Here is a 144,179-nt window from a genome sequence, read left to right as displayed (position 1 = left end):
TTATATCCTGACAAGTCTATCATAAGTTGAAGATAACAAAAATTGGAATACATTTAATGCCCCTAATTTACTGAACATCATAGCTTACCTGGTTTACCTTAAACATGCTCCTAACTCTTAGCCTACAGCTGGGCAAACACAAACCTATTGTATAATAAAGTGTTGACTATCCCATGTAATGTTTTTGAACTATGGTGTTGGAGAAGACTCTTGAGAGTCCCTTGGACTGCAAGGAGATCTGACCAGTCCATCCTAAAGGAGATCAGTCCTGAATATTCATTGGAAGGACTGATTCTGAAGCTGAAACTCCAATACTTTGGCCACTTGATGCAAAGAACTGACTCTGGAAAAGACCCTGATGCTCGGAAAGATTGAAGGTGGGAGGAGAAGGGGACGACAGAGGATGAGATGGTTGGATGGCATCACTGACTCAGTGGACATGAGTTTGAGTAAACTCTGGGAGTTGGTGATGGACAGGGAGGCCTAGCGTGCTGCAGTCCCTGGGGTTGCAGAGTCAGACATAACTGAGCAACTGAATTGAACTGAACTAATCGCATGTAGTTGATTGACTACTGTACTGAACATGGAAAAACAGAATGGTTGTATGTATGGCTGACTGGGAGCTAGGGCTGGATATCACACAAGTGCATTGAAGGAAAAAAGCATAGTTCAAAATTAAAATACAATTTCTACTGTAGGCATATTGCTTTCACACCATCCTAAAGTCAGAAAATTATAAATCAAACCATCATAAGTTGGGTACCACCTGTGGTCAACTGAGTCAACAAGGATATTGATCTCAGAAACAATGAATAAATGAAACAAGATGTAGCATTATACAATTTACATAAATTTAAATAGCATCAAGACCTTCCTCAATATTACTATACATTGATACGGATACATATACACACTATAACATTATTTCAAAAAAGATCTTTAAAAATGAGAAAGAGAGCACCTTTATGATTGTCCCTGGGGACCATGATGGAATCAGTTAGTCTGGTTTATTGAGACAGGGCTACAGTCTAGTGCCCCTGCGTGCAAAAGTCATCTTCTGAATAAACTTCTAAAAACTTTGCAAAAGTACATACTTTAAACATTAAGGATGCAATGTTAAATGGGTTTCATAACTCTCACTGCCTGACTTTGATGGAAGGAAGTCTCAAGTCAACTTTTTATCATTTCTAGTGGTGAGTAGCACTGAATAATGTATATTTCTCAGTATTAATCTCTCCTTGTAGCTTTGATTTACACACCTGTATTTTTCCCTTTGCCATTACCTTTTCAACTCTTTATCTTCTGTGTGTTTTTTGAAAGCCATCTCAAGTCCTCTGTGAAATAAAGTGGAACATAAATAAGCAAAAAAGAAAATAAGCAAAAGCCATCTGCACTCCAGCCAAGAAAAGGTTTGTTTGTTTTTTTTTTTGCTGTTACTGCTGATCCACCCTGAGTTTTTGTTTTTGTTTTTTTCCTGCAGGAAAAGCACATACTTTATGAAAAACCTTTCTATATGCCCATTTCCCTCAAACTTCCACCTATTTTGTTTTGATGCATGGTGAAAAAATGGATCCAATAATTCAAGACAGTAAATTGTGTATAATGCCAGAGAGAAGTAGGCGAGGTGAGACTGGAAGAGATGACTGCACCAGTAATGATCTCCTCTCATTTCCAGAGGTAGATCTTCATACTCACACCTTTGTTTGTGGACATTCAGATGTGTTGTGTTGTCGATGGTCTATGTCAATTATTCTTCAACGTAGATGTTTTCTCCACGTACTGTAGAACTGTTCTTCTCTTGCACCACTTTGCCATCCCTCAAGGTCATGCTTGCCAACAAAGACTTTGAGAAAAATAGTTTGACTGAATTCCCCCCAAGAGACACCATTCATAGCCTCTAGTTTTGAAATCTAGTTGGAGGTTTAACCATCTGCCTCTTGTCTTCCCACCCTATGACCTGTCTCAAAAATACAAATTACAACTTTGTAATATTTTCTCATATTGTCTGTGTAAGTGCTGCTTTTGGAGCTATTGATCCCAAATTTCAAGATCTTTTATTAAGACCTCATAGCATCCTTTTTTTTGGTATGAGACTCACTCCTGACTTTACCCTATAATTTCTTTCCTAGTTATTCCTTCATTCTCATTTCTATACTTGAAAAAAAAAATCTTGTGGAATAAAGTGGCACTTGACTAATAAAAAGACATTGTGTTAGAAAAATATATACTTTAAAATTTCAACGTGGACAAAAATAACTTTTCTGGTAGTTTTTTTGGTAATAAAACATAAAGTTTTGTTACTTTAGAAAAAACAGTTTATTCCTTGTATATCTTCACAACTACATTGTCCATGTATATTCTCCATTCATGGGACAACTTTCTTTTTGCTGGACATTTTTTTGACTAAGACTGTAATAACAGGTCTTCCCTAGGGTGGCTCAGTGGTAAAGAACCCACCTGCCAATGCAGGAGACACAGGTTCCATCCCTAGGTCAGGAAGATCCCCTGGAGAAGGAAATGGCAACCCGCAAAGAGCTGGACACAACTTAGCGAATTAGCAATGACAATGATATTTAGAAAAGCAGGAATCAAGAGCTAAGATCAATGTTGCATAATGATCTCATCTGTATGATTAAGGTCTAAGTAAAATAAAGATGAACAAATGGGAAAGGAGTAAAGGAGCTCCTTACATTTAGCAAATCATACAGACCGTCGGCTTTCTGGAGTGTAAGACATGGATGCCTCCGTGTGCGTAAGTATGTGCTTGGTTGTTGGACTATATCCCAGTGATGCTAATTTATGAGGGGCAGTTGGCTGGCATCCAGAACATCGATTTTGAAAGGCTGGCCTGAGCAATTGGTGAAGATTATGGTTGGTCTTGGGTTTTCACCTGCCCCCATTTCATGCCTGAGGTTAGTGGGGGTGTCGAGAGGGAGGCTTATGTTTTCATCTGTGTCCAGTGACTCACATCTTCCCTTTCTTTTCCAAAACCTGCACCCAGGAACCATTTGATAGCAGAACTCAGTTACTAAAAGCTGTGTGGATCCATGAAAGGTGACAGGTCCAGGTATGTTTTCAGGTCACATTTTACTTTAAGCTGGGAACAGTTTGCTTTTGAAGGAACATCAGCTACAGTTACTCTCTGGGGCTGGAGCACTTTTGTGATGGTCTGCACACAAGTTCTGACCTAGAGAAAAAAGCTGGCTGCAGAGACAGCACAAAAGACTATTCATTTGCTGGAATGACAATTATGCAAAATAAGGGTGAATGGCACACTTAGTCATCCAATCTTTCAGCATGCAGCACAGGAGAGTAAAATGCACCAGACCAGGAAAGGCTGAAGTTTCATAATTGGCTGTAAAACATCAGAAAATAGCTTCATAAATAATTGACACAGTTGATAGCTACTATTCTCTGTTTTCAAAAGAACGTAAGGCATTTTACTGAATATGTGTGAATACTTGTTTCTGTGTGCATTGAAAACCAGACTTCGGGACTTCCCTGGTGGTCCAGTGGTTAAGACTTCCCTTTCCAATCCAGAGGGTAAGGGTCCGATCCCTGGTGGGGAGAGCTAAGATCCTACATGCCTTGTGGCTAAAAAAAAAAACCAAAAAAACCCCATAAAACAGAAGTAATATTGTAACAAATTCAATAAAGACTTTAAAAATGTCTTTATTTTTAAAATAAAAAAAAATTTTAAAAACATTAACAAAGAGCATAGAAGAGCCTTTGTTTTCTTCTCTTGCATTAGCCCCTTGCATCCTACCTATTTCTAGGTGAACTTACTGCAGTGGGATTGGCATGGCACAAACGCAGGTGTGTGGACAGTATCTTAGATAAAATGTCACATACGTTACTTAGATAAAGGCAAGTCATGAGTAAATATGATATCCTCCCCTCACCCCGTAGTTTTTGAGTTTACCTGCCAGTTCTGAGGGCAGAGAATGAAAAAAGTTCAGAAAGACAAACCTGGGCATTGGGAACATGGAGTCTTAGCCACTGATCTGTCAGGGAAGTTCCTCTCTGGCTTCTTTAATTCATTTCCCACTTTGAAATGTGTTAAGAGATTACAGTAAAGAGTCACTTTTTTTTCTTTTTCAATATGAATTGTCATATTTTTCTGGATAACTGTAATTCTGTAGTGAAATGGACCACAAGGCAATCCAGCTTTTCAGAGGGTCTGTTTATCCACCCCTCTAATTCAGCGTATGTTAATTTTATGTTGCAGTAGTAGATTGTCCAATCTAGAATGGGACAAAATGAAAAAATTAAAGTGCCTCCAGGTTCTAGAGTCGGAAAGGGCTGGCCTGTCTACATCTCCACCTGCTTGCTCTCAGGTCTCTTGTCTTCACTTGGCCTCTTTCTTCCTCGAAAGGGGAGTCAAAAGAAACTCGTGGTTGCCTAGAGTTGGCCCAGAACCCTGGTGGGCCTTCATAAACTGGGCTGAGGTGGTTAGACTTTACCCTCTGGGCATCGGTGAACCAGATAAGACTTTGAAGCAGGGGAGTGGTGTGATTAGAGCTGCTCTCAAGTCCCCTGTGATGAGGAAATAAAAAAATTACAAAGTGTTTGACCAAGCAGCTTATGGAGGGTAGAGGGAAGGAGGGGAGGGGAGAGGGGATAATTACCTGGAAAATTTGCAAATAACTTAGAAAATGTGAAACTCCCAGGATAGAATTAAGTGGCTCTTGTGAAATGGACTCTCTCCTATTCATGTTTAAACACGAAACATTAATCTCAGCCTCCTGGGAGGGGCAGACACCTCAACAGAAAATTAAGATTCAACAGGTACTTATTACTGAGCATTTAGCATGGGATTTCTGAGCACTTTCCACATATTAGCTCATATAATCCACACGAGGATTTGATGAAGCAGATTCTGTTTTAGGTCCATCTTTCAGAAAAGAAAAGAAAAAGAAAAAATGAGATACAGAGGCGCATTTGTTGATTTATCCAGGGAGTCATTTAACTGGTAGTGGTTGGCCGAGCTTGTGGTTGCATTTAGGTCGCTTGGCCCCTGACGCTGAAGCTGAAACTCCAATATGCGAAGAATTGACTCATTGGAAAAGACCCTGATGCTGGGAAAGATTAAAGGCTGGAGAAGGGGACAACAGAGGATTAGACAGTTGGATAGCATCACCGACTCAGTGGACATGAGTTTGAGTCAGCTCCGGGAGTTGGCGATGGGCAGGGAGGCCTGGCGTGCTGCAGTCCATGGGGTCGCAAAGAGTCGGCCACGACTGAGACTGAACTGAACTGGCCCCTAAGAGGCTCTCAAACGCAGCCCTGTGCTGCCACCTGATGGTTACAGTCGGGCAGTGCAACAGTAGAGGTGTGTCCCGGGGGGGTCCACGTGGGGACGTCAGAGCAGGCTCCCTGGAGGACGTGACCTTGAAGCAGAAATGAGGGTGGTTGGGCTGGAAAGCATTCCAGGCAGAGAGAACAGCGCGCTGCAAGGCACAAAGGCTACAGTCACCGCGCCGTTCGTGGGGGGAATATGACCAATCTGCCCGTCTTGCCGTTTTCTTTTGGGAGAAAATCCTCGTGTATTTTTAGAACGGGAAAATGAAACAGGCCCTCACACCGGGCCTCAGAACTTCCTGACAAGGTTGGGGTATTGCGGTCACACGTGCACAGAAGGCTGTTTTGGAAAACGTGCAGGTGATCGTGGAGAGAAAGAGCCCTGTCTTCTTGCTGCAGAGTTTCATCAGGTGGAAAACCACGGATGCAAAGGGATGGGACTCAACCTTCCTCCCCAGACTTCCCATCCCACCCCCAACCCCCACCCTCACCCCGTCTTTTGTCTCAGACGCTCCTCAGCCCCGGTGACACACGCTCCATTTCTCCTGATCCCTCGGAGGAGTGTAGAGTGCGGTGGGCTACCGCGGGGCTGCCAGAGATGACCTCGCCTTGAGTCCATGTGCTGTCAATCATGAAAACTCCAAGAGGTTATTTCAGGCCAACACGTTTGCACACATGGATGGGTAGCCTTGTAAGAGTTCTTGGGGGAGGCAGGAAAAGTGGGTGCTCTGGGTGGATTTAGATGAAGGAGGTCTTTTTTAGAGCCAAAGGGTCAGTTCCAGGTGACTTGTGAGAATGACCAGTTCATCCTTTACTGTATCATCCCCAGCATTTTTGGCTCTTGCATCTGGACAAAAGGAGGACTGTCATAAATTTCTTCTTTTTTATGCTTAAAAATTTTTTTTATTTGAAGAACAATTGCTTTACAGTGTTGTCAGTTTCTGCTGTACAATGTGAATCAGCTATAAGTGTACATATATCCCGTCCCTCTTAAGCCTCCTTCCTCCCCATGCCACCCTCCCTTTTAGGTCATCACAGAGCACTGAACTGAGCTCCCTGTGTTGTACAGCAGCTTCCTGCTAGCTATAACCACAGATTTCTTACGAAAAACACTGTTATGGGCTGAATTGTGTCTCCCCTACAAAATTCATATATTCATGTCCTAACCCCAATACCTGAGAACATGGCTATGCTTGGAGATAGAACCTCTAAAAAGATAATTACGGTTAAATGAAGCCATTGAGGTGGACCCTACTCTAGTATGACTCCTGTCCTAAGAAGAGGTTAGAACACAGACACACCAAGAGGAAAGACCATGTAAAGACATTGTAGGGAACTTCCCTGGTGGTCCAGTGGTTAAGAATCCACCTGCCAATGCAGGGGACATGGGTTCGATCCCTGGTCTGGTAGGACCCCACATGCCATGGAGCAGCTAAGCTCATGTGCCACAACTACTGAAGCCTCGCTGCTTTGCGATAAGAGAAGCCACCTCAGTGAAAACCCCAAGCACTGCAACGAAAGAGTGGTTTCCATCTGCTGCAACTAGAGAAAGCCATTGAGCAGCAATGAAGACCCAGGACAGCAAAAAATTAATTAATTAAAAATAAAAAGACTGCAGGGAGGGGGCGTCTACAACCTCCAGGGAGAAGTCTCTGAAGACATCAATCATGCTGGCACCTTGAGCTTGGACATCCAGCCTCCAGAAATATGAGACAGTAGATTTTTGTTCTTGAAGTCACCTGGTGTGTGATACTCTGTTATGGGAGCGCAAAATCAATATAGGCATCTTTGTGAAATGATAACCCCCAGTGATGGTGAGTGAATAATGTGAGTGGTTTCTCTGTTAGACTCCAGGTCATCTAATGCTTAAGATAATATCCTGTTGACAGGGTAGCTTAGGGAAGTTTGCTGCCATTAACCTGTTTTGTGTTCATATCAGGGCCTCATCTGGAGTTTGCAAGAGTAGGTGATTCAGAGCAAGGGTTGGAGACTCATGGCTGAGGCCCAAATCTGACCTGCCACCTGCTTTTATTAAGCCCATGAGCTAAGACCAGTTTTTACATGTCTAATTGGTTGGGGAAAAAAATCAAGGGAAAGTAGCATTTTATAATGTGAGAGTTTTACAAAATTTACATTTAAGTGCCATCAGGTTTCACTGGAATCCAGTCCTGCCCATTCATGTGCTTGTCCGTGGACTCTCGTGTTATAAGGACAGAGTCAAGCAGTTGTGACATACACTCGATGGCCTGCAAAGTCTAAAATTTACTATCTGGGGCTTCACAGTTAAGGTTTGCCCTGATTTGAGCACAGTATCAGTCAGTGACTGGAAGATGGCTTTTTCTGGGATGGTTCTCGTCTTTCACAGACCACATGGCTTCAGGACAGGGGTGGAAGTGGGGCTTGAGTGAGACAGGCTGGAGGAGTTGGCAGGAGCTGGACCACAAAGGGCTTGGAGCCACGTGAAGACTTTTGTCTTCATCCAAATAGTGGTGGGAAGCCACGACTGTACATTTATATGACTCCACCATGCCAACGAGACCAGGTGCTTATAAATCACTTATTAAACTGACCTAAGAGGAGCAAAATCCTTTTTTTAATCATCTGACTTTTGGATAGACTCTTTTTTGTCCATGCCATGCAGCTTGTGGGATCTTAGTTCCCTGATCAGGGATTGAACCCAGGCCCTTGGCAGCGTAAGCACCGAGTCCTAACCACTGGACTGCCAAGATTGGAATTCCCAAGACATTGGAATTCCCAACCATTGGAATTCCCAAGACAAATTCTTGACAAGAGATGAATTCTTCTCCACTGCTGGTGCTGTGAACTGCCGGAAAACAGACTGCAGTTCTAAGAATAATGCTGCCAACCCACCGTGGTGAGTGGGTGCATGGAGGGGGAAGGATCACTTCCTCAGGATTCCTGTGAGCCCCTCACTCTGTCCAGCATCTTTTGTCCTCAACCTCAGCCCAGGTAGAGATATACCCCCCCGCAGACCCCTAAAATTCCATGGTGTTATCTGGGTGACAGTAGCCTGTTCTCCTTTGTTGATAACCCCAGACTGACTATTGAGAACAATTAAAAAAATATATTTTTATTTTGTATTGGAGCATAACTGAAACTAGCAATGTGATAGTTTCAGGTGAACAGTAAAGGGACTCAGCCATCCATACACATGTTTCCATTCTCCCCCAAACTCCCCTCCCATCCAGGCTGCCACATAACATTGAGCAGAGTTCCCTGTGCTACACAGTAGGACCTTCTTGGTTATCCGTTTTAAATTGAGCAGTGTGTACATGTCCCTCTAAAACTCCCTAACTATCCCTTCTCCTCATCATTCCCCCCCGGCAACCATAAGTTCTGAGAATTATCTTGTTAAGAATCATTAAATATGTGTATGTATATACACATAAATATGTGTATCTATGGGCTTCCTCGGTAGCTCAGCTGGTAAAGAATCCGCCTGTAATGCAGGAGACCCCGGTTCAATTCTTGGGTCAGGAAGTTCCTCTGGAGAAGGGAGAGGCTACCCACTCCAATATTCTTGCCTGGAGAATCCCAATGGACAGAGGAGCCTGGCCAGCTACAGTCCATGGGGTCACAAAGAGTTAAACACGACTGAGGAACTAAGCACAGCACAGCAGCACATGTGTATCTATATACAGGTATATATGTTATGTATATACACATATTTCATAGTTCTTAAGAAAAAATACACACACGCAGAGGACACACACACACACACACAGAAGGAGCTGAAGGACAGAGAGAACACTGCCTTATATTCATAGACTTCTTGCATTGAAAGCTTGCCTGAGATCTAATACATTACTTTCTTTCCTTGGGGCAAAGCCAATGTTGAAAAAGAGTCTCCAAATTTGGGTACCAGTTTTAGGTAGAAAAACTGCAGGTTAAAGCCTAAAAGAAAATGTGAGTCGCTCAGTCATGTCCGACTCTTTGCAACCGCACCAGGCTCCTCTGTCCGTGGAATTCTCCAGGCAAGAATACTGGAGAAGGCTGACGCAATTAGACATGAAGGTCCTTTCAAGAGAAAGCCACTCTGTGTGCCTGATGCAATGAAAGGCTGAGCAGGACAGCACGGTAAAGCACAGCGAGCTCTCTCTTATTAGAAATAAGCTTTGTGGTTTCAGAATGCTGCTTGGCCCAGTTTCTCCACTGGTTTTGAAAAATGACAATGTTTGCTTATCCTGGGGGTGGCGTGTGAACTGTTGTTTAAATGTTATAATAATAAGATAAAAGGTAAGTGTGTGGAACAAAATGCAGATTGCTGAGTCAGTGATGATACACATTGTCATCATATATCGAAAATTTTCATCCTCTCACACTCCTCCCCACCAGTTACAAGACATTAATCTTTATTGTCTTCAGATACAACAGGGGAAGCCTCAAAAGAGCTTTCATACGAAATGGGGAAATGGAAAGAGTGATGAAGTCTCCCTGATTGATTCGTAGTGAAGGTGGTTTAGTTGCCAGCGGAGCACAGCTCAGGCACGCCGTCAGCTTCCACCAGGTCTGTAGCATCTGGCAGCTCCGTGGGCACCAGCTCCTTGGCTGTACTGTGTGGCGGGCACGGGCTGCACATCTCCTGGGTCAAGGGCACCTTTGGGCTCCAGGGTCTCAGGTCCAGGCTGGAGGCAGTGAAGGGTATGCCCACCCATTTTCTGCAAGAGAGGGAAGGGAGAATCATGGGTGGAAGCAGGGACAAGGGTGCTCAGTTGCTCAGTCGTGTCCGACTCTTGCGACCCCATGGACTCTAGCCCGCCAGACTCTTCTGTCCATGGGATTTCTCAGGCAAGAATACTGGAGTGGGTTGCCATTTACTTTTCCAGAGGATTTTCCTGACCCAGGGATCGAATCTGTGTCTTTTGCACTGCAGGCGGATGCTTTACCAACTGAGCCACCAGGGAAGCCCTCACTGGTGGATTATTCTGTAACAAATTTCTTGAACAATTGTCGACTTTCTTCATAGTTACTTCTCAGCTTTTTCTATTTAATAAATAGTAGGATAAAGAGGTCAGACGAACTCTCCTGCCACTGACCAACACTCAGCTGGCTACACTTTCGCTTTCTTCGTAACGGGAGTGTTTTGTTTTCCATGGCTAAGGGGATGGCTGGGGTTTGAAGCCAGGGTGCCCAGGGAGATCAGAGAGTGGGCTGGAAGTGACAGCCTGGTTAAATATGTGTTTAGTTTCTTAGTTGTGTCCAGCTCTTTGCAACCCCATGGACTGTAGCTTGTCAGGCTCTTCTGTCCATGGGATTTTCCAGGCCAGAATAGTGCAGTGTGGGTTGCCATTACCTTCTTTAGGGAATCTTCCCAATCCAGGGATTGAACCTGGGTCTTTTGCATTGCAGGGAGAGTCTTTACCATCCGAGCCACCAGCAAAGCCCATTGGTTAAATATAGACTCTCCCTTGCCTTAAAGCATCAAGACCAGACTGGCTCACTCACAGGGGAGACTGTCTGATAATTGTCTTTCAAAAAAAAGTTGTGGAATCATAAAACGGGGAGTAGTGCAATTTTGTGACACTCTTTTTCTGCTAAATTCATAGGAAGATTCACTCTTGGTGAATACTATTGATATTTTTAATTTGCTCATTAGCACCTAAAGGGAATGGCTTGGGAATTGTTCCTATTTGGTTTATTGTTTATCAATAATAATATACTCTGGGCTCATTTACTAATTTGGAAATTCTTTAGGCCCTGAAACTTTCTTAGGGCACATAGAAAAAAAAGTGTGAGCAGTATGTCCTGGAGGTTGTGCAAACATGTGGAATTCCCTCTGTGTCTTGTTCCTCCTCTGTTAGTTCCTGCATGATGAAAGTGTGTTTCTATTTCTGTATCTTCAGGTGAAAGCAATCTAAATGTCCATCAAGTGATGAATGGACAAAGAAAACGTGAAATATACGCATATATGTGCATTTTATATATCATAATGGAATACTGCTGCTGCTGCTAAGTCGCTTCAGTCGTGTCCGACTCTGTGCGACCCCAGAGACGGCAGCCCACCAGGCACCCCCGTCCCTGGGATTCTCCAGGCAAGAACACTGGAGTGGGTTGCCATTTCCTTTTCCAATGCATGAAAGGGAAAAGTGAAAGTGAAGTCGCTCAGTCATGTCCGACTCTTCGAGACCCCATGGTCTGCAGCCTACCAGGCTCCTCCATCCGTGGGATTTTCCAGGCAAGAGCACTGGAGTGGGGTGCCATTGCCTTCTCCGAATGGAATACTACTCAGCCATAAAAAAGAATGAAATTTTGTCATTTTTGGCAACATGAATGGACCCAAGGAGTATTAGGCTTAGTGAAATGAATCATACAGGAAAGGACAAGTACTTTTTGTTTTCACTTATATGTGCAATCTAAAAAATAAAAAAACTAATGTAGCAAAACAGAAATAGGCACAGAAATACAGAGAACAAACTGCTAAGTCACTTCAGTCGTGTCCGACTCTGTGCAACCCCATTGACGGTGGCCCACCAGGCTCCCCCGTCCCTGGGATTCTCCAGGCAAGAACACTGGAGTGGGTTGCCATTTCCTTTTCCAATGCATGAAAGGGAAAAGTGAAAGTGAAGTCGCTCAGTCATGTCCGACTCTTCGAGACCCCATGGTCTGCAGCCTACCAGGCTCCTCTGTCCATGGGATTTTCCAGGCAAGAATACTGGAGTGGGGTGCCATTGCCTTCTCCAGAGAACAAACTAGTGTTACCGATAGGGAGTGGTGTGGAGTGAAGGGTAAGATGAGAGAAGGGGATTAAGAAATGCAGACTCCTGTGATTAGAATAAACAGGGTACAAGGACATATTGGGTTGGCTGAAAAGTTCATTCGGGTTTTTCCATAAGTGGTAACAGAAAAACCCGAATGAACTTTTTGGCCAACCAATATTTTGCACAGGGAACATAGCCAATATGTTATAGTAACTTTACATGGAGTATGAGCCATCAAAATATTGACTCGCCATGTTGTACATCTGAGACTAATATAATATTGCAACTCAACTCTATTTCAGTTGAAAAAGAAAACATACCTTGGCTCACCGTTTGGAGGTTAATTGCTTTTAGCACGCATGTTTGCACAAGTTTTGCTATTGTAGCAAATAACCACTTGGCTTCAAACAGCACACATGGATTCTCTTACAGTTCTGGAAGCCAGAGGTCTGAAATCAGCTTCCCTGGATGCCCATGAAGGTGTGAGCAGGAGAGGGTTTTCCAGAAGTCTCTGGGGGGAGGACCCACTTCCCTGTCTTTGCTATTGATGGTTTCTGGAGGTCTCGTGGATTCCTTAACTTGTAACCCCTCTTTGAATCACTGCAGCCTCTTGCTTCCACTGTCACATCGCTTTCTTCTCCCTCTGCAGTCAAATCTCCCTCTGCCTCCCTTTTTCTTTTTTAAGATTTTGTATGTGTGTGTTTGTGTGGACCATTTTTTAAAGTCTTTATTGAATTTGTCTCAGTAATGCTTCTGTTTTATGTTTTTAGGTTTTTCTGGCCGTGAGGCATGTGGGATCTTAGCTCTCTGACCAGGGATCGAAACTGTGCCCCCTGCATTGGAAGGCAAAGTCCTAACCACTGGATTACCAGGGAAGTCCCATCCTCCCTTTTATAAGGACCCCTATGCAAGGAGATACAACCAGTCCATTCTAAAGGAGATCAGTCTTGGGTGTTCTTTGGAAGGAATGATGCTAAAGCTGAAACTCCAGTACTTTGGCCACCTCGTGTGAAGAGTTGACTCATTGGAAAAGACTCTGATGCTGGAGGGATTGGGGGCAGGAGGAGGAGGGGACGACAGAGGATGAGATGGCTGGATGAGTGAACTCCGGGAGTTGGTGACGGACAGGGAGGCCTGGTGTGCTGCAATTCATCGGGTCTCAAAGAGTCAGACACGACTGAGCGACTGAACTGAACTGACTGATGCTTACATGCAGGGCCTGGCCTGATTTCTGGGATAAATTTCCCATCTCAAAACCTTTAATCAAATCTGCAAAGTCCATTTTGCCATGAAAAGTTACAGGTTCTAGGCACTAGGACCTGAACATCGTTGGGGCCAGTATTCAGCCAACCACATCACCTTTTCAAACTGGATGACTCTGAGGATCTTGTTTATTACAGGGGGAAACCTTGAAAGATCTGAAAGTATTTGCAAAATATAAAGCTGACAAGGCTACCTCAAAAGCAAATGTGGTAGCTTTAAGAAGTGTTATTTGGTCAAAGAAAATTCTTTAGGAATTCAACCTGCTAGCAAACAAAATGTTTGTTTGCTGAGAAATACATTTTACTTGAGTAGCGGCTCTTTATTACAATTCGCACTTTGTGAATAATTACTGTTGACACTGTCGTGATGACTTCTGATAATTTCACCCAGCCTTGTCAGATAGGTGTTTTCCTTAGAGTTTCCTCATTTCTGGAACTTCTTTTTCAAACTGATCATGAGTCTATGGAACTTTGGGCTGTGTCAAAGAACACAGGACCTTGTTTTGCTCACAAGAACTTGTGCAGGGAGCACACATCAAATGAAGAGAAAGGCTGCTGGATTTTGGAGGAGTTTTAATTTCCTCTGCATCAGAAACAGTCCTAGAGAATGTGCTGGAATGCTTGAGGAAGGTAGACACATCCTGCCTGACACAGCTAACGCTCCTGCCCGCCCCAATGAAGACAGAAGGTCCAACGTGCCACAGTGAAAGCCCAGCACAGCCAAATAAATACGTAAATATTTAAAAAATAAATTTAAGAAATAGGTGAAGGTAGTTATTCCAGGACTGATATGAATGGCAGTAGGTAGGGGTGTACTCCAACCAGATGACTAGTTCAGGGCCGGTCACTTGCCTTCTTTAACCCTGGGCTCCTCACTATTTGTTGTTGTTCAGTCACTCAGTCGTGTCCAACTCTTTGCGACCCCATGGACTGCAGCATGCCAGGCTTCCCTGTCCTTCACTATCTCCCTGAGTTTGCTCAAACTCTGGGGCTTCCCTGGTGGTGATAGTGGTAAAGAACCAGCCTGTCAGTGCAGGAGGTGTAAGAGACACAGGTTTGATGCCTGGGTCGGGAAGCTCTCCTGGAGAAGGAAATGGCAACCCCCTGCAGTTTTCTTGCCTGGAGAATACTATGGACAGAGGAGCCTGGTGGGCCACAATCCATGGGGTCACAGAGTCAGACACGACTGAAGGGACTTAGCACCCATGCATACCCATTGAGTCAATGATGCCATCCAACTGTCTCACCCTCTGTCGCCCCTTCTCCTCTTACCCTAAATCTTTCCCAGCATCAGAGTCTTTTCCAATAAGCTGGCTCTTCACATCAGGTGGCCAAAGTAGTAGAGCCTTAGCTTCAGCATCAGTACTCTGAAGAGTCTTCTCTAGCACCACAATTCAAAAGCATTAATTCTTTGGCGCTCAGACTTTTTTATGGTCCAACTCTCACATTCATACATGACCACTTGAAAAACCACTAAAAGCAAAGTGGTTTGCTAGGCTCTCTGTAGGTCTCCTTCTTCCTTTCCCATGCTGGAATTCTTTTAAGTCTATTCTTAAATGTTTCTCCTCTGTGTGAGGTCTTCCGGGTCATTATGGAGGTTCTCCCCTTGGGACTCAGCTCCGTGAGATCCTCAAAGCAATGAGGATGACACTTGAACACAAACCAAAGAAAAGAAAGAGAGGGTTTGAAAGCTGTAGGAAGTCATATTTATTCGCTCTGTAGCCTATGGGATGAAAAGGGATGATTATGACATACTATATGAATGAAATTCGTGCCCATCAGTGGCCGGTCCAGCCTTGTAAACCATACAGCTTACACTATTGGCAGAACACTCAACTCTTGTTCACTAACCACACGCCATAAGGCAGGCATACATGGTGTAAGCCAGTGATTGCTTTGTTCTTTGGGTTCTAACTCAAACATTCTGGCATTCTCTAAGGTCTGCTATCTCCCCCAGGGTTTCTGACAGTCTCAGGGATCTGTGTCCAGCCAAAGTGCCACCTTTCTATCCTTCCCCTACTTTATCATTATAAATCATCACCAGGGTTCTGTTGATTTATTTACATTGAAACTTTTTTTTTTTAAGTTTTAGATTCATAGCAAAATTGAGAGGAAGGAGCAGAAATTTCACATGTACTGCCTCTCCAGCCCCACTCAGGTTTCCCCACCATCAACATTCTGCAGCAGATGGCACATTTGTGACAAGTGACAAACCTACATCGACATACGAAAATTACATAATCACTCAAGTTCAGAGTTTACACTATTTGTTCTGTGGGTTTGGACAAGTGTATAATGAAATTAATCCATTATTATGGCATCATATTTTCACTGCCCTAAAAACTCTCTAGGCTCTGTCTTTTCATCCCTCTCCCTTCCCCACCCCCAGCTCCTGACAACTACTAATCTCTTTACTGCCTTCATAGTATTGCTTTTTCCAAATGTCATATCATTAGAATCATACTTTTATGACCTTTTCCTATTGGCATCTTTCACTTAGGAATATACATTTTAATTTCCTCCATGTTTTTTCCATGGCTTGACAACTCATTTCTTTTTCACACTGAATGATATTCATCACACGGATGTTTCAAAGTTTATTTGTCCATTTACCTGTTGAATGACTTTTGACTAGCTTCCAAGTTTTGCAGTTATGAATAAAGTGGCTATAAATGTCCACGTGCAGGTGTTTGTGTGAACATGAGTTTTCATGTCCTTTGGATAAATACCAAGGAGTACAACTCCTGGATTGTATGGCAGGAATATGTTTAGTTTTGTAAGAAACTGCCAAACTGTCTTGCAAAGTGGCTGTAAGTTTTCCTATTCCCCCCAGCTAGTATCTCATTGTTATTTTAATTTGCACTTCTCTAATGACCTACTATGTGGAGCATCTTTTCATATGCTTATTTGCCTTCTGTATATCTTCTTTGGTGGGGTATCTGTCAATGTCTTTTGTCCATTAAATTTTTTTTTCTAAACGTATTTAAAAATTTTTTGTATATTTTGGGTAACAATTCTTTATCACAAATCTTCTTGCAAATATTTTCTCCCAGTCTAGGGCCTCCTTTCTCATTCTCTTGCCCTTGTCTTTTGTGGAGAAGTTTTAAGTTTTAAAGTCCAATTTATAAAAATTTGATGGATTGTAAAAAAAGTTGCCATGCACAAGATTTTCTCCAGTGTTACCTTCTAAGAGTTTTATGGTATTATGTTCATTTCTATTGATTTTTAATGCAAAGCACTTTCTCTTTTGTGTCTTTGTTTTTGCTTGTGATGAATTTACCCATTGGTCATGACATTTTGCTCACAAAAAGAGTTCTCTTTCTGAGAGTGTTTCTAGCAACAGAGATGACAATTATGGCATATTTATTCTCTGCATGATTAATAGTATTCATGAGTGAGAGGGTAAAGTGTTGCCCAAGGTGAGAGAATTTTGAGCTCAAACTGGAATGTAATCTTGCTTGGAAAGCATCACTTGTTTTCTGAGCAACTAATACAAAAATAAATAGAAATTTATTATATAGTGATTAAACAGTTCCTTTTCAATAACAGATAATTATCATCTCTCGGCTTCCCTGGTGGCTCAGATGGTGAAGAATCTTCCTGCAATGTGGGAGATCCAGGTTCAGTCCCTGGGTGGGAAGATCTCCTGGAGAAGGGAACGGCAGCCCACTTCAGTATTCTTGCCTGGAGAATTCCATGGACAGAGGAGCCTGGCGGCTATAGTCCGTGGGGTTGCATAGAGTTGGACACGACTGAGCAACTAACACTTATTTACTTACTTATCATCTCTGAACTTCCGAGGTGGCACTAGTGGTAAAGAATCCACCTGCCAAGGCAGGAGATGCAAGAAGCATGGGTTGGATCCCTGGATCAGGAAGATCCCCTGGAGTAGGAAATGGCAACCCACTCCAGTATTCTTGCCTGGGAAATCCCACGGACAGAGGAGCCTGCCAGGCTATTGTCTATGCTAAGCTCACAACTGAGCATGCACACGGTTAGTTCAATTGCTCAGTTGTGTGTGACTCTTTGGGACCCCATGGACTACAGCACATCACGCTTCCCTGTCCATCACCATCTCCCAGAGCTTGCTCAAACTCGTGTCCATCAAGCTGGTGATGCCATCCAGCCCTCTCATCCTCTGTCATCACCTTTTCCTCCTGCCTTCAGTCTTTCCCAGCATCAGGGTCTTTTCCAATGAGTCAGTTCTTTGCATCAGGTGGCCAAAGTATTAGAGCTTCAGCTTCAGCATCAGATTGAGCATCATTCAGATTCAGCCTGAGCAAGCACATACATCATCTCTAATTTCTCCTTTGGCCTTCTTCTTGTGGTTATGAATCCCTTTCCTTTTAATGTAATCATGAGTAAATTGACCCTTTATCCATATTTGAACACTTAATTTTTTTTTCCCCCCAAAGTTAGATGAAGAGAGAGTGAGGGGTAGGTGAAAGAACAACAGCTTTAGAGTTAGAAGACCTGGGCTGCAGTCTTGGTTTGTCACTTATTAGATAACTCACCCTGGAAAATTACTCAGTTGATCTGGACCCTCCATTTCTTTATCTGAAACATGAGTGGCTCTACGAGGTGACTCTCAAGTTTCTACAAAAATATCACTGAACTCTAAGTAGGTCATTCTTTATAGCAGATTTTTCCACATTTCTGTTGCCCCTAGAAAGTCTAAATCTAGGTAAACCAGTTTAAAAGAAAGACCAAGAATAGAGGAAATGAGTCTATTGTTTTCCATTTCCTAATTATTAAGATCAAAATTCTGGTAAAATCTTTCAGAATTTCCATTAATCATGAAAAGGGCACTGGGCCTCTCTGCTGTCTCTGTCATTAATTGAAAATCTTTCATTTCTCTTCCACCTGGAATTATAGGAGTTTTCTGTGTTCTTAACCTTCTTGCTGGTTTGGTTATCACAGGGTCACCCATCAACCCTGATTTCCAAGAAATACTGTCTTCACATTTTACTCCTGGCGTGCTGGTGTTTCACCTGCTCGGATAGAAACTGGAGAAAAATTCTCTCCCACACCTTGAAAACTCTTGTGAAAAATGATACTAACCACAAAGGCCTTCCTTGAAATGAAAAGAAAACTGTTGACATTTTTATGTTTTGGTTCAAACTTTTTCTTCCTGCATTGGTGCTGACAGGTACAATCCCGAGATACATGATTCATTTTCTCGTTGCTGTTCTTTGCTTTACCTCACTTCAAACAAGACATTTGTTCAAGAAGGAAAAAAAAAAATACCTCTATCAGTTCATGGTTTCGACCTAGAAGATGAGAATTTTTTTTTCTGGAAGAAGGTCTAGGAAATTGCCTTATCAAGGGTAAGAATTCCAGGGGTACATTTTGAAGGGAGCCTGCTTCTCCCCACTTCAGAGTTTTAGTGACTTAACCAAAAAGGAAGTGCTGATTTCTTCAAGCCCTGAGCAAGTACGAAGGCAAGAAAGGGTTCTCTTTGCTCTCAGATGAGCCGAGCATTTGGAACTCCTCTTTTTTTTAAAGTGTTATTAAGATTTAATTCACATACCATTTAAAGGTACAATGTAAAATTCAATGTTTTAAAAATATATTTGGATGTGAGAGTTGGACCATAAAGAAGGGTGAGCACTGAAGAATTGATGCTTTTGAACTGTGGTGTCGGAGAAGACTTTTGAGAGTCCCTTGGACTGCAAAGAGATCAAACCAGTCAATCCTAAAGGAAATCAACCCTAAATATTTATTGGAAAGACTGATGCTGAAGTTGAAGCTCTAATACTTTGGCCACCTGATGAGAAGAGCTGACTTATTGGAAAAGACCCTGATGCTGGAAAAGATTGAAGGCAAAAGGAGAAGGGGATGGCAGAGGATGAGATGGTTAGATAGCATCACCAACTGAATGGACATGAGTTTGAGCAAACTCCAGGAGAAAGTGAAGGACAGGGAAGCCTAGCAAGCACGCTACAGTCCATGGGGTTGAAAGAGCTGGACGTGACTTAGTGACTGAGTGACAACAATAGCAAAGATATATTCACAGCACTGTGCGACCATCATTAAAATCTCATTTTAGAATATTTTAATCTTTTCCCCCCAAAAGAAACCCACAGCCTTTGGCAGTCACTCTTCCTCTTCCTCCGTCTCTATCTCCTGGCAACCATCCATTTGCTTTCTATCCCAAAGGATTTGCCACTTTTGGATATTGCCTACAAATGGACTCATCCATGGTAAGGTCTTCTGTGTCTGGCTTCTTTCACTCACTGTAAAGTTTTTGAGGTTCATCCCTGTTGTAGGATATCTCAGTACTTCACTGTATCATTTTTTTTTGCTGTTAAATATACCATTGTATGGATATATCCCATTTTATTTTTGGTGATTGACTCCATAAAAAGGGGAGGAGAAAGCTGGCAAAGATTTCACACCGAGGACAGCGTGGCCTGGTAGACAGGAAAAAAGGTATAGCTACCTCTTTGAAAGAACTGGGGTTTCCATACAGTATGCATTTCCTAAAGCAGAAATGATGCTTCTTCTGTGTATCATGTTCTGCGCCCATCTGGCTCTCCTCTGCACTCCAGGCTGAGACTCCTGGACCCCCGCATACTGGCACAGCATTGCTCCACTTTAAGGACCTATTTTCAATCTTGGGGCTGGAGAATTAATTTAAGAAACATTGCCTCATTATTTCCCAAGAAACGTTTTGATGTTCCAAAAGCTAACAAGAGATGACCTGTTAAAAAACAAAAAAGGCATTCTGAGATCAAATATACTGGAAATGCCTTCCCTTCCCTTTCTGAAGATTTGAAATGAAGCTGAGTATATGACTGTCTCTGCAGTAACGGCAGTAAAGTATTTGCTTAACTTTGCTTAGCCCAGGGCGACAGGCAAGATTACCAATCACCATCTCCAAGGACAGTGCGGTCCACAGAAAAGTGTGGAAGATGTGTCCTTCAGGGACCACTGGGACCACTGTCCCAGCCTGACCGTGAGCCACAGCTGTGATCATGGAGCTTCTGCCCTGATTGCTGGGACTCTGCTTCCCTGATGGCTCAGCAGGTAAAGAATTCACCTGCAATGCAGGAGACATGGGAGATGCAGGTTTGATCCCTGGGTCAAGAGGATCCCTGGAGGAGGAAAATGGCAACCCAGTCCAGTATTCTTGCCTGAAAAATCCCATGGACAGAGGAGCTTGGCATGCTAAAGTCCGTGGGGTCACAGAGAGTTGGAAATGACTGAGTGACTGACGCATGCAAGCCATATCTCAGGACTCAGGCCTCCGCCCCTGTCTTATTCTACGTTTTTCTGCTCTTATCAGTTCACTCAGGGACCCCAACCCTGCCCTGAAAACTCAGCCCAGGGACTGTGGTTCTGTTAGCTCCTGATCAGTTTCCCTGTTGTCCTTTGCATCCTTACTGGGTAAGTCCATTCGTGGATTGCTTGGGATACTGCAGTTTCTTTCATTTTTTGCATCCCAACAACACATTCTTCTGCCTGGATGATCTATAATTTGCGCAGACCCCAATTTCTGTCCCTCCCTGGGTCCTGGCCCCAGCCACCCAGGCCCCCTCACACAGGAGTTTAGATTTCCCAAGGCACCATGTTTGCCATATGGCAGTGCCCTTTGGAGTATCTCCCACAAGGTAGACACATGAGGTCTTTTTCTGAAATTGCAGCAGGATAGCATCATTGTGCTCATCCTGTCTTGGGGTTTGATTCTGTACCACGTCTTTGCTGAAGGGCCATGAGCTTTAGAGTCTGACAGACTCAGGTTTTGTTCTTGGCTCTGGCACTTAATGGTCCTGGGACCTTGTGCGGGATACGAATTTCTCTGCATTCCAGTTTTCTCATCTGTAAAAGAGAGGTTCACATGCCGACCTCATATGGTTGTTGTAAGGACTGGTTTTGAATTGATCTAGAAATCATTATTGTTAACAAGAACCCCATGATTCTGGCATGAGAATATCATTTCGAGGGAGACCAGAAGAAATAATAGATATGAAATCTCCTAGCAGAGAATTTATGTATGTTGTGAGTTAATATTTGGAAATCACTAAGAATAAGACCCAGTAAACAAGGTGTCTAAGTGCTATGTAAGTGATAAAAGAAGAGATTTCTCTTTCTTCTTTCTTGTATATAGTAAGGACCTTGAGTCATTGGCTTAGGGAAGAAATTGGAAAATCACCTATATGGCGAGGCTCATCATACCAGGATTTGGGGTGATGGCTCACTTTAATCAGATTCCATCGTGGTAACACTGGACCACAGAGGACAACCAGAACCCCAAATAGCGTGGGGGGCTGGAACTGTGCTGGCCGAGAGGTGAAATTCAAATATACTTTAAAAAGGTTTTTCTTTAGCTGGAGTATAGCTGCTTTACAATGTTGTGTTAGTCTCTACTGTACAGCAAAATGAATCAGTTATATGTATACATATATTCCACCTTTTTTGGATTTCTTTCTCATTTAGGTCACCACAGAGCATTAAGTGGAGTTCCTTGGGGTATACAGTTGCTGTTGTTCAGTTGCTAAGTTAAGTCCAACTCTTTGTGACCCTAAGGACCGCAGCACATCAGGCTTCCTTGTCCTTCACTATATCCTGGCGCTTGCTCAAACTCATGTCCATTAAGTGGGTGATGCCATCTAGCCATCTCATCCTCTGTCGTCCCCTTCTCCTCCTACACCCAATCCCTCCCAGCATCAGAGTCTTTTCCAATGAGTCAACTCTTCGCATGAGGTGGCCAAATTTTACTGGAGTTTCAGCTTTAGCATCAGTCCTTCCAGTGAACTCCCAGGACTGATCTCCTTTAGAATGGACTGGTTGGATCTCCTTGCAGTCCAAGGGACTCTCAAGAGTCTTCTCCAATACCACAGTTCAAAAGCATCAATTCTTCGGCGCTCAGCTTTCTTCACAGTCCAACTCTCACATCCATACATGACACTGGAAAAACCATAGCCTTGACTAGACGAACCTTTGTTGGCAAAGTAATGTCTCTGCTTTTGAATATGTTATCTAGGTTGGTCACAACTTTCCTTCCAAGGGGTAAGTGTCTTTTAATTTCATGGCTGCAATCACCATCTGCAGTGATTTTGGAGCCCCCCAAAATAAAGTCAGACACTGTTTCCCCATCTATTTCCCATGAAGTGATGGGACCGGATGCCATGATCTTCGTTTTCTGAATGTTGAGCTTTAAGCCAACTTTTTCACTCTCCTTTTTCACCTTCATCAAGAGGGTTTTTAGTTCCTCTTCACTTTCTGCCATAAGGGTGGTGTCATCTGCATATCAAGTTATTGATATTTCTCCCGGCAATCTTGATTCCAGCTCGTGCTTCTTCCAGCCCAGCGTTTCTCATGATGTACTCTGCATATAAGTTAAATAAGCAGGGTGGAAATATACAACATATTACCGATTCCCAAACCAAGTAGCAATTTCCTACATACTGCCCCTCATCTCAGGTGCCATCTCAAAGGCCCCTGACTTTCTTACCAGGATACCCCTCTTGCCCTCCTTTGTCCACTCAACTTCAAGCCCAGTATCACAGCCCCTCCCCCTTCACCTGCCTCCTGTCCCCAGCTTCACTTTCCCAGATCCCCAGGACACCAGGGAGAGAGAATCCCCAGCACTTAAGGACAAGTGTGTTCTGACTGTGTCTGCACTTTCCCGAACTTGGAATTCATGGTGGCTTCTAAAGAATAAAATGAGAAACTAGCCATCAATTTCTCCTTTTTGTCTCTCCTAGGGGAGTTGCAACTGGGAGGCAGAGAGGTGTGGCCCAGTTGATTGGACCGTTTCAGTGGATCATTTCCTACTGGAAAGAAAATGAGGGTATCAAGGTGCTGAACGGAGAGTCTCTGTCTTGCCTGTGGAGGCCCCTGAACTACACAACCCGCAGAAACTGCTGTCAGCTTTCTGCAACAAAGCTGTCTTTGCAGATGTCATATTTCAGTGAGGGGTTGGGAGACTGCTGATGAGTCCAGAAATAGTTTCTACATCCTGATCCATGGAGCCAGTAGGCAAATCTTCAGTTGTGTTCCATTTAAGGTGTCCACAACTTTGGTCTTTATTTACCTTTTTTTTTTTTTTCCTTTCTGTAGAAGCACAATTCTTTTCAGAGCAGGTGGTAGTTGCCTTATCTAAACTGTTTGTGTATTATTTGTCTTAGGCATCTAGCCAGGAAAACTACTTCCATATAATATACCCACTGGAGAAGGAAATGAAAACTCCTTCCAGTATTCTGGCCTGGGAAATCCCATGGACAGTCGGAGCCTAGTGGGCTGCTGTCCATGGGGTCACAAGGGTCAGACACAACTTAGTGGCTGCACCAATGTACCCACACGTTCCTGGTGTTCTGGCTAAGAAAGCGTTGGTACATAAAGTTAGAAAAATAGCGATTTGAGTAAGAAACGAGCATGTGTGTATCTTGAAGTTGGTGGTGCACTTTGGCTTAAGAAAAAACTTCTCCTGACCCTAAAGCTAATTCATTTTTAAGATTTTGTCAAACTCTTTGCTGTGTGGTTGGCTTATTTGTTGAGTTGAGTGAATAAATTCTGTAGTATTATCATTATAAAAACAGAACTAAACTTCCTAGACCTGTAATTTTAATTTGCAGCAGATAATTGAAAATAGAAAACTGATTTTTTCCTATTTAAAGGAGAACTGTCACATAAGAGAAGACTAATTGCCTAACTATAGGGTAAAATAAGAACCAACAGGTAGAAAGAGATTTTACTCAATGTAAGAAGCAGCCACTCAGCAATGAAATGGGCTGTAAGTGAAGTGGTGAACTACTCATGGCTACAGATGTTCTCGGAGAGGGTTTGGGAAAGGTTAGGTCCTCCTTCCCACTCTGTGATAGTATGTTTCTAATATTGTTACTATCATGCCAAGTAATCTTAGTGACCAGGGAAATTATTGTGCTCCTTCTGTATTCCTCTCTTACAAAGAATTACTAATGCACAATTACTTACGATAATTATTTATATATAAGACCAATTCTTCTTGATATTACATTATTTTTGACATTAGAAAAGTGAAAATGCTTGGTAGAATTTTCCAGGGGCGGTGGGGGAGGGAGCGGGCATGAAGTCACAACACTGAAATTTTACTGTGGATTTGAACATTCTATCATTTTCCTTCCAAATCAGTTTTGCATTTCTAATTTGAAGCTCTGAATTGATAAAGATAGATGACAGGAATGAAGTAGGTCCATATTCTTTATGTTTCCCAATAGGTATGAGTTTTTCTTTTAGGGAATTAAAAAAAAAAGGAAACAAAAACATAAAAAAACACCACCACCAGGATAAACTGGGCTCTGGTCCCAGCCCCAGGAAACTACCTGCTTAGCCAGGAAGAATGGGGAAATCTAGAGATAAAGGCCCCGGGAACAGCATATCAGGTTTTCTAAGGAGGGGGAATTGCATTTAGCAGGATTATCTGAATGAAGATAAGGGAAAGGAGGGTGGCTCCCAGGCTAGGAAATTACCAACTCGAATCATATGAGTCTGTAATTCTGCCCAAGGAAACCACTAAGAGCCCATTTTGTGCTGCAGAAAATCCTTTGGGGAAGTTGACAGTCCTTTGCATGGCGGGCTCAGGGAAACGAATTTAAACAAATAAACACAGATATTTTTTTCCCCCAGAGAAAATTTTTTAAAATTGCAGAAATGCTCCAAGGCAGCGATTCTTCAACTCTTTGGAGTTGAAAGGGAAAGTGCTAGTTGCTCAGTCATGTCTGACTCTTTGCGACCCCATGGACTGTAGCCTTTGTTCATGGACTTCTCTAGGCTAAGAATACTGGAGTGGTTTGCCATCCCTGAGAGAACCCTTAAAGTCTCTGATGAAAGCTGTGACCTGTCTCCTCAGAAACATGCACTTATGTCCATAAACCCAACATTTTTTTTTTTAGACAATTTTTTTGAGCAGTTATAGGTTCACAGCCAAATTGAGAGAAAGGTAGAGAGATTTTCCATATATTCCCTGCCCTTACAAATACAACAAAATGGTGATTTGCTATAACTGAAGAACCCATATGGACATGTCATTATCACTCCAAGTTCATAGTTCATGCTAGGATCTACTCTTGGTGTTATACACTCTATGTGCTTTGATAAATGTATAATGACATGTATCCATCATGACAGCATCGCACAGAGGATTTCCACTGCCCCTAAAATCCTCTGTGCTTCACCTGTTCATCTCTCCCAACACCTAAAACCCTTGTCAACTACTGTCTTTTTTTTTTTTTTTTATAGTTTACCTTTTCCAGAGCATCATATACTTGGAATTATATAGTAAATACTATATAATTTTCCATATTGGCTTCATTCACTTAGCAATACATTTGTTCCTCTAGGTCTTTTCTGTGGCTTGATAGTTCATTTCTTTTTAGCACTATCACAGTTGACCCTACATATCCTTGGGTTCAGCATCTGTGAACTCAACTAGCTGGTAGATGGAAAATATTCAGGAAAAAGTTCCAGAAATTTCCAAAAGTAAAATTTGAATTTGCTGCAAATCAGCAACTATTTACAGAGCCACTTATATTGCATTAGGCATTATAAATAATCTAGAGATGATTTAAAGTGTATGAGAGGATGTATGTAGATTATAAACGAATAGTGCAGTAATTTAAATGTGGGACTTGAGCATCTAGGAACTTTGATATTCATGATGGGCCCTGGAATTAATCCTCCATGGACACTGAGATAAGAATGTATTCCATTGTCTGGATATTGCTATTGTCATTGTTCATTGTGTCCGATTCTTTGTGACCCCATGGACAGCAGCACACTAGACTTCCCTGTCCTTCACCATCTCCCAGAGTTTACTCATACTCATGGAGTCACTGATGCCATCAGACCATCTTGTCCTCTGTCATCCCCTTCTTCTCCTGTCTTCAATCTTTCCCAGCATCAGGATCTTTTCTAATGAGTCAGCTCTTTGCATCAGGTGGCCAAAGTATTGGATCTTCAGTTTAAGCATTAGTCTTTTCAATGAATATTCAGTGTTGGTTTCCTTTAGGATTGGCTAGTTTGATCTCCTTGCAGTCCAAGGGACTCTCAAGAGTCTTCTCCGACACTACCATGAAAGATTGGGAAATGGTATAAGGAAACAGAGAGAAGCAAGGTTGTTAAGGTGGAAAATAAAGCAGAATGTTGAAGAAGCTTGGATTTCAGAATAAGGTAGATCAGTACTGAAATTCTCATTCTACTGCAGAATTCTAGCCATGCAAACTTGGGCAAGGGTGACTTAGTGCACTTGATAGTAAGGTGTGCTGTGATAATCCTCATCTTTCTCCTTTTATGGTCAGTATAGAAGAGGCAGGTGATGGAGAAGCAGCATGAACTGTATGTCTGGACTGATCTGGGTTCAAATCCCAGCTTTGATGTCATTAGTTGGGTAACAAGGAACAAGTTACTCAATTCCCTAAATCTCGTGTCTCTAAGAGAGGTATAGAAATACTGTACCCCTAAAATGATGCTTATGTAAATAAACTGTTTTCTAGAGAACATTCAACAATTAATAGTCATTGTTATGATGAAGGAGACTAATTTAAATATTAATGGAAGTACATCTTGAGAGGAAATGGAAGATTTACAAAGAACCTAATGCCAAATTGTAAAAATTGAAGAGATATTAATTTTAATTTTTCCTTACCCTAAAATTTCAAACTCGGGGCTGCTTCTCCCAAATCTCTTTACTTCACTCTATTTCTGTAACCCTTCTATACTCATTCATTTTTTTCCCCTCATTTATGACTTCTCTTAAGATCTAGCTCCTACAAGAGATCTTCCCTAGTTTTTCAAAAAATGGCCCCATAGGGAAGATAAACTGGTCCACGTCTTCTTTTCCTCTCCTTGGGAATCAACCGAACAGAACAACAGACAAGTTTCTCCATATCATTATCATAATATTCTTAACAATTTTATTGGAATATAATTGCTTTGCAATGTTATGCTAGTTTCTGCTGTACAATGAAGTGAATCAGCTATACGTATACATTTATTCCCTGCTTCTTGAGCTTCCCTCCCACCCTCCAGCTCCCCATCCCACCCACCTACATCATCACAGAACATCAAGTGAAGCTCCCTGTGCTATACAGCAGCTTCCCACTACCTCTCTATTTCACACATGGTAGTGCATAATGGCACCCCACTCCAGTACTCTTGCTTGGGAAATCCCATGGACGGAGGAGCCTGGTGGGCTGTGGTCCATGGGGTTGCAAAGAGTTGGACATGACTGAGCAACTTCACTTTCACTTTTCACTTGCATGCATTGGAGAAGGAAATGGCAACCCACTCCAGTGTTCTTGCCTGCAGAATCCCAGGGATGGGGGAGCCTGGTGGGCTGCCGTCTCTGGGGTCGCACAGAGTCGGACACGACTGAAGCGACTTAGCAGCAGCAACAGCAGTGCATATATGTTCAATACTACTCTTTCAGTTTGTCCCACCCTCTCTTCCCCCAACCTCCACTCCATGCCTGTGATGGGCTGACAAGGCATAAGAAAAGTACCATATTAATGCCGACATGTGAGTTCTTAGAACTGAGGACAGGGCAGCTGTGATGGCAGATAGAGAAATGAGTTGGAAGCAAAGTGTGTAAGAGAATTAGTGGCTAATAGAAATGGGGAATGAGAAGTGGGAGTAACCAATGGTGACTTGGATTGGTTGAGTCACCTGGCACATGTTCTTGAACACTTGGCCTCCATCAGGTGCTGTACAGAAAAAGACTAGTACAGGTTCTTATGTGATATGAAAAGCCAAATCTTATGGGGATTCAGAGTGAAGAACCTTTTCATCCAATTGTGGAAACTGCCCTGGAAAAGTAGCCTTTGACTGAGGTCTTGAATGATAAATAGGACATGGACATCTAACAACAGTGATGGACCGGGTCGGGGTAGAGATCATATAAGGAGTTATTCCAGAAATGAGGCTGATACACAGTAGAAAGGCCCTTAAGTCAATATGTCCTTACTGAAGAGGTGACTCATTGGAAAAGACCCTGATGCTGGGAAAGACTGAGGGCAGGAGATGAGGGGGGCAACAGAGGATGAGATGATTGGATGGCATCGCCAACTCAATGGACATGAGTTTGAGCAAGCTCTGGGAGATGGTGAAGGACAGGGAAGCCTGGTGTGCGTCAGTCCATGGGGTCCCAAAGAGCTAGACACAACTTAGGGTCTGAACAACAGCAATGTTGCTGAGTGATAGACAAGACCAGAAGGACTCTTAGGTTTTTAAGAACTTCTTATGATGATAGTGTTGTATGCTGGGAAGTGTGGGCAGAGCTCCAGCAAGCAAGGACCTCCCACCTTCTGAGGGTCTCCCTCAAGCCTGCAGATATGTATGTTGAGTGTTGCCCACTCTGGTTGCTGTCCCCTTCATAGTGGGTTGGGGCCCTGAAGGCCTGGCTCCAAGAAGGGTGTGACAACTCCCAGGGACAAACACAGTCAATCCCTTTGCCCTCCAGTTTTTACTCTGTCTTTTGTCTTTTCCTATGTCCTCTTGATCACAGCCTTGGTGTTGGTTCTAAGAAGTGCATCTTGAATCCCTTATTAGAGTTTGTGAGCCTCGTTCTTATGGTCCTGGAGAAGGTGATCAGGTAGTTCAAGTGTGATCTTGCTAAGCTGCTCTTAGTCACTCCTGGGAGCTGGATTTGGTTCAAATTCTAAAGCTCTGACTGTGACTTGACACTGATAGATTACTTTCTACTCCCACAGTCAAGTCTCTTCTTGGCATACAGGAAATGGTAAATATGTCACAAGTCAGGCAAAACTAAAAAGATCAGCAATCTTTAAATTTCAGGTATTGAAGGCCAGGAGGAAGCCATGGAGTCCTTGCCAGACCTCCTGGCGGAATGGCCCACGTGTTGGGGGAAATTGTCAGGTGGTGTCATGTGGTGGGTGGACTGAAAACTCTTTTGGAATGATAGGATGGGAGTGTGGCGTGGCTTGCTTTTTCCTTTTTTTAATTTGAGAAGATGCACACAAGGAATTTTCACAGGTGCCCAGAGGTGATCTTTCCACATTTAGGAAATTTCAAGGTTTTTTTTGCACCAATATAGAGTATGTTTTATTTTTAAATGAAGAACTTCCATTTCCTCCTTTTGGGTAAAGTGTCACATATTAGATTCCCATATCCCACCTTAGTTTTAATAGCATCACCCTCAGTTCTCTAAGGACAGAGTAGTTATTAAATATCATTATTTCCTTGAGAATGCTCATTGAAGTAGGTTTTCAAAAGGTTGTTTGTTATCTAAACAATACAGTTCCTTTAATACCATACTTCTTTCTTCTTTCTCTTTACCTTTCTTCTCCTTCTCCCCCTCCTTTTCCTCTTTTTTCTCTTCCCCCTTCCCTCACTTTATCTCCCCTTTACTCCAGGATTCAAATTTCACTTTTCATACTCCCTGTGTCTCTGGAAAATTTACTTTATATTGCTTTGTATATTTCACTTGTTAAGTGAGAATAATGCTAGTCATTCCTATATATGTGAGAGATACATATATAAGATATATATAAGACATATACAGGCTTTCATCTTATAATGTTACTGTAATGACTGTTGTTGTTTAGTTGCCAAGTCATGTCTGAATCTTTTGAGATTCTGCAGACGTAGCCCCCCAAGGCTCCTCTGTCCATGAGATTTCCCAGGCAAGAATACTGGAGTGAGTTGCTATTTTCTCTTCCAAGGGATATTTTCAACCCAGGAATCAAACCCATGTCTACTGCATTGGCAGACAGATTCTTTACTGCAGAGCCACCAGGGAAGCTCAAACATTCATATTAGCTGTAATTACATTGAATGGATTTCAAAATAAATATTGAATAGATGAAACATAAGCCCATTTTGACCTTTGTTATACTGTTTTAAAAAGTCATGTATTTTTATTCAGCAAACAATGTGTTAGAATAACTATGAGCACATAATCTTCAGAATCTGTGACAGTCCTGGTAACATTCACAAGGGCTTTTCTCTCTTGTCCTTCCTCAGAATAAAGCCCAATACATAAGGCCTCCCCCTTTAGATTTGAACATAGAAGAGAAATACAGACTTAAAAGTTGCTTTGCTGTTACATGTAAAGTCAAGAAGAAAGAGAAAAGGAATAGTGACAAAAATTTTAAACAGGTATGGGTTACATAGAACCTAGTCTTCATTTACAAAAGGATTTCAAGCAATCCCAGGAATTAGACAAAATTTAAATCAACCAAAAAGATAAAACGGAATGCTCATTTGAAAGGGGAATTGATGATACTTCAAATATGCTGCAAGTATATCTAACATGTCCACCATTTGAGAAAAAATAAGAACTCTATTGCCTTGCTCTCTTAGGTAAACTAACAGTTTGGCAAGAATTAATTTTCTGCTATTACAGAGTCAGTGCTATAGTTCAGTTAGTCGCTCAGTCGTGTCCAACTCTTTGCGACCCCATGAACTGCAGCACGCCAGGCCTCCCTGTCCATCACCATCTCCCGGAGTCCACCCAAACCCATGTCCATTGAGTCGATGATGCCATCCAACCATCTCAGCCTCTGTCGTCCCCTTCTCCCCCTGCCCTCAATATTTCCCAGCATCAGAGTCTTTTCAAATGAGTCAGCTCTTGGCATGAGGTGGCCAAAGTATTGGAGTTTCAGCTTCAACATCAGTCCTTCCAATGAACACCCAGGACTGATCTCCTTTAGGATGGACTGGTTGGATCTCCTTGCTATAAGGAAACAACAACAACAACAACAAAAAACAACCCAACCAATAATAATTTGCATTTGATTCATACCCTACATGGTACAAAGGGCTTTCATCTAGATTCCCTGATCAATCCTCTCAACAATACTTGGGTGAATATTTATCCCCACTTTTAAAATTCAGAAACTGAGGCTAAAATTTAGTGGTGCCAGAGGGCTAGTTTGTGCCAGAGGGCTAGTTTGTGACTCAGCCGCCACTCAGGTGCCACCAGGCCTTAGTCTTGACTTCTGGCCCAAGGCTCTTTCCTCTAGCCAACCTGACCACATGGCAGTTGCCCAACAAATACTCGTGGGCACTTACGTGCTTCCCTGAGATGGTTCTTCTTTCACATTCTATAGAGTATTTACCATTCAGTGTTGACTTCTTACTTGTGTATCTGGCATGGTTGGAATTCCTGAAAGATAGGGTTTTTCCAGTGTATTTTGTTGCTATCAATTATAGGAAGCATAACATTCAGTACCCTCTTCTCTGCTCTTCCTTCAGCAAAAGCTTTCATTAGATTTAGCTTTCCAGATTCTCTGAATAATTCCCTACATCCATGTAATTATTCTCTTATGTATGTTATTTATTGTGACATTCAGCAAGGATAAGAATTCCTTGGAGCTGGAGTGAGGAAGAACATTATATCTGAATGAGTAGCTTAGTTGTTCTTGCTTTAAAGTGAAAGCTCTCTCATTGATAATGGCTAAAGTTACGTCCCCATGCTACCGACTTAATATAACTTCCAAAATTCTGTGGAAGAATCAAGTAATGTATTTTCTATTGGGGGTAGAGGAGGAAAGAATAAAAATAGACGTTTTTAATAAATAAGTAAAAGAGTCAACATATTTTCTAGGATTAACTAAACAAATTATACTCGAATACCATTATTTGGTGCAGAAAATGAGAAGGAGAAAAAGAGATGTAGAAAGACAGGGCAAACTAGATCTTACATTTTATACATTAAAAATGATAAAAAGGGGAGGATGAGAAAAGGAGAAAAAAAAAAAGGAAGAAGAAGAGACAAAATAAGCTAAAATCTTGAAAGAAAAATGAAGCTATATTAAAATAAAATAAATTGAGAGTAAGAAACGAATGAGAGAGATCCACATGAAGATGCTTCACATTCTACTCAGGATCCTTAATGTTTTAAGTTCCTGTTTTTAAGTTGTCTTTCTAAAGTGATTATGTGTCTCTGTCAATTAGCAACACATAGTTTTGGGTGGAAAATTCTCCAGTGGTTTTCATGATGATATACATCATTTCTTAAAATCACATAGCTTTTCTTAACTTTTTTTATTCCCCCAATGGTCCTATACATCATCCATCTTGGTTAAAAGTAATCAGCTGCACTGGACTCATTTCTCGCAGAAAGTTCTTGGCTAGAAAACGTAGTCTGTATGAGATACATGTTTGAACGAGTCTGACAGTTTTCACTTGTGCTTTTCTACAGAGAGGATGTGGTAGTCCTCAAGGAGGGTGGAAATATTTTGGAAAATTCTTAAATTCAATCAATGTGAAGGGTATATCCTTCTGGTTGACCATCATAAAATTGTTTTGGACTTGTTTTAGAGACGCTGTACTGATAGTTATTTCGGGATAGGCCAGAGTTTGTACCAGTACCTTTACCACCACTCACAAGCCCCTTTACAGATGATGGGCTGGAGTTAAGGTCTGTGGGACAGAGGCAAATCAAGGAGTCTTTTCAGTAATGAGTCCAGAGCTTTGACCTTATCGGCGTCATTTCCTGGTGAGCTACCATAGCACTCCACCCATTGAAACATCTTTGAATCAAGTCAATGATTCATTTTATCTTTCCTAACTGATACATAAACCCCAAGATGATTGGTAGCTCTTGACTTGAGCTGGAGGGCATGGTGGTGCATTCCAGTTGCTTATCTTGTTCCATCACTGGGTTCCCTCCCAATGGGCACCCGTGGGCCCTGAAGGAATGTACCATAAAGGGAAATGTATGTAGTTAAGAGTGACAGGGTATCTTAGGAGTTGCCTAACCTTTTGTGAGAGGAAAGATGATCAGGATGGTGTGGTGTTACATAATCAATAAAAATAACAAGATTCAGAATAGATGCTTGCTTAGGGTCAGGCCATGGTGAAACTCAAGCATGTATTTGTAAGTCTACGGGTTAACTAGTTTATTATAAGCTAGTTAAATCATGAGACTATGCAGAACTGATGGAAACAGAGTAGAATGGTGGTTAACATAACATAACAGGGTTGTAGACTGGGGAGATGTTGGGCAGTGAGTACAAATGCTCACTGAAGGTGGTAAGTTTTGGAGATTTAGTGCACAGATTTGTGATGATAGTCAGTAATACTGCACTGTATACTTCAAAGTTGCTAAGAGAGAAATCTTGTATGTCCTCACCATAAAAAAAACAATCATAAGGCTATACTACTACAAGAGGTTATAGCCATTTCTTTTTATTTATGGAAATAAAGCTGCTAATTAATAAGATCTATAAAAGAATTTTCCTGTATCATTGAATAGTATATTCCTTCCAAAAGAGAATTCAGAGAGTGGGTATTTGTACAGTACTTATTTTCTGACAGAGATGCTAAGACCCAGAGAACACAATAGCTTGCCCAATCACACAGTGAATTACTGGTATGGTTAATCAGTTATTCTTGAGCCCTAACCAACAAGGTAACCTATTTCTGGAACTGTCTTATGGGCACTTTCCACCTTAGTTAATAAAACAACTTCACTACTAAATTTGGAAAAAGCTACTGGCCCATGAAAACTATTTGTAGTTAGCTTTCACTTATTTTATGTTGCAAAATCTAACACAAAATATAGCATATTATTGATATCTCTTGATATAATATATTGTTTCTAGGACTATCCATTAAGTTGGGGGGACAGTAAAAATTTTGTAAGGCTTGCTGTGATATTTTCATAAAAGCCTGGTATTCTAAGAAATAAGATCATTCTTTTATCTTCTAACAGAAATTCTTTACTAGAAAATATTAAAACTCTGAACAAAGGTAGGCTTTTAAAATCATATTTCTAAGTTAAGTACTGCTGCTGCTGCTGCTAAGTCACTTCAGTCGTGTCCAACTCTGTGTGACCCCATAGACGGCAACCCACCAGGCTCCCCTGTCCCTGGGATTCTCCAGGCAAGAACACTGGAGTGGGTTGCCATTTCCTTCTTCAATGCATGAAAGTGAAAAGTGAAAGTGAAGTCACTGAGTCTTGTCCGACTCTTAGCGACCCCATGGACTGCGGCCCACCAGGCTCCTCTGCCCATGGGATTTTCCAGGCAAGAGTGCTGGAGTGGGGTTCCATTGCCTTCTCTGGTTAAGTACTGTATATACTGTGAAATAAGGTTCTTTCTATATGTGATTTTGGGAATAGTTTATTCTTCTCTGATTATAAAATATTTGTTTACTGTAAAAATTGATATAGAAACAATATGAAAATAAGTGGGGAGAGTCCCCCACTACGGAAGATCATTTCTGTTTCCATTTTGGCGATTTTCTTTCCAATTTGTTTATTTTGAAAAGCATGGATATGAACATACAGAATTTCCCATAATGTGTTAACAGAACATTTACAGTGTTGTATCCTACAACTTTATGATAATGTCATTGAGATTTTCCCTTTGATAAAATGATTCAAAATTGTTTAAATGGCAACATATCATTCAATACTCTGGATATCCTACAATTATTTTAGTCACTACTCTATTATTAACTGTTTGGGTATTTTCTTTCCTGTTCTCTATAACGCTGATCAGTCATGTGTGTAATTTTCTCAAGCATTTCTGATTATATTCTTGATAGATATGGATTGCCTTAAATGAAAAATTAGGTTTAGTCATTTCTAGAAAAGCTCCAGAACATAAACAAATGAATAGCTGAATGATCCCTAGCAGGAGTACAGCAAACCTACCTCAGATTGGAATGTTTAAACATCACATATTAGAACTTGGAGCCCGTCACATGCTGGCCTTTTAGCTGATGGTGTTCATATAGACCAGGCGAAAATTGCTGGCTCAAATGTGAAACCATCTTCTCTGAAGGAACCTGTGGCCTAGGTCCCTACCCGTGCCTTGACCCAGCAGCATTCCTCAGCAAATTATTCTCTGCCTCATTAGGTTATTATAGCTGGCTCCTTCATGTTAGCTTTGACAGGCATGCAGGGGAATTTTCAAATTTACAATAGGGAGCTACCAAGATTTCATCATCAGAGCAATAACTCAATTACCTATTTAAAACCTTTGATCTGTTAAATAAATACACGTAGTACTTAGAGGCTCCTTCGGAAAGTACAGGACTGCCCTCCTCCCTCCCATTGGCTCTCTTCTTCCGGTTCTTCGATTTCCCTGGCAAAATATTTACTTAAGAGTTCAGGGTGTGGTATGTACATTTCACAGGGCATTTTGCCCTTGTGCCAGAAAAAATTAAAAAGTACCCAACAATTAAGGTGACAGAGGCTAGGACTTATCACAGTAGTTGATAGTGTGCTGGCATTTGCTACATTTTAGACTCTTATTTCATAAAAAGTCTTAAGTAAATACATCTATTTCTGGATATTGTGAAATGTACAGGGATCTGGGTTTACCCGATCAGAGATTTCTGGTAGGTAGCTTTGCAATCTCACATCTATTGATATTAAGTATGTACACTTTTTAAAGACCCTGAAATTGCATTTTGTGCACCTACTTTAAGAGAGTAATTAAGAATATGTGCAAAAATTCATGTAGTTTGTCCTTCATAGTGCTGTTTATAAAAACTGAAAAACTAGAAACAGCCTAAGGAATTCAAGCAAGGATGATTACGCAATGGGAAACCACACAATAATTTAAAATGACAGCATAGAGAGTACATTTGTTTTGATGTATGGCAAAACCAATACAATATTGTAAAGTAATCAGCCTCCAATTAAAATAAATAAATTTAAATTAAAAAAATATGAATGGATGATTTATCCATATTCTTAAATGAAAAGGATAAGTTTTGGAAAATATGAGCACTCTGATTAAATTTATGTTAAATATGTGGATACTCTAATAGAATTAAGTCTAGAAGTTTACACAGTTTTTTTTAAAACCATTGAAATCTTCTGGATGGTGAATACATGACTAATCTTTACATTTCTCTTTTGACTTGTTTATATCTTTTTTATTTAAACAGATTATATGGTGTTGTTATATTTTTAAGTGCACAAATATCTTTAAAGCTCTATTTTTTTTTTTCTGCATTATGTCCTACAGACTTTCTTCATCCTTAAGAGAAGAAAAGACACTAGAAGACTTATGTATTCAGCTTGACATACACACTTTATGATAATTTATTATTTTTTTTGGCAAGGAAAAGACTAAATATTAAACCATTAAAACAATCCAGGAGCAGATATGACTCCAGAGTCTATAGATAAATATGATGCTCTCATCATTGCTTCCCTCATCTCACAGCAGCCATTCCTAATACACAATGAAACTTTTCTCAATGTCCTGTACTTAGCCTCAAAATCATTCTTAGCGTAAAAGTTCATAAAATGTTAGGTTGTTTGTCTCACCAGGAAGTTATCATACTAAAATCAGTCATAACACTGTTGAATAATATTTATTGGATTTTCCACTGAATATTGTTAAAAGGGAACTCTATAAAACCAAGAAACATTAGCATCTCATCAGTGAAAATCCTTTAATGAAAATATGACCTATGCTTTAGAATGATAAACAAAAGAAGTGAAACCTAATTTTAGCAGGATGAAATTTAAAATAAATGTTGCAAATGTAGAAGATTAAGACTATTTTTGACGTACAACATGCCAATCATTGTACATGGTTCAAGAATCTAAACCTAGAAAATTTAGATGTCTTCTCATTGCTCTATACCCATACACATCCAGCGTGAGCACTGAATACTTTGGTATCTTGTATGGTATTTATCTAATTTCTTAGGAGATTTCAATCTCATGATGTTTTGTGTTGCCTTTTTGCTCTTTTTCAACCTGGATTTCAAGGCACACATCTTGTCTTGAACCAGCCAGTCTTGGAGACTCTATTAGTAATTAAGCAAAGAAAGGTAGCACCAGTTTTATAGTATCAGTACTATAATTTGGAAAGTTCATATTTCCTAAAAGACTTGAAGATAAAAATGGCATTAAGTTGTCTCTGTAGATGAGATTTTTTTATTTCAAAGAAAAATTTAGTCATGGGCTGTTGACTGGATTGATGATGCAATCTAGTTTGAAGTAACAATGGAGATTCATTGGCTTCCAGATTTATAGTGGGGAACTCCTGCTAAAATCTCCTGAGCCCTCATTTACTTTGAGAATTGTCTCCTTCATGATGAAAGATTTCTTGAAAGGCAGCCAAATTCCCAACTTCTTCACTCAGAAGAAGCAAAATACAGACTATCAGAAAATCAAAAGAATTTTAAAGAGATGAATCTGGAATAACCAGTGTTATACCATCTAGTAACAACAAACTTAGGCTTCCCTGATAGCTCAGCTTGTGAAGAATCTGCCTGCAATGCAGGAGACTCCAGTTCAATTCCTGGGTAGAGAAGACCCCTGGAGAAGGGATAGGCTACCTGCTCCAGTATTCTTGGGCTTCCCTGGTGGCTCAGATGGTAAAGAATCTGCCTGCAATGTGGGAGACCTGGGTTCGAACCCTGGGTTGGGAAGATCGCCTGGAGAAGGGCATGGCAACCTCTCCAGTATTCTTGCCTGGAGAATCCCCACGGACAGAAGAGCCTGGCGGGTTACAGTCTACGGGGTTGCAAACAGTTGGACATGACTGAGTGACTAAGCATAGCACAGCAGCAACAAACTTTCAAAAAATGAAACTATAATTGGTTTGCAGTATTGCATTAACTTCAGATATACAGCAAAGTGGTATATATATTTGTATACATATATTTTTTCAGATTTTTTTCCATTATAGATTATTACAAGATGCTGAATATGGTTCACTGTGCTATACAGTAAATCCTTGATGTTTATCTATTTTATATATAGTGGTGTATCTGTTAGTCCCATATTCCTAATTTATCCCTCCCCTACCATTCCCCTTTGGTAACCATGAATTTGTTTTCTAAGTCTAATGACAGACTTTTTGATCACAAGAACATTGAATTCAAAAATTAATGTGATGTTGAGCATCTTTTCATGTGTTTGTTAGCCATTTGTATGTCTTCTTTGGAGAAATGTCTATTTAGTTCTTTGGCCCATTTTTTTATTGGATCATTTATTTTTCTGGAGTTGAGCTGTAGGAGTTGCTTGTATATTTTTGAGATTAGTTGTTTGTCAGTTGCTTATTTGCTATTATTTTCTCCCATTCTGAAGGCTGCCTTTTCACCTTGAAGCAATAAATGCTGGAGAGGGTGTGGAGAAAAGGGAACCCTCTTACACTGTTGGTGGGAATGCAAACTAGTACAGCCACTATGGAGAACAGTGTGGAGATTCCTTAAAAAACTGGAAATAGAACTGCCTTATGATCCAGCAATCCCACTGCTGGGCATACACACTGAGGAAACCAGAAGGGAAAGAGACACGTGTACCCCAATGTTCATCGCAGCACTGTTTATAATAGCCAGGACAGGGAAGCAACCTAGATGCCCATCAGCAGATGAATGGATAAGAAAGCTGTGGTACATATACACAATGGAGTATTACTCAGCCATTAAAAAGAATACACTTGAATCAGTTCTAATGAGGTGGATGAAACTGGAGCCTATTATACAGAGTGAAGTAAGCCAGAAAGAAAAACACCAATACAGTATACTAATGCATATATGTGGAATTTAGAAAGATGGTAACAATAACCCTGTATACGAGACAGCAAAAGAGACACTGATGTATAGAACAGTCTTATGGACTCTGTGGGAGAGGGAGAGGGTGGGAAGATTTGGGAGAATGGCATTGAAACATGTATAATATCATGTATGAAACGAGTCACCAGTCCAGGTTCGATGCATGATACTGGATGCTTGGGGTTGGTGCACTGGGACGAACCAGAGGGATGGTATGGGGAGGGAGGAGGGAGGAGGGTTCAGGATGGGGAACACATGTATACCTATGGTGGATTCATTTCGATATTTGGCAAAACTAATACAATATTGTAAAGTTTAAAAATAAAATTAAAAAAAAAAGAAAATTAATGTGAAAGTAAGAGAAATTGTATTTAAAAGTGCCTTAAAATAATGTGGCTTACTTTCACACATATAGGAGAAGTTTTTCTAAGTATCTGAAGCACTTTTCCTCCAGGCAGTAGCATATCCTCTCCTATTTGAGTTTTTGTGGTTTCCGTTTCTTGAGGATATGTCATATTTCTTTTTGACCAGGGAAAAGCATTAAGCAATGACTCACATTTTGGAAAAACTGGGATTTCAAAAGACAGTGTTGGATTACATAAAACATTTCCCTCTCAAATGTCCATCATGGCTTTAAATTTTTTTTCTGAGATACGTAGCATTCTATGTAACATTAACAGTGAAGGTTCTGTTATACATACTAGTGGCAAAAATGTTTCATTAAACAACCTATGCCCCAAACCCATGTTGAAAGTCAGGTGTCTTGTTTGTTTGAAATTTCATTAAATTAAATATAATCTAATGTTAAAAATGTCTAAATAGTCTCTAAGGTGGCTTTATATTCAGTTCCAGACAGTTATTGATTTTATATCAGTTGTAACCAATTAAGTCCTCAAAACCAAGGTTGGCTTCAGCTATGCCTGAGTCCAGGTGAGACTGTCATATGTGGGGGAAAGAAGCTTCTCCATTTGGATGTCCATTGAGCATTATAGACAGGACAGAAATCCTGGTTCTTTTCTTTCCTCAATAATCCACTCTGCTCTCACTGCTCTCTGATTAAATTGCACTACCACTCCCTTAGTTATTCAAGACAAAACACTTGGAATCATTCCTACTTTTTCTTTCACATTCACTATCCAAATATATATATAAAATAACTCTTCTTTTTATCTTTATATTCCCAATTTAACTACTCTGACCATCTCTACCATGTCCACCCTGCTATTAACAAACTTCCTCACTGCTTTCCTTGCTTCTATCCTGTTCTCATTTTAATATTTATTTTTATTTTTTTATTTACTTGACTGCACTGGGTCTTAGTTGCAGCATGTGGGATCTAGCTCCCTAACCAGGGACTGAACCCCAGGCCCTCTGCATTGGGAGTGCAGAGTCTTAGCCAATGGATCACAAGGGAAGACCTGTTCTCCTTTTAAAATCTTAAACTGTTTCCCTACAGAAATTTATCCAATGGCATCCTATCCTGTCCCATTTGGGCTTCCCAGGGGTAACAAATTCACCTGCCAAGGCAAGAGACGCGAGTTGGATGTCTGGATTGGGAAGATCCCCTGAAGGAGGAAATGGCAACCCACTCCAGTATTCTTGCCTAGAAAATCCCATGGACAGAGGAACTTGGTGGGCCACAGTTCATGGTGTTGCAAAGAGTCAGACATAACTGAGTGACTGAGCATGTGTGGACCCCCATTCCAGTTAGAACAATCAAGCAAACTCCTGACCAAGACCAACAGAGTCTTCTTACCTGAGCTCTCTCCTGGCTGCCTCTCTGTCCTCATTCCATACCACCCTGCCCCTCACTCCCTCTCCTCCAGCACACGGGCCTTGCTGTCCCTCAAGCTTCCCAAGCAGTTCCCTGTCTTGGGGATGTTGCCCTTGTTGTTCCCTGCACTTTGGGTGCTCTTTGCCCAGATACCTACAGAGCTCTCTCCTTGACTTCATTCAGTCTCTGCTCACTGTCTCCCCCAAAGGTTCTTTCCAGATGGCCTCACCTAAATGGCACTCAAGACCTTTCCTGATCACCTCACTCAAATGGCACTCATGAACAGTCTTTTTCATCACCCCACTTTACTTTTCTTCAAAACACTTACAATACCTAATATTAAATTACTTACCTGTTGATGTCTTTCTTATCTGTCTTATCTACTACAATCCAAGTTGCACGTGGGTAGAGACTGTTTTGTTTACTATGCTATCCTCGGTGCCATGAACAGTCTCTAGTACAAATGAGGTGCACAAATACCCTTGTTGAATGAATGAACTCCTCTTCTCCTGGGTGAACAATAGGGCCCATGTCAATGAGGCACCCTCTCTGGATCTTTCCCTGGAGGGGTAATCATTCATGTTCTTTACCCTTCACCCCTTACTTTTCCTTTTATGTGAATAGAAGTATAATCAATCTTAAATATTCATTGGAAGGACTGATGCTGAAGCTGAAGCGCCAATACTTTGGCCACCTGATGCAATAGTCAACTCATCATGAAAGACCCTGCTGCTGGAAAGGATTGAAAGCAGAAGAAGGGGTGACAGAGGATGAGATGGTTAAATAGCATCACAGACTCAATGGACATGAATTTGAGCAAACTCCAGGAGATAGTGGAGGACAGAGGAGCCTGGCATATTGCAGTCCATGGGGTCACAAAGAGTCGGACAGGACTGAGTGACTGAACAACAAAAAAGTATTTGTGTGTGTGTTTGTGTGTGTGTGTGAATGCAGGCGTGTATATGTTTTAAAAAGCAAGACCAAGCAGAGATGATTTTACACAGCAGGAAGGTGGCCATAGCATTTTCACAAATCAGAATTCCATTTAGAATTCAGTGGGAAAGATTCATTCTCTCTCATAGTGGCATAGCAGAGAAAATTTTTTCTAGATGTCTGCAAAGAATGTTTCCATTTTCCCAATGTCAAAAACAAGCACCAATGGTCCATCTGCTGAGCCCTCCATAGACTTTGTGATGTTACCGCCCTAGTATCAACAAGCTTCCTCACTGCCCTCTCTTACGCTCTTCTTTTAAAGTTTTTATAATATTTGCTATTAAGTGAAGGGGAAGAGTGACTTCCTGGTTGGTCAAACAGTTGAGAAGGAGGGCCCATCTGCTGGGACCTCCATAGACTTTGGGATGTTACTGCCCTAGTATCAACAAGCTTCCTCACTGCCCTCTCTTATGCTCTTCTTTTAAAGTTTTTATAATATTTGCTATTAAGTGAAGGGGAAGAGTGACTTCCTAGTTGGTCAAAACAGTTGAGCAGAAGATACTGAAGGTTGTCAATAGGGTGATGAACCTGCTCTTAATGTGATTTTGGTACCCTTGAGAGGAAGCAAGTCTTCATTGTCAGGTGTACTGGCTACAAAGAAGGAAACCCTCAATCTGCCAACTTTGAAAGGACCAGAGGCTATGTAGCCCAAGATGACAGCAAGATGGAGACTTTGACAGTAAGAGAAAACTTAGAATTTTCAGTGGCCATTTGACAAGTATGGAGCAGTCAAGCAAAAACAAAAAACAAAACAAAAAAAACCCCAGCATACTAACAAAATCATTCAAGACCTTGACATAAGCCAAGTCAGGGACTCAAAGGTGGGAAGCCAGAAAATTTAAGGGAGTGTCTGGAGGAGAGAGAAAGAAAACCAGCATTAGAATGGAGGGGATTTCAGATCCAATGGTCCTGTGTATGGTTAGCCCTCCATGGACTTGTTGTTCAGTTGCTTGGTCATGTCCGACTCTTTGAGACCCCATGGATGGCAATATGCTCAGATCCCTGTTCTTCACTGTCTCCTGGAGTTTGCTCAAACTTATGTCCATTAAGTCAATGATGCCATCCAAACATCTCATCCTCTGTCATCCCCTTCTCCTCCTGCCTTCAATCTTTCCCAGTATCAGGGTCTTTTCCGGTGAATCAGTTCTTCTAATCAGGTGGCCAAAGTATCAGAGCTTCAGCTTCAGCATTAGTCCTTCCAGTGAATATTCAGGATTGACTTCCTTTAGGATTGGCTGGTCTGATCTTCTTGTGGTCCAAGGGATTCTCAAGAGTCTTCTCCAGCACCACAATTCAAAAGCATCTATTCTTCAGCACCCAGCCTTCTTTATGGTCCAACTCTCACATCTGTACTTGACTACTGGAAAAATTATAGCTCTGACTATACAGACATGTGTCGGTATCATGGGCTTGGATGCTGGCATCTCAAATGCAATTCTTCTCCTGGAGAAGATGTCAAGACAGGGAAGGAACATTGTCTTCTCCATTCATCAGACTCATGACTCCACCTTCAAACTATTTGATAGCCTTACCTTGTTGGCTCTGGGAAGGTGAGGTTTTATGGTTATGCACAGGAAACTTTGGCACCATCTACGTCCACTGGTTATGACTGAGTCCTGTAATAGCTCTGCTGATTTCTTCCCGTATGTCGTTAATGACACTCCTCTGCTGTGACCACCCAGAAACTGAGGAGATGGAAACCTGACAGTATTGAAGAGCCTCCCATAAGGATAAACAAAGCAAGGAAGAGTGAGCCAAATTTTATTCCTCTTCCTACGGAGAAACTAAATCTGAACTGGAGGGTCTCTCAGTAGGTCAGAAAAGGAATACACACTTTTCACATATAAAACATATACGACTTTGGTCATAGACTGGGGTGGGTGTCCAAACTCAAAAATCTATTTGGCAGCCCTCAAGCTCCATTTCTGTTATCGTAAGACTGGTTACAGGGGTCTTTATTTTGGTCTAAACAACAACCCTGCAGAAATTCAGAATGAAGCTGACTTCCAGTTTTACCAGACCTACAAACCAGTGCTTTAACAATCTCTCAGTGGTATCTCTTTTGGTTCTTGAAAAAAAAAAAAAAAACCTCAAACAATTAATGCATTTTTTGATTATGTGGCTGTGCTTCTATGGGAGCTCAGATGGTAAAGAATCGGCCTGCAATGAAGGAGACTCAGGTTCAACCCCTGAGTCAGGGAGATCCCCTGGAGAAGGGAATGGCAATACACTCCAGTATTCTTGCTTGGAGAATTCCATGGACAGAGGAGCCTGGTGGGCTTACAGCCCACGGGGTCTCAATTAGTCAGACATGACTGAGCGACTAAACAATGACAACAGCCAGTGGCTATCAGAGAGTAACGTCATATATATATGTATTTTGAAAACTGATATCTGACCTACTCCCTGTAAAAATGTTATGAAGAATCATATTGACAGGTGTCTTGTATTTAATGTAGAGACTGAAAACTTCTTTATCATGGTGTTTCTTCTCATGATGTTTGCACTGACCTAGGACCTCGGCTCTGGCTCACACTGCAGGTCACAGTGGCATCTTTTGGTAATTCCTCTCTTGACTATTTCTTTAGTGGTAATGATGACATTTTCAGGCTTATTTGTGAGCCTCAGAAATATTAGGCTTTGGTTTTCCTAGATCCAACATATAAGTATTCCTCAGTATGACTACACAGCCTTGAAACATAATGAATTTATGACAAAGCTTTTGTCTTAGGATCAGTGGGACATGAGGAAGCAAGACACGTGCATATTCAGTATGTTCTGGAAAATATTTTTTACAAAACCGAGCTGTCCTCCTGGGTTCTAGGTGGAAATCATCTGGCCTTAGCATGTACAATAGTTATTTTCTTTATAATTGCTTGCTTCAAATTGGTATTCCTAGGAAAGCTTTCTTAAACCATTGTAGCAAGTTATCTCTGAAATCTACAGTCACATTCTTTCAGCTTACCTTTGATTTCAGCCCCAGGGGTAGTAGAGTGAACTGAGATCATATCACTTGGACAGTAACTTACCTGGAGGATGCTATGCTTGTCTTTCTGCTCCAAAACTTTCTCAGGGCTGAGAGAGAATGCTGGACTAACCTCCTCACTTCTGTGTGTGTGTGCGTGTGTGTTTGTGCTTAGTCATGTCCAGCTCTTTTCTACCTCATGGACTGTAGCCCACCAGGCTCCTCTGTCCACGAAATTTTCCAGGCAAAAATACAGGCTTGGGTTGCCATTTACTACTCCAGGGGACCTTTGCGACCCAGGGATTGAACCATGTCTCTCGCATCTCCCGTATTTGCAGGTGGATTCTTTACCACCAGCACCACCTGGGAAGTTCAAGCAGAGCTTGAAACTATAAGGGGTTGAATGCCCCCCGGACACTCTTGAGATAATGAGGCATGTGAGCTGGCTGACAAATGTCAGTCTGCCACTCTTCAGGGGGATAACTCTGTAAGACATGTCTTTGCTTCTCTGGAGGTTCTAGTGTAACAGATCTCCCAATGCCCACAGAAAGACCTTGAAATCCTTTCCTTGCTTCATCTCCCTGCCTGACTCTTGTTTCCTGGGATTATGTCTCAAATAAGTTATCTATACTTGAAACCCTGCTTTCAGGGGAGTCCAAACTTAGATGCCAAGAAGCAAGATGCTTGATTTGTTTCAAGCTGTCATTGTGGATATTTGCATTGTTGCCACCCTCCATTGAAGCTGGGGCTTGTTATTTTTTTTGTTCACCATCTCTGTAATGCTTCAGTGTTTGGTGTACATGATTAATCCTGTACAGAAACTACAATTCGTGTCACTATCTAAAGAAAACAGAAGTATAAGTTGATGATATATAATTCCACCCATTTGATAATCAGATGATAAAACTTTGAGGAGGAAATGCAGAACAATCTCTGACCTGGGGAGGAGGATCTGAATTCTAGATCCGGTCATCATAGTTCAATGTTGATGAAGTCAAACCACTCTCTGGCTTCCATGTCCTTATCTTTAAGATATTGAGCTGGATGGTCACCACCCTTCTATATCTTAGAAATTCTACAATTTGGTACTATCCAGAAACCGTGGTAAGAAGCATGTTTGTTCCTTGAAGCTCAGCCAGGACCCACTTGTGTGGAAGCCAGAGAGTTCAGGGCCATCTAATTCCTTGTCTTTGCATCACGTACACACGTGTAAGGAAACAGACATCATGTTCTCTGTTAAGACACCCAGAACATAGTAGTGATCAATACAGCTATTTTTTGAAAAATGTGCTTTAATTGTGGTAAAAGTCCCATAATATAAAGCATATTACTTTAATCATGTTTAATTGTGCAGTTCAGTGGCACTAAGTACCTTCACACTTAGTACAACTTTCATTATCATCCATCTTGAGACTCAATGTTTCACCTTCCTAAACTGAAACTCTGTCCCCATTAAACACTAATTCCCCACCCGCTCCTACCCCTGCACCCCTCAGCCCCGGGCATCTACCAATGTACTTTCTGACTAAATGATTTTAACTCTTTCAGGTATCTCAAAGGCTTCCCCTGTGGCTCCCCAGCTGGTAAAGAATCCGCCTGCAATGAGGGAGACCTGGATTTGATCCCTGGGTTGGGAAGATCCCCTGGAGAAGAGAAAGGCTACCCACTCCAGTATTCTGGCCTGCAGAATTCTCCTAGAAGTGGAATCAAAGGTGCAGAATTTGCACCTAATGTATATTGGAATGCCAATCAACGCTGTTTTAAAAGGAACTTGTATCATCATCCAAAAAACTTTACATGGAATCCCTATCAGGAAGAGAATAGTTTTTGATGGTTACTCTGTTAAGTCAGTGTGGCATGTCTTGTGTTCATCATAGAAACGGAAGGGGAGTTAAGTCATTTTTAAGTGACCATATTTTGTTAATTTCTATGAAAATATTTCATATAATATGAAGATGGCACTTACCGTATTGCTAGATTTTATAGTTATTGGTGTTTTCATTTTCTTATAAGCTCCCTTGAATGCCATTGTCATGCTCTGGTCAGTCGTATGAGCCACTCTGTACCTTCCATGTAAAACACGTGTCAAATTTTTTTTCTGGGGGAAAAAAAAGCAAGACACTGAGACTCTACTACATGAAGGAATTAAGACTTATCAGGAATGCCTGACATATTTGAAAATACAGCCAGAACCTGAATTCCAGTGTGATATAGGTTTCTAATAAATTAGGTTTGAAATAATTTTCTTATGTTAACCTCATTAGCATGTTCATCAAATGAGCAAAAAATTAGTTGAAGGTCATATTTTTAAAAAGGTTTTAAGTGACAAATATGAAATGACACATCTATGAAAAGAAAGAAAGGGTACCTGTGGGCTGGGGTGAGTGGGTGGGAGAATTTTTTTTGTTGCATTATGAAATTTATTGAGATATAATTCACATACCATAAAATTCACCCTTTTAAAGTGCACAATTTAATGTGTTTTAGCATAGTCACAGGATTATAGAAGTCATCACCATTTTTAGATTAAAAAAATAAGGAAACGTCATAACCATTAGCAGTCACTCTTCCTTCCCCTCCCTTTCCCCTAAGCCCTCAGTCTACCTTCAACTATCAGTATTTGACTTCCTGTATCTGTAGGTTTGCTGGTTTTGAACATTTTATATAGATGGACTCGTATAGTATGTGGCCTTTTGTGTTTTTTTTTTTCACTTGTTTAAATGTTTCCAAGGTTCATCCATATTATATCATCCACTAGTACTTTTTTCATTTTTATTGCCAAACAACATTCTATTGTACACATTCACTACATTTTTGTATTTATGTTATCTGTTCATCAGTTGATGGCATTTGTATTATTTCCACTTTTGGGCTATTATGAATAATGCTGCCATGACATTCATATAAGTTTCTGTGTGGAGATAAATTTCTCTTGAGTGTATACCTAAAAGTGAAATTGCTGGGTCATATGACAATTCCACAGTCAACCATTTGAGGCACTGTCAAAATGTTTTTCAAAGTGGCTGCACCGTATTTTACTCCCATCAATAATACATGAGGATTGCAACTTCTCCACATTGTTTTTGATGATATCCATCCCTGTGGGTGTGAAGTGGTATGTTATTGTGATTTTGATCTACGTTTATCTAATGACTAATGATGTTAAACATCTTTCCATGTGCTTTCTGACCACGTACATATCTTAGGAGAAATGTTTACTTATGTATTTTGTCCATTTTTAAATTGGATTATTTATCTTTACATTAGGAGATGGGGTGACAGAGGATGAGATGGTTAGATGGCATCTTCAGCACAATGGACATGAGTTTGAGCACATTCCAGGAGACAGTGAAGGACAGAGAAGCCTGGTGTGCTGCAGTTCATGAGGTCACAAAGAGTTGAGCATGACTTAGCAACTGAACAACAAAAATGTTTACATTATCGAGTTGTAGGGGTTCTTCATATATTCTGTATACAAGCATTAAGTCCCTTATCAGATGTATAATTTGTAAGTATTCCCTTCCTTTCTGTTGATGGTTTTTTTTCACATTTTTATAGTTCTGTTTGAAGCATGAAAGTTTATAGTTTTGATAGAATCCAGTTTGATTTTGTTGCTTGAGCTTTTGGTCTTGTATCTGAAAAATCATTACCCAACCCAAGGTCATGAAGATTTACTTCCATGTTTTTTTCTAAGAGGGTCAGAATTTAAACTCTTATATTTAGGTATATGATCCTTTTTAAGTTAATTTTTGTGTATGGTGTGAGGTAATACCATTAACATTACTAAGATAATTTTTTTGCAGGTGGATATCTAGTTGTCCCAGCACCATTTGCTGAAAAGACTATTCTTTCTCCCACTGAATGGTCTTGGTACCACAATAAATAATCAATTGACCATAGATACTAAGGTTTATATCTGGACTCTCAATTTAATTTCATTGATGTATTTCTCTACATTTAAGCCAGTATCACCTGTGTTGATTAGGTTTATAGTAAATTATGTAATAGGGAGGCTCTTTGGGATCCTTTGCAACCCCATATGAATTTGAGTACCATCTTTTTCCACTTCTGAAAAGAAGTCAGCTGGGAATAGAGATGCAGATATAGAGAACCGACTTGTGGATACAGCAGGGGAAGGAGAAAGTAAAGAAACGAAAGAAAGTGAAGTCTCTTAGTCGTGTCCAACTCTTTGCAACCCCATGGACTGTAGCCTTCCAGGCTCCTCAGTCCATGGAATTTTCCAGGCAAGAGTACTGGGGTGGGTTGCCATTTCCTTCTCCAGGGCATCTTCCTGACCCAGGGATAAAACCCAGGTCTCCTGCATTGCAGGTAGACGCTTTACCGTCTGATCCACCAGGGAAGCATAGGGGAAGGAAAGGGTGGAACAACTGAAAGAGTAGCATGGAAACGTATACATTAACCATATGTAAAATAGATGGCCAGTGGGAATTTAGGATGCAGGGAGCTCAACCCAGAGGGGTGGGATAGGGAAGAAGATGGGAGGGAGGCTCAAGAAGGAGGGGACATATATATACCTATGGCTGATTCATGTTGATGTATGGCAGGAACCAACACAACATTGTAAAATAATTATCCTTCAATTAAAAAGAAATTTATATATATATAAAGAATTCAGCTGGAAGTTTGCTGGGACTTGTGTTGAATCTGTAGATTAGTTTAGAGAGTAGTGACATCTTAACAAGGATCTTCCAACCCATGACATGGGAGGCCTTTCCATTTATTTAGAAGTCTTTAATGTTTTTAATAATGTTTTGTAATTTTAAGTTACTTTTCACTTCTTTGGTCAAATGTATACCTAAGTATTTTATTCTTTTATACTACTATAAGAGTATTTTCTTAATTCTATGTTCAAGTGGCTTATTGATATATAGAAATACAATTGCTTTTATGTAAATTGATCTTGAATCTTGCCACCTTGTTGAATTTATTAGTTGTAATAGTTTTTTAGTAGGTTCTTTAGATCTTCTGTATACAAGATTATCTCATTTGCAAATTAAGATAGTTACTACTTCTTTTCCAATCTGGGTGCCTTTGCCTTTTTCTTGACCAGTTATCCTGACTAGAACATCTAGTACAACAGTGAATAGAAGTGGTGAGAATGGGCACTCCTGTCATGGTTTTGCTGTCAAGAGGAAAGCGTTCAGTCTTTCAACATTAAGTATGAACAAGCTGTGGGATTTTCATAGCTGACCATTCCTAGTTTGTTGAGTTTTTAATTATGATTGGGTGTTGGGTTTTGTCAAATGCTTTTCACATGGTTTTTGTTTTTCATTCTGTTACTATTATATATTACATTTCCTGGGTTATGGTGCATGATCCTTTTTATATGTTGTTAGATACAGTGTACTAGTATTTTGTTGAGGACTTTTGTGTCTGTATTCATAAGAGATATTAGTCTGTAGTTTTTTTTCTTGTAATGTCTCTGTCTTATTTTGATATCAGTACAGTACTGTCCTCATAGAGTGAGTTAGAAATTGTCTTCTTCTCACGTACTTTTTAAAAAAAGTTTGTAAAGGATTGGTTTTAATTTTTTTTTAATATTTGATAGAATTATCCAGTGAAGCCATCTGTGTCCAGACTTTTCCTTGTGGAAATATATCTAGTTACCAGTTTGATTGCTTGTTGCATATTCAAACTTTCTACATCTACTTGAGTCAGGTTCATGATTTGTGTCTTTCTAGTAATTTGTTTCTTTCATCTATTTTATCGAATGAATTGACATACAGTTGTTCACAATTCCCTTATAGTCTTTTTCATTTCTTAAAGTCGGTAGTGGTGTCTCTTCTTTCATTTCTGTATTTAGCAGTTTGTCTTCTCTTCACTCTACCCTTCCCTTTTGTTTCTTGATTAGTCTAATTAACACTGATTAATTTTGTTGATTTTCTCTAAGAACCCACTTTTGAATCCTTTGATTTCCTCTACTATTTTGTTTTTCTCGATTTCATTTATCCCTGCTCTAAATTCCTTTCTAATCAGTGCTTTTCCGGCACCATACAAGTTTTGGTATGTTGTATTTTCATTTTATTTCCTGTCAAAATATTTTCTACTTTCTTTATTGACCTCTTCTTTCACACATCCGTCATTTAGACACGTATTATATAATATGTGTTTAGACATAGCCGTGAATTTCCCAAATTTTCTTCCATTGTTGAATTCTGATTCCCTTGTGGTTTGAAAACATATTTTGTATGGTTTCAATCCCTTTAAGCTTACTGACTCGTGTTCTCTGCCTTAGCCCATGATTATGGAAGAATGTTCCTTGTGCACTTCAGAAAAATGCCTCTTCCATGGTTGTTGGCTAGAGTATTCTGCTGAAGTCTGTTAGGCTTAGTTGGCTTATACTGTTGTTCAAATCTTCTGTTTTCCTGTGCATTTTATGTCTAGTTTTTCTATTCATGATTGAAAATGTGGTATTGAAATATCTGACTTTTATGGTTGAGTTGTTTATTCTTCCCTTCAGTTCTGTTTATTTTTGCTGTGTGTATTTCAGGGTGTTGCTGCTAGCTGTACTGCTGTTCAGCCCCTAAGTCTTGTCTGACTCTGTGACCCCATCAACTGTAGCACATCAGGCTTCCTTGTCCTACAATATCTTCCAGAGTTTGTTCCATTGAGTCAGTGATGCCATCCAAACATCTCATCCTCTGTCACCCCACTGTAAATAGTGCTGCAATGAACACTGGGGTACATGTGCCTTTTCCTGTTTTGGTTTCCTCAGGGTATACGCCAAGTAGTGGGATTGCTGGGCCATGTGGTAGTTCTACTGCATTTTTTGAGGAATCTCCGTATTGTCTTCCACAGTGGCTGTATCAATTTACATTCCCAGCAACAGTGCAGGAAGGTTCCATTTTTTCCACACCCTCTCCAGCATTGTTTATGGATTTTTTGATGATGGCCATTCTGACCAGTGTAAGATGATAACTCATTGTAGTTTTGACTTGCATTTCTTTAATGATGAGCCATGTTGAGCATCTTTTCATATGTTTATTAGCCATCTGTATGTCTTCTTTGGAGAAATGTCTGTTTAGGTCTTTTGCCCACTTTTTGATTGGGTTGTTTGTTTTTCTGGTATTGAGTTGTAATGAGTTGCTTGTAGGTTTTGCAAATTAATCTTTTGTCAGATGTTTCATTTGCTATTATTTTGTCCCATTCTGAGGGTTGTCTTCTCACCTTGTTTATAGTTTTCTTTGCTGTGCAAAAGCTTTTAAGTTTGACTGGGTCCCCCTTGTTTATTTTTGTTTTTATCTCTGTTACTCTGGGAGGTGGGCCGTAGAGGATCTTGCTGTGGCTTGTGTTATTTCTTTATAGTCATACCCTTCCTACAAACCAATTGCCTAGTTTACAATGATATTCTTCCTAGTGGAGAGTTCTTATATTGTCATAAGTTAGATATTCATACCACATTATCTTTATCATTGTAATTTGACCTTTGTTTTGTTGATTATTCACCACTGATAGGCTCCCCCACTTTTTTTTTTTTCCTTCTGAGGCTTTGTATTGAGTTATGTAACTACATTGGCATGAAGAGTTAAGGGAAGAGGGGAGCTCACTTTCTGAGCTGCAGTATTGATTAGAGTCACATTAATGTAGATGTAGAGGAGTGAACCTGAAACTAAATGAAGTCGAAGCTTGAGTCTTCCTTAAGAGCTGGTATTTTCCACTTCTGGTGGCTCAGCAGTAAAGCATGTCAGGGCGGGAGGTGTGGGTTTGATCCTTGGGTCGGGAAGATCCCCTGAGAAGGGAATAAAAACCCACTCTAAGATTCCTACCTGGGAAATGTCATGGACTGAGGAGCCTGGTGGGCTGCAATCCATGGGGTTGCAAAGAGTTGGACACAACTTAGAGACCAAACAACAACAGCAAATTTTCCACCAAAACTGGAAACACTAATATGAATTGTTGTATTACCAGCTCTGAATAGTCGCCTAGAAATTCAAAAGCTTTGGTGACAGCTGAGCACCAATGATGACACCATAAATGCCTTGGTGTCCCACCTTGTCCTCTCCTTCCCCAGTTGCCTCTGGAAAGCTCACAGAGTGTAGCAGTAGGAATTCTGGAATGTTCCTAAGTGGGGCTGACCTTTGTACCACTGTTAATCCTTGTCCTCTCTTCCCAGAGACAAGAGATTAAGTTAAAACAGATACCTCTTCTGGGACACAGGGCAAAGCTACTTTTCCTTCTTTGCAAATTTACAGGATTTTCCCCTTCTCAGCCTTCCCTCCCCCTCCATCCTGACCTTCACACCTTCCTGACTTTAGGGAAAGGCAGGAAGTTTTCCCTGTGGTTTTCCTTTGTGACAACATACTGGGGCGAGGTAATCAATGGGGAAAACCCCACGTGAGAACACGCCTTCTATGTACATTCCCAACATTTGCTATAAGTAGGGCCATCCCAGGCCCAGGCTGCTATCAAACATCACAGCACTTCAGAGGCACTCGGTACCCAGCACTGAGACATCTGTCCCTCGAGTTGAAAATGATGTGCAGCAGCAAGAATTTGCTCCTGGCTGCTTTGATGTCAGTGCTATTGCTCCACCTCTGCAGCAAGTCAGAAGGTAAGTGTCGCTCTTTCTGCCAGCTCAGGAGTAAGAACTCTTCATTTTCCTCTAAGCCTTGAGCTCATCTGGGGGTGTCCTAGGGGAATGGAAGCCTGTTAGAAAATCTTCTAAAGGAAGTGATGGGGATTGTCATCTCACTGGCTATGAAGAGGGAACAGTTACCGCTGCCTATCAGGCTTTTTTCTTTGCTGTGAATCTCAGCAGATTTTTTTCAGAATGGGCTCTTAGAGACCACTGAGATCCAGAGAAAGGCCAAAGTGTTATTTCTGGGAGTGATGTAAATTGTGTAACAATATCAATGAATGGGGTCACTTTGAAACGTAAGCAACACTCTCATTTCCCCAACTTTCTCACCTCTCAACTAAATAGCTTTGCCAAAGTTCAAAACTCATCTTTCAGGGGTGGATTATGACACCTGACTTCATCCTTGCAAGGCCTTGGGACATCACTTGCCAGCTCTGTGGCTATGATTATCCCTTACAGCAGATTATAATTTAACTTGGAGGAGTGTCCAGGAATTGCTTTATTGCTATAAGAGGACATCACTTTTATCAATAGATGCATTCCTGAAAATACAAGTGTTGAACTTTTATGAACAAAATTTAAAATTCTCATTAACTAATATTACCGTTTCAAAAGTCTTTAATTGTAGCGCATATTAGCAGCTCCTATAAGCCGCATTTTCCTTTGTACCTTCTTGTCTTTTCCCTCCTCTCAATGTTCAGTAGCCAAGATAATAGATTAAAAATCTGCCAATTTCTTTTCTGAATTTAAAAGACTATATATAAGGGTTTCTTCCAGTGGGAGGTATCATATTCTTGAGTGATTATAGTGAACTGAAATAAAACACTGTTAGTGTGTTTTTCTTACTAGAGCTGTTCTTTGGTGAAAAGTCATATGCTTCTATATTGTATTATTGAACCAAAATTTCCCAGCACACAAACTAATTTTTTTAGGGCAACTGAAAGCTATGTTAAATTGGGTCTCAAAGACATTGGAACTGTTCCCTTAAATAGTTAATTTGCCATATAAATCGGGTTCTAGGTTTTCCACAACTTCAAGTAGTTCTGTAATACCTACCACTGAATAAATTAATTCATGTGGACTCAATACCTTTCATTTCTTTTTAGCAGCAAGCAACTTTGACTGCTGTCTCCGATATACAGAACGAATACTTCACCCCAGTATTCTTGTGGGCTTCACACAGCAGCTGGCCAATGAAGCCTGTGACATCAATGCAGTTGTGTAAGTTACTAAGGGATTCTAATTCATTTGTATCAGGAATACATGAGAATTTCAGGTAGAAAAAGCTGTGCCTTTTTGGAATTTCATTCAGAAATTACTGATGCGGCAAAGATAACTTTGTTTTAGGAGTACATATATCTTCAAAGTTCACTTTAAATAGAACTGAAATAAGGCAGAAGCTTAGTTTAAAAAACATGAACATAGTTGAGGGCAAAATCACTTTTGAAGATACATTTATAAACTAAGATACTATCTTAGGAAAAGAGGGAAGACATAAACTTTGAAATGTGCATCTTCTGCCAGAAAGTGGTTGTAGCTCTAAGTAAAAACTCAGAGTAGTTATACCACCGCATATAATATTCTTGATGTATCTAAGATGTTATATTTGAAATGATGTGAGTTATTGATCATATATACCCAAATGTCATGTAACCACCACCAACAAAATTAGATAATTCTGGGACTTTATCTTCTTATTAGAGCACAATCATTCATTAAATTGCAGAGAAAGTTAGGGAGAATCATTTTCATTTCTTGCATCAAGCTTTATCAGAAGCTTTATTTTTTCATTTCGTTTCACCTCTGAAACAAATGACTTGTTTAGGATGTAGAGCGATCAATTGGAATATGAAATTTCTATTGTATGTTCTGTGAAAAAAAATTAAAACTTCTTGAAACATAAATCAAATTGTCTGATTTTTGTTATTTTTTCAGCTTTTACACCAGGAAAAAATTAGCTGTGTGTGCAGATCCAAAGAAGAAGTGGGTGAAACAAGTTGTGCATATGCTCAGGTAAGGAACCTTTACAGTCCATCAACCTTGCTCCAGATGTTTGGAGTTAGTGCTGTTAGAGTGGTGGATCACAGGCTTGCTGGAAGGCTTTAGCCTAAGTGCTATGGCAATTTTAAAGGGTAATTTGAATGGGGCCAGTTGGCACTAGTGGTAAGGCATTCACCTTCCAATGCAGGAGACACAAGTAGATGGGGGTTCGATCCCTGGGTCAGGAAGATCACTGGGAGGAGGAGATGGCAACCCACTCCAGTATTCCCATCTGGAAAATCCCATGGACAGAGGAGCCTGATGGGCTACAGCCCAGGGGGTCACAGAGTCAAATATGACTCAGGGACCGAGCACATGAAAACAAAACTTTTTTTCAACTCCTTACAGGTCATTTTAATTTCTTTTTTCACATGGTGTGTTAGACCCCTCTATGCATTCAATCCTTGTTGCAAAGATGCCTCCTGTGTATTTAACTGACAGACTACATGACATTCATTTGTTAAAAGCTAAAAAGTAAACAATTCAAAAGAGGTTCATGGCTCTGATTTCATGGATGATAACAGAGTGACATTTTATCCATGGACAGAATCATTTCACACCAGGGTGTCAGACACTCACTATGAAGACACAGTGCTTACATTCTGCTTCTGTCCTTGGCTAGCTGGCTTATGTTGGGCAGGGTCATCCTCTCTGAACCTTGATTTCCTCATAGTGCCTCTGAGCTGCTTGGTATCCTGAAATGAGACTATGGAGTGTGGGTCAATCTGTAGGCATGAAACACATTCCCACCTGCCTGTCACCCTATAGGCATGAAACACATTCCCACCTGCCTGTCACCCTATCTTTGCTTATCTTTTTCTTTTTCTCTTTACAGTCAAAGAGTCAAAAGGATGTAAAAATGGATGCTCCCTGGAATGGAATTGGGCAGAGCCCAAGAATGAAAGGAACCTGGCTGAGTTGACAGCTTCACTTATCCCTTGTTGAGGGCTCAAAGCTTATCTGATTTGTGTCTCATTGGACTTGTCCAATTAGTGAAGTTGATTCATATTGCATCATAGTTTGCTTTGTTAAGCATCATGTTATATTCTATTTTATGTTATTTATATGTGTGTTTTGTGTGTGTGTTTTGCTATTTAATACTAGTTTTCCATAAGCTATTTGATTTAGAATGAGGTATAAACTTATGCTTGAAGGAATAAGATACATGGATTTTCTTGAGCAGAAGGCTATTTTAAAAAGACATTTAACACTCTAGTTTGTATATCTTTGTTTCCTAAATTGCTGTAATTACTTTGCAAAAGACAAAAATGATGAGAAGAATAAAAGTTGAAAATAAAAGAACTAAACATTGTTTGTTGATTGAGTTAAATAACATTGAGAGGTATATTAAAAATATTTAAAGGTTTAGTAAATATGAAAATGCTCTGTGGTGTTTTTCTTTTAATTAAATAAAAAATTTAAAATTTACTTTCGGCTGTGATGCGGCCTCCTTGCTGCACGAGGGGTTTTCTCTAGTTGTGGTGTTCTTCTCATTGTGGTGGCTTCTCTTGCTTTAGAGCATGGGCTCTAGAGTGCAGATTCAGTAGTTGTGGAACACCAGCTTAGGTGCCCCATGGCATGTAGGATCTTCCTGGACCAGAGAGTGAACCCACGTCCTCTGCATTGGCAGCTGGATTCTTAACCACTGGACCACCAGGGAAGTCCTACTCTGAAACTTGTATTCCCCATTTACTTCTTTGCCTATTTGTTCTATTTTTGGAGGAGGAAATGACAACCCATTCCAGTATTCTTGCCTGGGAAATCCCATGGACAGAGGAGCCTGGCGGGCTACAGTCCATGGGGTAGCAAAGAGTTGAATACGACTGAGTGACTAAGCATGCTGGGTTGTTCTCTTTGTCTTTATCTCTTGTGGTCCTGGACTTCATTTGATATGAATTATAATGGAAAGATTTTTTGATTGTTTTTTAAAATTCAAAGTCATTTAAACCATAATTTAGAAAGATTCCATATCTGTGACATAGTTCAATGTTTCTTGATATAAAATTTTTCAAAATAAAAAAAAATGCCCATTTATTTTGTGACTGCAGAGACACAGTGATCATTTAGAAACCACTGAGTCCATCCTTCTGTCACCAGCAGGGTCTAAGGAATGGGCATCTCAGCAGAGGTTTCACTACTTCACAAGTCCTCCCGAGTCACCTTTAAGCACTTGCCAAAAAAATCACTCTACAGTGGGTTTTGAAAAACTCATTGCCTCATTAACCAGAGGAGAGACAATGAGAGTGTGAAACCTAGCAAGAACTCAGAAATAAGACAGAAAGACCCTGGACTAGGGTAGTTACTGTCACAACAGTCATTCACTTAAGCTCACAGAGTGCCTGACACAGCACTCTGGCTGGACAGTCAGCTTCAGATTCCAAAGGCCACAGAGGATTAGTGCAGGCAGGCATGCTGATGATAGGATTTAAAATCCAGACACACATCCATAAAACGGGCAATGGCAGGTCACTGGGTATAGAGCCAAAAGCTGTGACTCAATAGGCTCTGAAGGCAGCTCTGTGCCCACGGTTCCAACACTGACTCATCAGGGAAAGTGTGCTCAGTTTTCTGTGTGTATTCATCCAACATGGGTTAGTACTATTATGAGCCAGGCACTGAGCCAAGTGAAGCTGGAGACACTAAGAGATTAAATTAGGACTTGGTGCGCTCTCTTCTAGACAATTAGGGCCAAGCAGTGTGGGAAGAGGGAGGGGACCACTAAAAAAGCAGCTATTACAGCACAGGGTGGTAAGCATCTGGGTAAAGGAAGTTGTGGGAGGCTGTAGGGCATTATTAATGAGGGTTTCCAGAAGAAAGAAAGTGCAGTTGAACCATATTAAATGGACTTGCCTGGTGGCTCAGACAGTAAAGAAACTGCCTGAAATGTGGGAGACCCAAGTTCGATCCTGGGTAGGGAAGATCCCCTGGAGAAGGAACTAGCAACCCACTCCAGTATTCTTGCCGGGAGAACCCCATGGACAAAGGAGTCTGGCAGGCTACAGTCCATAGAGTCACAAAGAATTGGACATGCTTTAGTGACTGAACAACAGCAATAGGAAGGGCCAGTAGGAGACAGCAATTGGAAAAGGGGCAGCAGGGGGTGTTTGGAAATACCTGGGGGCATATTTTAGTTGTCGTAGTGTCTGAAGGTGGGTACTAAGGCACTCAGTGGGCAGGAGACAGGAATGCTACACCCATCGAATTTCACGGGATAGTCTGACACAATGAAGATAGGAAGTTTCTCACCCAAGTGCCAATTATGCCATAAATTGAGCAACACTAGACAAAGCGGGACATATGCAAAGAGAGGGTATGGGATGGAATAGCTGCAGATTAAGCCAAACTGTTATATCCAGTGGCTCAGTGATAAAGAATCCGCCTGCCAAGCAGGAGATGCAGGTTCGATCCCTGCATCAGGAAGATCCCCTGGAGAAGGAAATGGCAACCCTCTCGAATATTCTTGACTGGAGAATTCTATGGACAGAGGAGCCTAGTGGGTTACACAGTTCATGGAGTTGCAAAGAGTCAGACATGACTGAGCGAATGAGCCCACAATTCCCTAATATCACCAAATATTCAGTCAACATTCTAATTTCCCAGTTGGTTTCCCCAAAAAGGTTATTTTATTTGTTTATTTATTTCAGTTTGATATGTTTGAATGAAGCTCCACATAAGGTACACACACTGCATTTATATGATTTCTTTTTAATTTTAGTCTGTTTCTTTCCACTACCACCCTTCTCATTTTCCATTGCAATTTATGTTTTGAAGAAACCAGGAGGTTTTTTTTTTCTGAGTTTCCCTTCGTTTGTTTCTTTTGTTGATCACATTCCTGTGGTGTAACTTAATATGTCCCCTGACTCTTAGTTGGAAATAGAGGCCGATTTGGTGAGCGGGCCAAAACCACTTGATAAGTGGCACCGTGTCACACAATTATAACGTTGCCTAAACTGATGTCAGTAACAGGAATGAAAGAGGAGATGGTGGATTTGGGCCAAATTCTTCAAGGGTAGTGAAGAACTGATGAAGACCTTCAATTGATAGCCAGAAGGGAGGGAAACAGATGGTCTAATGACACACATATACTTCAAAGAATGGGGAGGAACGTAGGAGTGAAGAAGTGCCATCATGGAAGCACAAAAATGCTGGTCTCTGGCTGCTCCTGGTCCTGTGGACATCTTGAGAAAACCATTAAAAAAAAAACCACAGGGAGAGTGTTGTATTTGCGATGGACTCAGATTTCAACCCAGGCAAGGAGATAGGAGAATGAAAGATGGAAAGACAGGAAAGAATTGTCAGGGAAGGCCAGAGGGACATCCTGGAGATGAGTTGGAGGCACACATTAGTATTCACAGGAAAGCATGAGAAATATGGGAAAGGACATACGGATGCAAGGAGTTGGGTTTGGATTTGGGTAGTAATCATGCCATTAATAAAATCTAGATAGTAAGCAACAAGTGATGTGTTAATACCATTTGCTAAGATCATTGATGTATTATCTCATTTAAAGTGAGTAGGTACAATTTTAATGCCCATTTTGGGTATAAAGAAACTGAGGGTCAGTGGAGTTAAGGACCTTACCTAAGATCATGCAGTCCTTAGAGATATAATGGAATTAGCCGGTGTCAAGTTTTTGATCAGGTGACTGGTGTTTCTGGGTCATTTAGGCAGCACATGTGGTGTCTAATGTTTTTTGATGTCAGTTCTTTTGTTGTTTTTTTTTTTCATCTTTTTCAGTTCAGTTCAGCCACTCAGGCATGTCCAACTTTTTGCGATCCCATGAACTGCAGCATGCCAGACTTCCCTGTCCATCACCAACTCCCAGAGCTTACTTGAACTCATGTCCATTGAGTCGGTGATGCCATCCAACCATCTCATCCTCTGTCGTCCCCTTCTCCCCCTGCCTTCAGTCTTTCCCAGCATCGGGATTTTTTCCAGTGAGTCAGTTCTTCACATCAGGTGGCCAAAGTATTGGAGTTTCAGCCTCAGCATCAGTCCTTCCAATGAATATTCAGGACTGATTTTCCTTAGGATGGGCTGGTTGGATCTCCTTGCTGACCAAGGGACTCTCAAGAGTCTTCTCCAACACCACAGTTCAAAAACATCAATTCTTGAGTGCTCAGCTTTCGTTATAGTCCAACTCTCACATCCATACATGACTTCCGAAAAACCAAAGCTTTTACTGGACGGACCTTTGTTGGCAAAGTAATAGCTCTGCTTTTTAATATGCTGTCTATGTTGGTCATAGCTTTTCTTCTGAGGAGCAAGCATCTTTTAATTTCATGGCTGCAGTCACTATCTGCAGTTATTTTGGAGCCCAAAAATATGAAGTCTGTCACTCTTTCGATTGTTTCCCCATCTATTTGCCATGAAGTGATGGGGCCAGATGCCATGATCTTCGTTTTCTGAATGTTGAGTTTTAAGCTAGCTTTTTCACACTCCTCTTTCACTTTCATCAAGAGGCTCTTTAGTTCTTCTTCACTCTTTGCCATAAGGGTGGTAATCATCTACATATCTGAGGTTTTTGATATTTCTCCCAGCAATCTTGATTCCAACTTGTGCTTCACCCAGCCTGGCATTTTGCATGATGTACTTTGCATAGAAGTTAAATAAGCAGGATAATAATATACAGGATTGACATACTCCTTTCCTGATTTAGAACCAGTCTGTTCCCTCCCTGTCCAGTTCTAACTGTTGCTTTTTGACCTGCATACAGGTTTCTCAGGAGGCAGGTCAGGTGGTCTGGTATTCCCATCTCTTGAAGAAATTTCCACATTTTGTTGTGATCCACACAGTCAAAGGCTTTAGCCTAGTCAATAAAGCAGAAGTCGGTGTTTTTCTGGAACTCTCTTGCTTTTTCGATGATTCAATGGATGTTGGCAATTTGATCTCTGGTTCCTCTGCCTTTTCTAAATTCATCTTGAACATCTGAAAGTTCACAGTTCACATACTGTTGAAGCCTGGCTTGGAGAATTTTGAACATTACTTTAATTTTGAGCATAACATTATCAATGTTTTAGAACATAGAACATTTTAGACTTTCTTACTTTGGTATCAAAAAGACTTCAATACTTGCTTCTTCAAGGAGTAAATCCCAATTGTGATGTTGCTACCTTATTCCCCAGCAGTGTGACACATATCACAGTCCTTTTTTTCCTCATTAAATCATGGTTTATTTAGTGAAAGTTAGGTTCTCCACCCATTCATTCATTCATTCAGTGGACAGCTATTTATTGAGCATCTACTATGAGTCAGGCATAGTTCTGGTCACTGAGGATGAACAGGATGCCATCCTTACTTGAATGTAACTTACAGAAGGAGAGACAGGAAACAAACATATAACCAAGTAAATGTGTAATATGAAAGAAGAATAAAGTCAGGTAAAGGAATAGAGATTGGAGATGAGGATAGAGAACTTCTCCATACCTGTGAAGAACCTGCATTAATTTACTTTCTCTCTGAAGCAATGCCCATGTCTTCCCCTTGGCTGAGCAAGAAATCTAGATAAAGTAAGAAAGACAAACATGATCAAACCTCCCTAAGAATATAGTCTTAATTTTCTGAGATACAATAAGATCCAGGAAGGACTGTTGTACCAATCCCTGGCTTACTCTGACTTTTTCTGACTGAAAAGATATGTCATGAATTAAAATTACTCAGACTGTGACCTATTCCTCATTGGATTGACTTTTTCACCAAGTGTCAAGACTCCAACTGAGGACTAACATAAGGTACTTAACTATATCCTTAATTTGGTGGTTTAATTAGCACAAACCAACATTTTTATCCACAGACTTTGGTGATTTTGCAAATTTGTTTTCTTTCTATGGTTCTAACTCAACTGAAACAAGGTTATGAATGAAGCTGGTACAATAATGTGGTTATAAAAAAGGTTGCCCATGCTCTGGCATGGTACAACACACTCTCCATTCCTCAAATTATTAGAATCCAGGCATTTTTAACTATCAGTGATCACAGGTTTGAAAGGCTTACCATAGAAAACTTTTTCCACTTTTTTTGTCCCTGCTTCTTTCCTTCTTCACTTCTGTATCAGTTATCTTAACAGGCATATATTAAGTTTAAACTCACCTAAATTCCAGGTGACATGGAAAGTTCTGGATTTAAATTCATTTGGAGTCAGGCCATAATGAGCTTCATGTTTCAGAGGTCCAAATCTGAGGAAGAAAAGAACTTCTGGATTCCTGAGGGATGAAGTCTAGAGGCTGACCCAGGAAGACAGAGGATCCAAGGCGAAGGGGCTTTTATGGGCTGAAATGTTTCACCCATCCCCCAAACTCTCATGTTGAAGTCTTGATCTCTAGTGCCTCAGATGTGACTGTACATTGAGACAGGGTCTTTAAGGAGGTAATGACAATGAACTAAGTCACAGGGATGGGCCTTAATCCAATACAACTGGTGTTGTTGTAGGGAGGGGACATTTAGACAGACATGCACAGAAGAGGGCTTCCCAAGTGGCTCAGTGGTAAAGAATCTGATTGCCAATGCAGGAGACGTGGGTTCGATCCCTGGGTTGGGAAGATCCCCTGGAGAAGGACATGGCAACCCACTCCAGTAATTCTTGCATTAGAAATCTCATGGACAGAGGAGCCTGCAGGCTACAGTCCATGGGGTCACAAAAGAGTCAGACATGATTTAGTGACTGAACAAAACAACAAATGCACAGAGGAAAGACCATGTGAAGACACCGCGTGATGATGGGCATCTACAAGCCAAGGAAAGAGGCCTCAGAAGAAACCAATATTGCTGGCACCTTGATCTTGGATTTCCAGCGTCCAGAACTGTGAGAAAATTAATTTATACTGTTCAAGGCTCTCAGCTTGTGATATCTGTTCCGGCAGCCCTGGAAGATGGATGCAGGGGTCAAGGAGAGGGAAGTTGATCCTGAGTCTTTTGGGAGTTGTCACAGGTGTTCATAAATCACTCTTAGCATGGTCCATACAAACCATATTTTTGCACAAAATCTGTTTCTTAGGTGACATCTTCTGCCACAGAAGTTTTCTGACGTCTATCTTAGCCATGTTATTGGGATGGAACTTGTGAGGAAAAGAGCTGGCAAAGCATAATTAATGATGGTCTCATCCAACCTGAGGGGCTTCCCTGGAGGCTCAGTAGTAAAGAATCCACCTGCCAATGCAGGAGACATGGGTTCAATCCCTGGGTTGGAAAGATCCCCTGGAGAAGGAAATGGCAACCCACTCCAGTATTCTTGCCTGGGAAATCCCGTGGACAGAGGAGCCTGGTAGGCTACAGCCCATGGGCTCACAAAGAGCTGAACATGACTTAGCAACTGAACAACAATATCCAACCTGAACTACCTGGTAATGAACCACCTTCCCATCTCAAGGCAGAAGCTGACACACATGTTCTTCCCTGAAAGCAGGAAGGTTACCATTGAGTTCCCCAACTCTGCCCCCAACAACAAAAGAGGCAGGAAGCTCTTTTTCTCTCTGTGTTACAGACCCCAACTGCCTGCCCTTGGTTCAATACATGTCAGGTGGTGGCTCCAGGTACAAAGGTCAGGTGGCATGTGTCTCCTTTAGTAAACCAAATCTTAGGCAATTGAGGTGAATGCCTTGAGCTTCTTTCTTCACCCCATGGGACTCCCTGCATTCAGCACATCCGGTGCAGTTTCCTCTGGCCCAGATTTCATTTGATGCCAAGATTCCACTTCCTCAGTTTCCACCCTCAGGGTTCCTGCCCACCTCTTTCAGCATCACCACCCTATTTATTCACTCTGACTTTGTCTGGACTTGAACGACCCACCCCTCCTCTCTGCTCCACTGTGAAAACCGGCTCACAACCTTTAAATGTGAAACCTGCCTGCAAATGAGTCAGCCCAGATGGAAGTGTCAGCTGGGGTAAAGGATGTTTTTCCCTTTTACAATCTGGGGGCAGGGAGTAGAAATATTGTCTCCCTTCAAAGTAGAACCGTGACAACAAAAACCCTGAATTTCACGTTTTAACCTATGATTGAGGAAGAGGTTTTTTTGTTTTTGTTTGTTTTTTAAACCCATAAAAGCACTGTGTATTAGAAATGCTATGGAAGTTAAGGGAACACATGGGTTCTGCCTGGGACTTGCAGAAGGCATCTGAGATCAGAAAACACAGGAGCTAAGGGTGTGAGCACATGTTTCAGGTGGGGATAGAGACATATGTGCACAAACACCCACATGCTTGTGTGTGTGTGTGTGTGTGTGCGCGCACGTGCATGCGCCTATTGCAGAAATGACTGGAGCTGAGGGTGGAAAAGGAAGTAGTCACTTTAAGAAAGTGACATTATCCCTGAGACAATGAGAAATCAGTAAAGGGATTCTAGCAAAGAGTGGTGAGGTCAGACTGGGCTCACACCTCTGAGGATGGCTATTTCTCTTCTTGCCACTACTCACATTTCCTTACATCTGCTTTGCTTTGCTTTTAAGTCTCACCCAGTCCTCTAATTTTTTTAACTTTTATCTTTTCTTTTCATCGATCATCAGGTTCTAATTCTTCTCCAGTCAGCCTAAACCCCATGATAGGTGATCAGAACACTTCTCCTGCTGACATCCTTGTCCTTTTGCTTCCTTGTGTCACATCCAGGCTATAAAACTCCACGTGGGGTTAAGTTCAGTGCTCCATCTCCTTAATTTGCAGACGGCTAAGTCCTGGTGGCAGAGTTCCACCCTCTGTGTTCAATGCTATTGCAAATTCATGGTCTTCCAAGTCAGCTGGGCTTTCACTATGGCTGTCAAAGCAAAAATTGCCCTGGACAAAGTTAAATAAGCAAAGATGATTTTGTTCAAGGCTATTGCAATAGGGAAGAGAGAGGGCAGAACTAAAGTCTGGATCCAGCTCCACTGAAACAAAGGGCAAGAGGGTATTTAAGGACTGTGTTAGGCTACTATAGTCCATCTGTGTTTGCTAATTGACTTTACCTAGAAAATGTATTACAAAGCAGAGATATCTCTTTGCCGACAAAGTCTGTATAGTCAAAGCTGTGTTTTTTCCAATAGTCATGTACAGATGTGAGAATTGGACCATAAAGAAGGCTGAGCATGGAAGAATTGATGTTTTTGAACTGTAGTGCTGGAGAAGACTCTTGAGAGTCCCTTGGACAGCAGGGAGACCCAACCAGTCAATCCTAAAGGAAATCAATCCAGAATATTCTCTGGAAGGACTGATGCTGAAGCTCCAATACTTTGGCCACCTGATGTTAAGAGCGGACTCATTGGAAAAGACCCTGTTGCTGGGAATGATTAACAGCAGGAGGAGAGGGGATGACAGAGGATGAGCTGGTTGGATGTCATCACTGAGTAAATGGACATGAGTTTGAGCAAGCTCTGGGAGATTGTGAAGGATAGGGAAGCCTGGTGTGCTGCAGTCCATGGGGTCTCAAAGAGTCAGACACAACTGAGTGACTGAACAACAACTCCCAAAAGTAAGCTTTCTGGTACCTTCATGACATAAAACAGTTTTGTAACCTGGAACAAGATGCCCACTGAAGTTAGGCTTCATCCTTCCACAGAGGCTGGGAGATAGGGATAGTCATTGATGATTATATTTCACAGAAATGGTTCCTAGGTGCTTGAGAAAGACATTCCTGAGTTGTAAAACTGGCAAAACGCTTTTAAAAATGATTTACATTTCAAAGATCAAAGAAAGAATTAACAATGACAAGTTCTCTATAGTAGATGCTCTAAGAAAATGGAGATCAGGAGCCTAGAGGGAAGAAGACACAGGTCTAAAATTTGGTCAGACTCAGGGAGAAGTGGTAAGGCCCTCTTCGGTCACTGCCAAGTGCCCCCCTTTTAGGCAAACTCAGCAGCTTCTCCTTGGCATGGGCTCAAGGCTGGGGCTTGTTTTGGAGCTGCCACAGGGCATGCTTTCTCACTGCCCTCACCTCTTTCCTGTGGCTCTCATCACCTAAGAGGTTTTCCAGCCTCTAATCTCTTCCCGTTTGAACATGCCTTGTGTATCGTTGCCACATCCTCAAAATTTGATTTTTAACATTCTGTGGTTTATAAAGAGCTCCTGGGTTCCTCCTGTCAAGTCCCCAGACTGGGAAGCAAGGCTCTCCATGATCCAGTCCCTTCCTGCCTCTTTGGGAGCTTGTGTTCTACATACTGCAGGCACATTGACTTCCTTTCCTTTTGGCTGTGGCAAACTTGGCCATTTTCTCTTTTCACATCTTTCTCTACGCTTCATTTAGATTGCTGCCTTCATCCCCATCTAGAAGAAGACCCAGTTCACGTTCTTCCTCCTTCATGGACCATTTCCAGATCAGTCTAGTCCAAGCTATGCCCTCATCCCTCTGATCTTTAGCACGCTGAGTCTCCCCCAGTGGTGGAGCATGCATTTTGTTCTCCCATGAATTGTGCCTACCACATGTGCTCCATCTCTGTACAGTGTTGGGCTCTCCTTTAGGAAAAAAGTGTCACACTGCTTCTACCTCTTTGAATTTCTTGCAGTGCCTAATACAGAGCTTTGCACCCAGAAGCTACTCTTCAGATAACTTTGAATGGTTAGGATCAATATCAAACTCTGAGATTCTGGGACTTCCCTGGTGATCCAGTGGCTAAGACTCCATGCTCCCAATGCAATGTTTGATCCCCAGGCCTAGATCCCACGTGCCACAACTTAAAAGAACCCAAATGCAGCAACTAAGACTAGGCACAGCCAAATAAATAAGTAAATAAAATAAAATATAGCTCTTGAGATCTTGATACCCTGTTTATCACATGCAGAATCTTTATGAAGTTGCTAACCATGAACAGAGCCAGATAAGTCTCATGTTATTGTTTGCTAATGTAAATTCTTTACCTTAAAGGTCAGATCAGGTGATTTCTGCGGTATTTAACTATATCATTTAGTCATTCAGATTTATAATTTTCAGATAACAATGTAGTTTATACCCAAAAGAGAGGTGAGCTACTGAAAGGAATTTGGGTGGAGCTGTGGTTTACCTCTTTCATCAACTGAAAGCAATATTCAGTGAAACTACCAGAGTCAGAATCTTGGAGTGGTTGTACTTCCATTTCCAATTGTTTCTCAGGCTCTCAAAGGTGATGTTCGAAGAGACATTGCCCATCTGACTTGGCTTTACAGTTTAAATTCATTGTATGCATAACCATAATCTCTGGTCTCTTTCAAAATTACAGATGTTTGTTATTTTTTGTTATTTTGTTTTGCTCTTTCTCATCCATCTTTAGTCAACTTTTCAACTATGTATGTTAGAGTTGGAGCCACAGAAGGGATGAAATTAATGACCATCTCAGGTAACACCTCAGTGACAAATAAGGAATGAATAAGTAGGGAAGCAAACATAAACTGGCATTTATTTGAAAAGAATCGTGAATACTATGTTAAATACATTCCTCTTTGCTCAGCCAACAACTGAGTGAAAGACCAAGCTCAGGATTTCTGGAGTCACTTTTTTTTCAGTCATTAGTTTTAAGTTGTGCCTCCCACTCTAGGTCCCTGTTTAAAACAGTTATCTTTAAGATTACTTCTAATCTTGTATCTTGTGATTCCATGATCCTGAGAGATACTGCTTTGAGATCCTGTTCTGAAATATTAGCAGTATCTAGAATGTGCTTTAAGCTGATAAAAATATTCTTAAAGAGCTTTATAGTATGCCAGATTATTAAAGTTTAGTATACATTCTGCAAAGTGAAATGTGGAATTTTAAAGCCACAAGTTAGCTTGGGTATTTCCTTTATTGCACACTTTTGGAAGAAGTTATTTCATTCTTTCTGTGAAGTGGCTTTTCTCAATAGTTTCTGCCAGGTTGAGAAATTATTGCAGACTATAATGTAATCTATAGGAGAGGGAGATTGGGAAATATCAAAATATCAGCATTGAGATTCTTGCATCACTTGGCAGATTGGGTCTCGTGATGTCTACAAGCCTTTCCATCTTAAAATCCTACGTACCTGTCCATGGATTTCAATGTTATGAATGTTGCATCATAATCACTTGGGGAGATTTAAAAAATATAACCTAGGATCCACCTAGGGAAATGTTTATCCTGTAGTTTTGGGTGGAGTCAGATAGTTATTTTTTTCTCAAGTGTTCAAGGTGGTTTGCTGTTCCAGATTTTGGAAACCCTGCCCAAGGGTAAGTTTCAGTTAAAATCTCTTATTTTTTTAAGATGCTTGTTTCTCAGACTCATGCAATTTTATCAGTCAGAGTTCAGTGTGGACAATGAAAACCACTCTAGGCATTTAAAAAAAAAGACTTTAAAATGAGAAGTTGGGTCTTAGAAAATTATTGGAAGGGCTCATAGAATGGGTTCAAAGTTAGATGGCCCTCCAGGAATAATTCTAGAACTGCACAGAACTGACCCACCATGGGAGCTATGCTAAGATCAAGATTATTGACGGAAATTACCAACTGGCAGTGGTAGCTCTGTGGCCTCCACTTTGGCCACTTCTGAACTATCCAGAAACGGGAAAAGGGGAGTCTGGAGCTGCAGCCCAAGGATCTGAAAGCCTCATCAAGAGGTTCTAGTGACTCATTATCCCTTGAAGCTAGAGATGGACCTGGAGTGCTAGCAAAGAAACCTCATGTATTCCTCATGGCTTTGCCAGATAGCAAAAACCAGAAAGAAGGCATGTAAATATGGCCTTGCCTTATTTCTACATCCCAAATCTTGAACAAATATATCCAGGAGGCAGATCCCATCACATCCAGCTCCCTAGCAGAACAGGAGTTTGAAAAATGTTGCTTTCACTTTCCAGCCTCTCCAATCAGAAGAAGGAAGAAAGGGCAGTGGTTGAATCAGTCATCTCGTCTCCACGGTAGGAGAACAAAAGAACTTTTGATATAAAGGGTGTTTCTGTAAAGCGGAACAAAGTCATTTGTCTGATTGTTGTGGGGAATACAAATAGGAGTCTGTCAGCAGGCATGCAAACTTAGGATTTGATTCTAAACCACTGAAGGATAAATAATATGACCCGATCTTTTCTGAAAGCTCAATTTGGCTGCAGGGCATAAGATGGATCAGGGTCGACCAGTAGTGGAAGCCAAGTACACTTGTGTTACTCACTGCAAATAGAACCACAGTTTTGTTTATACCTTCCAATAATATTTCATATAGTTTGGTTTGATACTGTTATTTTTATTTTTTTTTTAATTTTTATTTTTGGCAACATGTAGGATCTTAGTTCCCTGGCCAATATGGAACTCATGCCTTCTTCATTGGAAGCACAGAGTCTTAACCACTAATCTGCCAGGGAAACTACTGATAACTGTCATCTTAAAATTACACTCTAAGTTTTAAAAGATTATTTTCTTCATTACCATTCATTTCTTTTGTTAACATTTTTTACTATAAAAACTTTCAAACATACAGAGAAGTTGAAAGACTAGTATAATGAACACCATGTACCTAGCAATTAGTTTCGACACCCATAAACATTTTGTTATGTTGTTCTTTTGTGTTCTCTATCTCCCTCTCTCCGAATTATTTTGATAAATTATTCAAAGTAGTTTGCCAGCAAAATGTTACTTGGCCCCAAGAATTCAGCAACAATCTCCTAAAACAATGAAATTCTCTCCCATAATGAATAGGTCAATATGATAGCTAATAAAACAATCATTTGCTAATATGTCTAGTCCCTAAATCACATTATATGTCCTCAAATTGTGTTCCATTTTAATTTCTGTGCTCAAATTAATTTCTGACAAAAGTTTGCACATTACGGTTCTTGACTGATAGCTTTTCTAGTAGAGAAACTGAGCTCGACCCCCCTCTTGCTTCTTTTCATCTTATTGACTGAACTATTGTTTTATCAAATTGTACATTCTGAATTTGACGATTGTTTCTTTTAACTTGTTCTCCGTCTCCTGTATTTCCATTAGACTGGAATTTATATCTATAAGTTGATTAGATTCAGATGAAATGTTTCTGAGGTAACTTCAAAGTTGAGGTTTAAATTTTATGCTTCCCTTCACCAAGCACACAACGCCAGTTTGTTCCATTATTAGTGATGCTAATTTGGTTGCTTGGCTAAGACGATGACATACATCTCTCCTATTTACCTTCAGCAATGTGAACAATCTGTAGGGTAATACTATGACATCATGCCAATATTCCCAGTATAATTTACATGGTAGTTTTATATCCACTGAAGATCTTACATGAATCTATTGTTACTTTTGTGGTTGAAAATACCTTATTCTTTGGACTGTAGCCTGCTAGGCTTTTCTGTCCAGTGAATTCTCCAGGCAAGAACACTGGAGTGGGTTGCCATGCCCTCTTCCAGGGGCTCTTCCTGACCAAGGTATCAAACCTGGGTCTCCTGCATTGCAGGCAAATTCTATGCCGTCCGAGTGACCAGGGAAGTATCTCCTCTTTCAATATTATTGCTGGAATTCTGCTGTAAAAAGCTTTCTCCCAGTATCTGGCTTGCTGTATAGTTCTTCCCCCAAAGTCACTGCTTTTCAGAGGAAGGATTTGATATAATCAGCACTGCCAATGATGACAAATGTCTCCTTTTTCCTTTTTGAGCAGTGGTATGGACTTTTATTTACTCAGTGTGTCACAAGCGCTTTTTGTGGAGCCCACAGTGTCCTAAAATTTGGCACATGCCAGTCCATTTGTGAGCAGTTCTTGCTTTCTGTAACAAGGTGTCCCAGGCTCATCTTGCTCTTTCTTTACCTCAGGCTTGGAATTAGATATTTCTCCAAGAAGCCACAGTTACGTCTGGGGGTGGGGTGGGGTGGGGGCAAAAATGGTACATACAAACCAAGATCTGCAATATATAAGGTATTGATTATAACTAAATGCACTGCTTCTAATACCTTCCAGGGAAGAAGAGCTGGGAAATGCATTTCTAAAGATGTGTGAGTCCATATTGATGTTTTCAATTAAAATGTAATATTACTGAGTTTTTACTCAGCCTCTCGGATTTTAGTTTTAATCTCTTATCTTCACACTATCTAGGATGTGCACCATCAAAGCCCCTGCCCCCGTGCTCTTTCTGTTCTGCAAAGTCTCTGCCATTTGATCATGTTTTTTCCTCTTTAGTGATGACATTCTCTTCTTGCAAAAAGTTGCTTATTCTTGACATTTAAATAATAGCATGGCTGACCAGGTGGGCAAATGTTTTAAACCTCTTTTTTGTTCCATTGATTCAAAACTTTAATTCACTAAGAAGAATTCATTCGTCAATTAGGAAAGAATTTGATGAGGTTTGTAGAGGCTGATAGCTAGACAGATTGAAGTGTGGACCATCTCTCTTTTTTCATATCTCAAACATCACTTTTTTAGAGTGTTAAAACAATCTACAAAATTTCTTTAATGGCAAATATTATCTTTTCCTATCATGTTTTGAGGAATTTCTTCTTCAAGGGAATGGCTTCTCTGATAGGCATGCATGTAACATTCAATTTGAAGAACACTTTTAATTGACACTATCCAAAAGAGGAAGTATTAAAAATGAAAAAAAAAGAACTTTATAGATGAGAATTTTAAACCCACTTAGCACGGAGGCTCTAACCAAGGGACATTTGTAGACTGTTAACTCATACACTCAGTTAACATTTGAATTAAGGGAAACATTTGTTTGTAGGTGGGGAAATTTTTATTAGCAATACTTCACTGGCATTAAAAAAATCCTTGAACATGAGTTTATAAGTGTCAGTTATTTTATGTTTTGTAACTTTATTCCATATCACTTTTACTACCACTCTCGTAAATGATTCCAGAGAAGTATAAAGACCAATGTAAGGTCTGTCCAAAACTTTATTTTTTCACTTCTTTTAATGTAAGGAAATCAATCTATAGGGACTTCCCAGGCAGTCCAAGGGTTAAGACTCCCAGCTTCCACACAGGGGTGTGGGCTCCATTCCTGGTTAGGGAACTAAGATCCCTCAGGCCAGAAGGCATAGCCCCAGAAAATGAATCTGAAAGACTGTCATTTTAGAAAAATTTACTAGTGGGCATGTATTAATACACTGTGGTGGGAGTTAAAGGGGCAGGGGCTCCCTGAGATAGGTAGGGATGCACTGCCTGTATCCTGCCTCCAGAGGCAGGAGAATTCCACAAAGATTCCTAGTGCATTCAAGTCTCTTGAATCCAGAACTGTTTTGTGAGACAGAGATGGAAAATCCCCTTCTGATCTCAGGAATGGAAGATTCAGTGGGCATCCTTCATCCCCATCTTAGGGTTGAAGTCTGGCCGGGTGATGGACTGCAGTCTCCCTCACTCTGCTCCATACAAACTTTGCCCCATAGTCCAGCAGGACTAGTGGACTAAATCTTTTTCCACATTAAAGAAATTTTCAGAGTAGATGCCCACTTATGGTTGACCACAGTCCTCCCAAAGTAGATCCTTGGAAAGTTTTCAGACATGGAATAAATCTGTATGATTCATAAACAGAAGGGAATTTTAGGAATTAACAAGTTCTTGGGAGCATCTTTTGAAAACCAGTCAGCTGGGTAGCTCCGGGCATACAAAGATGAAAATGCCCATTCCTGCCCATTGGATGAGTCAAATTTGGCAAGGCTGTGGAGCAAAAGGAATTCCCATAGACTGGTGAGTGGGAATGGAAATTGTTACCACCTCTTTGGGAAACAGTTTGGCAATTTTTTACAAAGCACAGACATAAGCACATGCTGTGACTCAGCAATGCTGCCCCATTCATACCCTGGAGGCATGTGTGCACACGTATGCCTAGAGTCTTGCCCAAGAATATTCTCAGCAGCACTGATAATAGTAGCTCCAAACTGGTTCATCAACTTTAGAGTGGATAAGTAAACTGTGGAATATCGTGTGCAGTGGAGATCTAAATGCAACAGTAGCCTAGAATTTTCTTTTAAAATTTCATGTTGTATTGGAGTAAAGGTGGTTTACAATGTTGTGTGAATTTCAGGTGTACAGCAAAATGACTCAGTTATACATACACATATATCTATTCTTTTTCAGATTCTTTTCCCATTTAGGTTATTATAGAATATTGGGTAAAGTTCCCTGTAGGGAACAGTAGGTCCTTATTGATTACCTATTTTAAATATGGTAGTCTGTATCTGTTAATCCCAAACTTTCTAGTTTATCACCCTCCCCACCTTTTCCTTTTGGAAGCTGTAAATTTGTTTTCTAACTGTGTCTGTTTCTGCTTTGTAAATAAGCTCACTCGTATTATTATTTTTTTTTTAAGATTCCACATGAAACTGCATCATATGATATTTGTCTTAGTCTAACTTACTTCACTTGATATGATAATCAAGGTCCGTCCATGTTGCTGCAAATGGCATTGTTTCATTCTTTTTTATGGAATAACCTGGACCCAAACATAGCACTGAATGAAATAAAAAGCACAAGAGAGAGCAATATATAAGATCTATCTACAGATGATCCCATTTTTATAAAACTCAAAAACAGGAAAATAATTAAACTTCATTGTATAAGAAAGCATACAAAAGTAGTAAAACTAAAAAAAAAAAAAAAAAAAAAAAGAGAAGGTAATTAGCACACAGGCAAAGAGAATAAGGAGAATGTGACCAAAACAGGATACTGTGGGGTTTTGGGTAATGCTAACCTGGGTGGAGGTTCTATGAATTTTTCTTTTTAAATTTTTGGCCGCACCCAAAGCATGTGGGACCCTAGTTCCCCAACCAGGGATCAAACTCATGCCCCCTGCATGGGAAAGCAAAGTCTTATCCCCTGGGCCACCAGGGAAGCGCCTGAATTATTAAAAATAATTGTTCAGGACACTGTATGTTTGTTTTGTGCATCCCTTTCGTATGTTGTTATATGTGACTTTTTAAAGGTTAAATTCATATTTGATTACTGAAATTCAAGTTATGACCAACCTAGACAGCATATTAAAAAGCAGAGACATTACTTTGTCAACAAAGGTCCATCTAGTCAAACCTATGGTTTTTCCAGTGATCATGTATGGATGTGAGAGTTGGACCATAAAGAAAGCTGAGCGCTGAAGAACTGATGCTTTTGAACTGTGGTGTTGGAGAAGACTCTTGAGAATTCCTTAGATGGAAAGGAGATCCAACCAGTCCATCTTATAGGAAATCAGTCCTGACTGTTTATTGGAAGGACTGATGCTGAAGCTGAAACTCGGATACTCTGGGCACCTGATGTGATGAACTGACTCATTTGAAAAGACCCTGATGCTGGGAAAGATTGAAGGCAGGAGGAGAAGGGGATGACAGAGGATGAGATGGTTGGATGGCATCACCAACTCGATGGACATGAGTTTGAGTAAGCTCCAGGAGTTGGTGATCGACAGGGAAGCCTGGCGTGCTGCAGTCCATGGGGTCGCAAAGAGTTGGACACAACTGAGCAACTGAACTAAACTGAACCAAAATTCAAATGGCTGAATTTTGATTGATCAGGAGGTAAACCCATGAAGTGATAGAAGCATAGAAGACATGTGACTGACTGGTCTAGGAAGGTCAGATGGAAGGTGACAGAAACATCTTCAATAAATGGTGGAGGTTAAGCATAAAAAGCAGGAAAGCGTTTTAGGCTGAGGTAAGACTGGCTCAGGAGAGTGAGCATGTGGTCTTGGTGGCCAGATGCCAGGTTTCCACGTGAAGCTGTGAGGAATGGGCTGGTGAGGCAGGTCTCAGAGGCCAGAAGTCTTGTTCATGTCTAGATTTACTGGAGGTTTTTTTTTTGTTTGTTTTTCCCCCAAACTTTAAACTTTGTATTTTGTACTGGGGTATAGCCAAATAACGATGTTGTGGTAGTTTCAGATGAACAGTGAAGGACCTCAGCCATACATTTACATGTATCTATTCTCCCCCAAACTCCCCTCCCATCCAGGCTGCCATACACATTGAGCAGAGTTCTACGTGCTGTGCAATGGGTCTCTGTTGGCTGTCCATTGTAAATATAGCAGTGTGTACATGTCCTTCCCAAACTCCCTAACTATTCCTTCTCCCCGGGGCAACCACAAGTTCGTTTTCTAAGTCTGTGAATTTCTTTCTGTTTTGTAAGTAAGTTCATTTGTATCATTTCTTTCTAGATTCCACATATAAGGGGTGTCATAGGGTGTTTCTCCTTCTCTGCCTGACTTACTTCACTCAGCATGACATTCTCTAGGTCCGTCCATGTTGCTGCAAATGGCATTATTTCATTCTTTTTAATGGCTGAGTAACATTCCACTGTATATAGGTACCACATCTTCCTTATCCATTCCTCTGTTGACGGACATCTCGGTGGCCTCCAAGTCTTGGCCACTGCAAACAGGGCTGCAATGGACACCTGGGTGCGTGTATCCTTTTGGAACATGTTTTTCTCTGGATATACGCCTAGGAGCAGGACTGCAGGGAAAGCTCCACTTCTAGTCTTTTAAGGAACCTCCATACTGTTCTCCATAGTGGCCGCACCAATCCACATTTTCACCAACAGGAGGCCCCCCACCCTCCCTGCACACCTTCTCCAGCAGTTGTTGTTTGTGAATTTTTTTGATGATAGCTGTTCTGACCAATATGAGGCAACATCTCACCTATATTTCCCAATAACCAGTGATACTGAACATCTTCTCATGTGTCTACTGGCCATCTGTGTGCTCTCATTGGAGAAATGTCTATTCAAGTCTTCTGCCCATTTTTTGAGTGGGTTGTTTGTTTTGATGCTGGTGTTTTAAAATGAGGACATTTTTGCTAGGAAGCAAAAATAGGAAGACCCTTAAGAAAAGCGGAGAAAACTAAGGAAAACTTAGAAAACTGAAGCATAGACAGAAAGGAGAAGAGAGTATAGGGGATGAGTTAGGAGGGAGATAGAGAGGAAAGATATTAAAGACATGAAATCTAAAAACATAGGCAAGAGCGAGAGTGAAAAAAGGGAAGAAGGAGACAGAGCAGATCTAAGACATTGAATTGTGAAGACCATTTCCCTCTCAGGTGAAGGAAGGGAAAAATAAACGAAAGAAATTAGGAAAAAAATTTTAATTTTTCAATGCCATTCTCCCAAATCATCCCACCCTCTCCCTCTCCCACAGAGTCCAAAAGACTATTCTATACATGCATTGAAACATGTATAATATCATATAAGAAACAAATCGCCAGTCCAGGTTTGATGCAGGATACTGGATGCTTGGGGCTGGTGCACTGAGATGACCCAGAGGGATGGGATGGGGAGGGAGGAGGGAGGGGGGTTCAGGATGGGGAACACGTGTACACCTGTGGTGGATTCATGTTGATGTATGGCAAAACCAATACAATATTATAAAGTAAAAAAAAATTTAATTTTTGTTTATTAAAGTTTTATATTGGCATATAGCTAATTAACAATGTTGTGATAGTTTCAGAAGCACAGCAGAGCGACTCAACTATACATGTACATGTATCCATTCTCCCCCAAACTCCACCACCCAAGCTGCCACATACCCTTGAGTTGAGTTCCCTGTGCTATACAGGAGGTCCTTGCTGGTTGTGGTGTGTACATGTCCATCCCCAACTCCCTCAAACAGAGTTTTAACAGAAGAAAAGAGAGAAATTGATCAGAAATGTCTAATGGGAATGTGAAAGGTAAAAGTTTGCAAGGCAAAAATAAAATGAGGCTTATTTTTAGAAGAACAAACATTTATAGAAAACCAAGGAGGCTCAAATTTCAAAGATCGACAAAACCAAGTAGTGGAAAAACCTTTACAAAAGAAACCAGAATGGCATAAGAGAAAAACCCTAATACTTTAATCATTTAAATGATAAGGGGAATAACAAGGTGAAAGGAGCAGAAAAAAAAAAAATTTGTGTTATGAGGCAGGTGAAGTTATAGATGAAGAAAAAGGGCAAAAACTGTTCAGTTGTCTAAATTTCAGGACTCTTTGCATCTTACTCTACTAAAAGTAAAAGAATAATGGAGGGAAAGTTGAAAAACACCACAAAGCCATCCATTTTGAGTCACTCCAACTCATTAAAACAGGGGAAAACCAACCATTGCAGGAAGGAATGGGAACCTGGTGAAAGTTGGGAGGAGGATGGGAAAATAAAAGTAGAGAGATGTCAAAATCATGAGTTTACTTTTCCTTGGGGGTGTGACACTCCCTCAACTGGAAAGTCAAGTTCCACTCAAGCTAAGGGAGCAGCTAGGAACTGACTTCATGAAAGCCTTCCTCCCCTCTGGGGTAATTTGTGCCTTTCATGATTTAACTCAGACTACCACATCATGACCTAGTTGAAAACTGGGTCAGACCATTTTTTCCTTCAACGGAAGCTTAAAAACCACCCTTCTTTAAACAAATTCATATTTTGAACTGTATTCTATGTTCAGTTTCTTTTCATCTTTTTGGAGATGTTAACAAAAGTTGCTTGAGCCAGTTGAAGACCTGGTCTCTAAATGTATAAAGATCTGAAAAGAAATCTGGGATTTTACAAGATAGTAGGACACTTACTCACAGCCCCTCCTTGGATAGCCCTGGGTATTAATTTATGTTACACTTAGCTCATCTTTTGGCCCCAAATTTTCTGAGCAATTACAGAGGTCTATTAATTCCATTTTGGCTCAGAGATTTATATGAGGTGCTGAAGGAAGACAGTGTGGAAGAAGTTGAAAAGTGCAGAGTGAGTCATAAATGAAGCTGCAGAAATAGGTTAGGGACAGGGATTCCTAGGCAACATAACTATGTTTGAGAGGATTATAAAAAGAGTAGTACTATGCACAGATTAGCATTTGGGTGCAGATCAGAAAGGAGCTAGAGTGGCTGCAAAGTGATGTGGAAGAAATTTTCCTGAAGGTAGAGCTAGTAATATGCTGTTCACCAGTGAGCAGACTTTCATCCTGGCCTGGACCATAAATGCCCCTTTGAGAATGCTTGTCTATGCTCTTTTCCCTATCTGGCTGGTTGGAATGGATATGATCCCCAAGAAGTTTGCCAGATAAGATAGAGGATACCAGTTAATTTTGAATTTCAGATAAGCAACATACTTCTTTAGTATTATTATGTCTTATGCAAAATTTGAAGCATATTGATACTAAAAGTATTATGTGCCATTTATCTGATATTCAAAATTACCTAGAGAATTCCATTGACTGTATAGCCTATGGGGTTGCAAAGTCAGACGAGACTGAGCAACTTTCACTTTCTTTCATAGGCTAAATCTGACAATTGGGTCATCAAGGAAGTCTAGGAAGCCAAAAGTAGTAGAAGATATAGTTAAAAGATGAATTTCCATTTGCATGGAATACCTTTTTCCATCCCCTGACTTTCAGTCCGTATGTGTCTCTAGGTCTGAAGTGGGTCTTCTGTAGACAGTATATAAATGGGTCTTGGTTTGTACCCATTCAGACAGTCAGTGTCTTTGGGATGGAGTATTTAATCCATTTACATTAAAGGTAATTATCAACATATACATATTCCTACTACCATTTTCTTAACTGTTCTGGGTTTGTTTTTGTAGGTCTTTTTCTTCTCATTTGTTTTCCTTCTAGAGAAGTTCCTTGATTAAAATAGTATGTTTTGTTTATATTATGTGACTTTTACCATACCAAAAAATGCTTTTAAAAGTTTAAAAAATAAATATAGAGTTCCGGGGGGAAAAGCTGGAAAGAGTCTGGTTCTCTGAATCAAAGGCTGCATGATGACTACACAGGAGGACTGCCTAGATTTTCGGACTTCCGACCTCCAGAACCATAAGAGAGAAAAAATCATGTTTTAAGCCAGGAAGGTCGTGGTAAATTGTTACAATGACCATAGGGAGAAAACACATGATCTAATACTCTGGAATTACTGAACCTCTTTTCATCTCTTTTCTTTCTTTTTCTCTTTCTTTGTGTATTCCAGATACACAAAGAATGTCAGAGCTGAAAAGGACATTGGAGGGCATAAAAAACAATTTGCTTGTTTTCAGAGGAAGAAACTGAGGACAAAATCATCATTTAATTCACTTGCAGAGTAACTCACAGCAGTTTTCCCCCTCCATGCTACCTATGCAGTCTCTTCTATTTCACTTCATTTTTCTCCCCCTCGTCTAATTATCTCCTCTTCCCAATTTCTTCTAGTCTTTCTTTCCTTTTCTCCTTCAGTTATCCAAGCTCCATCCATCCATCCAACACTTTTTTCCCTGCTTTGTTCATTATTTCAGAGAAGCATATTTTCAAATTCATGAATCCCTGCTTCCTCCCAGTAGTCATTTTGATGTGTTACTAATTATAGATCCATTTGAGCAAAGAAACTTCTTTTTAAAAAATGCAGTATCTTAAGGGGTGGATGGGATGAATTGTGAGATTGGGGTTGGCATATATACACTATTGATACTGTATATAAAAATTGACAACTAATGTGAGTCTACTGTAAAGCACAGGGAACTCTGCTCAATACTCTGTGGTGACATAAATAGGAAGGAAATCCAAAAAAGAGAGAATATATGTAAACATGTAGCTTATCCCCTTTGCTATACAGCAGAAAGTAATACACTGTAAAGCAACTATACTCAAATAAAAATTTATTAAGAATGTATATCTTTGCCCAGTTTTCATATGCAAGAACCATCTGTGGCACTTTTTAAGATGCAATTATTTGGGGGAAACTCGTGTGTGTATGCATATATTCATATATTGCTTAATATGTGTGTAATATACTTTGTCTATTTGCATACTGTTTAAATATAGAGAGTCCATGACTTAACAATGGCTTGACTTAAGGTTTTTTTGACTTTATGATGGTGTGATATACACTTATTAGAGACTGTACTTCAAAGTGAATTTTGATTTTTTCCTGGGCTAGTGAAATGTGTGTGGTACAACCCTCTCTTATGATGTTTGGCAGAAGCAGTGACCTCAGCTCCCCATCAACCATACAGTCATGAGGGGAAACAACCAACAGATGTACAGCCTCTCTGGATCCAGACTACCGGTCTGCTTTTCCCTGTCAGTGTGGGTTCCATAAACTACACGAGATAGTCAATACTTTTTTATAAAATGGACTTTGTGCTGGACAGTTTTGCCCAGTTGTAGGCTATTGTCCGGAGAAGGCAATGGCAACTCACTCCAGTACTCTTGCCTGGAAAATCCCATGGGTGGAGGAGCCTGGTAGGCTGGGGTCCATGGGGTCATGAAGAGTCGGACACGACTGAGCGATTTCACTTTCACTTTTCACTTTCATGCATTGGAGAAGGAAATGGCAACCCACTCCAGTGTTCTTGCCTGGAGAATCCCAGGGACGGGGGAACCTGGTGGGCTGCCATCCATGGGGTCGCACAGAGTCAGACACGACTGAAGTGACTTAGCAGCAGCAGCAGCAGGCTATTGTCAGTGTTTTGAGCTTGTTTAAGATAGGCAAGGCTAAGCTGTGATGTTCAGTAGGCTAGGTGTATTAATAAAAGCATTTGGACTTCTGTTATTTTAACTTACCATAGGTTTATTGGGACATAACTCCCTCATAAGTTGAGGACAATTTGTACTTTGAAAAGCATTTTCAATAGGCTGCCTTTTTTCCAGACTTTGGAGTTTCAGGGATCAGTTTTAAAAAATTTTTATTGGAGTATAACTGATTTGTTATGTGTTAGTTTCAGATGGACAGCAAAGTGAATCAGTTATACATGTACATATGCTCAGTCGCTCATTCATGTCCGACTTTTTGCGGCCCCGTGGACTGTAGCCTGTCAGGCTCCTCTGTCCATGAGATTTCCCAGGGAAGAATACTGGGGTGGGTCGCCATTTCCTTCTCCAGGGGATCTTCCCAACCCAGGGATCAAAGGTGCATCTCCTGCATTGGCAGGTGGGTTCTTTACCACTAGTGCCACTTGGGAAGCCCATACTTATACAGATACCGACTTTTATTTTTAAGATTCTTTCCCATATAGGTCTTTACAGAGTACTGAACATAGTTCCCTGTGGTCCACAGTAGTTGCTTATTAGCTATCTATTTACATGTAGCCACATATATATGTCAACCCCAATCTTCTGATTTACCCCTCACATAGATCAGTTTTAAAAAAGAAGTGAGGCATTCACAATGAAGGGAGGTTGATGAACAGAGTTACCAATCCTTTATTTTTCAAGGCAAAGTCATCAAAAACAAATAGATGAACAAATATACCATGAATTTATTAAAGGAAGGATGCTTCCACACCATAAGTATGGGAAGAACAATTTCAGAATACTGGGAAATCCATCTTAAGAAGCATAGGAAGTAAAGTTCTGTTGATACCTAAAATTTTAAAAAAATAATATATTAAATAATTTGGATAGATAAAAATAAATAGCAACATGACAGTTTTTCTTACTTTATTTGAGTGCACTTTGTTTTATACAAGCTTGTCAATTTGCACATCTATTTTTGGGGTGGTGTGACATGAAGTGACAATATCCTACTTCTTCCTGGATTTAATCTTTATCAGTTATTGTTGAAAATCTGTTCTCACATGCATATATTGATGGAAATAGATGCAACTTTCTTAAGGCTATTTTACTCAATCTAAAGTATTCAGGAAAATTATAAAGAAGGGACTTCATGGCTCCAGTCATTTCTCCTGTCTTTCTTATTCTCAGTGACAGAAGCTGCTTTAGTTGGTGATTTTTCTGATCGAGAAGGAAAGAGCCAGAGGTTGCAGAGCTCCTTGCCTTCCTGGCAGCACTTCCCCCAGGGCTGGTTCCCCTTGAGGGGAGCTGAGCTTGAGCACCTGGGACCAGATGAGAGGAGTCTGGACTGGGGAACACATTGTTCCTGACAGGTACTATATCTCAGACTACTTTTAGGGGAGCAAACTTTTCATCATCACCTTTGGAACAGTGATGAAAATTTGCTGGCCAATGGTTTCCCAAAGGACATTGGAATCACCCACATAGCTTTAGAAATATAGAGGTACTTGGTCTCACTTCAGAACTGTGGGATCAGAGTCCCGTGGAGATCAAGGAGATCCAACAAGTCCATCCTAAATGAAGTCATCCCTAAATATTCACTGATTTTGAAGGACTGATGCTGAAGCTGAAGCGCCAATACTTTGGCCACCTGATGCCAAGAGTCGACTTATTGGAAAAGGCCCTGATGCTGGGAAAGATTGAGGGCAGGAAGAGAATGGGATGACAGAGGATGAGATGGTTGGATGGCATTGACTCGATGGGCATGAATTTGAGCAAACTCCAGGGGATAGTGAAGGACAAGGGAGCCTGGTGTGCTGCAGTCCATGGGTAGTAAAGAATCAGACACTGCTTAGTGACTGAACAACAATAACAATAGGCATGTATCCACACAAGTGATCTTAAGGCAGAGTCATCAGGAAGAAAGGACTGGACAGTGGGGTTTCAAGGTGGTCTGAAAGGACACTTACAGCCAGCTTCCACTGGGCTCTCTTGTAGAAGATGGATTTGATTTGCTGGGTCCAGTCTCAAAGGCTGAACTGGTAGTGGATGCCAGCTGAGAATTTATCCTATTAGAAGAAAGTTCTCCCTAACTGCCCTGAGAAACGTTTATTATTAGAAAGAACCAAGATAGGCTGAACAATGGCCAGGGTTGGGGTGGGGAAGGGGTTAGTACCTGTCAATATCTTTGCAATTGACTTTCTGTGATTCTGTGATGATTCCCATCCTCATTCAGTCATTGAACAGGGCTTATTGTCCTTGTACTAGGCACAAGGAATACAGTGGTAAACAAAGACTTGGCAAGCAGAGAGGAAAGAAAAACAAACAGCTTCATTCCTATACTTATGATCACTTGCTCTAAAAACCTGAATTGGAATTCAGATTATTTAGCAGTGTGTTTATATCTTATTTTAGACTTACCATTTATTATATTTTATATTTTAGACATTATCTCTCTTGGTTTGTTCATATGCCCTATATTTTCCTCTGCTTTGTCTATTTTTAATGCCTCTTTTCCTCCCCCATAACCATCTGTCTTTTTCTCTCTTTTATCCCTTATTTTCTCCTTTACTTCTTCCTGTCCTCATTAATAAATAGGTGGAATTAATACATTTATTAAATAATATCTAAGTACTATACACATAGAGGTATATACCTAAATGTCAATTCATCCTTTTACCATTCCTGGCTATGTCAGAAGCATCAAATGAATATAGTCTGGGGAAAAAAAAAAAGTTGACATGCAACTCTCTTTAGGCTCCTGAAATACTTTAATAAAAGAGAAAATAAATTTCTTCTCTCCTCCAAACCAGTTCGCAAAGGTGAACTTCCGCCCCTCACCTTGGGTCTGGAAAGTACTGAACAGTTTATAACAGAAAATGCATCACATATTGCATATCTTGTTACTTGATAGTGAATAGCTTTCTTGTTCTGCTCTGGATTATCAGAGACCAGATATTGACAGAACAATAGCCTCAGCAAGACAGGCAGCTCTGAGAGGTAACTTCACTTTGTTGTTTCAAAAGTGGTGGTTTCCACTGTGAAGAAACACAGGTAGAATTTTTATTCTTTTCACCTCTGCAGGTTCAAGCCATGGGTGAATTCTGAGAACAAGCAATTCAAACAGTTCTGCTTTAGCATGAAAGTCAAGAGCATGTAACAACATATTTTAGGAACTTTAACTTGGAAAGTACTAAAATAAAAAAAAAAAACGCTCTGAGCAATTGCTAAGTATTAAATGGCACTTCCTGTTCCATGAGAGAACTAAGTTCTACCATCTGAAAACTATGTAACTACGAGTGATGTGGTCCAATGTTTTAATGCGATATTGGCCCTACATCCTAGTGGGGACTTTTGTCCAGATAAGCTTCTACTTCTAAAAAGAAATCAGATCTTAGCTGGAGAGATATTTCCCCTGGTTTTATGCCCAGTTAGATAATATCATAATTGCTTTTCCTTCCTGCAGTATTGCACATTTTTCACTCGTATCTGGGGAAAAGATATGACCAGTTGCCAAACTAGTAAACAGATCTGTCAATTGTTAGGAGATGAGGAACCAACCTTTAGTGATGTGTGCCAGGTACTATACTAGGTGATTTACACGCACGATCTCTCATTTCTCACGGTAATTTTCCCAGAGAGAGATTATCATTATACCCATGGGATGTTGAGAAGGTCAGGAGATTGCTCACATTCTCATAGCATTTGGTAGCAGAGAAGGGATTCAAACTCCCATCTTTCTGACTCTAACTTCTCTGAACTTTCTATTGTAGCTGAGAACATAGGCCAGACCTGGGTTTAAGCACTTCTTCCCCCATTTTTTTTTTTTTAAACAGAGGGCTCAAGTGGCAAGGTCACGTGGGAAACCTGAGCTAGAAGGATGTCTGGGAAGTGTAGTCATGGGTGTCTCAGCCCTCAGCTTGCAACAAAGCCTGATACAATCAACACAAGGGGCTTGGAAAGCACTTGCTGCAATCAATACCCAGTTCTTGCCAGCGACACCTTTGACTACTGGACACCCAAGAATTTCCTTCTTCCCTCAGAAACTCTTGGATCATAACAACAGCAACAAAAAAAGCGCCCATTATTGCAATGAAAGCTTTGCTTATGCCAATAAAAATACAATTTCCCAACCAAAACAGAGACCCCAAATGTCTTCAGTTGCAGCACTCCCCTCTGGGCATCCACATTTCCCCATTTAGTTTAATCATAGTCTTGATTGTTATATTGTAACATGTGGAGAAAATTAAGCCCTATGTAAAGTAGGAGAGAAAAAGGAGATAAAAAGTAAAAATACAACTTAAAATGGAGAGAAGGAATATGTTAAGTACAACAGTGTTCATTTCTGCACCACTTTTTTTGGGTTTATTTCTTGTATCTTTGTTACTCCACCACCCATTCCGTGTTGGCTTTGTCTTCAGCCAGCCCATCATCAGGTTAGGCTTCTTTGTTCAGAGTATAACCCAAACCTTCACTCCTAAAGGGTTTGAATCTTAGGAAGGTCCTTGTTACATTGGTTCTCACAGTCTTCCATTGATTTTTATCACTTGACAGGGCATGAAATGGGGTCCCCACAGAATTTCTTGGTTTGAGGAATATTTTTCCATTGTTTTCATAATTTAACGGGAATTTTGTTTCCCCTTGATAACCAACCTACTCTCCCCAGTGAATGTGGCTACCCTCTTTTCTTACTAGTTTATCTAGGGACACAGGGGCCTGAAATGGCTGAAGGGCAGCTCTTAGTTCTGGGAATATGGTTGTGTCTAATTTAATAATTTTGTTCCCAGAACTCAGACTTCTAAGCTAGCAAAACCACACACTTGAAAAGTGTGATAATCAGACTTTTGCAGGTGAATTATTAGGTGGAATATTGAGAGATGCTGCTCTAACGTCCCATCCTTTGTATGCCAGAACAGTGGATTCTGTGGGAAAGTCAGCACCCTTTATGGTTGCCGGTTCAGGACAGACAAGGAAATCAGGAACAAATCCCTCAAGCTAACCAAGTATTGCTTTCCCCCTGACCTGGAACTAAGTTCTCTGTCGGCCAGTTGCTTCCAGGTGGTGAGGCTGGTATAAGAGCAGGGAGTCCTCTGGCCATTTTAATTCTTGAGCAGGTACTTGGTGCTGTGCTCAGTAGCAACATTGTTTGAAGATCACTACGATGCATGATTTAGTCTGTTCATGCTGCTGTAACAAAATACCACTGACTGGGCAGCTTATAATCAACAGAAATTTATGTCTTACAGAGCTGGAGCCTGGAAGTCTGAGACTAGGCACCAGCATGGTTGAATGAGGGCCCTCTTCCAGCTTATAGCTATGTCCTCATGTTGGAGAAAGTGTGAAGGCAGGAGAAGGGGATGACAGAGGATAAGATGGTTAAATGGCCTCACCAACTCAATGCACATGAGTTTGAGCAAACTTCAAGAGACAGTGAAGGACAAGGAAGTCTGGCGTGCTGCAGTCCATGGGGTCACAAAGAGCTGGACCCAACTGAGCATCTGAACAACAACAACACATGGAAAAGGGGGCGTGGGAGCTCTCTATTTTTTATTTTTATATAGTTTTTAAATTTTTATTGGAGGATAATTGCTTTACAATGCTTTGTTAGTTTCTGCTGTATGACAATGTGAAACAGCTATACATGGACCTCCTTCCTCTTGAGCCTTCCTCCCACCCCCATCCCACCCCTCTCTGACTTCTTCGTAAAGAGAATTAATCTCATTCATAAGGGCTCACTCTCATGACCTAATCACCTCCCAAAGTTCCCATTGTGTAATATCACACCTGGCATTAAGATTTCAACAAATGCATTTTGAAGGGGACACACATAGTCAAACTACGGAAATGCATGAGGCAGGTTGTCCAGCAGGAGGGAGCATGGTTGGGCAGAAAGGGAAATTCTTATCCAGCATCAGCGTTTTTTTCCACTGAGGGCAACTTTCTGTCCTGTCCATCCTACCAGTAAGGAAAAACAGAACTGAGTGAGCTGAGCTGTCAGCTCTGCCAGAGTGGCCAGGTAAGAGTTTCAGGAACAAAAGTATTATCAGCTGATTAATTATGAGAAAAAAGACCACGGAAAGTTTGGGAAGTCTTTGAAGAGGAGCTGGTTTGGGAAAATGATGCCATTACGTAAATTGAGTTGGAAATGATGGCAACGTGGAAGTGAAACACCAGAAAGAGAGAAATAGATCAGAAAGGCCGGAGGAAGCCAAAGAAGTTTTGAGAAGGAAGTGCCAGTGAGGTCAGAGAAAGAGAAGGGGGGAAAGATGTGGAAACTCACCTATGCCAGATCAGCTGAGAGTCAGATACATTTTCCCAGAATTACCCACCTATTAGTGCTGCTCTGAGATGCTGGGGAGGGGATGTAAGGCCTGAGAAAAAAGAACAACAGTGAAACAGAGCAGCACCCTACGGTCCTTTCCCCACCATGTCCTCTGTCTGCCTTTTGTCTGTGGAATTTAGCCAAAGAATAAGTTTAATCAGAGTACTGAGAACAAGCAGGAACAAAGGAAAACAGTCCAGGGAGACCAAATAGTAATTATGTAGTCATTAAGCAAAGTCAAGTACTTTTAGTTCTTCACCAAGGGCTATAGACAATCAGTTCAGTTCAGTTCAGTTGCTCAGTCCTATCCGACTCTTTGCAACCCCATGGACTGCAGCACACCAGGCTTCCCTGTGCATCACAAACTCCTGGAGCTTTCTCAAACTCATGTTCATCTAGTCAGTGATGCCATCCAACCATCTCATCCTCTGTCATCCCCTTCTCCTCCTGCTTTCAATCTTTCCCAACATCAGGGTCTTTTCCAGTGAGTCAGTTCTTCACATCAGGTGGCCAAAGTATTGGAGTTTCAGCTTCAGCATCAGTCCTTCCAATGAATATTCAGGACTGATATCATTTAGAATGGACTGGTTGGATCTCCTTGCAGTCCAAGGGACTCTCAAAAGTCTTATCCAACATCACAGTTCAAAAGCATCAATTCTTCGGTGCTCAGCTTTCTTTATAGTCCAACTCTCACATCCATATATGACTACTGGAAAAACCATAGCTTTGACTAGACAAATCTTTGTTGGCAAAGTAATGTCTCTGCTTTTTAATATGCTATCTAGGTTGGTCATAGCTTTTCTTCTGAGGAGCAAGCATCTTTTAATTTCATGTCTGCAGTCACCATCTGCAGTGACTTTGAAGCCCAAGAAAATAAAGTCATCCATTGGGACTGAATTCCATGATCTTAGGTTTTTGAATGTTGAGTTTTAAGCCAGCTTTTTCACTCTCATCTTTCACTTTCATCAAGAGGCTTTTTAGTTCTTTTTCACTTTCTGCCAGAAGAGATATGGCTCAGAATATGGACATAGACAATATTCTGAGCCATATCCTGTGAGCCATTTTACAAATACTGAAACCCCCCACCAGGTGGAAGAAGTTAACTACATGATGACCAGGCTGTAGGCATGACATAAGCTGCCACAATTCTGAGAACTGGCCTCAAGGAAATGGGAACAAACCAGCCCTGGGATTAAAGATTAACTGTACCTAAAACAATCAAGATGACTCCGGGCAGAATACTGACAACCAGTTTTAAGATGACGGTCAGAGCTGACTGTGCTGTGTCTGCAGGTAGCCTCCTCCCTCAGCCTATAAAAACTCTTGCCCACAGATTGTCAGCCTTCAGACAGACATCTGCCCTCCACCCTGGTTGCTGGTATCCAAAATGAAGCAAACTTTCCTTTCCATCAACCTGACCTCTTGGGTAGCTTTTGAGCCATGAACAGCTGAACCCCACTTTAAGTTATAATAGAAATGAGAGCAATGATAATAGCACCATAGAGTTCCAAAGTTTTTATTTTTGTATATACTCTGATGGAAAACAAAACAACATAAGAGAAGATGGATTCTCTTCCTGTTTTAAAATATTACTTTTTATCAACTATGCATTCACTTCAGTAGGCACAGGTAAAGTCAAAAATCCTGGCTGAGAGGTAGCCTAGCCCTCATGGTCTTGGAGTTTTTTAGATATGATACAGTGAGCCCTGCAGGGACCATAGGTCTTGCGTTGGCACAGACTCAGCTCAGGAAAGAAGTATTATGAGCAGTTCTTCATTTGTGGTGAATGTGTTACTACATTCTTAAAAAAGAGAGAGAGAGACAGGAGAAAATAGAAATTTAGGATTTTTTTTTAAATTAAAATTTTAGACTAAAAGGCAAGAAAAAAAGTTGGTTAAGTAAAAGCACTATTTAAAAAGGCCATAAACAGGGAGAAAGAAGTTCAAACTATCTTAACATTTTAGAATCTCAGTTTCTTACCTGTAAAATGGGGATCATTTCCATCATGGAGCTTTTGTGAAGATTAAATCAAGTAATAATTTGTGCAATGCACTTAACCCAGTGCCTGGCACAAAGTGGGCACACATCAAGTGTTAACTATTATTGCTGCCATTGCTAGCATATTTACTTAACATTGCATAGCATTATCTCACATGTTTTGATTTCTTATAGCTATGCCATCTATGGGGTTTCCCAGGTGGCACAGTCATAAAAACTTCACCTGCCAATGCAGGATGGATTGCTGGGTTGGGAGTGGGAAGATCCGTGGAGAAGGAAATGGCAACCCACTCCAGTATTCTTGCCTGGAATATTCCATGGATAGAGGAGCCTGGCGGACCATGGTCCATGAGATCGCAAAGAGTCAGACACAACTGAGCACATACACATGCCACCTATATTTATCATTATTATTTTATTATACATTCAAAAATTGATCTTTCTTGTCACTCTCAAATATATTAAGTGACGATTAAGAATACAGCAGTAACTTATTAGGAGAGTTAAGTGCAATAGAAAACAAAAACAAACGTGTACTGCACCAATTTTGAATGTTCTTTCAAAACAAAAACACTTTCAAATGAAAAAGCCTCAACAAATAAATACAAAATTATAAAAAGATAAGAGAAATAATAATCTGTCTTCTGAACTTTTCTGGTAATTCCAGAGAGTGACTTTTAAAGATAGTTTTCGAGAAGGCAGAAGAAAGATGCGTTCTTGGCACACAGCTTACACTTTTTTGTTGAACCCTGGCTCTGGACTTGGAAAGGAAACAAGTGTAACTGCTCATCTATACCATATGTACACTGCTGCCCCCTGCCGCCAATGGCTTGCTTAGCAGCTAAGTAACAAGATCATTTAAAAAAAATCCCTCAAAGAGATTTTGTATGTATGTATTCCAGAGTGAGGTAATTCAGTTATAGAGACAGATAACTGTATCATGGTAAGGTTTAAAGAGAAAAAATTAGGTGCCTACAAATTGAAAGGGGTACACACTGCAATGCATATATTTACATCATTTAGGCAGAAGGAGAAGAGGGTGACAGAAGATGAGATGTTTGCATGGCATCACTGAGTCAATGGACAAAAACCTGGGCAAACTCTGGGTGATGGTGAGGGACAGGGAGACCTGGCGTGCTGCAGTCCACGGGGTCACAAAGAGTCGGACACAACTTGGGGACTGAACAGCAACAACAATCTCTACAAGAATCCCACGGGTGGGTACTATTAAATTATTGTCCGCACTGTAAGTAGAGGAAACTGAAGTTTGAAAACGTACTCAGATAGGAGGTGGCAGAACTGCCATTCAGCCTTCACCTCCTCTGACTCCTCTTTGAACCTTTTCTAAGTCAAATCTCCCTGAAGAGAATATTAAACCAACTATGTTCATCGAAAGTATGACCCTTGGCAAGTCTAACCAAACGGCTTGATGTGCTATTTCCCCCCACTTTCTTTTGCATTGAAAAGGAGCTTGCAAGCAAATGCACTTCAGCAGACTACACACCAAGTAGGGAGGTTTAGAGGAGTCAAGGCTACGAGCCTTGGGCAGCTTGTAAGTATCAGCCATCCTCTCCGCACAAATGGAGGGCTGCCCTGGCTGATGGGTTCTGCAGACAGCCTGGGCAGCCTATGAAGACCTGGCAGCAAGGATGAGTTGGGGGGGAACTGGTCTGTGCTTCTCTTGGGTCAGCCAGCTGTGTGAGTGTCTCCTTGAAGCCTGGCCCTGGAAGTCCAGGAGGAGTGAAGAGATACCTTGGTAATCCTCTAACCCATAGGTGACATCTTTTCTTAAAAAATATTTTTAATTTTATTTTTGGCCATGGTGAGTCTTCATTGTTGTACATGGGGATTTTCTAGTTGTGGTGAGCAGGGGCTACTCTCTAGTTGCAATGTGAGGGCTTCTCATTCTGGTGGCTTCTCTCGTTGCAGAGTACAGACTCTAGGTTCCCAGGCTTCTGTAGTTGCAGTGTGTGGGCTCAGTAATTGTGGTGCCTGGGTTTAGCTGCTCCATGGCATATAGGATATTCCCATACCAGAGATCGAACCCATGTCCCCTGAATTGCAAGGTGGATTCTTAACCATTGGACCACCAGGAAGCCGTGACATATTTTTATAATTTGCCCAAAGGCATGCCTTTGGCTGGTGGTGGCACTAAAAAACCCCTGATGGATGTGTTTACCTGCTTGCTCATTATTCACAAGACAAAGAGGGACCTTTTTCTCAGGCAGGCAGAGGGCATGGGCAAACTGATCTTAAACCAATCCCATCCCCTAGGCCCAGCACCACAATCAAAAGCATATTTAGGAAACAATCCTTTCATCTGGGTAAAGAAAGAAGGATGGAGAGTTTATTATGGTGAGTAGTGGAAGGGTAGGGGAGAGCATCTTTGGAGTTTGGGGATCCAAGCAGAATGAAGAAAGATACCAGCTTTCTGAGATGATATTTGGAATTCAACAAACCTCCCAAAGGAGCTTTCATGAATCAAAGGAATGGATGGAAATCAGGTAGAAATGGCCTCTCAATGTAAACTGGAGAGAGCCCCCTAGATTCTCCAGATCAATCTGGTGAATTTAGATAACTGCGTTTGCTGGACTCCCTGGTAAGGCATGGAAATTAGCAAGGAGCTAAGGGCTTTTTAGGTGGCACCATGGTAAGGAACCTGCCTGCCAATGCAGGAGACATAAGAGATATGGGTTTGATCTCTGGGTTGGGAAGATTCCCTGGAGGAGGGCATGGCAACCCACTCCAGTATTCTTGCCTGGAGAATCCCAGGGAGAGAGGAGCTTGGTGGGCTACAGTCCATAGGGTCTCAAAAGGGTCAGAAATGACTGAAGTGACTTAGCGTGCGTGCATGCGCACACGTGCACACACGCACGTACACACACACACGCACGCACGCACACACACACACACACACACAGAGCGCCTCCTAGGTCTCTCTCCTAGAGGAAGCAATAAGAGGTGATGTTTAGTGGAGTGTCCAGCTGGGACCGAAAGCAGGACATGGTTACATCTCGGTAATTGACTACAACAAGCTGGGAGGGAGTACTCTGACAAGCAGGGGGAGGGTTATACATGCGAGCAGGAGCCGGAAGCCAAGGATAACCAAGACTGAGAATTTTAGACCTTTCCTCCATCAATTTGTAAGAAGTGGCTATGTTGTAAGACTCCTCAGGAATTTAGAATACACTCCATTGGAGACTCCTCTGGAGGTCCAATGGTTAAGAGTTCGCCTTCCAATCCAGGGGGTACAGGTTAGAATCCCTCTTCAGGGAGCTAGGATCCCACAGGTCTCAGGGCCAAAACCCCCAAACATGAAAACCAGAAGCAATATTGCAACAAATTCAATAGAAAGGCTTTAAAAATGGCCCACATTAAAAAAAAATATATATATATATATATTAAAAAAAACTCTGTTGGAGGAAGAAAAAAACAACAGTTCTGAGGGTAATGTGGTTTTAAACATGAAATGACCGAAGAATCAGTGGTTTCTTATGAGTTTGCTTGAGAGTGGCAGATGCAGCTTTCCAAATGCGGGCTTGAGGCAGGACTTGCCTGGAGGTAATAATTCAGAAACTGTGATGTGAAACCCATGCCTCCCACTTACTGTTGAATTGAAATAAGCCTGTGCAGAAGGTGATACAGCCTGGTAAGACTTTAGAACAGGTGAAGTGGGACGCTTATCAGGTGGAAGGAATGACAAGAATAAAGTCCCAGAGCGTGAATAACTAAGTCGTGGTATGCTGAAGCTGCATGGAATGAAAGAGAGTGATTTACAGATGAGTAACCAAGGGTTGGCATGTGACAAATGACTTTCTTAAAGGTCGCTAATGAGAAGGCCAAGGTTGGAACTTCTGTCTTCCAACTAGTGACGCACCGTGGTTCTCCTTTCCACGTGCATTCTCTTATAAAAACACATGAGCAGCACAGAATCACAGAATCGTGGCATCAAAAGGGAAACTAGACCTCTCTTATCTAGCCCTGTTCTTGGCCAATTTAGCACTGCATACTGCGATAATCTTGGCATCTGGGCAAACTGCCTCAGCTAGAACACTTCCTGTGATGGGAAATTCTCAGCACCTTTTCAGGCATTACTGGACACACTGGCACAAAATTGTTTATTTTGAGCTGAACTCTGCCTCCGGGTATCTGGCTCTCTTTACCCTGCCCTGTCTCTGCACATAATCAGCTCCTTCCTCTTGCCAATGCATCCTCCAAACTCTTGAGCATCGAGAATCAATGGAAGACCTACTGTGTACCAGGCATGGAAAGTAGCATCAGGCCCACCCCAGATATCCTTGTTCATGTTCCAAACATTTTCAGGTCCTTTTATAATATCTTGTTGTTCTTTTCTGGACTATCACTAGACTTGATCAAGCATAGAACCCTCTCCATACTTCTAAATCCTCACCAGCCATTTCCTTAAAAAGACAAATCTATTTGGATCTACGGAGAAAGTAGTTATTTCTTAAGAAATGTAAGCTAGTTTTAATATTTATACTAATTGCTCAGCCGCTCAGTTGTATCCAACTCTTTGAAGTTCTATGGACTGTAAGCTGCCAGACTCCTCTGTCCATGGGATTTTCCAGGAAAGAATTCTGGAGCAGGTTGCCATTTCCTCCTTCTGGAGATCTTCCAGACCCAGGGATTGGACTCCTGTCTCCCGCATCTCCTGCATTGGCAGGTGGATACTTTACCACTGAGCCACCTGTTAGAATAATGCAAAATGTCATAAGTAGTAAAGCATACCTATTGTTAAATATCATACAAAAGACTCCAAATTGAATGTAAGTGATTGCCAGAGTCATTTTTTATCTAGACGATCAGTTTCAATAGGAACAATATGGACACATTCTTTCCCCAATTTGAAACACACAATCATAGGATAATAAATGCTTATTGTTATCATTATCATCCTTGATAGTTACAGAATGTTTCTGAATGAGCCAGACTCAGCAAGAACAACTCTGTTATTCAGAACCTGTGATCATTCCTGTCATTCCAGTGAGGAAACTGAAGCCATAGGGATTATGGACCATGCCCAAGAGCACACAGCTGGTAGATGGCGGAACGAGGCTTCCAGTCAAGCAGTGCACGCTAAGGAATCACCACTAGCTGCAAAGCTTCGTTAATCGGCCCTGCTGGTATGCCTGCACGTCTCAGTAGTAGCCCATCTGTGAACGTCAGTGTGGTCTCACCTAGAGATGTGCCCCTCTCCATAAATGCAATAATTTCAAACCCATTTGAGGTCTGAATCTTCCTATGAATGAGTCCCCTGAAGTACTTTTTTTCAGAATTAGATCCCTTTGTAATTGGAACATGCCTGGAACTCACAGATCCTCAATACACACTGATTGAATGATAAACTTAGCAGACCTCGGCCCCAGCAGTTTCCTGGTCTTAGGAAAGAGCAGATGCTTTGATAGTCTTCAGTGGGATGGAGGCTGGCTTGGGAAAAAAGTAAAAAGGGATGTGTCATCAGTGTGTCTGTACTCTGATGCAGTTCCTTGCTTGGGGGTCTGCTGGGGCGGACTGCTATTAACTGGGCTGCACAGCTGACCTCTACTATCAGGCTCTGATCTTCTGAAGGGATTGTCTTTCTCTCCAGAAGGGAACTGCACTTCTCTTTTTAACCTACCACTCTCAATGAGGACTAGTCATGTAGTTTTTCACTGATGCCATGACTCTCCAAGATAAACGCAGTCAAAAGGGAAACACCAAGCCCCACTGTAGCGGGAACCCTTCCTGCCCCATCTGTCTCTCATCAGTGCTGAATCTGGATCCCCCAGACTGTCTCCTGCCTCCCTCCCTTCATCCTTTTCCCCCTCTCCCATCTGTATAGATTGCCCTGCTCCCCGCCTTCCTTCCCAGGGGACTTCTTCTCCAGCCCTCTGTATGATGTCCACTGGTCCCTCTCAGAGTCTTGGAGCATCTGAAACCCAAGTATGCAAAGCATTCCCTCTCTTCCCATGTTGTTTCTGGGTCTTATTCACATCTTCTGAGCAACCAGTTTACTGTCCCTGACAATCAGGGAACATGGTTTGGAATACAAAACAGGCCTGATGGCAGGGGGAGGATGTCCAATTTCACTCAGACCTGGCTGAGCCTACTACACTAGTGCAATGGCTTTCAGACTTCATCATTCATCAGCATCACCAGGAAAGCTAATCTAAACACAAACTGCTGGGCCTCACCACTAGGACTTCTGATTCTGTAGGTGGTGTCAGGTAGGGCAAAAACGTGCATTTCTAACAGGTTCCCAGGTAATGCTGATGCTGCCACTGGTCCAGGGACATACTGTGAGAACTGAATTTCAGGGTGGCTTCAATGCGTTGGACTGAAGTGGTTTGCGGCAATAAAATTATTATCATTAACTTTTCAGTTTCTGATAGTTCAAGGCAGCTGTCAGTGGGAAGAAACCCAGAGTTGAATATTACATTTATATGTACAAATCCGTATGTGTGGCGATTGGTGATCTAGAGGGTCAATGGTCAGATCAGCACAGAATGCCATGAATTGATAAAAAGTGTTCTACAACTTTTCATTGTTATTTTTCAGTTGCCAAGTCCTTTGCAACCCTAGGGACAACAGCCCTCCAGGTTCTTTTGTCTGTCCATGGGGTTCTCCAGGCAAGAATACTGGAGTGGGTTGCCATTTCCTTCTCCAAGGGATCTTCCTGGATCAGGGATCAAACCTGAATCTCCTGCACTGGCAGGCGGATTCTTTACCACCAAGCATCAGAGAAGCCCACAACTTTTAGGGAGGCCTCTAAAGCATTGGAGAAGGACATGGCAACCCACTCCAGCGTTCTTGCCTAGAGAATCCCAGGGACAGTGGAGCCTGGTGGGCTGCCCTATATGGGCTTGCACAGAGTCGGACACGACTGAACGACTTAGCAGCAGCAGCAGCAGCTAAAGCCCTGTTAGAGTCTTAGGAGGTTCTCTGTATACTGAGATGAGCACTCATCATCATCACCAGGACAATGTAGGGGTTTAATTTTGTAAATTTCTGTATATCATTCACAACCAATGGCTCTGATCTAGAGGTGACTTTTAGGATTGACTGGTTTGATCTCCTTGAAGTCTAAGGAACTCTCAAGAGTCTTCTCCAGCACCACAGTTCAAAAGCATCAATTCTTCCATGCTCAGCTTTCTCTATGGTCCAGCTCTCACATCCATACATGACTACTGGAAAAACCATAGCTTTGGCTACACAGATGTCTGTCAGCAAAGTGATGTCTCTGCTTTTTAATACCTTTTCTAGGACTCAGACTTTATTTTGGGGGGCTCCAAAATCACTGCAGATGGTGATTGCAGCCAAGAAATTAAAAGATGCTTACTCCTTGGAAGGAAAGTTATGACCAACCTAGATAGCATATTCAAAAGCAGAGACATTGCCAACAAAGGTCCGTCTAGTCAAGGCTATGGTTTTTCCAGTGGTCATGTATGGATGTAAAAGTTGGACTGTGAAGAAAGCTGAGCGCCTAAGAATTGATACTTTTGAACTGTGGTGTTGGAGAAGACTCTTGAGAGTCCCTTGGACTGCAAGGAGATCCAACCAGTCCATTCTAAAGGAGATCAGCCCTGGGTGTTCTTTGGAAGGAATGATGCTAAAGCTGAAACTCCAGTACTCTGGCCACTTCATACAAAGAGTTGACTCATTGGAAAAGACTCTGATGCTGGGAGGGATTGCGAGCAGGAGGAAAAGGGGACGACAGAGGATGAGATGGCTGGATGGCATCACCGACTCAATGGACGTGAGTTGAGTGAACTCCAGGAGTTGGTGATGGACAGGGAGGCCTGGCCTGCTGCAATTCATGGGGTCGCAAAGAGTCGGACACGACCGAGCGACTGAACTGAACTGAGGACTGTGAGTTAGAGAATCCCAGGGACGGGGGAGCCTGGTGGGCTGCCGTCTATGGGGTCGCACAGAGTCGGACACGACTGAAGTGACTTAGCAGCAGTAGCAGTGGCACAGCGACCCAATATGTAGGCGATCACGCTGAGGTCATTTTTCTTTTGTTGGGGCAGGGACACGAGGGGCCAGGAATGGTAACCGCGAGCGGGAGTTTACTCCCACCCTCCGGATTAGAAAGCCAGCGGATTAAAGCTTGTGTGGTCCAGGCTGCAATTGAGGCCCGTGGTCCTCGGCCGCGCCTCGCCCCTTGTGAGATCACCCTGACTGAAGACACCAGGGGAGCTCGTCCACCCACCCCATACACCTGCACCGAGAGGTGCAGATTCGGGCCAAGGCGGCGCGGGCGGGAGTGTTCTCTCTGCGCAGCACCCTGGACCCCCTATCCCGCCCCGGGAACCCCCAGGCAGATGCGGGCGGCGGAGGGGGCAGGGTGCGCTCTGCGCCCGCGCATCTCCGGAACCTCCCAGCCAATCCCCAGACGCCTGAGAGGCAGGATGAGCCCCAACAGCTAGAACTCCAAGCCCCGCGACCCAGGAGCTGGCAGTGGCCCCCGCGCATGCGCGCCGAAGCTGTCCGCTGTTTGGACGTTTCCATGGCGACCAAGTCGGTTGGCTGGTCGTCCCCTAGCGAGAAAATGAAGCTCAAGAGCCTCCTGCTCCGGTATTACCCGCCAGGTACGGGCCGGACCCCCTCTGCTTTCACGTGCAGGTCTGCACCGGGAGGGTCTGGGGCAGAGGAAAAGTGCTGGGGCCCGAGCGGTGGTGTCCAGAGCGGGTGATCCCTAGGGAAGCCTGGTGTTTCCTAACTTGCGCTCTTCGCTGCTTCGGATGCTGTACTCGGGTTCGCAAAACTTAAAAAAAAAAAAAGACTTTTTTTTTTTTTTTTTAAAGAAAGTCCTTAATCTTTTAAATGGCTGAGTTGTAATGCTTTCTGGTTACTTAGGAACGAAGTGGAAGGGGAGGGAGAGGGGGCGATTAGTGATGTTGTGGAATATTGTTTATGAAAGGGAAGACGCTGATAAAGGTCACATTGTTTTTTATTTTAAAGGCACCAGAATGATCAAGTGAAGGTTTGTTGAGTATGGGAAGAAAAACGCATACTTAAAAAGCATATTACCTTAGTGACCGAATTCCAGACTGCACATATCAATCCACTGACACATTTACTGAAGCTCTACCTGTTGGCTCAGATGGTAAAGAATCTGCCTGCAATGTGGGCGACCTGGGTTTGATTCCTGGGTTGGGAAGATTCCCTGGAGAAGGGAATGGCAACTCACTCCAGTATTCTTGCCTGGAGAATTCCATGGCAGGCTCTTGTAGGTGGGGTGGCAAGGAGTCGGACGGGACTGAATGACTAAGGCTTTCATTTTACTGTGGACACTTTGTGCTCTTGCAACATGGGGCTTTAAAAAGTTCCAGTGAGCTCAGGAACTATGAAATAAACCCAGAGAATGCTAGAATGCTCTAGTTTTAGAGTAGGGCGTTGCTTCTTGGTCTTTTGGCTAAAATCAAGTGTAGAGTAGGACACTCTTGCCTATCCCTCTTGACCTTTAGAGGATAAGTGAAGTCCACTGGTCATACAGATTGACAAGGATAGAAATAGGAGCAGAATTCTTGGCGTCTAATTTGGAACTCACATTGAAACTAAAAATATAAAGTAAAAAGTCCTCAAAACTTGCCACAAGGCAGTAGAAGACAAAATCCACTTGCTCAATGAAAAGTCTGAACAAAAACTATCTTTAAGATGTCAAATGGGGGGCGATATCACTTTGGACTGGTTTGATTTAGTATAACTTTGGGAGGGGTGGGACTTGAAGAATTTAGCACTGAATATCTCACTGTTCACAGTAATGCATCCAACTGCTTACTCACAGTCTCCCTGAAGATGTCTAATAGGCACAGACCTCATGGGTCATTTTCTCCAGTCCCCTCCTCGTTATGTAGCTCTTTCAGGCTGGGCCCAGTCCATCGATGGCATCACCACCCCATCCACTTTTTCTGGCAGAAACCTCAGCCATCCTTTGTTTCTCTCTTGTGATTCGCTGACCCTCTCTGCACTCCCACACCCAGTTCATTAACAAATGCTGTCAGCTCTACTTTCAAAGTATTTTGTGAGTCTGTCACATTCTTCTCATTTCCTTGGCACGAGTTCCTTGACCCCACACACTTTGCTGCTTTCACCTCTATCCCTATCTCCATCCCACCCGCCAGCGCTTCTTCTTCCTTCATCCCTGGGCTTGTCAACTGGATTCCTGGTTTAACTCCATCCTCCACAGTCTGTATGTCACTAACAGCCAGTGGAATCTGGACTCAGCATCTCCAATAGTTTTTCATTATATTCAAAATAAGATCCATACTCTGTAGGATTTAGCTTACACTCACTACACTTCAGATTTCTTTAAATGCTCTTCCAAGACTTCATGGAGGGCATTTCACTCATCAGTCTCTCTTTCTGGACTCAGACGTCCCTAGACTTTGGCCACTTTTCTTCATTTGGTCTTGATCAGTGTCACCTACTCAGAGACCTTCCATTATCACTATTCAAAGAAGCACTTCCCCTCATTGATCTTACTCTCAGCCATTTTGTTTTATTGTCTTTTATTATATTAATCAAAGTACATTTATTGTCTGTGCTTTGAATGACTCCCTCTTTCCCATAAAATGTAAGCTCCATGAGAACTGAGACCTCGTCTCTTCTTCAGCTGTAAAAGAGACTCTGGCTTATAGGAGGCCCTCAGTGTTTATTGAGTGAGTTTATTAGTAAATGAATGTGTATCATAAATGAGGTTGATCCAGACATAGAACTTGTGATTTTAAAATAAATGTTTAAAAACTCAGGAGATCTTCCTTCTGCCTCCCTGCATGAGTGCAACTTTGACATGAAGCTATTAGCAAGTTTGTAGTAAGGACACTCAGTTTTTTTTCCCTCTTAAGTTTCCAATTAAAATTAATTAAAAGAATAACTGGATATCAGCATGTGAAAATGTGGAACTTAAGGATGTTTGGTTTTGATTTGTTAAGGCGTTAGTCAGGTGGTGGTAATAACACTTATCCCATACGTCTACTGACTCCCTTTAGCTAGTCTTTCAAATCTCTCTTGGGAGTGAACCTCCTTGAAAAGAATGTTGTCCCCAATTTCTCTTCTCCCTTTTGTCTTGAACTCACTCCTATCATGGTTTCACCCTCACTGATCCACTGAAACTGTTCAAGATCCTCAATGACCACCTCCAATAATGCTGAATCCACTGGCCACATCTCATCTCAGTCTTTGTCTTTTTTGACCGGGCAGCAGCACTTGATCCATTGGCTCACTCTGCCCTCCTGTGACTTTCAGGACACACGTTCCATGTTTTCTTCTGCCTCATTGTCACTCCTTGGTCTATCTTGTTCACTTGTCCTCTTCTTTCTGATCTTAATGTTGGAGTGTCCCTGAGTTTTGTCCTTGGACTTCTCCCCCTCCGTCCATGGTCATGCTCAGTCATGTTGGACTCTTTGTGACTCTTTGGACTGTACCCCACCAGGCTCTTCTGTCCATGGAATTTCCCAGGCAAGTATACTGGAGTGGGTGGCATTTCCTCCTCCAGGGACACCTTCTCAGCCTAGAGATTGAACCCACATCTCCTGTGTCTCCTGCATTGCAGGTAGATTCTTTATCTGCTGAGCCATCGGGGACTTCTCTAACTCTATTCATTTGCTGGACGGTCTCATCTATTCTCAAGGCTTAAAAATCATCCTGAGTAGTCCTAAGTACCTGACTGCCTGCCTGGTTCTTCATTCAGATGTCCAACATAACATCTCACATGGGGCCTCTGATGGTCCACCTCCTGTCAGTCAATGGAAGCTCCATTCTTCCACTTACTTCTGCCAAAACCGTAGACTTGTCTTTTTCTCCTTTCTAGCTCACTCCCTGTTTGGTCCAGGGACAAACTCTGCCAGTTCACCTCCAAAATATATACAGAGTTCAACAACTTCTCTTCAGAATCATGGCCACCATTCTTTTTATTGCTAGAGGCTCTATACTTGCCCCGCTTCTGTGGAGGTGAGTCTGTTAAAGCAAAAATCTGATTACGTCACCATTCTTCTCCAGCCCTTCAGTGGCTTTCATTTCTTTTAAAATGGAAGGGCCATGATGCCCAAGACCATATAGGATCCACCCGCTTTGGCCTCTCTGACTTCACTCCCTCTCCAGCAACACTTCTCTGCTTTGTGTTCCTCGGGTGGGCGAGGCATGCCCCCAGTCAGGGTCTCTGCAGTTGCTGGTTTTTTGCTTGGAATAATCTTCCCCTGGATATTGTTACTTTTAGCTTCTTTAGCTTTTTTTTTTTTTTTTTTTTTTAAATAAAACATAAGTAAAGTGAATAAAGTAAAGTCCCCTCCTTCCTAGAATTTGCAACTTCTCCTCATGGTATTTCAGAACCCTCTTCCTTGCTTTGTCTTTTCTTAGCATTATCTCAATTCAACCAAAATAAATTTTACTTTTTTATCTTGCTTAGTCTCCCCGACTAGAATATCAACTTCATGAGGGCAAGGACTTTGCTAATTTCACTTACAATGGTATCTGTAGCTCCTAAAGTAGAACCTCTAAATGAGCCTCTAGTAGAGCTGGGTGCATAAATGAGTGCTCACATATTTGTTAATAAATGAACGGTTTAAATGAGATGATGTGGGTTAAGCAGAATGTGTAGAATCCACCTTGAAATGTGAGTGGGTCAGACTCTAAATCCAGAATTCTAAAAGCAAGTAAACTCAAGTAAAAGCTTTAGACTTATGGTTGTGACTATTGCCTTAATGATTATCTTATAATAAATAAGATCATCTCACTTAGCATGTTAGATACTTAAATTCTGATCTTTGGAAAGCCACATGATATTGCAAGTTTCCAAGGTACTACTGAATAGCAGGTGGGTGTTAAATAACATTATCAAATAGGAAAAGTATGGCTCACCACTGAATAATTTCCATGTTATCTTTATCCCTTCTGTGCATAAAGCAATTATGTTTCACCTCCTAATCTTTTAATTTCAGTCCTCCCACCCTCTTTTGAATAGCATATAGGTCAGGAGCATTCTTTTGTTGGCATCCACTGAATAATTCCTCTCCCTAACCTAGATTCCCGAAGACTAAAGGAACGTAGCAGTAATGTGGGTAATCAAACTTGGGGCTTTCCCTATTTTTTATTCTTCAGAATCTCGTTGCTTTGTGAAGAGTAGGTGTTGAATACATGCTTTTCAGTTGACTCAGGTATGACAATCTTTGTCATTTATTTATTGCATGTGGGCCCCTTGTTCTTTGGCCAGAAGAAGGATCTAAATAAGTGGCAGGGTGAACTGGTTGGTATTTTGTGCACTTTAAAGGTTTCTGTTGATTGAATATGAGCTGGGTAAGCAATACTATTTTACCTTTTGAAGTTTGGCCTTTTGGTACATTGCAGATTTGGGGAGGGGTGGTCATCTTCTTACCCAAGTGTTTTGGAAATCACACATTACCTATGGTTCAGCCAGGAGAAGATCAAGAATATTAAGATACTGTGTGAAACAGTCTCTGACGAACAACATGTATTCCTGGAAGCATCTTTATCTATTTTCTGCTTATACTTTTCATTGCACACGTCACAGCCTCTTGCTTGTATTGGAGTTCAGTGAGCATACTGCCTTAATGTCTTGTCACAGTGAAGCAGTCATATAAATGTACACGTTTCAGATTTTGCACTCTATTTTCTGGATTCATTTTTACAGAAACCCAACTAATTTTTAGTAGTTGGCATACAAATGTTTAACGTTTTTCATCTTATTAAGAATAAGATAGTTGTGAATAAGGAAAACAATTTTGCTAATTTGCTTGCTAGATTTTGAAAATGCACCTATTTAGGAAAATGGATTATGCTGTGTGGGCTCTGAAGTGCTAAGTTCTTTCCAACCTTTCTTTGAGTTATGAGTGATTATATTACTTAATGTTACATTATTTATTTACTCAATTATTTATTGAATATATGCATATGTTTTATGTTGAAAAATTTCAAAAATGGAAAAAAAAGAAAAAATTGTATCTAAGTAGGTTAACTTTTGGCCTAGGCTGTCATCATAAGTGTTTTATAATATATTTGTTTATTTTTTAGGAATTATGTTGGAATATGAAAAAAGTGGACAATTAAAGACCAAATCCATAGACTTGCTTGATCTTGATCCCAGGTAAGGTAGCTATATAATGCAGCATGTATTTCATATCCAAAATCATTATTGGGAAACCCTGACATAGGATGGTGTGTAGACAAGCTCGTAAAACTACAGACAATACATTACTAAAAAAATTGTTCTGGGTGTATTATTTCCTGTTTGTTTCAGTGAGTTTTATATTAGTGTCTTGCTGAATGGGCTTCTGGGGTGGCTCAGCGGTAAATGTAATGTAAATGCAAATGCTTGCAATGTAGGAGACACAGGAGATGTGGGTTTGATCCTTGCAATGTAGGAGACACAGGAGATGTGGGTTTGATCCCCGGGTTGGGACGATCCCCTGGAGGAGGGAATAAAAATCACCCCAGTATTCTTGTCTGGGAAATCCCATGAGCAGAGGAGCTTGGCGGACTACAGTCCATGGGGTCCCCAAAAGTTGAACATGACTGAAGTGACCAAACATGGCTCTTGCTGAATGAGGAGGGCATGGGAAAAGGATTATCAGTCTGTCCTTTTCTTCTTCCCAAACCAACCTTATTTAAAAAAATAAACCTTTTGGTTTGAAAATCTGTTTTGATTCATAACATTTGTTGAAAATCTTTCCAAGAGGCATTATTATCTTTTGAATTCTTATGCAGGTCTAACTCTGTTGACCCCTGAGTTTTTCAAAGTCATCGTCAGGAACCATCTCTGATTCATTTCCATTCCAAATATTCACTCTTATTCTAAAAGACTGTATTGCTTGAGAGCTGGCACCATATCTTGGACATTCCCTGAGCCTAACTTTTGGCAAGTAATCAATGTTAATTGAATAAAGGGTCTCCTAGTTCAGTGCCTTGCACAAACCTGGAGCTCAGGACATGTTTATTTATGAAAAGGAGGATGCCTATTAGACTATGCATTTCTAATGCATATGCTGAGACAGAAGTAGGCGAGTACAAGGTTGCTGGGAGGTGACCCCAGGACAGATCAGAGAATTAGGCAGGGTTGGGCAGAAGGGGAAATGGCCAGACTCAAGGGCAGAAGTGGCCAGGCTCTTGTGTGGCGCTCTTGCTTAGCCAGGGGCTGAAGGCTGCAAAGAAGAGCAAGTCCTCGGCTCAAACTCTGATGTGAATCCTGAAGGAGCTGCAACTGGAGGCCGTCGGCCTCTCCCACAGCAGCCTGGTCCATGAATCCTTTCTCGATTTGGGGATGTGTTTTGCAAAATGACCCTATTCTGGATGTTTTGTGGTATACAGACATTATTATTTGTCTTGAATTAATATTCTGAACTAGCAAAATTTACTAGAATTGCTGCAGATTATTTGAATGCTGGAGAAACTTGCATCTGTATTTTTCACACTGGTTCTCTTTCAGGGAGATAATGTTATAGCATTAAGAAATTAATAATCATGATAGTTCTTTGAATGTTTTAGTGAGGTACTTTCTCTTTCCCCCAAAATACAGCAAATTAAAACTTTCTGAACCTCAGTTTCTTCATCCCCGAAATAATTATGAAAAGCACTAAATTTTAGAGGGTTGTTATAGGATTACATGGGAGATCATAGGTAACAAGGTAAGTAAAGTAGGATTGGGCAACTTTAATATATTTTTTTAAAAAAAAAGAGAGAAACAGGAAAAAAAAAAATAAAAGAGCTCTTGTTTAGAAGCAGCACTTGGCCTTCTTAGATGAGCAAATCAGAATCTTTGCACACCTTCCTCGAGCGAAGTCTCAGGTAATGGAAAGGCATTGAAGAGAACCCAGGCAGCTTTCATCCGTGCCAAGATGCTCTTTATTGATTTCTGTGATTTTTCTTTGCCCTGGAAATCTCTTGGTGAACATGATGATGCTGTTGACAATTTATAAATCTTGAACTTCATAAAGCAATGCAATCTTTCATGTAGTGAATGTATATGCAATTTCTGACATAGAAAAAAGTAATTTTTTATTTTTTGATGAATTTCAGTACAGATGTTAGTGCATTAGTAGAAGAGATACAGAAAGCAGAACCTCTCATCACGGCTTCACGATCAGACCAGGTCAAACTTTTAATACAGAGATTACAAAATAAACTCGGACAGCACAGCAACCACAAATTCTATCTGTTTAAGGTAATGCACGTTTAAAGATACTAAGTAGAAGAACTTTAATGAATTACTTAATTCTGATAGTCTGAAATAAAATATAAATCATGTTTTCTTTCAGGTCCCCCACATTTTTGCTAAGACTAAATCTTAAATGTTTGTTGAATGAATGAATAAAATTCAAAAATTGGTTTCTTGACAGGTTCAATAAATATTTGCATTAGTAACTTTAACTTTGCTTTATAATGATAAGTCTAAAGAATAATCATTAAAGTAGCTCTAAGTTATTGAATAATTAAAATTTTTTTCCAGTTGGAGTAATATTAAGATGTATTTCATGGTGTATCAACATTTCAAATTTTTTGCTTCCATATGAACTAAACTATATTTCAGTAAATTATTTATTGATATGGGTTGTATAATAATTTTAATTCCATAAAGATATGCTTATTTTCATCTATAATCTTGGCAACTAAATTAAAATGAATGTCATTTATTACTTCAATAACAGCTTTCATTTTTCTTTATTATTTAACAACATTTAATGCTTTATTCTAGAAATGATTTATATTACACTGATTTTATTTCGTATGACTTATATATACTTGTTATTTATATACTCAGCATATTTTGTCTGATGTGAAGTATTCAACAATTTTCTGTATTCCTTCTTTCAACTTAGTGAAAGATGGTCATTCTTGTAATAATTCTTTTTCCAGCAGGTGGCACTATTTTACTTCAAATATGTGCTCTATAACTTAGATGGCCTTGTAATTTATCTTTCAAAGGGAATATTTTGATAGTGAAGGAGGACACTATTAATAGTTACACTCTGGCTGTAGACATAATTAAGACTGTTCCAGTCTGGCCAGTCATCCTACCTAAAAACAGATGGTCCAATTTAAGTATATTCATTCAATAAATGTAAAGCATCCACTATGTGCTAGGCAACGTAGGGATGGGAATATAAATTCCATGACATATCCCGACTCTAAAGAAGCTTTAAGATTCAAAAAGTAATAATTCATTGTTAATCTGTATTTGAAACATCTTTGGTTTATTTCCTATATATACTGTTTATACATATATACAAACCATGTACAATATGTGAAAGAGAATATAGATTAGTGAAAAGACCCTGGTGCTGGGAAAGATTGAGGGCAGGAGGAGAAGAGGGCAACAAAGGATGAGATGGTTGGATGGCAACATTGACTCAATGGACATCAGTTCAAGCAAACGCTGGGAGCTAGTGAAGCACAGGGAAGCCTGGTGTGCTATAGACCATGGGGTCGCAAAGAGTCAGACACAACTGAGCAACAGAACAACAGCTATTTGTATCTCATAGCTATAATCTATCTCAAGGCAAATTGATAGAAAACATAGAGTTGATCATGCTTCTGTAATTATTTGTAACCTCCAGATGTTACTGGTCTTAATAACAGGAAGTCCTATGTATTTTCCTCCTTTGTTCAAATATTGGATACTATCCATTTATTGTGTATAATTAAGATGCATTTGAATGTCTTCATTGGTTGGAAGTTAAAATGAATGAGCTGAATAATTTTGTTCGAGTTTGAAATAAATGGTGTTTTCTTTTATTGAAGGTTCTCAGAGCACATATACTGCCACTGACTAACGTTGCACTTAATAAATCAGGCTCATGGTAAGGTCCTCTGTTTATTAAAAAAAAAATTATTGAATTTATTTTCTTAGAGCAGCTTTAGGTTCACAGCAAAATTGAGCAGAAGGTGCAGAGATTTCCTCTCTATGAATAACTTCTGCCTTGCATCCCCACCCCCCCAGCAGCTTCTGTCACCATCACCATCTCCCACAGAGACCTACATCTGTTGCAACTGTTGAGCTATAATGACCCGTCAGTATCACCGAAAGTTCATAGTACTCATTAGGGTTCGCTCTTGGTTTTGTACATTCCGTGGGCTGGCAAATGTATAACGACATCTATCCAGTGCTATGTTATCACACAGAGCCGTCTCACTGTCCTAAAATCTTCTGTGCACTGCTTATTTATTTCTGTGTGTATGTCTATTTCTGTTTTTTTTTTTTTTAATTTCCAATTTTTAACAACCAAGGGATACCAATATTTTTTAAAGTAAAAATTGCCTACCCATAATGTGAGGAGGGCATGGCAACCCACTCCAGTATTCTTGCCTGGAGAATCCCCATGAACAGAGGAGCCTGGCAGGCTGCAGTCCATGGGGTCTCCAAGACTCGGACATGACTGAGCAACTGAGTGCTGGCACCCATGATATATGCAACATGTTGATTTGATACATATGCATAGTGAAATGTTTAGGATAGTCAAGGATATTAACATCTTATCTCCACAGGGTTACCATTTTTGGTGGGCCTGAAATCTATTCTGTCAGGGTATTCCCAGTATTCATCACAGTATTATTACCTACAGTCATCCTGGGTGTACAGTAGATCTCTAGACTTACTCGTCTTACATAACTGCAACTTTGTACCCTTTGACCAGTGTTTCCTCATTTCTCCCACCTCCCCAGCCCCTGGTAACTACTGTTCTGCTTCTGTGAGTTCAACTCTTTTGTTGCTCTTGTTTAGATTCCACATATAAGTGAGATTATGTGACATTTGTCCTTGGGTGTCTGGCTTATTTCACTTAGCATCATGTCCCTCAGGTTTGTCCATGTAGCAGCAAATGGCAGGATCACCTTCTTTCTCAAAGGTGAATAATATTTCATTGTATCTATCGATCTGCCTATAGATATATATCACATTTTCTTCGCCTGTTCATCCTTTGGCAGATATTCAGGTTATTTCCATATCCCAGTCATAGTGAACAGTGCTACAGTGGACATGGGAGTATAGGCATTTCTACAAGATCCTGATCCCATTTCTTTCAAATATATGCCCAGAAATGGGATATAGTTTTAATTATTTTGGTAACCACCATACTGTGTTCCATAATGGTCATACCAATTTACACTCCCCAAGAAGCTAGGAGGAAAATACCAAGAAGAGAACGAAAAATATACCGCCTTGTTAGCTTTCCTGTTTAGTTGGGTTTAGATAGAAGAATTTGTTTCACCTTTTATAACCACCACTTGACATGAAGACTGGCTTTTCAATGTTGTGCATTTTTTCTGTACTTGGGATTTTTTTCCCCCTAATGGAATATTTAGGAATAATAAAGATACTATGATTTTTAACTCAAGAGAACAATATACTAACAATTCCTGTAGTAGAACAGTAATGTTAAAGGATTGTTAAATGTTAAACAGATATTTAGTGAACACCTCTTAGTGTGCCAGTCACGTTCCAGGGCCTGTCGGTGATGGTGGTAAACCGCGTGGGTAGAAAGATGAATGTTTATGAAAGAAACAATCCAGATCCTCAGGGACTAGCTTTGGGAATGTGACTGATCAGGCTATGCTTTTGGATGAAGTTGAGGTCCTGGAGTTAGCCAGGGCTGCTGGTCTTATGGATCATGAGCAGAGTTTGCATTTTCCTCTAGATTACTAGGAAGCCATTTGAGGAAGTTTAAAAAAGTAAATGCAGTTTCTATGAGGAAAATAGATTTGTAAGAACCATGTGTGAGCCACACCCTAATAGAAGATGGTTTTGTTTAGGCAAGACATGGAGGCAATGGAGCTAGTGAGACATGACCATCCTAAGGATGTATGCTGAGATTGGGCGAATAGAATGATTTACTGATGGATTGTGTGTGGGATGTGACGGAAAGAGGCGTCAAAGACGAAGCCAAGATCTTATGGTCTGACTGACTGGAAGAATGATGTTATTTATTAAGATATATTAGAGTTTCAGAAAAGGTTACCGATTACCAACATTTTTTAGTTATGTAACTATAGTATAAGAATGATTATTGGAAGGGTTACTCTTTATTTAGTAACTCCTTTTTGGGTTTGGTCTACAATTGAAAAGTTTCCAAGTCAAAGGATTTAGATATTGTTCTCAGTTCAACTCTGTTCTGCATACACAATTTCCATTGTAAAAAATGAGATAAACGAGATTATGAGGGCTTCCCTGATAGCTCAGTTGGTAAAGAATCTGCCTGAAATGCAGGAGATCCCAGTTTGATTCCTAGGTTGGGAAGATCCCCTGGAGAAGGGATAGGCTACCCACTCCAGTATTCTGGGCTTCCCTTGTGAATCAGCTGGTAAAGAATCCACCTTCAATTTGGGAGACCTGGGTTCGATCCCTGGTTTGGAAAAATCCCCTGGAGAAGGAAAGTCTACCCACTGCAGTATTCTGACCTGGAGAATTCAATGGACTGTATAGTTCATGGGGTTGCAAAGAGTCAGACATGACTAAGTCACTTTCACTTAACTCTTTGTTTTTCATACACAATTTTCAGTGTAAAAAGCAAGATAAACGAGGTTATAGTTTTGCAGGCAAAAACATGAGGTCTTTACTAACACACTGCTGGTCTCACCTTTGCTGTATTTCCACTGCTTGTGTTAGCTTTATCACAGGAAGCTATGATCGGACATGCAAGCTCTGGGACACTGCCTCTGGAGAGGAGCTTCACACCCTGGAGGGTCACAGGAATGTGGTGTATGCCATAGCGTTCAACAACCCTTATGGGTAAGAAGACATCCACTTGTCCAGTGATTCCTTATTAATCCACTGGTTCTTTTATTCACTGCTCCCTTCATCTAGTGGGGAAGGAAAAGAGGAAGATGAAGAACCAAAAGTTGTTGAGTGTCTGATGTATGCTATAGTATGTGCATGCTAAGTCACTTCAGTCATGTTCGATTCTATGTGACCCCACAGACTGCAGCCAGCCAGGCTCCTCCTTAAGTGGGATTCTCCAGCCAAGAATACTGGAGTGGGTTGCCATGCCCTCCTCCAGGGGATCTTCTCAACCCAGGGATCCAACCCATGTCTCTTACGTCTCTTGCATTGGCAAGCGCGTTCTTTACCACTAGTGCCACCTGGGAAGCCCAACTCAGCCATAAAAAGAAATGAAATTGGGTCATTTGTAGTGATGTTGATGAATCGAGGTCTTCCCAAGTGGCGCTAGTGGTAAAGAACCCGCCTGTCAATGCAGGAGATGGAAAAGACGTGGGTTCGATCCCTGGGTCAGGAAAATCCCTGAGGATGAGCATGGCAACGCACTCCAGTGTTCTTAATTGGACAATCCCATGGACAGAGGAGCCTGGCGGGCTATGGTCCACAGGTTCGCAAAGAGTCAGACACGACTGAAGAGAATTAGGATGTTTGCAGGTTCGGATGAACCTAGAGTCTGTCCTACAGAGTGAGGTAAATCAGAAAGAGAAAAACAAATATTGTATATTAAGGCATATATATGAAATCTAGAAAAATGGTATAAATGAATCTATTTGCAGGGCAGGAATAGAGAATGCAGACATATATGGACACTGCAGGAAGGAGAGGATGCGATGAACTGGGAGAGTAGCATTGACACACATATGTGTATGTGTGTATAAAATAGATAGCTAGTGTATAAAATAGATAACTAGTGTGCTGTATAGCACAGGGAGCTCAGCTCGGTGGCCTGTGGTGACCTAGAAGGGTGGGATGGGGCAGTGGTAGGGAGGCTCAAGAGGGGGGCAATATATGTATACATTTAGCTGATTCACTTCATTGTACAGCAGAAACTAATTCAACTTTGTAAAGCAATTATACTCCAACAATAAAATAAAAAAAAATAAATTTAAATATCTTCTTCAGTGTTCAAAGTAGCTTTGGGAGAGGTATTACTGGCCTCACATAACATAGATAAAATTCAGGCACCCCTCCCAGGATCACACAGTAGTACAGTGGTGAGCTCGAGTTCCCGCTGATGCAGGGCTGACTCTCTGCCCTTGGAAGTTCTCTGACCGGAAGATGAACCCTGACCGGAAGTTCCTGCTGATGTTTCTAGCAATGGACCACAAGAGGATAGCTGTACATGCATGGCATGGTTTGCTTTGTGTAGCAGTTAACTTATAGTCTTATCAGGTATAAAACCATGTATAGTGACATGCTAAATAACAGTACAAAATGCAGCAGAACCATTTTTAAGCTAACTTCTAGTTAACCCGTTCAGTAGATCTTACCAAGGTCCTCTATCCTGAATGACACACTACTTATACCTGTAGCTGTTTGAATGCCTGTAGCAACTAGTCTATCCACCAGTACACTTAACTTCTCTTTCCACGGGGGACGTTTTCAGCTTACCAAGAGTTAGTTGTATTTGTCCACAAACCTGCTTGTCGGGGGTTGTGCTTTCAATTTGTAATAATCCAACTTAATTAGATATTGCTTAAGCTAGTGAAATATGATATGTGAAATTAAAGCTGTTATTTCCTATGAAAACACAGATAAGGTAAATATTTGAAAAAATTGTTACTAAATGAAGTTGTAGATGAGACCGTAATAAAAATTAGAGAAGACATTGTAGAAAGGATTCTCTTTTCATTTAGTATTAGAGACCACAGAAAACCATGTCTGGGGACTGAGAACAGAGGAGAGAGCCAAGGCATTAGAGTTAGTCTGGATAATTATAAAGTCTGCAGCTGTACTGAGCACTTATAATTTTCTGTGGGATATGTATTTTGGGCCATAGGACCCCTCACATTTTTGTTTTACAGAGGAAAAGACTGATGGACTTCAGTACATACAACTTAACATATGTATGTTTAAAAAATTAATACATAAAAGAAAAGTGATCACTGTGAGAAAATTTGTAACATATACAACAAAGAGTTGTTACGGAGAACATGTAAAGAACTCCTTTACAAATCAATAGAAACAACACATCGGAAAAATAGTCAAAAATATGAATAGACATACTTAACAACTAGGTAAATATGAATTTTAAAATTATTTTTATGTTTTGGCCATCTGAATGGCAAAAATTAAGAGGTTAATAAATTACACGCCATATTGTTGAAGAGGAACTAAAGAGCCTCTTTGATGAGGGTGAAGGAGAAGAGTGAAAGAGCCAAGCTTAAAACTAAATATTAGAAAAACTAAGACCATGCCATCTGGCCCCATTACTTCATGGCAAATAGAAGGGGACAAAGTGGAAGTTGTAGCATATTTCCTCTTCTTGGACTCTAAAATCACTGCAGACAGTGACTGCAGCCATGAAATCAGAAGATGTTCGCTTCTTGGCGGGAAAGCAATGACAAACCTAGACAGTGTATTGAAAAGCAGAGACATTACTCTGCTGACAAAGGTCCATATAGTCAAGGCTATGGTCTTCCCAGTGGTCATATATGGCTGTGAGAGCTGGACTGTAAAGGAGGCAGAACGCCAAAGAATTGATGCATTCAAACTGTGGTGCTGGAGAAGACTTCTGAAAGTCCCTTGGACAGCAAGGAGAGTAAACCAGTCAATTTTAAGGGAAATCAACCCAGAAAACTCGTTGGAAGGATTGATGCTGAAGCTGAAGCTCAAGTATTTTAATCATCTGATGTAAACAGCTGACTTGCTGAAAAAGCCCCTGAGGCTGGGAAAAATTGAGAGCCGAAGGAGAAGAGAGAATCAGAGGATGTCATGGCTGGATGGCGTCACCGATGATATAGACATGAACTTGGGAAAACTTTGGGAGATGGTGTGGGACAGGGAGGCCAGGCGTGCTGCCATCCATGGGGGTCACAAAGAGTTGGATGGACTAGGCAACTGAATAGCAACATTGTTGAGGATGGGGTAAAATGAACACTTTCCTACACTTTTGAACAGTGAGCTTGCAGTGCAAGTGATGGCCCAACTGTGTGAACTTTTGATGACTTGCTATTAGTACAAAAGACAGACAGGGTTAAGGTTAAAGAAAAGATGTTAGTTTCCTGGTTGAGGGTTGAACAGGCTAATTTACTCTTACTTGTTGGGTGTTGATCAGTAGCCCTGATCCACAATAGGTGTGTGAAGCTTCTTGCTTGAAAGGAACTGAAGTCTTTATTGTATTTCCTCTCCAAATCCTCTTTCTTCTTTAAAGACCTTACAATTGGAATAATACAGGTTTTACTTTCTCAAGGAGACACTTACTATCTAACTTCTCAAAACCTTATCTAGCTACATGTTTAATTGGATTTATATCTTTCCATTTTCCTTCTTTTAAATTTGATATTACTATCTTCAGTATATCTAACAGAATTTTTCCATATTCCTACAACCATATTACACATTATTAATTTCCACTTATTAGTAATTTTCTAAACTAAATCCTTTACCATATTCATTAATGAAAAAATTATTGCAATCTTAAACACAATTTATATTTAAAATGTAGAATATTTAAAATTGAACACATAAAGAGATATTATTCAAAAATTAGAATATTATTTTGTTTTCCACTGCAACAGATACAGGATTGCTTATTATTTTAGCTTATTTAAAATTTTTATTTTACATTGGAGTATAGTTGATTTGCTGGATTGCTTATTATTTTAAAAGTGAAATAAAATTTTTTGTGGGGGTTGGGTGGAGAGGGGCACTTCCCATCCTCAGGACTCCTGAGGGAAAATAAATTACTGAGTAATAAATTACTTATTTATTTTTTAAAATTAATTTTTATTGAAGTATAAAAAGCAAAGTAGATTTCTAAATAGAGATCCATGTATTAATATCTTGTCTTAATTCAGTGTATCAAATACTGTGATTGACTTTGTTTTCAAATTCCATATGTATATTTTTTAAATCTTAGTGACAAAATTGCCACTGGGTCCTTTGATAAGACTTGTAAACTATGGAGTGTAGAAACTGGAAAATGTTACCATACCTTTAGGGGTCATACAGCAGAAATAGTGAGTATATTTATTTTATTATATTTTTATGTTGTCATTCCTTTTGTTTTTGCTTTGTTTTACTTTTTTGTTTTTATCTTTTTCAGTAGATCTTATTTTTTAGAGAAGTTGAGGTTGACAGAAAAATTGAGTGGAAAGTGCAAAAATTTCCCATATATTCCTCCACCTCTCCTCCAAAGCATGCCCATTGTCAGCATTCCCACCAGGGCAGCACATATATTGCAAGTGATGAGTTTACATTGGCGCTTCACATAGTTGTTATTTCTTTTTAGGATTCCATTGCAAAAGTAGTTGTTATACCTTTATAACTAATTTAAAAATCTGTTATTTTAAATTTCTCTATATTATATATGATGGTGTTTATATCATTCACAAACTACTCTAGTTTTAATATCTTGCAGATACTGTCAAAGACTCATATCCTGCATTGACTAAAAATAATGAGATAAGTGTATGAGTACAATAGCCAATCTGATGTCTTTTCCATTGACTTGCCTTTAGAGAATTGACTTGATTGAGGATTGGCGAACTTCTTAAAATAGCTTTTAAACTAACTTTTTTATACCATGTAAAATATCTAAGCTGATTGTTTCCTGGATAAAATTAGAACTCAGATTTGCATAAGTGGTTTGATACTCTAAATTGCTTTCACTATTGGGAAGCCCTCATCCTTAATTAATTCTGTGTTAAATGTCTTACAACAATTAGTGAGATCATTTGCACCCTGTGGAACAACTGATAGCTTTGAAAGAGTTTGCTTATTTTAGGAGTAAAATTTATTTATATTCATTCTTCATATTTATTGTATTTTCATCCAACAAGAGCTATGTTCAAGGTACTTTGCTGGGGATGCTGCAGTGAAAAATTATACAGTTTTTTTTTAATGTGTATTGGCTTAGTTGTTCCTCGTAACAACCCTAAGGGGTAGCTATTTCTCCATTTTTCAGTTGAGGATGCTGAGGTATACAGAACTTAAGTAACTCGCACAAGGTCATAAGAAAGACACAATCCTCATTTTCATAGTGTGGCCGTGTTTCCACACTCCCTTGGAATTCTGAAGGTTTTCTTTTTTTTATAGTTCCTAGGAAGACATTCATATTTTGGAATCAATGACATCAACCCAGTGAATATTTGCTAAGTATTGACTGTGTGAAGCTGTGGTCTATGTGTGGGGGGCCAAATTGTAGTTCTTGGCCCCCGAAGATTTTGCAGTTTTCTAGAGGGAGTAGAGGTGTCCATGGTTAAGTTCAAAGATGTATTGTAGGTGGGCTAGAAGTTGGTGTGAAGTTCTCCACTGGTGAGGAGTGGAGTGAAGCTCCACTGGTGTGCCCCAGTGAGAGCACAGAGGGAACAGCCAAGCCTCCTTAGCCAGGAGAGGTATTCAGGGAAGACTCTGCAGAGAAGTGGCAGGTATGTTCTGGGCAGAGTGAGCTGCACCAACAAATGCCCAGAGGAGGTGTGTAACCATGGTACGTGCTTGAGAACTCAGTAGGCTGACTGTTCAGAGCAGCACTCCCCCAGCTTCACTGCACAGAAAGTGCTTATATGGAGATACACACACTTGTAAGCACTGCCTGCCCATAGTCAGATGTGATGGGCAGGGATCCCAGGTGTTGCCCAAAGGTGTCAATGACTTGGCATATGTGTTGACCTGCAAAGTTAGATCCCAGTCTTTGTGTGATGGAAGTAGGGGAGGCAGGAGAGGCTACACTGCAGATTTATAGAGGGTCTTAAATGCCGTACTAAGGAATTGGGACTTTATCCTGAAGATATTGCCATACTGTTGAGAGTTTTCACCTGAGAGGGGCATGGTCAGTTTTTGCATTTGGGGAAGATGGTTCTTTTGCCATTGTGAAGGAGACACGGGGGAAGGATAAAATGGGAAGTATGAGCCAGTGGGGATCTGGTAACTATGCAAAGAAAGATATCAAAGCCCTGTCATGAGGAGAATGTGAGAGAAGTCAAGGGGTGGGAGGGGTAGGGCTGGGTTACCAGGGAGATATGAGGCACGAAGGAAGAAAGTATTTAGGATGATTTCCTGATTTCAGACCTGGGCAACTGACAGTGTCATTCACCAAGTCTGTGCATTAGAGAGAAACAGGTTTCTTCATTTGATTTGCATGTCTTAGACAGGGTGATAAAAATCTCCCTGTGTGATGTCCAAAAAGAGGCATCCATTTGGCAGTTGGCTCTTTGGGGCTGAGCTGAGCAGTGAGGTCTGGGTAAAAGACATGGATGTGTGAGTCACTGGCATCTGGGTGGCAGTAGAAACCACCAAACAACTGTAAAGTTTCCAGTGGGAAAGGTAGACTATGAGGAGAAAACTGGCGGGATCCTGGAAGGATGGAGAAGAGAAACTTTAAAAAGATACAACAAAAGAGATAAGAAGTAAGAGGAAAAATGCAGAGCATTATCAAAATAGTCAAGAAGGAAGAAAACATCAGGAACCTCAAGGAGGTTAAGTGAGATGACCAAGACCAACCAAGCCTCTCAACTGGACATTTATCCAGAGTGGTCCCAGTAGAGAAGATGGAAAGCGAGTGCCGGTAGACAATTTTTCCAAGGAATTTGGTTGTAATGGGAAATAATGTTAGTTTAAAAAGGGACAGATATTGTCAAGGGAGAATTTGTTTTCATGTGGGAAGAACTCAAGCATGTTTATAGGCTATTGGGAAGGATCTAGTTTAGAGCGAAAGGAAAGTTGGTGAGATCATCTCTCCGTGGAGCGCAGGGAATGCATTTTCTTAAAATGGCAGCAATCTCTCTGAATCTGAGACTTGGGGAGAGGAAAGTGAGGGTCAGGGGAGGAAGTTCCCACCAGACAGGTAAGGTTTTTTCAGGGAAGTGTTAGGAGACAAAGTTATCTGATGAGCAGGAATAAAGATGGGAGTGTAGTCAAGAGTAGGGAATGGTAGAATGTACTGAGTCAGAGGCATGTTGGGCAAAGCAGGGAATGGTACTGAGGTCACATCTGAGGATGGAAGGCACGAATGAGCAACACTAGTTGTCTGCCATGCTGCTTTCTTAAACTACCTTGGTTGAGTGATGAGGTAGGGCTGGCAAATGAGTGGATAAATACAAGTAAATAAATCCCAGGCTAATACAAGTTGTTAGGAGATTTGTGAAGGGTGCAGGTGGAAGATGGGGGTAGGAGTTTTGGGCATGCTAGCAAGAGTGATTCTCCAGGTGTCAGTTGACTGGGGCATGATGGACCAGGAGAAAAGAGAGGGGTTTACATGAGATGGAAGTCATCCTGCAGCGGGTAAGGGGTCTGGGCTTGGTGAAGAAGACAAAAAGCAGAAGTACTAGGAAATTGTAACTAGAGATTGGTGTATCAGGAGTGAGTTTCCTAGAGGAGGTGATGCCAAGGTCAGGGTGTAGCCATGGGGGTGATTATAAAAGGAGTCCGGGATCACGGGTCCAGGGGTGTTGGATGAACGGCCCACAGGAAGGGTACTGGGGACTTGGAACTGAGACTGTAAGCCAATAACCAAAGTCTTAAGCAAGTGAGGGGAGTGATTGAGAGGAAGATGGGGGCCAGAGGGGCTTCTCTGATGGCCCACTGCTCTCCCACTGGAGGTGGTATGGGTTCAGACCCTGGATGGGGAACTAAGATCCCACATGCCCCGAGGCCTGGCCAAAAGGTGAAAACAAATAAACAAAATGGAAGGGAGCCAGACAGCATGAATCTCAAAGGAATGGGCTTTGCTTTTGTTCTTGATCTTCTGTGGTCTAGAAGTGACTAAGGGGAACCAGTGCCCCTCCAAGCCTGAGCTGGGTGACGTGGAGAACAGTAGCCTCTGCTCAAGCAGAGAATGCTTCCGGGTCAACCTGCAGATCGATGGCTACTCATATCTGGTATTTTGCCTACTTATCTGTGCGAAGAATTAGGCTGAATTTGCTAAGGGAGTTGCAGTTTCAAGCTTCTGTATAATAGGATTAACAGTCTGAAACTCTTATCTTTCTAAAATCTCTCCCATTTCATGTAATTCAGGTATGTTTATCATTTAATCCTCAAAGCACATTGGTGGCTACTGGAAGCATGGACACGACTGCCAAGCTGTGGGACATTCAGAGTGGAGAGGAAGTTTTCACCTTAACAGTATGTTGCTAATGTTAATAACTTTAAAACCTTTACATTTTCATTAGCTGTTCCTTTGGGTAAGATTTTTACCTGAGTTTTTTTTTTAATTGGTACTTTTATTGCAAAATGAACTCTAAGTTAGAAGATGTTTTTGAGCAATTGGTTTTCAGACTGCAGTAAAAAAGTGTTTCAGTTCGTTTGCTGGCTATTCCCAAAGACTTAAATGGACACACTGGGCTTTGGGCTTTTTAAAAGCCCATAAAAAAGCCTGATGGGCTTTTTACTTCAACTAGCTTCAGTCTAAAAAAGGTAGTGGCTATTGCTTAAAACCTATGGTCATCTACCTGGTTAGAAGCAGAGGATGTGGAGGCTGGCACCTTTTGGAAGAGGCAGAACTTGAGGAACCTGCCAGAAAATGTCTTAAAAGAATGACTGTTAACTCCCTTCTTCTCTAACCTCCAGTCCCAGAAGCTTCCTGTATCACAAAGAATGAAGTATAAGGGGCAAGCGGAAGGAGGTGACAAGGTCAAAGGGCACTGCCCAAAGAGTGGATGCTGATGTTGTATCTCGGTGGGGGTCCTGTCTGTCTCCACCACATGTCCATTCAGCACCATCCTTGACGCTACCCTCCACTTCTTCCTGCCCCAGCCAAACGAAAAAGGGTGATTCCCAGTGGCAATAGGTGGGAACAGTTGAATGGGAAATCACGTTATCCTATTCTTCTGAATTACAAACGGATTTAAAAAATAGATTTTAAATCCATTTAAAAAATGGATTTAAAAAATAGCTCATTTTATAGGTGAGCTTTTTCTCAGAAAGTTTAAAAAAGGACTAGAAAAAGAGAGGAAAAACAGTGCTTTTAACTGACAGCAAGAGTTTTTCTTTATTAAATGAATGTCTTGTTCTAGTTACATAAGCATATTTTTCACATCTTCACCTTCGTCAGTTTTGTGCATTGGGCTTCTTCACCACCTCTTCTTTCAGACAAATGCCTAAGAGCATTGGAAGGCATATGTCCTGCTCTGCACACTGTCTGACACCAGGGAATACATTTGTGTGCTCAGAATTTTAATGTTCAGCTCCATTTAATCTTTGTCATTTGGAATCAACCAGAAATTTAATTTGTAAATGAACTTTTTATTATGAAAAAAGTAACTAAGTGAATTTACTGAAATCATTAAGCAAAATGAGGGCCACATCCAAGCAGGATCTACAGCAGAGGGGGGGCCCTTCTTCCCACTGTCTCATACAGTTTGATTCATCCACCCCAGAGGACATCCAGATGAAAGTCAGGCCAAAGGCTAGATATTTATTAATCTATTTCATGTTAATTCACTATAAGAATTTTAGTTTTTAAAACATTAGCTTTATTTCACAAGCTTTTTGTCTTTTGCCCATCACCTTTTATTAGCTCATAAAGCATACAGGGTGTTTTCCTGCTGGCTCAGATGGTAAAGAGTCTGCCTGCTATGCAAGAGACCTGGGTTCAATCTCTGGGTCGGGAAGATCCTCTGGAGAAGGGAAGTGCAACCCACTCCAGTATTTTTGCCTGGAAAATTCCATGGGCAGAGGAGCCTGGAGGACTACAGTCCATGGGGCTGCAAACAGTTGGAGATGACTGAGTAAGACTTAAAAAAAAAAAATTAGCCCATTAAGCATACAGACCTTTTTAGCGTTTCCACAATAGTATGAATGAAGTCTTTTGATTTCCCAACACATATCTTTTTCTTTTTCTTTTTTTTGTAAAACAGCTTCAGTTCAGTTCAGTTCAGCTGCTCAGTCATGTCCAACTCCTTGTGACCCCATGGACTGCAGCACGCCAAGCCTCCCTGTCCATCACCAACTCCCGGAATTTACTCAAACTCACGTCCATCGAGTCGGTGATGCCATTCAATCATCTCATCCTCTGTCATCCCCTTCTCCTCCCGCCTGCAGTCTTTCAGGGTCTTTTCAAATGAGTCAGCTTTTCGCATCAGGTGGCCAAAGTATTGGAGTTTCAGCTTCAGCTTCAGTCCTTCCAATGAATATTCAGGATTGATTTCCTTTAGGATGGACTGGTTGGATCTCCTCAATTTTTACTAAATTTGCAGAATTGCACAACCATCACCAAGACACTAGTGTTCGACCATTTCCATTACTCCCCACCCCCCATCCCCCAAAATACCCTTGTGCCCTTGGTTTACAGTTTTTCTTTATTCCCACCCCCCAACTGCTAATCTCTCTTCTCCCTATAGAGCTTTGTCTCTCAATGGCAAGCCACTCCAGTACTCTTGCCTAGAAAATCCCATGGATGGAGGAGCCCGGTGGGCTACAGTCCATGGGGTCGCCACGAGTCGGTCGAGACTGAGCGACTTCCCTTTCACTTTTCACTTGCATGCAAAGGAGAAGGAAATGGCAACCCACTCCAGTGTTCTTGCTTGGAGAATCCCAGGGACGGCAGAGCCTGGTGGGCTGCTGTCTATGGGGTTGCACAGAGTCGGACATGACTGAAGCGACTTAGCAGCAGCAGCAGCAGTGCTTTCTTTTGGACTGTTATGTGATACATGGGTAGAAATTGTTTCATCTATAGGTATGCATGTGGATATGTGCTCTTTTCCTAGGGACACTCAGCTGAAATCATCTCCTTGTCCTTTAACACGTCAGGAAACAGGATCATCACGGGCTCTTTCGATCACACAGTTACAGTGTGGGAGGCTGATACTGGAAGGTATCCTTGATTTTTAAGAATTTCTTTAAAACCTGGATCAGAAGATTAAGAAAACACTTGCTATTGATCAGCTTAATATTAAACCTATTAACTGTGCCTTGGATTTCATAGGAATAGGGCAAATTGGAAGCAAATCAGTTCATTCTTTAATGATATTTTTTTTTTATTTTAATTTATTTTTAATTGGAGTATAATTGTCTTACAATATTGTGTTGGCTTCTGCCTTACAACAACATGAATCAGCCATAAGGCTTCCCTGGTGTCTCAGATGGTAAGGAATCTATTGGCAGTGCAGGAGACGTGGGTTCTGTCCCTGGGTTGGCAAGATCCTCTGGAAAAGGGAATGGCAACCCACTCCAGTATTCTTGCCTGGAGAATTCCATGGACAGAGGAGCCTGGCAGGCTAAAATCCATGGGGTCGCAAAGAGTCAGATCTGATGGAGCAGCTAACACTTTCACTTTCATGCATGTATCTCCTTCCTCTTGAGACTCCCTCCCAACCCCCAGCCCATCCCACTCCTCTAGGTCATCACTGAGGACTGAATTGAGCCCCGTGTGTTAATACAGCAACTTCCTACTGGCTATCTATTTTGCATATGGTAATGTATACGTTTCAATGCTACTCTCTCAATTCGTCCCTCTCTCTCCTTCCTCCTGCTGTGTCCAAAATCTTTTCATTATGTCTGCGTCTCTATTCCTGCCCTTCAAATAGATTCATTGATACCATTTTCTAGATTCCACATATACGTATTAATATATAAAATTTGTTTTTCTCTTTCTGACTTACTTGTTATATACGCTTCCTCAGAATTCTGAGCAAATAATGGCAAACAGCAACATAAAGGAGAAAGTTAGCAATAGCCTGGTTATATAGCTATTATTTATTCTATGTATTGTGTAATCAAATTTCAATGGCTTGTCTTTAGGGTCAGCATGGAAATCATGAATAAATAACATCACGGCTAATGATGCAAATTTAATTTAGTCCAAGAACTTCAATTTTCTCCGTAATTATTTTTGGTTCTAGTTGCTAAGAAGTTAACTAAATTAGCTTATTTGTGTTGTAAAACTCCACTCAGTTTTCAGGGATCCCAATTAAGATGCATGCATTGAGAAGGAAGGGTTCTTAGACAACTGATGGATAGTTTCTGAACTACAGAGGGGTCCACCCATCTGGTGTACAATTAGTTCCAGGATTCAGATTATCCATGCCTTTCTGAAGCATTGTCTTAAGTAATGTTGTTATTTTGGGTTGTTTAAATTTTCATTATGTGCTTATGTGAGTCGCTCAGTTGTGTCTGACTCTTTGTGACCCCATGGACTGTAGCCCACCAGGCTCCTCTGTCCATGGGGATTCTCCAGACAAGAACACTGGAGTGGATTGCTATGCCCTTCTCCAGGGGATCTTCCCAACCTAGGGATCGAACCCAGGTCTCCTGCATTGTGGGCAGATTCTTTACCATTTGAGTTAGCCAGCAAGCCTACTTGAGTTTCCCAGGAAACCTACTTAAGCCTAAAATTTTAAGTATGTTTTTGTTGAGATGAAATTAAGAGGCTAGTTGACTCTTTTTGAGCTACAGTTAAGCCATCACAGATATTTTGTGAAAACTGAAATTCACCTTGTACACTGATGGCTTGACATCTTTCTTTGTCCACATATCCTGAATGAATGCATCTTTCACCAGTCTGAACTGTTTCTGTTTTGTAGGAAGGTGTATACCTTAATTGGACATTGTGCTGAGATCAGCAGTGCTGTGTTCAACTGGGATTGCTCTCTGATATTAACTGGCTCTATGGACAAAACCTGCAAGGTAAGCTCGAGAAATACCTTTGCTTTATAACTCTTGTGTCTGGGCTCTGTACTGTGTCAAGTATTCATTGCAGCATTAACACATTTTAAAGGTGCTAGAAAATTAAGATATTAATTTATCCAAAAATTGGTAATTTTAAGTTTCAAATTGATGATCCTACAAGTTTGAAGGATTTATGATGTAAAATAGCTTTGATGATTCAAAGGTATTAAAAGATCTTTTTTATCAGAGAACATTTGCTTTATAGTATTGTGTTAGTTTCTGCTATACAGCCAAGTGAATCACCCACACATATACACGTATCCCTTCTTTTTTGGATTTCCTTCCCATTCAGGTCACCACAGAGCACTGAGTAGAGTTCCTTGTGCTAAAATATCTTTTTTTATGAAGGCACATTATCTTTGTTTAATGTCTCTCTATTCCTTTATTAAGCTTCCATTAGCATAAACTTCAAGAAGTCTCAACATGACATCTCCCTGCCTTTGTGTTTCTGTTCCTAAGAGCTTATGCTCTAGAATTATTATTAGATATATAGATTGTATATTAAATGTATTATAATCTGAGTGTACTTTTTATTTCCTAGCATTGTAGTTTTAGATCAAGCTTTTTATTACTTGATGACCTTCATATGAAAAGAGGTTGCTTCTACTCCATCAGTGAAGCATGCACTTTGAGATTTTTTTTCCTAAAATAGTGACAGATTTGTATTCTGAAGTCTGTCTTTGATCTTCTCTGTGTCAAAAGCTTGCCTTGTTAGATGGTTGGTTGCAGTCTCTGGTTGTAAATCAAAAGAAAATGAACAAAAAGTGAAAATTATACACATGATTTTGGTACAGTTTATTTAATCCGCTGTAAACATGTCATAAAGACTACTGGCCATCTTTGTGTGTTAGAGAGGAAGTCATAGTCTTCATCATTTTTTTTTTAATTGTAGCTATGGGATGCTGTAAATGGAAAATGCGTGGCAACACTAACAGGCCATGATGATGAAATACTAGACAGCTGTTTTGATTACACCGGAAAGCTTATTGCAACTGCCTCAGCCGATGGTAGGTAATCTGCCTGTACATTTAATTTATGGAGGGATTTATGTTTTGTTTAATAAACATAGGTGAGTCTGCATCATAAGTCATCTCCCTGATGACCAGCTATGATAGAAATGACATGTGCCTCATCTCTATGATGCCCACGCATGTCACTACACTGTGTCTGGATCATATTCTTGATATTGCATGCAATGCTGTAGAAGGTTTGTATCACCTCCTTGACACCACATATGATGTTAAACTATATCTCTATCATCTTCTTGATAACTATATATACACATGTACTATATATACTATACTATATATACTAGTACACCTCGGGTCATCTCCCTGATGACCGTGCATTATGCTACCCTATGTTGTTCTCATCAGCTTGACTGTTATCAATGGTGATATAATAAATCTGCATTTTCTCCTTTATGATCACATTTGCTACTCTACCAGAGAAGGCAGTGGCACCCCACTCCAGTACTCTTGCCTGGAAAATCCCATGGGTGGAAGAGCCTGGAAGGCTGCAGTCCATGGGGTCGCTGAGGGTTGGACACGACTGAGCGACTTCACTTTCATGCATTGGAGAAGGAAATGGCAACCCACTTCACTGTTCTTGCCTGGAGAATCCCAGGGACGGGGGAGCCTGGTGGGCTGCCGTCTCTGGGGTCGCACAGAGTCAGACACGACTCAAGTGACTTAGTGGTAGCGGTGCTGCTCTACCATGTCTAGCAAATCTTCATGATGAACATATATAATTCTGTGCTACCCCTCATCTTCTTGAGTACCACTTACGAGTCTACGCTATGCCCATGTCATCTTACTGATAACCACAGTCAGATGCTCTACTGTCTAATCATCTAGACAGCATGTATAGATTTATTCTTTGTCTGCACCATTTTCTTGACAATAACAAATGAAGTTATGCTATATCTACATCCTTTTAAAATAATTATGTATGTTGTTATTGTCGGGCCTTCCCTGTTGTCTCAGTGGTAAAGAACCCACCTGCCAATGCAGGAGATGCGGGTTTGATCCCTGGACCAGGAAGATCCTCTAGAGAAGGAAATGGCAACCTACTCCGGTATCTTGCCTGGGAAATCCCGTGGGCAGAGGAGCCAGGTGGGCTACAGTCCAAGGGGTCACAAAAGTGTTGGACAATAACGAAGTTATGCTATAGCTACGTTCTTTAAAATTATGTATGCCACTATGCTGTCGGTTATCTCATTGATGACACTAGATTGTGCAGTAAGATGTTTGTGTTGTCACCTTGACAACTATACATGATGCAGTGCTGTGTGTGCAAAGTCTGTTTAGCAAGCACACGTGATGCTATATTATCTCTTTGATAACTATATCTCTTTGATAATTCCACATGATGAATGTCTGTGTGCATGTACTCTCCTCAAAAGCTCAGTGTGATGCTTTACCTTGTTTTATCATTTCCTTCACAATCATGTGGAGTGCTGCCCTATTTCGCATCATCTCCTAGACAACTGTGTGTGATGACTCAGTTTGCTTCATATCCATGGAGGCCATGTATGGTGCTGCGACATACCTGTGTCATCTATTGATAACCACATATGTTGCTACGCTGTATATGTTATCTCCCTACAGGCCACAGATGACTATGTCTCCACTATCTGCTTGATGGCTTGTGTGATGCTACTGTATGTCTTTTCATCATCTTGAGAAGCACACATCATGCTATACTAAAGCTGTGTTATCTCTATGGTAGCTACACACACAATGCACACCGTGTCTGCATCAACATTCTGACTGCCATTACACTTGAATCGTCTTATTGATGGTCATGGATCATGCTACACTATGTCTGTCTCATCTCCTTGATTCTAAACTGTATCCTTGTGATCTTCTCATCAGTAACCCATGACACTATGCTGTGTCTTGGTCATCTCCCTGATGGACATGTGCGATGCTACACTCTATCTGCATCATCCTTCTGATCACATTTGACCCTAAACTATGTCTGTGCCATGTCCCTCATGATGCCATCATGCTTGATGCCCTCCTATGTCTACATCCTCTCTGTGATAACCACAGGTGACTCTGAATCTGTCACCTGCTGTGAGTGCATGTCCTGCTACTCTACGACAGTGTCATTGCCCTGACAATGTGAGCAAGCTTTCACTCTAAGTCACCTCTGATAGTCACGTATAATGCTACTGCTGCTGCTGCTGCTAAGTCGCTTCAGTCGTGTCCGACTCTGTGCGACCCCACAGACGGCAGCCCACCAGGCCCCACCGTCCCTGGGATTCTCTAGGTAAGAACACTGGAGTGGGTTGCCATTTCCTCCTCCAATGCATGAAAGTGAAAAGTGGAACTGAAGTCGCCCGGTTGTGTCCAACTCTTAGCGACCCCATGGACTGCAGCTTACCAGGCTCCCCGGCCCATGGGATTTTCCAGGCAAGAGTACTGGAGTGGGGTGCCATTGCCTTCTCTGGTATGATGCTACACATATGTTTAATTCCCTTCCTGAACATATGTGACTACATCATGCTTGTATAAATCCTTAATAGCTTTTTAAGAAATTCTGGCAAAAATCAAATGCTGTTTCTAGGCTGTTTCTGTTCACTTCTTTGCCTATATTTGCTCCTTGTGACTAGCATACTTTTAAGTAGCTACTTTGTGTTATAATCAGTTGTAGAATTTTGCCTGTGATTCCTTTTTATTACAGTCTTTATTACTGTCTCACTCTTCAAAATTATATTTGCAAACTGTTCTCTTACTCATTAGGACTTTTCAAAGGTGATCCTTTGATCATACACACATGTTTTTTTTTGCATCCTGAAATACAAACACCCTGAATCTGGAGAATTTTATTTTTTAAACTAACTACTTATTTTCTCATCTTCTCACAGATCTTGGCTTTTAAAAATCATCCCTTAAAAATAATGAATCTGCCCTTTTCATTTTAAATATCATTCTCATTTATACAAAAGAATCTGTTTATTAAATATACATGGAGTGTCTACTTTGTGCCAGGAATTCTTTAGGAACACAGGATATATCGATGGAAAAAAGAGATGGGCATCTCTTCCCTCCTAGAGCTATGTTTCGAAGGGGGAGACCACAAACAATATCATACATGTGTCTTATATAGAATATTAGATTATATAGAATGTCAGGAGTTGTCAGTGGTATAGGGGAAGAAACAAGCAGGGACAAGTGATCAGGACACTGAGGGATGGACGTGAATAAAATATAAGCTCAATTCTTTTAGTTTTGTCCTTTCTATCATCTGCTGTTTTCTCTAGCAGTGATTCTGTTCTCTCCTTTCTTCAATAGCACATTACTTTCAAAAAACATCTTTCTCTTTTGGTTTGTGTTGTAAACCTCTTTTCATTCTGTCCCTCCTAAGAAGCCTTGATGTTTAGAGCCATTTTTTATTTACCTTTGGTCTTTGCTCCTCATTCGCATCTTAAAATTTGATCTCATTCAAAAGAGTTAGTTGCCTGTGTGGCTACAAGCTGTTTCTTTATATTTATTGCCTCTTTCACCTTCACTGGAGTTACTCTCAAGGCTGAATTTCTTTGATGTCTTATTCATAATTCTATCTTATAAAAAATTGCAATTTCAGGCTATATTATTTTTATGTTTTCTGAAACTTAAAAATACTTTTGCAAAATTTGATGTATTAGTCTATACTGCATCTTTTTGTCTTATTCACAAACTCTTAAAACAAGTAGATCGCTTTCCTTTAAAGCTTTTGAAGTATCCAATGAAGTAGCAACATTATATTTTAATCATATTAATTCTACTATAGCAATTTTTGTCTACTTCCTCTTGAAGTTGTCAGAGAGGAAAGTTAAAAATTAAGATATTTTGCTTCTCTCTAAATGGAAATTAAGTAACCAAAATTCCCTATTTTTGCAAATTTTACCTTGATTTTATACTTTGTGTTGAGACAGCATCCTTCACCTGGCCAGATAAATTTTAATTTTTTTTATGGCAACAATTTTATTACTTCTGTTTTTTCTCCTTCTATGCTTATGTAACGACTCTATTCCTTAATTCTAAGGAAATGTTATATCTATCCATCCATCCATCCATTCATCCATTTGTCTATCTATCCTTCATCCATCTACCCATCCATCCATCCATCCATCCATCAATCCATCTACATCTATTTATTGAGTGTTTAATACGAGTTTGGCATTTCTAGGCACTGGATATACAGCAGGCAACAAATCATTCTATTTGCCTTTTCTATTGAAAAGGTTTTCCTAGCACCTATTCTTCATTCTTTGTAAGTAGTGGCTGCTGACCCCTCTCAGAAGGCCTCTTGTGTCTTCTGTAACCTTAGACTCATATTTGGTGTCTGATACAAGTCTTGCTGTTTATTTCTGTAGGTAATCAGAATCATCAAAACTTGTTGTGAGTCCCCATTTCTTCTCCTTAAAATTTGATTCTTTTTGATTTCCTGTCTCTGCACCTCCATCTGTCTTGGAACCTAGTGTCTCTTCTAATAAGCTGGGGCTAGAGAGATGCTTCTTTCCCCCGTTCTTCTCCTGTAGTAGGATCAGCTTGCATTTATAGTATTAAGTGTCTGGCTCTCACCACAGGCAAGAAGACAAACTTAGCACAGAGCTTACATGTCAGAGGGATAGATATTTAGATAATTCAAGTCATGTGGTCCAAAGTCCTGCATTTCTGATGAATTTATATATATCTCCACTCCTTTCAAAAAGGAACAGCAAGAATTTTCAGTGCGGCCACAAGAGAATGTGTTACCAAATTGGAAGGCCATGAAGGAGAAATTTCAAAGGTGAGTTGCTTTTCTCCTTTGGAGCAATTTATTTATTTTCAAAAATAAGCATCAAGCTTAATACAAATCGGTCTATTGTTACTGATAGTATCAAGGTTTTGCCCAGTTATCTCTTTCTTTGTAGAAATCAGTTACCTGAAGAGTAAGTTTTCAAATGTGTCCTCAAACTCAGTGTAATAAAATGATTTCTAAAACCTTTTACAAAGTATAAAACAGCATTCTCCTCAGCCATGAAAAAGTTTCAATTAGCAAAGGATACTCACTAAAGCTATTCAGAAGCTAGTAAAGTGCTTTTCCTAGTTCTAGTAAACACACCCCTTTTATATTATGCAGAAGAACAGGCTGCACAGCAAATTTCAAGTGTCCTGTAGAACACATGCTATTGAGGAAGTATTTCCTAAAAGTATTTACCACTTAAAAAAGTTAAAAATGACCTATCTTGAAACTTGAAAGCTGTAGTTTAGGATTTCATATGAACTCCTCCCAAAAGCTTATCCATGCAGTATGGCCATCCAGTCAGTGATCTGACGTTTAGAGATGTCCTCAGAAAATTGTAGAGAAGGCTGCGACCCGTGACTCTCACCCCTAGCTCAGCCCAATTCCTTGGTCTCGTGCCTAAGATGAGATTTTCCATTCTTTTTAATCAGCTCAATGGATTCAGGTCTCTGCAGGCTCCCCTGCTATTGGTGGCCCTTGCCCTCCTGCCCATCAGGGTTGGTCTCTTAGACATTGCAGAGCACATCCTCTGCATTAGGCTGGGAGGCCCGGGAGATTGGTAGTATGAGGGCTGAGGGATGTGGCCATGGGAAACAGGCCACAAAGAGAGACTGAGCTATGTTTCTGAGTGTCTGGCGTGGCACACTCAACAAACGCACATGTTTTTGTGTGTGTATGAGTAGAAAGAGTTCTCAGACTCTACATTATTGCATTTTATGCTTGTTAACTGAGATATTACCTATTGAATTGCCATCCAGTAATGGCATTTCTATGGGGTGCCAAGCTAAAGCATTCTTTCATTCATTTTGAGAGCTCCCACTATGCTAGGTAGCATGCTGGGCCCTGGTGACACTGTGATGAAAAAAGCCATAACCTGGGGGCTTGCCCTCATCAAACCAATAGTCACAGAGGAAGTGACCCACATCACCATCTTCTGATGATTTAGGAAAGGTTATAAACACGACCTCCAGAGGAGCTGAGGACTGGCAGTTTTCTCTGCTGCTCACATACCATGTGACAATGCCTGGCCCGTTGGGGCTCTCAAGCCCACACAGATGGAAACTGCTGCACTTTAAGTAGCAACACAGAAAGTCCTCTCCTGTGGACCCTGACATTCTGTGCCACAGATTGAAGGACCATCTCTACACTCGTGATGACAGAAAGTTAGTCTGTAGAGGTGACACCGAGGTTTGGGCGTGAAGATGCCTGACTTGTGTTCTCATCCACACTGGGGCTCTGCCTCTTGGTTTGAGTGGAGAGGTTGGTGTCACCAGCCTTTGCTCCTGAAATGAAAAGAAGCTGGGTGGGGAACACTCCAAGTATAAGGGAGCTGTGGTCTTTATCCTTAGACTTGTGTGTGAGGGGTAGGCAATCAGACACCATTGTCTAGATTTTAATTTTCATGTATTAGTCTCTGCAGTCTTTTTCCCACCCTGAAAGAACTGTTCTAGGTAAGAATAAGTACCAGGCTGGGAAGGTGAACAGGTAACTTAGTGATGTCTGCTTTTTACTGATGAAAAATATACTGGGAATCAAATTACACCAACCTGTGATTGCTTCCCCTCAACCCCTTGCTTGCCTGTAGATTTCTTTCAACCCCCAAGGCAACCGCCTTCTCACTGGCAGCTCTGACAAAACAGCTAGAATCTGGGATGCTCAGACTGGTCAGTGCCTCCAGGTTCTTGAGGGACACACGGATGAGATCTTCTCCTGTGCTTTCAACTATAAAGGCGACATAATCATTACAGGTAGGGGAGAAATAGACCTCATCAACTCAGCTTTCCTTTCAATTGGCTGTTAGAGTTTCTGAGCTGAATACCAAAAGGAGCCCACTCCTATTCCCACCCTTCTTCCAGGGTCCCTAGCTCACCTGGGGCCATTATTTAGGTTTAGCTGCTTTGCAGGACCACAGGAATAGGCTCTGCCTGTGACTATAAGGCTTTGTGAATCCTGAATTTCAATTGCCCCAGACAGGGTAAGAATTTAGTAACCTGCCTTACTGTTGACTACATATCCCCAGGCATCATCCATCCAGTGGTTAATATTCAGTTGATGGCAGTAAGTCTTAGTAACTAAAACAAGTCAGGACCTGAGTTCTCCAGAGTGGGATTTACAGCCCATTAGAGATTTATTCTTTGGGCAAAACTGTTTTCTCCTTGGATGTCCCCTTGTAACCCATTAATATGTGGGGAAAAGAGCACATATTGAACATTTTTCCAACCATGAACAATTTATTGTGAGTGAATTATATCAGCAATGTTTCATAAGAACTGGATTAAGAGTAGGTTAGTTGAGATTGTAGAAAAGGGAGAACATGCCAAGAATATGGCATAACGTGAGTAGGTGCTTCTGGAGGAAACCCTGGCAAGGAGCAGGGTGCTAAATGATAGTGTGGGGTGGGGATACCCACAGGGGAATGAATCTGATTAACTCTCAATGATTCTCATTGTGTTGAGAAAATTTTTAAATTGCTTAACTGGTCTAAGGAGTTTAATGTCTCATATGCAAACTTGGCTTCATACGTTGGCTGATTTTCTTTATTTTAATCAGACAACTTCAAAGGTGCTGAGAATAATCTCTGCCTTTGCCCTAAAATTCCAGTCCTTTCTACTAAATTATGGATGATTTCTAAAATTACAGATTACTTTCTTCGGGCCTATGGTTTGTAAGTGTTACGATAATGTTGGTATTCCTAAGACAATACCATAGTAAATAGCATCAAATCCTTTCTCCTGATGATGGAGGATGTGAGTGGTTGTGACAGAGAACACTGAAGTTGGGGCTGCTTTGTCAGAGGACCAACCTTTCCTAATCCACCCTGTTTGTGTTAAGCTGGGCCAGCCCTGCAATACCTCTTTCCTCATCCACAGAAGGCCCTGGATTTAGGGAAGGAATATTAGTAGTTTGTGCCTTGTTTTAATGCTGGCCTTCAAAAGCCCGAGCTCTTTTAAGATATTATTAGTTTATTTAATAGTATTTCCCAAAGCAAACTCCCAGAGATAGTGAAGGAAAAGGAAGCCTGGCATGCTATAGTCAATGGAGTTGCAAAGAGTCAGATATGACTTAGTGACTGAACAATACCAAAAATAAATAAATAAAAGCACCAATATGCTAAATACTGGTCCGCTCGATGACAGCGTTTATGAGAATGGGAAGTGACATGTCTTCCTTGCCATCAGCAGAGCGCTTTGTTTGAATATGAATCTGCCCTGTTTTCCTGGTGGGCCCTGGTGTGGTTAACTGCATGCATTTTCAGTGGACTGCCTGAGGGTTTAGAATCACAAAATGGAAGCAAACTGTCCAAAGTGGTCAGGACACTTTCAAAAAGATGAGATAACTTTGGGTACAATGTATAGTCTGCACAGGCTTTTACAGTCCCCACACTGCTTGTATTGATGACACATGCCTGGCACCTGAGGTGGAAAAAATCAGCAGAGCCCAGCAGTGCTTCATACTGGGGCTGCAATTCCCAGGGCCCAAATGTGGATGGGGTCCCTCGGGAGGAGTGTATCAAGGCTGCTTTGGAAGAGTGTCTATCGCTGTCATGGGGAGCTCAGGAGTTTCACATTTTGACTGATGAGGAGAAAAATCCACTGTAATTTTGAAACAGTCCAAAGTGGAATGTGCTGCTTCTTCATAAACTGATCACTCAAACCTGGAGATGTTCAAAGTCATCATATTTGCCACTTGGTGGCGATGCGTGAAGCAGGACGGGGATAAGCAGAGGGGTGGGTGATGTGGTTGCATTCTCAGGTCCTCTGTAATCCTAAAATGCCATGAATCTTACATAGGGGAGTAGACTGTGAATTTGCCCAATTTATGACCAATGGGCAAGAGAAACAAACAGATCCCCTCTCCCCAAACACGTGAATTGCTAACGGGCTCTGCAGCTAGACACCCAGGAGCTAGCACATTGAGCACATTGATCATCCACAACGATGCAGAAAATGTCAGCCTGTAAACACAGAGAGAGTTAAATGAGTAAAACAAGAAAAATAACTTTGTGAAATTTGCTTTATTAGGCAGCAAGGATAATACCTGTAGGATATGGCGGTGATTGAAGAGAATCAGTCAACAAAGAAACTTGCCAACCATGGTGATCAAAGCAGGAGTGTCACACACAGCCAGCAAGCTATTTTGATATTTCAAATGTTTTCTCTTGGTCCACAAATCAACCATGTGTATACTGTCCTTAGTTTCACAGATATGACCATTAAAGTTGATGAAGTTATATCAGTCCTTGATGTCTGATGGAGATGATAGGAGTGAGCATACTGCTTGGCAAATTGGTTATTTCAATTTTCTTGTATTTCTTGATAGCATCACCGTACTGATAAATGAAACCAGAATGATTGAACAATGTGTCTCCTACATTCTACTTTGCAGGCTATTATAATTTCTGTTGAATAAAGTTTCTGGAGAAAATTTCTGTGAATTTGCATGTCTGTATGAGGTATGCTTTCTTTCTTATGATGAGAACTTCAATGATGTACTCTTTCAGCAGCTTTCAATATGCAGTACAGATTTATTAACTATAGGAACCATGATGTACATGACACCCCCATGACTTACTTATTTTATAACTGGAATTTTGTACCTTTTGATCCCCTTCATCCATTTTTGCCTCAGTTCTCTGTATAAGTTCAGTGTTTTTTTGTTTGTTTTAAATTCCACATATAAGTAAGATCACATGACATTTATCTGTCAGACTTATTTCATTTTAGTCTTATGCCCTCAAGGTTCATCTGTGTTGTGGCAAATGACAAGATTTTTCTTTTTTATGGCTGTATAGTGTTCCATTGTGTGTGTGTGTGTGTGTGTTTGTACATGCACGTGCACGTGCATTTTCTTTATCCATTTTTCCATCTTGACTATTGTAAATAATGTTGCAGTGAACATAGGGGTGGATATAGCTTTTTCAGTTAGGGTTTTTGTTTTCTTCAAACATATAATCAGAAGTGGATTGCTGGATTATATTATATTTTTAATTTTTGTGAGAACCCTCCATGCTACTTTCCTTGTTGGCTATACCAATTTACATTCCAACATTTTTTAGGAGGATATGCAAGTTTGGAATGTGATTAGAAGTTTTATTATTTATTTAGCTATTTTACTTTTTTCCAGCTCAAAAAGAAATAGGCAATAGGAATAGAAGCTTTATCTTCCTTCCCTCGTATTCAAGAATACACCTACTCCTCCTTCCTCCAGTGAAAAAGTTGAGAAAGGACACTGAATAAAATATAGGGAAATATAGAAAAACATATATGGAAAATAAAATGGATCTCACTTAGTAGCAAATGTATTCTGATATCATAGTAGACTGGAGTATAAAAAATGCAGACATATTTTTCTCTGAGGAAAAGCTAAACAATATGAATTCAGACTATTGAACTTAAAAAGCTGGTTGTTAAACAATTGAGGTACCAGAGAAATCATCAAACACCAAGCTGATTGATGCTGAAACACTAGACAATGTTTTTAAAAAGGCTTTTCTATGTAAAAGTGCCACAATGCATTTTAGGAATTAATGTTCAACGATAAAGCACAAGATTTATCTTTACAACTGTTATCTGTTACAATGCAGATAGCAGTCCTGATTTTACACTGAGAAAGGTATATCACAGTGAAGTTAAATAATTTACTAAAGACATCAAATATTGGTTAGTGAAGTGGGATTTAGAGCCCAGGGATTACACTCCATTGTATTATGTTCTCTGATGCTCCCTGGTAGTCAGGAAAGCCTTCCCTGGCCTTCCCTGATGGTTCAGATGGTAAAGGATCTGCCTGCAATGCAGGAGATGCAGGTTTGATCCCTGGGTCAGGAAGATCCCATGAAGGGAATCGCAGTGCACTCCAGTATTCTTGCCTGGAGAATTCCATGGATAGAGGAGCCTGGCAGGCTACAGACCATGGGGTCACAAAGAATCAGACAGGACTGCGTGATTAACACTTTCACTTTCATATATTATGTTCTTAAGTGAAAAAGTCTTAATTATGACCGAACAGTATCAGATGTACCAGTAGGAAGGTTTGGGGTGAGAATTACCTCTCAGATCATCTGTGGATGCCTCAAGAAGAAAAAAATAAAACTTTAGTGCTGGAAAGGAGTAAATAAGTTTAGAGGTGGAACAGCCAATGAGAGCTTGAATTAGAGAAAACCAGGCCAAAATTTGGGCTTCCCTTATGGCTCAGCTGGTAAAGAATCCACCTGCAATGCGGGAGACCTGGTTTGGATTCCTGGGTTGGGAAGATCCCCTGGGGTGGTAAAGGCTACCCATTCCAGTATTCTGTCCTGGAGAATTCCATGAACTGTATAGTCTATGGGGTTGCAAAGAGTTGGACATAACTCAGTGACTTTTGCTTTCAGGCCAAAATTTAGCTGCTGCTTTGAAAATTCTAAAGAATCAGTGGACCTTGATTTTTCCTTCTAACCCTTTGATAGCTTTGGGAAGGGTGGTGATAAACAGAATATTTTCTGCCATATCAGTAAACAAAGGATATCATAGTCATCAGCAATTGCAGCCATAGCCAATTGTAAGCTGGGGGGGCCTAAGGGCACTCAGCAAGGAGAATAGCTGCTATTTAGTAGTCATCATACTGCAGCCACTCTCTGAGGTGAGCCCTGAAGAAACTCTGGATGTGAGAACACAGGATACTGGCCCCAGATACCTGAGGTGCATATCAAAACAATGATTTCAGTGAGTCCAGACTCTTGCCTCTCCCCATGAGTAGAAAAGTGATAAATTCCTTGAGGTTTTTAGTTTTTTAAATTAACAATAATCTTTTGTTTTTACTACCTGCTTTTTGTTGGAAAAGTCTTATATTTCCTAGCTTTCAGCTTGCCTCCTTGCAGCAGTTCTCAGAGTTATTTGAGATGCTGCCTCCTGGGCTTGAAGTCCTAAAAATTCCCACCAAATAAGACATAATGCTCAACTTGTATACATATTTTCATATGAATACCTACTTTCAGTCCACAGTGAGAATACTATTTTGTTAAATCATTTAAAAGACTCAGACAATGTGCTGACCCAGGTTCATGTGCCTGACACACGGTGAGGCCAAACAATCTGAAATGTCAGAGTTTGGAGCAGACAAAGTTTTATTGCAGGGACATGAGAGGAGGTGGGTGACTCATGCCCTAAAAAGCCCCGAGCTACTTGACGGGTTTTGGCAAAACATTTTAAAAAGCCAGGTGAAGGGGGGGAGGCACAGGGTATGTGATCATCTCGTGCACCATTCTCTGATTAGCTGATGATGTGGAAAAGGGTGGTGTCACAGACGTTAACTTTATCAGTCCTTAGGCTCCAGGAGGCTATGTGCTCACAGTCATCAAGCAGTTATATCTTCCATTTGGAGGGTGTTTTCACATCTGCAAAACAACTCAGGAAATATACCTCAGATACTATTACCTATTCAATAGGTACTTTAGAGAGGAGCTAAAGCAGAGGATGAAATTAAAAGACATTTGCCCCTTGGAAGAAAAGCTCTGACAAACCTAGGCAGCATATTGAAAAGCAGAGTTATCATTTTGCCAACAGCATTTAATTTAGTTAAAGCTATGGTTTTTCTAGTAGTCATGTATGAATGTGAGAGTTGGACTGTAAAGAAGGTTGAGCATCCAAGAAATGATGCTTTCAAACAGTGGTGCTGGAGAAGACTCTTGAGAGTTCCTTGGACAGCAGGAGGTTGAACCACTCAATACTAAAGGAAATCAATCCTGAAAATTCACTGGAAGGACTGATACTGAATCCCTAGTATTTTGACCACCTTGATATAAAGAGCCAATTCTTTGGAAAAGACCCTGATGCTGGGAAAAATTGAGGGCAGGAGGAGAAGGTGGTGACAGAGGGAGAGATGTTTGGATGGCATCACCAACTCAATGGACATGAGTTTGAGCAAACTCTGGGAGATAGTGAAGGACAAGGAAGCCTGGCATGCTGCAGTCCATGGGATCACAAAGAGTTAGACACAACTGAGCAACTGAATAACAATAAAGTAGAGGACATGGGAGAAGACCTGTCTCAGGAAGATTCCATAGGGTCCTGCTGCTGTGCAGATGTATGGTCATGGAGATTATTCTACGTCTTACAGACCAAAGTGAAACTCTTGGCCATAAAATGACTTAACCTCCTAAGTTTTATGTTTTGAGGAATTGTTTCTTTATAGAATGCTTGTGATGGCTTTCAGATATCCCATTCTACTTTAAAAAGTGCTTATTAAGATCATAGGGAAAGCAATAATAGACTGCTGGGTGTTGGTCTCAGCCCACTGATCATGATGCTATTGGCTAGCAATGCCTGAAATGCTCACCTGAGCTCCTACTCCTTGTGGTGAGTCCTCATAGACATTTATCCACCTGAAAACAGTGTGGCTGGATTGGCCCTTTGGTTCTTTATATGGTTCTAATAGGGAAGAACAAATCGAACTCCATATTAGATGTTTCTTTTAGTTTAACCTTTGCTCTCTGTTCCTTTTATTTTTTTTTGAGATCCAGCCAGTCCATTCTGAAGGAGATCAGCCCTGGGATTTCTTTGGAAGGAATGATGCTAAAGCTGAAATTCCAGTACTTTGGCCACCTCATGTGAAGAGTTGACTCATTGGAAAAGACTCTGATGCTGGGGGGGACTGGGGGCAGGAGGAAAAGGGGATGACAGAGGATGAGATGGCTGGGTGGCATCACTGACTTGATGGACGTGAGTCTGAGCGAACTCCGGGAGTTGGTGATGGACAGGGAGGCCTGGCGTGCTGCGATTCATGGGGTCACAAAGAGTCAGACATGACGGAGTGACTGAAGTGAATTACTAAAAGGACAATGTCTATAGTTAGAAGCAAATATAATGGCACATATCAAGGAACCTTCCCCTTCTGCCTGAATGCTAAACTGATATACCTTTGTTCAGCTCACAGAGAAACATTCTGACACTGTTCACCTGTGAATGGCTGCAGGAAAGAAGAAGGGGAACACATCCCCTCCCAGAGTCTGGTCAAATCAGGAAATATTTGCAAAATTTTGGGGCCTTTCTCTTTACCTCCTGCCCTCCCCCACCTTCTCTTTCCTATAAAAGAAACTAGCATCCAGACCCTGGTAAGACAGTTCTCTAGGACTGTAGTCTTCTGAAGCTCCCGACCTTCCAAATAAAATCTTTCTTCCTTGCCCCAACACCTCATCTCCCAATTTATTGGCCTGTCATGTGGCAAGCAGAATGAGCTTGGACTTGGTAACATGATTGTAAGAGGCATTTCAGCAACAACCATTAGGGAACTTTGAAAAAAACAAGGTTTTATTACACACAAGTCCTGGAGGGTACAAGTCACACCCAAGGTCACACAGGAGGCCAGGTGAAAGAAGAAGTTTCACAGGTTCACACTTTAGTGGTGAATTTAAAACATAGGAGTGGGAATTAGGGCTTGGGAAGAAAAGAATCAGGGTCACTCAAGTGAAGTTATCTGGGTCACCCAGGGCTTTCTAAAAGAGGAGCGTCATAGATGAGGTCACCTGGCTCCTTATCTGATTGTCTAGCTAGTGTATGTGTCATCATAGAGCTGTAAATATGCTCATTTGAAATGGATGTCTTTGAAATGGATGCCTCAGTAGTCAAAAGCTTATTGTCAGCCACTTTCACTACATATCCCCACTTTATTTTCATCTGGAGTATTGTCAGGTACAGTGAAGCGTGTGTGGGGCCTGGAGTCAGATTCTCTACGTATATATTCTGATTCAGACTCTAATTTTTGGACGAGTTATAATACCTTACCACTCTGTCTGAGGTTTCTTATCTGGAAACTGGTGGCAATAAAAGTTCCTGTTTTGAGGATTAGGAATACATGGCACATAACAAGCACGAGGGTAATGTTTTCTGTTATTATTTATGATCAATAACTTAGGAGACCTCTTCGAAACAAATTGCACTTCATTTATTTATTTATTTTTTTTTTCTAATATTATTTTATTTTTAAACTTTACATAATTGTATTAGTTTTGCCAAATATCAAAATGAATCCGCTACAGGTATACATGTGTTCCCCATCCCGAACCCTCCTCCCTCCTCCCTCCCCATACCATCCCTCTGGGCCGTCCCAGTGCACCAGCCCCAAGCATCCAGCATCGTGCATCGAACCTGGATTGGCAACTCGTTTCCTACATGATATTTTACATGTTTCATTGCCATTCTCCCAAATCTTCCCACCCTCTCCCTCTCCCACAGAGTCCATAAGACTGTTCTATACATCAGTGTCTCTTTTGCTGTCTCGTACACCAGGTTATTGTTACCATCTTTCTAAATTCCATATATATGCGTTAGTATACTGTATTTATGTTTTTCCTTCTGGCTTACTTCACTCTGTATAATAGGCTCCAGTTTCATCCACCTCATTAGAAGTGATTCAAATGTATTCTTTTTAATGGCTGAGTAATACTCCATTGTGTATATGTACCACAGCTTTCTTATCCATTCATCTGCTGATGGACATCTAGGTTGCTTCCATGTCTTGGCTATTATAAACATTATATTTGAACACATTTTCCAGGGAAGAACACAGTGTTGTTTTCTCTGAAATAATAGTTGTAATATAACTCATTTAATTTGTTAAAAGCATCTTAGGGAGGATTATAAATCAAATTTTTGTCAATTTAAAATTTAAGTCTTTTATAACTTCCTTTTAAAGGTTTTCTTTCAGAGGAGCTGAGATGTGAGGAGATCATTAATGTAGATGATTATGGTCTAATCTATCCTCATGCATTTAGATTTCATATAGAATTTTATGAGAGTGAACTGTCCTCATAAAAATGAAGTATCTTTTCTAACAACTCATCTCTAAAACTGCAATAGCTCAAGACTTAGCATAATGTCTGATTTAAAGGCAAAATAAATGCTCTTTGAACTAAACAGTGCTTTTTATACACAGAAGTCTTCTATTGCCATTTTAAAAAGGCATCAGTAATCTTTTAAACTACAAAGGAATTTATTATGTTTTCCCATTGCTTCTGGTTCTCTTAAAATAATTTTGGGTTTTGAAATTTGAAGTTAAAAAATTGTGAATATAATGAAAGGCATACTCTTTTTCAAAAAATGATTCATAAGCTAACTCAAAATACCTACAATCGTTTTAGTTATCTTACCAAGATTATCTTAGGTTTTGTTTAATTTAGCTTCTTTGTTATCTCGGTTTGGGCTATAAGTAACAAAATACTTAATTGCCTTAACCAAGGTTAGTTAGTCCCATAGTGAGCTATTCAGTGGCATGGTGACCAAAGGACACGGCCTTTGGGGGCTCCCCCTCTACCATCCTTGTTGGCTTCTGTCCTGTGTGTCTTTCCTAGCTGCCAGATGGGCTGATGCTATTTTCTTAGTTTGTGTGTCTTGCCATCTCTTTTAATTTCATCAAATCCAGAAGAGAGTTTCTTACATCTCTTATTATTTCAACTTGCTGTTCTTAGCAGTTCTATTCATGCTGACAGTGAAATCCTCTCTTACTTCTCCACCTTTATTTCATCTACCCACTGAATCACAGGCACTTTCCTCCAAAAACAAACCCTAGGTCTCCAGTCTTATTACCATTTTAATCTGTAATCTATCATCTCATTACCCCTGCACCAGAAACTGAAAACCAGTGTCTACTTAATTACTTTAGCTTCCTTTAGTTCCATCAGATTATTCCTTTCTAAAATAAACAGAAAAAATCTCCAAATGTTTATAGATTTTACAGTTTACAAGACTTTTGCATACATCAATTCATTTAATGAAGAGGAACAAAGTAGGAATGCTTAGAAACTGAATTTGGAGCTGATAACACATACTTTGGAGAGGGAAGAGGTGGTTTACTCCAAAATCAGTTGGCTGATAGTTGGTTAGACATGGACTCAAATCTTGAAAGGCTGTGTCTTACAAATAGAGAAAAGAAGTTATGAAATATTAATGTGAGGCTTATGTTTTTTGAGAGTGCATTTCATGTGCTGGTGATACACATATCTTTTTCTTTTTTGGTCTGGATTTCTTTCAAATTCCCTGAATAGCTTTTATAAAATTAACTTTATAAAACATGGTGTTGTTTTTCCAAGTAATAAGAGTTTCAGTTTGGCCCTTTATTATACATACAATTATTTAGTGACAGAGTCTCAATTCCTTGTGATCTGGTAGTTCTGAATTCACACTTCCCCTGGCAATTATATTGTAACAGATTAGAAATGCTTTTTTCCAGACGTTACAGAAACTAAATGCAAATATTCATAACAGCTTTTGGAAATGTAAAGAGCAAAGGCTGAGATTCTGATTGTTCACACTTAGAGGCTGAAAGGTAGATATGGCAGTGACGTAAGAGGTCCATTTAGCAATAGACAGCTTGTGTGAAGTGGTGAAATCAAGTAATTCATTCTCAATTAGAAGTTTCTGTACTCTGTAAGCAGTAACTACCATAGAGGTAGTCCCCACTTAGTATTCCTGTGGAATGTGAAAGTGTTATTTGCTCGGTCGTGTTTGACGTTTTGCTACTCCATGGACTGACTATAGCCTGCAGGCTCCTCTGTCCATGGGATTCTCCAGGCAAGAATGCTGGAGTGGGTAGCCACTCCCTCCTCCACGGGATCTTCCCGACCCAGGGATGTAACCTTCGTCTCCTGCACTGCAGATGGATTCTGAGCCACCCAAGGACACCTCTATTACTGTGGAGTTCATTTTAAAAATGCATGGTGTCAAAAATCACTCTTTCTGAAACAATGGAAAAAAAGACAAAACCATGAGTGTGTAAAGTTCAGTTCAGTTCAGTCATTCAGTTGTGTCAGACTCTTTGCGACCCCATAGACTGCAGCACGTCAGGCCTCCCTGTCCATCACCAACTCCCGGAGTTTACTCAAACTCATGTCCATTGAGTTGGTGATGCCACCCGACCATCTCATCCTCTGTCACCCCTTTCTCCTCTCGCCCTCAATCTTTCCCAGCATCAGGGTCTTTTCAAATGAGTCAGCTCTTCACATCAGGTGGCCAAATATTGGAGTTTCAGCTTCAACATCAGTCCTTCCAATGAGCATTCAGGACTGATTTCCTTTAGGATGGATTGATTGGATCTCTTTGCAGTCCAAGGGACTCTCAAGAATCTTGTCCAACACCACAGTTCAAAAGCATCAATTCTTCGGCACTCAGCTTTCTTCATAGTCCAACTCTCACATCCATACATGACCACTGGAAAAGCCATAGTCTTGACTAGATGGACCTTTGTTGGCAAAGTAATGTTTCTGCTTTTTAATATGCTGTCTAGGTTGGTCATAAATTTTCCTTTTGTGTTGACTGGTTTGGTTTCCTTGCTGTCCAAGGGACTCTCAAAAGTCTTCTCCAACACCACAGTTCTAATGGTTGTTACCTATTACAATAAATGTAATTTGTTATATCCAAGGTAGTAATTTTTGACTTATGAGTACAGTAAGCTTAGTGGCAGATTATGATCACCTTTTCTCCTTTCCTCATATTACAACACATTTCTCACTTTTATTATGGGTATGGTATATTCATATAGTAAAAAAGAATATAGATTTTGAAAAGTTTCCCCTCATCCTGAGGACAGTTGTACTCACCCTGGAGATTCCTGGGTCCCAGTGAGATTACAGTATGGTTTGTCCTCACTTGATTCACGGTATCATGACCTACTCTCTACTTGGCAAGCTTCAACTTTTGCGTTGTTATTATTCTCAACTTAAAAAATATTGAGATTCCTGAGAAAGGTAAACATCAAGTTACCATATGGCCCATATACCATTTTCACTTCTAAATAAATACCCCCAAAATTGAAAACTGGTACTTAAGGACATGTATGTGCATTTTCATTAAGGCACTATTCCCAATAGCTTAAACGTCCACCAGTGGTGCAGAGATAAACAAGTTGTGATATATATCTATATAGTGGAGTATTACTTAGCCACAAAAATGAATGAAATATTGATAAGGTGAATCTTGAAAATATTATGCTCAGTGGAAGTAAGACCAAAAGCTCACCTCTTGTGTGATTTCCTTTATGTGAAATACCCAAAATAGGTAGATCCATAGAGATAGAATGTAGATTGTTGCTTGCCAAAGACTGGGGGTAGGGTGGGGCACAACTGTTTCATGGGTGTGGTGTTTTCTTTAGGGGTGATGAATATGTTTCATAATTAGAGATGCTTATTGCACAAAACTCTGAATACACCAAGTAGTAATGAATTGCTCAGTTTTAAATGGTTCATGTTACATTTGTATATTTTGGAGATTAAGCCCTGTCTATTGCATCCAGTACTTTGGCCACCTCACGCGAAGAGTTGACTCATTGGAAAAGACTCTGATGCTGGGAGGGATTGGGGGCAGGAGGAGAAGGGGACAACAGAGGATGAGATGGCTGGATGGCATTACTGTCTCAATGGATGTGAGTCTAAGTGAACTCTGGGTGTTGGTGATGGACAGGGAGGCCTGGCATGCTGAGATTCATGGGGTCACAAAGAGTCGGACACGACTGAGTGACTGAACTGACTGACTGATTGCATCATTTGCAAATATTTTCTTCTATTCTGTAGATTGGCTTTTTTTTTTTTTTTTAATGGTTCCTTTGCTGTGCAAAAGCTTCTAAGTTTGATTAGGTCCCTTTTGTTTATTTTGTTTTTATTTCTTTTGCCTTGGGACACTGACCTAAGAAAACATAGGTACAATTTATGTCAGAGAATGTTTTGCCAATGCTCTCTTCTAGTTTTATGCTGTTTCTCTTTATTCCTCTTGAGTTTCGAGCTTCAGGTTCAGTTACCTGGAACTTAAATATGAGTTTATGACTCTCTGTGGTCATGCAAGATATGAGAACCCCAGAAAAGTTATCTAGAAGCTGTAAATACAGTGAGCACAAAGACTTTTTATTCTATTTTTTGGGAAATGCTGGATGAATCTTTTTGATCAAAAGTTGCCTTTGCTACTACTTTGTTGGGACTGTGAGGTCTAATCAAGTGATCACCACAAGTCGATGTCCTTGTACTTTACTGAGAAATGACAAGCCTGCTTTTCACTGATCTCACTAATGAAAAGTAGAAAACATTGTTTTAAAAGTACGTAAGCTTACTCACTTTTATTCTCTTATCTCAGCAGGTGGCAGTGTTTATCTTTTGGCAAATAAATTCTTTACTTACAGCTACAAATGAAGAGTCTAAAGAGTAAACTTTGTATTCTGGGTTCTTTAAAGCTCAAGCTACATGCAGCTATATAACAATGCTCAGATTGTGGTATGGCTTAAAGCATAGGACCATTTTGGCATATCTGGGGCAAATGACATATCTCATTAAACCTGATGCAGTATAGAGATGTTTTTCCATGTATTTATGAGAACACCACCCACTAAGGTGGATAAGAGATAGTTTTATTTGTTCTCTATAGATCCCTCTATTGGAAACCATGTTCTAATTATTTATTTTATAATGACATAATCTATCAAGTAAACAAACATTCAATTAGGATCAAGAAATACTTGATCAGTTTTTATGTTTTAATAAAATTGATTGTAATTTCATTCGGTCAAGAGCCCAAGAATTGTGGATATTTTGAATGTAATTATTTTAACATAATTGTAAATCGAAAGGGTCAATCTGGTTTGTGTTTGATTTTCAAAGGCAACAAAATTCTGAGACGAAAGGAACAGAGGCTATTTATTAATAAAGGAAGACCATCTGCTGTCACTTTCATTTCAGCAGGAGTTCCAAGTTTCAAAGCAGAGTCAGTTTCATAGAGTAGAAAGATGAAATACAGAGATAATCTCTGATTGACAGGTTCTTTATTAAGGCGGCAGCTTCAGGGTGACTTTCTAACTGGTTTTCAGGTATATCTGGCAGAATTTCACGGGCTACAATGGACAAGAAAGCAGTTTGAAGACATTTTTAAAGAAGGAAGGATTACTCAGTGTCATGGGTGGAGGATTTTCTGTA

The 144,179-nt window shown here is 40.8% G+C and overlaps 2 protein-coding genes across 8 annotated transcripts; both read left to right on the top strand.

Annotated features, from left to right (window-relative positions):
• Positions 1 to 52,335: 52,335 nt before the first annotated feature.
• On the top strand, positions 52,336 to 56,436 carry CCL20 (C-C motif chemokine ligand 20). 2 transcript variants are annotated; one of them, XM_086365546.1, is made up of 4 exons: positions 52,336 to 53,062; positions 54,199 to 54,310; positions 55,025 to 55,102; positions 55,965 to 56,436. In XM_086365546.1, exons 1-4 carry the CDS (start codon positions 52,984 to 52,986, stop codon positions 55,984 to 55,986), a joined length of 291 nt encoding a protein of 96 aa, XP_086221672.1. In that variant the 5' UTR covers positions 52,336 to 52,983; the 3' UTR covers positions 55,987 to 56,436. The 2 variants fall into 2 exon arrangements, with proteins under 2 accessions (XP_086221672.1, XP_086221665.1); XM_086365539.1 differs by having other exon boundaries at positions 52,672 to 53,062; positions 54,196 to 54,310.
• Positions 56,437 to 96,938: 40,502 nt separating this feature from the next.
• On the top strand, positions 96,939 to 132,685 carry DAW1 (dynein assembly factor with WD repeats 1). 6 transcript variants are annotated; one of them, XM_086365486.1, is made up of 14 exons: positions 97,209 to 97,304; positions 101,815 to 101,870; positions 102,745 to 102,817; positions 104,746 to 104,890; positions 106,468 to 106,526; positions 109,328 to 109,450; positions 113,520 to 113,619; positions 117,614 to 117,721; positions 120,304 to 120,410; positions 122,119 to 122,221; positions 123,156 to 123,270; positions 127,968 to 128,044; positions 129,846 to 130,008; positions 132,283 to 132,685. In XM_086365486.1, the coding sequence occupies exons 3-14, from the start codon at positions 102,750 to 102,752 to the stop codon at positions 132,315 to 132,317; spliced, it is 1,203 nt and encodes a 400-aa protein (XP_086221612.1). In that variant the 5' UTR covers positions 97,209 to 97,304; positions 101,815 to 101,870; positions 102,745 to 102,749; the 3' UTR covers positions 132,318 to 132,685. The 6 variants fall into 6 exon arrangements, with proteins under 6 accessions (XP_086221608.1, XP_086221642.1, XP_086221612.1 ...); XM_086365508.1 differs by lacking the exon at positions 101,815 to 101,870 and adding an exon at positions 97,678 to 97,822; XM_086365482.1 differs by lacking the exon at positions 101,815 to 101,870 and having other exon boundaries at positions 96,939 to 97,304.
• Positions 132,686 to 144,179: the final 11,494 nt, after the last annotated feature.

This window comes from Bos grunniens, chromosome 2 (assembly GCF_055505025.1).
Source record: "Bos grunniens cultivar Pamir isolate PY7600 chromosome 2, Bosgru_T2T1.0, whole genome shotgun sequence".
Classification (NCBI taxonomy): Eukaryota; Metazoa; Chordata; class Mammalia; order Artiodactyla; family Bovidae; genus Bos; species Bos grunniens.
Note: the sequence above shows the minus strand (reverse complement) of the source record. Positions and strands in the feature narration are given on the sequence as shown.

Excerpts from the sequence above, each read along its gene's own strand:
- DAW1 (XM_086365482.1), top strand. The coding sequence starts at position 97,187 with ATGCGCGCCGAAGCTGTCCGCTGTTTGGACGTTTCCATGGCGACCAAG. Across the intron at positions 104,891-106,467 it reads ACAAATTCTATCTGTTTAAG|GTTCTCAGAGCACATATACT; the intron begins GTAATGCACGTT and ends CTTTTATTGAAG. Across the intron at positions 106,527-109,327 it reads CTTAATAAATCAGGCTCATG|CTTTATCACAGGAAGCTATG; the intron begins GTAAGGTCCTCT and ends TGCTTGTGTTAG.
- CCL20 (XM_086365539.1), top strand. The coding sequence starts at position 52,984 with ATGATGTGCAGCAGCAAGAATTTGCTCCTGGCTGCTTTGATGTCAGTG. Across the intron at positions 53,063-54,195 it reads CCTCTGCAGCAAGTCAGAAG|CAGCAAGCAACTTTGACTGC; the intron begins GTAAGTGTCGCT and ends ATTTCTTTTTAG. Across the intron at positions 55,103-55,964 it reads CAAGTTGTGCATATGCTCAG|TCAAAGAGTCAAAAGGATGT; the intron begins GTAAGGAACCTT and ends TTCTCTTTACAG.